General features: G+C 49.2%; 36 protein-coding genes across 55 annotated transcripts in view; 21 read left to right on the forward strand and 15 right to left on the reverse strand.

The window, feature by feature from the left end:
• Nucleotides 1–2876, reverse strand: part of FOXG_04892 (uncharacterized protein) — a gene marked incomplete at both ends in the record, with an annotated part of 9683 nt that extends 6807 nt beyond the window's left edge. Inside the window, one exon of the mRNA XM_018382931.1 lies at nucleotides 25–2876. Coding sequence (XP_018239750.1) covers nucleotides 25–2876 — 2852 coding nt within the window. The remainder of the gene's footprint in view (nucleotides 1–24) is intronic.
• A 683-nt stretch (nucleotides 2877–3559) lies between these two features.
• FOXG_04893 (uncharacterized protein) lies at nucleotides 3560–5933 on the forward strand. Its single transcript, XM_018382932.1, has 3 exons — nucleotides 3560–4489; nucleotides 4543–4809; nucleotides 4863–5933. Exons 1-3 carry the CDS (start codon nucleotides 4166–4168, stop codon nucleotides 5742–5744), a joined length of 1473 nt encoding a protein of 490 aa, XP_018239751.1. The 5' UTR covers nucleotides 3560–4165; the 3' UTR covers nucleotides 5745–5933.
• On the reverse strand, nucleotides 5883–9744 carry FOXG_04894 (uncharacterized protein). Of its 3 annotated transcripts, none has more exons than XM_018382935.1 (4): nucleotides 9624–9744; nucleotides 9182–9304; nucleotides 6323–9029; nucleotides 5883–6267 (listed from the first exon to the last, which is right to left on the reverse strand). In XM_018382935.1, exons 3-4 carry the CDS (start codon nucleotides 8930–8932, stop codon nucleotides 6241–6243), a joined length of 2637 nt encoding a protein of 878 aa, XP_018239754.1. In that variant the 5' UTR covers nucleotides 8933–9029; nucleotides 9182–9304; nucleotides 9624–9744; the 3' UTR covers nucleotides 5883–6240. The 3 variants fall into 3 exon arrangements, with proteins under 3 accessions (XP_018239754.1, XP_018239753.1, XP_018239752.1); XM_018382934.1 differs by having other exon boundaries at nucleotides 9182–9344; XM_018382933.1 differs by lacking the exon at nucleotides 9624–9744 and having other exon boundaries at nucleotides 9182–9531.
• Nucleotides 9745–10828: 1084 nt separating this feature from the next.
• FOXG_04895 (uncharacterized protein) lies at nucleotides 10829–13593 on the forward strand. 2 transcript variants are annotated; one of them, XM_018382937.1, is made up of 2 exons: nucleotides 10998–11222; nucleotides 11276–13593. In XM_018382937.1, exons 1-2 carry the CDS (start codon nucleotides 11205–11207, stop codon nucleotides 13451–13453), a joined length of 2196 nt encoding a protein of 731 aa, XP_018239756.1. In that variant the 5' UTR covers nucleotides 10998–11204; the 3' UTR covers nucleotides 13454–13593. The 2 variants fall into 2 exon arrangements, with proteins under 2 accessions (XP_018239755.1, XP_018239756.1); XM_018382936.1 differs by having other exon boundaries at nucleotides 10829–13593.
• Nucleotides 13594–14267: 674 nt separating this feature from the next.
• Nucleotides 14268–15550, forward strand: FOXG_04896 (subtilisin; the record flags this gene model as incomplete). The annotated part of the gene is made up of 3 exons (XM_018382938.1): nucleotides 14268–14555; nucleotides 14603–14953; nucleotides 14999–15550. The coding sequence occupies 3 exons, from the start codon at nucleotides 14268–14270 to the stop codon at nucleotides 15548–15550; spliced, it is 1191 nt and encodes a 396-aa protein (XP_018239757.1).
• A 1092-nt stretch (nucleotides 15551–16642) lies between these two features.
• Nucleotides 16643–21788, forward strand: FOXG_04897 (uncharacterized protein). 2 transcript variants are annotated; one of them, XM_018382939.1, is made up of 4 exons: nucleotides 16643–17897; nucleotides 17951–19402; nucleotides 19448–20101; nucleotides 20815–21788. In XM_018382939.1, the coding sequence occupies exons 1-4, from the start codon at nucleotides 17232–17234 to the stop codon at nucleotides 21442–21444; spliced, it is 3402 nt and encodes a 1133-aa protein (XP_018239758.1). In that variant the 5' UTR covers nucleotides 16643–17231; the 3' UTR covers nucleotides 21445–21788. The 2 variants fall into 2 exon arrangements, with proteins under 2 accessions (XP_018239758.1, XP_018239759.1); XM_018382940.1 differs by having other exon boundaries at nucleotides 19448–21788.
• A 1041-nt stretch (nucleotides 21789–22829) lies between these two features.
• FOXG_04898 (uncharacterized protein) lies at nucleotides 22830–30447 on the forward strand (the record flags this gene model as incomplete). The annotated part of the gene is made up of 2 exons (XM_018382941.1): nucleotides 22830–25346; nucleotides 25394–30447. The coding sequence occupies 2 exons, from the start codon at nucleotides 22830–22832 to the stop codon at nucleotides 29984–29986; spliced, it is 7110 nt and encodes a 2369-aa protein (XP_018239760.1). The 3' UTR covers nucleotides 29987–30447.
• On the reverse strand, nucleotides 25416–35367 carry FOXG_04899 (uncharacterized protein; the record flags this gene model as incomplete). 3 transcript variants are annotated; one of them, XM_018382942.1, is made up of 3 exons in its annotated part: nucleotides 33418–35367; nucleotides 31015–33321; nucleotides 25416–30962 (listed from the first exon to the last, which is right to left on the reverse strand). In XM_018382942.1, the coding sequence occupies exons 1-3, from the start codon at nucleotides 33529–33531 to the stop codon at nucleotides 30759–30761; spliced, it is 2625 nt and encodes an 874-aa protein (XP_018239761.1). In that variant the 5' UTR covers nucleotides 33532–35367. The 3 variants fall into 3 exon arrangements, with proteins under 3 accessions (XP_018239761.1, XP_018239763.1, XP_018239762.1); XM_018382944.1 differs by having other exon boundaries at nucleotides 31015–34592; XM_018382943.1 differs by having other exon boundaries at nucleotides 30883–33321; nucleotides 33418–34260.
• Nucleotides 35368–36130: 763 nt separating this feature from the next.
• FOXG_04900 (uncharacterized protein) lies at nucleotides 36131–37266 on the reverse strand (the record flags this gene model as incomplete). The annotated part of the gene is made up of 2 exons (XM_018382945.1): nucleotides 36301–37266; nucleotides 36131–36245 (listed from the first exon to the last, which is right to left on the reverse strand). The coding sequence occupies exons 1-2, from the start codon at nucleotides 37203–37205 to the stop codon at nucleotides 36131–36133; spliced, it is 1020 nt and encodes a 339-aa protein (XP_018239764.1). The 5' UTR covers nucleotides 37206–37266.
• A 664-nt stretch (nucleotides 37267–37930) lies between these two features.
• Nucleotides 37931–40593, forward strand: FOXG_04901 (uncharacterized protein). The gene is made up of 4 exons (XM_018382946.1): nucleotides 37931–38150; nucleotides 38212–38586; nucleotides 38630–39080; nucleotides 39131–40593. Exons 1-4 carry the CDS (start codon nucleotides 38060–38062, stop codon nucleotides 39801–39803), a joined length of 1590 nt encoding a protein of 529 aa, XP_018239765.1. The 5' UTR covers nucleotides 37931–38059; the 3' UTR covers nucleotides 39804–40593.
• Nucleotides 40594–40747: 154 nt separating this feature from the next.
• FOXG_04902 (uncharacterized protein) lies at nucleotides 40748–41203 on the forward strand (the record flags this gene model as incomplete). The annotated part of the gene is made up of 2 exons (XM_018382947.1): nucleotides 40748–40900; nucleotides 40958–41203. 2 exons carry the CDS (start codon nucleotides 40748–40750, stop codon nucleotides 41201–41203), a joined length of 399 nt encoding a protein of 132 aa, XP_018239766.1.
• A 1772-nt stretch (nucleotides 41204–42975) lies between these two features.
• FOXG_04903 (uncharacterized protein) lies at nucleotides 42976–43991 on the forward strand. Its single transcript, XM_018382948.1, has one exon. It carries the CDS (start codon nucleotides 43591–43593, stop codon nucleotides 43957–43959), a length of 369 nt encoding a protein of 122 aa, XP_018239767.1. The 5' UTR covers nucleotides 42976–43590; the 3' UTR covers nucleotides 43960–43991.
• A 2071-nt stretch (nucleotides 43992–46062) lies between these two features.
• On the forward strand, nucleotides 46063–47576 carry FOXG_18927 (uncharacterized protein). Its single transcript, XM_018399070.1, has one exon. The coding sequence runs from the start codon at nucleotides 46233–46235 to the stop codon at nucleotides 46686–46688; it is 456 nt and encodes a 151-aa protein (XP_018239768.1). The 5' UTR covers nucleotides 46063–46232; the 3' UTR covers nucleotides 46689–47576.
• A 1117-nt stretch (nucleotides 47577–48693) lies between these two features.
• FOXG_18928 (uncharacterized protein) lies at nucleotides 48694–55206 on the reverse strand. 9 transcript variants are annotated; one of them, XM_018399079.1, is made up of 4 exons: nucleotides 52458–55206; nucleotides 51817–52362; nucleotides 50848–51708; nucleotides 48694–50794 (listed from the first exon to the last, which is right to left on the reverse strand). In XM_018399079.1, exon 4 carries the CDS (start codon nucleotides 50051–50053, stop codon nucleotides 49628–49630), a length of 426 nt encoding a protein of 141 aa, XP_018239777.1. In that variant the 5' UTR covers nucleotides 50054–50794; nucleotides 50848–51708; nucleotides 51817–52362; nucleotides 52458–55206; the 3' UTR covers nucleotides 48694–49627. The 9 variants fall into 9 exon arrangements, with proteins under 9 accessions (XP_018239777.1, XP_018239776.1, XP_018239773.1 ...); XM_018399078.1 differs by having other exon boundaries at nucleotides 48694–51708; XM_018399075.1 differs by having other exon boundaries at nucleotides 50848–52362.
• On the forward strand, nucleotides 50523–50789 carry FOXG_18929 (uncharacterized protein; the record flags this gene model as incomplete). Its single annotated transcript, XM_018399080.1, has 2 exons — nucleotides 50523–50526; nucleotides 50572–50789. 2 exons carry the CDS (start codon nucleotides 50523–50525, stop codon nucleotides 50787–50789), a joined length of 222 nt encoding a protein of 73 aa, XP_018239778.1.
• Nucleotides 51111–51389, forward strand: FOXG_18930 (uncharacterized protein; the record flags this gene model as incomplete). The annotated part of the gene is made up of 1 exon (XM_018399081.1): nucleotides 51111–51389. The coding sequence occupies one exon, from the start codon at nucleotides 51111–51113 to the stop codon at nucleotides 51387–51389; it is 279 nt and encodes a 92-aa protein (XP_018239779.1).
• Nucleotides 54178–58715, forward strand: FOXG_04904 (uncharacterized protein). Of its 2 annotated transcripts, XM_018382949.1 has the most exons (3): nucleotides 54178–55689; nucleotides 55785–56789; nucleotides 56886–58715. In XM_018382949.1, exons 1-3 carry the CDS (start codon nucleotides 55301–55303, stop codon nucleotides 57352–57354), a joined length of 1863 nt encoding a protein of 620 aa, XP_018239780.1. In that variant the 5' UTR covers nucleotides 54178–55300; the 3' UTR covers nucleotides 57355–58715. The 2 variants fall into 2 exon arrangements, with proteins under 2 accessions (XP_018239780.1, XP_018239781.1); XM_018382950.1 differs by having other exon boundaries at nucleotides 55785–58715.
• Nucleotides 58716–59385: 670 nt separating this feature from the next.
• FOXG_04905 (uncharacterized protein) lies at nucleotides 59386–62275 on the forward strand. The gene is made up of 2 exons (XM_018382951.1): nucleotides 59386–59765; nucleotides 59823–62275. Exons 1-2 carry the CDS (start codon nucleotides 59719–59721, stop codon nucleotides 60934–60936), a joined length of 1161 nt encoding a protein of 386 aa, XP_018239782.1. The 5' UTR covers nucleotides 59386–59718; the 3' UTR covers nucleotides 60937–62275.
• A 3187-nt stretch (nucleotides 62276–65462) lies between these two features.
• Nucleotides 65463–66100, reverse strand: FOXG_18931 (uncharacterized protein; the record flags this gene model as incomplete). Its single annotated transcript, XM_018399082.1, has 2 exons — nucleotides 65463–65586; nucleotides 65636–66100. 2 exons carry the CDS (start codon nucleotides 66098–66100, stop codon nucleotides 65488–65490), a joined length of 564 nt encoding a protein of 187 aa, XP_018239783.1. The 3' UTR covers nucleotides 65463–65487.
• A 268-nt stretch (nucleotides 66101–66368) lies between these two features.
• Nucleotides 66369–68095, reverse strand: FOXG_04906 (uncharacterized protein). 3 transcript variants are annotated; one of them, XM_018382953.1, is made up of 5 exons: nucleotides 67826–68095; nucleotides 67485–67748; nucleotides 67381–67439; nucleotides 66997–67335; nucleotides 66369–66938 (listed from the first exon to the last, which is right to left on the reverse strand). In XM_018382953.1, the coding sequence occupies exons 1-4, from the start codon at nucleotides 67940–67942 to the stop codon at nucleotides 67215–67217; spliced, it is 561 nt and encodes a 186-aa protein (XP_018239785.1). In that variant the 5' UTR covers nucleotides 67943–68095; the 3' UTR covers nucleotides 66369–66938; nucleotides 66997–67214. The 3 variants fall into 3 exon arrangements, with proteins under 3 accessions (XP_018239785.1, XP_018239784.1, XP_018239786.1); XM_018382952.1 differs by having other exon boundaries at nucleotides 66369–67335; XM_018382954.1 differs by having other exon boundaries at nucleotides 66369–67335; nucleotides 67381–67748.
• Nucleotides 68096–68139: 44 nt separating this feature from the next.
• FOXG_04907 (uncharacterized protein) lies at nucleotides 68140–70211 on the forward strand. Its single transcript, XM_018382955.1, has 3 exons — nucleotides 68140–68430; nucleotides 68484–68801; nucleotides 68852–70211. Exons 1-3 carry the CDS (start codon nucleotides 68346–68348, stop codon nucleotides 70003–70005), a joined length of 1557 nt encoding a protein of 518 aa, XP_018239787.1. The 5' UTR covers nucleotides 68140–68345; the 3' UTR covers nucleotides 70006–70211.
• Nucleotides 70080–71614, reverse strand: FOXG_04908 (uncharacterized protein). Its single transcript, XM_018382956.1, has 3 exons — nucleotides 70829–71614; nucleotides 70539–70776; nucleotides 70080–70487 (listed from the first exon to the last, which is right to left on the reverse strand). The coding sequence occupies exons 1-3, from the start codon at nucleotides 70839–70841 to the stop codon at nucleotides 70238–70240; spliced, it is 501 nt and encodes a 166-aa protein (XP_018239788.1). The 5' UTR covers nucleotides 70842–71614; the 3' UTR covers nucleotides 70080–70237.
• A 115-nt stretch (nucleotides 71615–71729) lies between these two features.
• FOXG_04909 (uncharacterized protein) lies at nucleotides 71730–73372 on the forward strand. The gene is made up of 2 exons (XM_018382957.1): nucleotides 71730–71903; nucleotides 71971–73372. The coding sequence occupies exons 1-2, from the start codon at nucleotides 71792–71794 to the stop codon at nucleotides 72135–72137; spliced, it is 279 nt and encodes a 92-aa protein (XP_018239789.1). The 5' UTR covers nucleotides 71730–71791; the 3' UTR covers nucleotides 72138–73372.
• FOXG_04910 (uncharacterized protein) lies at nucleotides 72350–77292 on the reverse strand. Of its 2 annotated transcripts, XM_018382959.1 has the most exons (5): nucleotides 75826–77292; nucleotides 75232–75774; nucleotides 74941–75183; nucleotides 74706–74892; nucleotides 72350–74659 (listed from the first exon to the last, which is right to left on the reverse strand). In XM_018382959.1, exons 1-5 carry the CDS (start codon nucleotides 76402–76404, stop codon nucleotides 73191–73193), a joined length of 3021 nt encoding a protein of 1006 aa, XP_018239791.1. In that variant the 5' UTR covers nucleotides 76405–77292; the 3' UTR covers nucleotides 72350–73190. The 2 variants fall into 2 exon arrangements, with proteins under 2 accessions (XP_018239791.1, XP_018239790.1); XM_018382958.1 differs by having other exon boundaries at nucleotides 74706–75183; nucleotides 75826–77262.
• Nucleotides 77293–79704: 2412 nt separating this feature from the next.
• Nucleotides 79705–80760, reverse strand: FOXG_04911 (uncharacterized protein). Its single transcript, XM_018382960.1, has one exon. The coding sequence runs from the start codon at nucleotides 80475–80477 to the stop codon at nucleotides 79845–79847; it is 633 nt and encodes a 210-aa protein (XP_018239792.1). The 5' UTR covers nucleotides 80478–80760; the 3' UTR covers nucleotides 79705–79844.
• Nucleotides 80761–83221: 2461 nt separating this feature from the next.
• FOXG_04912 (serine/threonine protein kinase) lies at nucleotides 83222–87673 on the reverse strand. The gene is made up of 4 exons (XM_018382961.1): nucleotides 86788–87673; nucleotides 85993–86726; nucleotides 85159–85921; nucleotides 83222–85109 (listed from the first exon to the last, which is right to left on the reverse strand). The coding sequence occupies exons 2-4, from the start codon at nucleotides 86566–86568 to the stop codon at nucleotides 83368–83370; spliced, it is 3081 nt and encodes a 1026-aa protein (XP_018239793.1). The 5' UTR covers nucleotides 86569–86726; nucleotides 86788–87673; the 3' UTR covers nucleotides 83222–83367.
• A 1106-nt stretch (nucleotides 87674–88779) lies between these two features.
• Nucleotides 88780–89939, forward strand: FOXG_04913 (alcohol dehydrogenase; the record flags this gene model as incomplete). The annotated part of the gene is made up of 3 exons (XM_018382962.1): nucleotides 88780–88889; nucleotides 88956–89309; nucleotides 89369–89939. 3 exons carry the CDS (start codon nucleotides 88780–88782, stop codon nucleotides 89937–89939), a joined length of 1035 nt encoding a protein of 344 aa, XP_018239794.1.
• Nucleotides 89940–90097: 158 nt separating this feature from the next.
• Nucleotides 90098–91244, reverse strand: FOXG_04914 (uncharacterized protein). Its single transcript, XM_018382963.1, has one exon. The coding sequence runs from the start codon at nucleotides 91091–91093 to the stop codon at nucleotides 90236–90238; it is 858 nt and encodes a 285-aa protein (XP_018239795.1). The 5' UTR covers nucleotides 91094–91244; the 3' UTR covers nucleotides 90098–90235.
• Nucleotides 91245–92035: 791 nt separating this feature from the next.
• FOXG_04915 (uncharacterized protein) lies at nucleotides 92036–93822 on the reverse strand. Its single transcript, XM_018382964.1, has 3 exons — nucleotides 93425–93822; nucleotides 93096–93377; nucleotides 92036–93047 (listed from the first exon to the last, which is right to left on the reverse strand). The coding sequence occupies exons 1-3, from the start codon at nucleotides 93651–93653 to the stop codon at nucleotides 92212–92214; spliced, it is 1347 nt and encodes a 448-aa protein (XP_018239796.1). The 5' UTR covers nucleotides 93654–93822; the 3' UTR covers nucleotides 92036–92211.
• Nucleotides 93823–94001: 179 nt separating this feature from the next.
• On the forward strand, nucleotides 94002–96305 carry FOXG_04916 (uncharacterized protein). The gene is made up of 3 exons (XM_018382965.1): nucleotides 94002–94538; nucleotides 94587–95054; nucleotides 95102–96305. Exons 1-3 carry the CDS (start codon nucleotides 94110–94112, stop codon nucleotides 96158–96160), a joined length of 1956 nt encoding a protein of 651 aa, XP_018239797.1. The 5' UTR covers nucleotides 94002–94109; the 3' UTR covers nucleotides 96161–96305.
• A 34-nt stretch (nucleotides 96306–96339) lies between these two features.
• Nucleotides 96340–96597, reverse strand: FOXG_18932 (uncharacterized protein; the record flags this gene model as incomplete). Its single annotated transcript, XM_018399083.1, has 2 exons — nucleotides 96340–96425; nucleotides 96483–96597. 2 exons carry the CDS (start codon nucleotides 96595–96597, stop codon nucleotides 96340–96342), a joined length of 201 nt encoding a protein of 66 aa, XP_018239798.1.
• Nucleotides 96598–97349: 752 nt separating this feature from the next.
• On the forward strand, nucleotides 97350–99389 carry FOXG_04917 (uncharacterized protein; the record flags this gene model as incomplete). Its single annotated transcript, XM_018382966.1, has 3 exons — nucleotides 97350–97777; nucleotides 97837–98069; nucleotides 98125–99389. The coding sequence occupies 3 exons, from the start codon at nucleotides 97350–97352 to the stop codon at nucleotides 99387–99389; spliced, it is 1926 nt and encodes a 641-aa protein (XP_018239799.1).
• Nucleotides 99390–100211: 822 nt separating this feature from the next.
• On the forward strand, nucleotides 100212–104703 carry FOXG_04918 (uncharacterized protein). Its single transcript, XM_018382967.1, has 2 exons — nucleotides 100212–100837; nucleotides 100888–104703. Exons 1-2 carry the CDS (start codon nucleotides 100636–100638, stop codon nucleotides 103548–103550), a joined length of 2865 nt encoding a protein of 954 aa, XP_018239800.1. The 5' UTR covers nucleotides 100212–100635; the 3' UTR covers nucleotides 103551–104703.
• Nucleotides 103439–104718, reverse strand: FOXG_04919 (uncharacterized protein). 2 transcript variants are annotated; one of them, XM_018382969.1, is made up of 2 exons: nucleotides 103831–104718; nucleotides 103439–103762 (listed from the first exon to the last, which is right to left on the reverse strand). In XM_018382969.1, exon 1 carries the CDS (start codon nucleotides 104542–104544, stop codon nucleotides 103906–103908), a length of 639 nt encoding a protein of 212 aa, XP_018239802.1. In that variant the 5' UTR covers nucleotides 104545–104718; the 3' UTR covers nucleotides 103439–103762; nucleotides 103831–103905. The 2 variants fall into 2 exon arrangements, with proteins under 2 accessions (XP_018239802.1, XP_018239801.1); XM_018382968.1 differs by having other exon boundaries at nucleotides 103439–104718.
• A 1276-nt stretch (nucleotides 104719–105994) lies between these two features.
• FOXG_04920 (uncharacterized protein) lies at nucleotides 105995–106617 on the forward strand (the record flags this gene model as incomplete). Its single annotated transcript, XM_018382970.1, has 3 exons — nucleotides 105995–106047; nucleotides 106115–106186; nucleotides 106239–106617. The coding sequence occupies 3 exons, from the start codon at nucleotides 105995–105997 to the stop codon at nucleotides 106615–106617; spliced, it is 504 nt and encodes a 167-aa protein (XP_018239803.1).
• Nucleotides 106618–106899: 282 nt separating this feature from the next.
• The window catches only part of FOXG_04921 (uncharacterized protein), a gene marked incomplete at its 5' end in the record, with an annotated part of 3532 nt that continues 3272 nt past the window's right edge, over nucleotides 106900–107159 (forward strand). Inside the window, one exon of the mRNA XM_018382971.1 lies at nucleotides 106900–107157. Within this exon, the coding sequence (XP_018239804.1) occupies nucleotides 106900–107157 (258 nt within the window). The remainder of the gene's footprint in view (nucleotides 107158–107159) is intronic.

The raw sequence follows: 107159 nt of genomic DNA on the forward strand, positions 1-107159 counted from the left end.
ATGTCGAAGGGTCTGGTATAAAACTCCAAATCGAATCGCTCGGCCACCAATTCAACAAGCAATGCATCGGGCTTCTGTCCATCAGGGTCACTTCGGTAAAGTGAACCCTTGAGGGTATCAACCTTGAACTTGAACTCGAAGATACGTTGCTGAACTCGGAGTTGCTCAGCATCACCGCCATCCGGAGCATCCTCAAAGTCATCATCGTCTTCATCCATATCATCAAGCACGACAGCGGTTTCCGATTGCATAAATGGGAAAGGTGTGGACTGCCTTCGCTCACGCTGAGACTTCCTTCGTGATCGGTTGGATGAGTTGCTCTTAAGACGGGGACGAGATGGCTCCTTGCGTTCCTCCAACCTTGGTGCAGGCCCGCCAAACTTGGGAATAGCCACATCAATAACCTTCATGAGATTCTTATACTTGGTGTCAGAGACGGTGGCGTGAAGCATTGGCAGATGTCCTGAGACCTTGAACTTGGTCAAATTGGGAGCTTTTGGTAGGATGGAGGTCTCGACAATGAAGTCCACATTGATCCGCTCAACAACATGGAGATGAGCTTCATCTGTCTTCTCAACCAATTGAGCTTTGGTGTCCTCAACTGAGGGTCCGATAAGGACTTGGGTCGACGTCAATTTGACAATAAACTTGTCATACATGACAGATTCGAGTCGCTTGAGATCTTCGTCGCTGTATGCCTGCTTTTGTTTCGATTGAATCTCCTTCATTGTGCTTTGGTCAACCAGCTCACTGTTGACATGGATGTGACCAGCATCTACAATCAGACATGTAGAGTTCTCGGTGGTGATGCTGACAGGCACAATGATCAGAGGTGCTTGGAGATCCAACTCAGCATTGATCGTCTTGTGCTCCTCCAAGGCGAACTCGAGACCCGCTCGAGTCTGCTCACGAATACTTTCAACGGTCGCACCAGCACTCTCCATGAGGGCGGTAATAGACTCCATGTGACGCTCAGGCGGCCTGAAGAAGTCGGCGATACCAACAACAAAGTTGGGGTTCCAGATAACCTCAAGAGGCTTCATCTTCCCGACAACGGCAATATCACCCTCGCGCTCAATGGGGTTCTGCTCAAACTCGAATTGGAAGAAGGGTTCTTCCTCTGGCTGCTCGAGTTCGGCCAACGACAGTCGCTTACGCTGCTTTTCAGTCGGTGCATCCTTGACTCGGACAATCTCAGGGTAGACTGAGTCTGGTGTTGTGCCATCGTTGACACGAAGGCCACCAAGGCTAACATTAGCAAGAACTGAATCCTTTCTCTGTAGCATCTTGGCTTTGAAGACATCAAAGTGCAGACTGAGGAGGTCCGCTGCGTGATCGTGAGGGCTCTTCTTGAGTGTGAAGCTACCTGTGCTCAGGGACGTCTCGATGCACATCTTGATAGCCTCACGAGGAACATCGACCTCATCAGCGATCGCGTTCTTCTCGTCCCAATCGATGGCCTCGTAGAGCTCTTGTCGTTGCTCCTCAGTCATCTGTGTGTTCTCTTCATTCTGTTCAATCTTTTCTTGAGGCTTGGAACCCCACACCCACGAGATCCAGCCTTGTTGTTGCTGTTGCTGTTGTTGTGGTTGGTTCTTGAGAGCTTCTGCATTCTCTTTCTTAAGCTGGTTGCGGGCCAAGGATCGCCAGAATCGCAGATCCTCGTATGTGAGCTTCCATTCGAGAGCATTGATCTCATCAGTTTCCTCAGCAGACATCTGATGGCCTTGTTTTCTCTTCTTGAACAGCTCGATATATCGTTTTCGATCGTCTCGTCGCTCGCGGAAGTAGTCCCATGACCATTTGCGGTTGCGTTCGTGAATCTTTGATAACACAGCGTTACCCGCAAACTCGAGCCAAGCACGGGGATCTTCTTTGGGTCGGACGCCCTTTGGTTGCAGGCGTTTGTATTCTTGGTGTCGAAGGAAGTAATGGAACAAATCGACCATCATCAAAGCGTCTCGGTATTGGTCATCATCGAGAACAAGACCAATTTCCTCGAACAGTAAGTTGGCCTTGAACTTGGGTACCTTGATATCGCCCGACTTGTCGAGCTCGATCTTTGCTTGACCATTGACGGGCCTGAGGATGAACTGATGGTTTGCATTCTCTTGAGCGTCTTTTCCAATCATTTCTCTAAACTTCGCTACCATTTCATCATGTGGCATTAATTCCTCTGAGGAGGTTGAAGCTTCTCGCCCGGTCCCGAGAAGGGTTGAATCAGTATTCCAGTACACAGCCAGAGCACCCAAGGTAGCCAGCTTGTGGGTGACTGTGTTAGAGTCTTGGATGAAAGTAGGCTTCCACTGACCATCGGTACTGACGGCACTGAACTCCTCGAGAGTAACACCGAGGGCGAATGGGTGCCCTGGCGCTGAGATGGAGTCTTCGTATCGAATGTGTATGTTCTTGACCGTGACTTGCAAGTTGTCGACGATCTTTGTTACCAGACTTTGTGTAAAGCTCTGGCTCTTCTTCTGCTCCTCCTGACTTAAACCTTCCTGGTTCCTCTCCTTGAGCAACTCGGCACTGTCAAGCTTCTCCATCTTGAGGCGCTGTTTCCTGCGATCTTCCTCGTCCTGATCGTACTCAGCCTCTTCCTTCGGGCTGGCAAGAAGAAAGACATCCTGAATAAAGACCTTGACGGGTGCACCGCGCAGGTTTGACCAGGGAATGACGAGTGTCAGCTCGCCGAGGTGACCCTCCATAACATTTATGGGAAGCTTGAGCTGGTCGAGTGCCTCGCGGCGCAGCTCGAGGTTGCGGAGCTTAACATCGCCGGACCAGATACCGACTTTCAACTGGGCTGGGTCGAAGTTCTTGACATACATGCCCAGGAAGCGGTTAAGCAGGCCAGCGACGAGACCTTCGAGCATTCTGGAGGTGTTGTGGCCGTAACCCGGGCCGGGGAAGGGAAGGTAGGGTTCGTGTTATTTGTTTTATCGAGGACTCATCCGTCGGCGTGTGGTTGTTGACACAGGTGCCATGCGAGGCTCGATCGGTGAAGCGATTGCTATCCTCGGGCGTGAACGTGAGGTATAGGACTTTGTAGAGCGGGGTTACACTCGAGGCAGTATCGTAAGTATTTCCCCTCAAAGTGTTGGGTGAAATAGAGGGGGAAAGCGGGATTCGGTGGATGAGGGTATTATTGATTGTGCCTCTCGAGTAACAAAGATGGACGAAACTCGGTGATGGAGGAGATATTGAAAAGGTGGGTTTCGTGTCGGGCTGTGAGTGAGTGACGCAGCTGGGCCCGGAGCAAAAGTGGGAAGCAGCGGTTTTGGGGAATGGTGTGGCGTGTATGACGATGCTGTCAGAGGTACTTGTTATTTGGCATTGATTCTGGTGGAGGAGCAAGTACCGAATTGGCTTTGGATTTGACAGTGGCTTTATTTTTTTACGTTCCAACGTGGTCGGGTACCTACCGTAGATTGTAGAAGCTGCTAACAGCTGGACCTAGCCCTGGAGCACATCAAAGCACAGGGCACTTTTGGTGGGGCATTTTGGAAGATCTTCTAAACAAGGACTTGGCAGAGTTGATCTGTTAAATATCATGACTCTTTTATCGATACCAACAATACGATAGAAGGTTTAGCTATCTGTGCATTCCCTCTTCTCATCATTGCCGATTTCGGTAGCTATTCTCACTTTCAAGGCTATTTCTGGTTGGTGTTTATATCAATGGCTGCCCACCCGAACGAAGTCTAGAGCTATTCCACCAAAATACAACTCTCATGACGTCACGACATAGCTTCACGTCCATCGCGATGATGTAGGCGTGACAACAAAAACAGAACAAAATGGCACATCCATGAACGGCTTGGCCTCCTTTTCCGGGCCGGACGGGACTGTCTCTACGTGTGACAAGCAGAAATTATATTTCCCCAATTTCCAGTTCCAGGTGCAATTACTAAGGAAACTGTAACAAGCAAGCCATTACGTAGATAGCTCCAAGATCTTGGAATAACAGGAAGCTTCCATGATTGTGGTGTCTCCATTGAAACACCGATCCTCATGGTATTTCAGTTTCAGCTGGCCTTCCATTCCAGACCTTTTTTACTCTTTTCTCCTTTCATACCTTTTCGGTTATCAGATGAAATCAGCTTGGTCTGGTTGCAGCAGTTACTCGCGTGCTTCTAATTGAACTCCATCTATAACATTGACAATGTTCCGTACCTCTTCTCGCTCCCTTTGGGGCGTTGCCTCAAGAGCTTCTTCCAATCGAGCTTCGCAATTCCTCCCCCGCGCATCAATTGCGCCTCTTTTGCGTCAGCAGCGCGCCGCATACTCTAGCAAATCCGACGAAGAGAATCCTCCTCCTCCCAAGCAGCCCATTGACATTGAAGCTGAGCGCAAGCGGGGACAAGAGCTCCTCCAGTCCAACCCAAGTGTTGTTTCATCTAAGAGTTCGGTCGCCAATGCTGCGTCTACAGCTCAGGGCTCCAAGAGCGCTGATCAAGACATGACTAGTGAGCTCAAGCACGATATTGTAAGCTTCAATCTAGCGTAACACTCGATTCGAAGGATTCTAACAGTTTGAAGGACGTTGTCAAAGATACCTTTACCTTTACAGACGTCCCGCGCGAGTCGAGCATCCTCGGTTTGGCTGGTACACTGCCCTACCTGGGAACTTCGCTTTCGACCGTCTTCCTCGCTTGGGACTTGAACAAGCCCATTCCTACGGGCAACTCCTTCTACGATGCTATCATGATCGATCATGAGACAGCCAAATACCTGCTAAGCGCCCTTGAGCCTATTCAGCTTGGATATGGTGCTGTCATCATCTCTTTCCTGGGTGCTATTCACTGGGTAAGTCTACAGCTTCACAATAGCTACACATTTAGCTAACCACCAGCGATCAGGGTCTCGAGTACGCTGAGAAGCAACCCCTTCGTGAACGAACCCGTTTCCGCTACGGCATGGGCCTTGCAGCTTCCATTGTCGCATGGCCAACTCTTATGCTCCCCGTAGAGTACGCTCTTACTTCTCAGTTCATGGCCTTCGTCGCTCTTTACTTCGCCGATACCCGCGCTGCAACAAAGGGATGGGCACCTCGATGGTACGGCTCATACCGCTTCCTTCTCACAGCCATGGTCGGCTTCGCTATCTTCATCTCTCTCATCGGCCGCGCCAAGATCAAGCAAGGCGATGCCATCACTGCCAAGGGTCTGAGCGACAACTTCGCTAGGTCTGGTATTGCTGATCACGATACCAACTGGGAGAAGCTAGAGGCTGAGGAGAAGGCACGTCGACGAAAGCAAAAGGAGGAAGAAGAAAAGAAGGCAAAGGAGGCCGAGAAGAAGAAGAAGGAAGAGGAGAAGAAGGGTAAGAAGAAGGATGGTAAGGGCGATGATAAGGCTAAGAAGGGTGACGACAAGAACAAAGCTTCTGAGGAGGGTAACAAGAAGGACGAGGAGAAGAGCAAGGACAAGGATACTGAGAAGAAGGATGATGGCAAGGACTCTGAGTCTAAGGACGAGGGTGAGTCCAAGGATGACAAGAAGGAGTCTGACTCGAAGGATGAGTCCAAGGTCGAGGATAAAAAGTCTCAGTCTGACGAAGACAGCAAGGACGACAAGGACAAGAAGTCAGAGGAATCATCCGACAAGGAGTCAAAGGACGACTCCAAGCAAGAGTCCGACAAGAAGGACGATAAGAAGGACCAGTCTGAAGACAAGAAGGAGGAGAAGTCCGACGAGAAGAAGGATGATAAATCTGAGGGTAAGAAGAACAAGAAGGAATAAGTTGCTGTCGCAATGACCAAGTTGAGCTGAAGCGCTTAGCGATCATAACGGAGTTCCGGGATTTGCTGTATTTATTTCTTACATGACAGTTAATGAATTGATGTCAAAGGATGCTACGTTTAAATTCAAGACTATGTTTGAGTTCACAAAGATGGACATCACGCTTGAAATGAATACTGTAATATGAAGGCAAATCACCAATCCGATGCATTAAAAAAAAACTAGGTATCTCTGACCCGCCGCGGGTATTGCTTCGCAAAATCCCAAACACAGCCTTGGCCCATGTGTAATTCTATTAGACCCTCGAAGAGAAGCGAAACACTCAAGACAGATGGTGGCACAACTTCCAACGCCGTGAAAATGCAACCTGGCCAGGACCGTCTGTGTCAGTCCCAGGAGTACCCATCCAGCTTTTCCGCCATAAACCTCCCAAAAATCATCATCGTTAAAGTACTAGAACAAACAATCATTGCACGCCGAGTTTCTAACAATGCTCCTAAGGTCGAGCGAGCCCTTGCTTGGCCTGTAGATGGTCAGTTTCCGTCGCATGGGATACCAGCAGTGTTGGGTTAACGTACCTTCATCTGTTCAATTCGGGCCTTCAACTGACTTGTCACCTCTGCTGCCCTTCTCCAACTCTCGGCACCATTGCCTCCAGTAGGCTGAGGTAGCGATGACATAGGACGTTGAGAAGGTGCTGGCGCATGGTCGTCGTCGCGATATGATGCAGCACTTCTGAAGCCTCGTGCGGGAGATCCACGTCCGGATGAGCTTGCGCTACCAGCATATCGCATCTCAGGGCTAAGCTTGTTGCGAGGAATCATCTGCTCGCCATTTTCTTTCTCTTCAGACATACTGCTGGTGATGCTCATTCTATGGCGGCTCACCGAGGGAGGTCCATGGTCTCGGTAGACATCATCGTGTGTGGGAGAAGCAAGGCCAGGGCTGTTCATACCATTTCCAGAGCTACCCAATCCTTCGGCACGGCTCAAAGCCTTCTTAAGTCTTTCTAATTCGCGTCGCAGGCGGTCGTTGGTCTGTTCCGTAGCCTCTGCATCGCTTCTCGCGCGGACCAATTGTGTCTCCTTGGCCTTGATGCTCAAGACGTCTCGGGTGTGGTCTTCGATGAGGCCAGCATTCTGGTTCTTGAGCTCTTGAATCTCTGACATGAACTTGCTACGCTCCTGTCGCATCTCATCAACTTGACGGGTTAGCCGGTCGTTGGCTGCTCTAAGCTCCTCAATCTCGGCGCGCTCCACAGCAGTGAGACCGCTAGATGGAGGCGGCGAGGCTGGTGCGACTGGGGGTGAGGGTGCGGTAGGTTTGGCGAGAGAGCGTCCGGCAAGTCCACGAGAGAGACCAAGGCGAGGTTGAGCGGGTGGTGCAGGCTCGTCATCGGGCATGACAGGGGCAGCGGGCGCTCGGCGAGGAGAGCCAGGTGCCGGACCTCCAAGGGTCCTCTTCTGGGGGCCCTTCAATCCTCCAAGTGTAGGCTTTCCAAGCTTGCCAGCGGCAGGTCGAGAGCTTGGCTGAGGAGTGGGAGGAGTATCATCTGGCATTACTGGAGCCGCAGCGGCAGCAGGAGCAGCCTTCTTGGCCATAGGCTTCTTTCCACCCATGACTTTCTTGGGAGGCGCCGCTTTAGGTGCAGGTGCCGCCTTGGGCTTGGGCTTCTCCTTTGCCTTGACTTCGGCGGCCTCGAAGAATTCCTTGACCTTGTTCTTGCGGATGTCGTCCAGACCTTCCAGGTTAGGTGTCATAGCACGCTCACCAATAATCTTCATGATGGTACCAAGAATCTCAGCACCGCCATCTCGAAGAGCAGGGCTTGACTCGGACAAGAGCTTCTTTCCAGCCTCGCAGATGGTAGCTTGCTCGGGCTTGCTGGGCACATCTCGGGTGTTTCGTAGGCAGCGAATTAAGAACTTCATGGTACCCTCCTTGACCTGAGGGTTCTTGTTTCCAAGGTATGTGGTGATGTCCTCAAGACACTCAGTCAAATCGGTGGAGGCGAAAGCAGCGTCAAGAGCGGCGCCGAGAGCATCCGCGACAGAAGCCTTCTTCTCCTTGAGTCGATCCATGATGGGCTGCATCACAATGCTGCGATACTTGGCAAAGGCCTTTCGCAAGCCCTTTGCGAGAGCCTCGATACAGAGAGCAGCCTGAGTGACGACGGCAACATTGGCGTCCTTCATGCATTTGGCCAATCCGCGACAAACTTCATTGAAATCGGTTTCCTTGATGCGAGGAACATTAAGTGCCTGGTGAAGACCGTCGACTGCTTCTTTTCGGTCCTTCCACTTCGAGGAGGCAAGTAGATCGCTGAAGTTAGGCGGGATCTTCTTGCTGACATCCTGAGGTTCAGCCAAATCGAAAGCGTCGACCTCGCCAACATCGTCGCCCTCTGCTTCGCCTTCTTCACCCTCCTCGCCACCTTCGGGAGCAGCGTCAATAGCTTCTTGTTGCGATCGGAGGAGTCGTTCTTGCTTGGGAGGGCCTTCGGCCTTGATCTTCTCAAACTGCGCTTCCAAATCGGTCTGTTGGGTAGGCTTGAGCTCGCCCCAGAACATGGGCTTCATAGCCTCCCTGAGCCATCTGTAAAGTTCGACTGTCAAGTTCGTTGCCTCAGCACGGACATTCTTGTCGGCGGCACCGAAGGCTTTTGGGAGCGCTTTGAGCACAGGTTTGGGATCGACGACCTTGCAACCATAGTTGTGAAAGATTTGTGTAAGGGCGTTCAGTGTCGCAGCAACGTTCTTGGGAACCTTGTTGGAAAGACCGGGCAGCATGTCCTCAATGACCGGTCCAGCGACATCGAGCTCAATGTACAAAAGCAAAGCTTCGATGGAGTTTTGCTTGATCGCGGCACGTGTGGAGGATAGACACTTCTCGACCATGGGTGTAATGGTCTGATTTCGCGTCCGTAGACAGCAGTCTCGTCCACCATATTTGAGGAATGCGCATAGGGCGGTGACGGCTTCTTGTTGAGCGGCGACGTTTGAATCGAGAACTGCTTTGTTCCACAGGCCGGGTTCGTTCAAAAATGGTCGGAAACAAGGATCGGACTCGTCGGGAGACTTTTCGAACTGCTTGGTTGCTTCTTCATATGCTCCTTTTCTAACCTTCCAGACCTTGTGCGCGAAGCGGTCCGCCAAGGGTATGGAGCTAAAATCTTCTTCTTCAGCCATGGTAGTGTTGAGGGGGAAAATGTGTATTGGGGAGAGCTCGAGACGGGGTATCTTTCGAGTGGATGTTGTTTCTTCTTGTTGTGCTTTATAAAGCGGACTAAGCGGGTAATTAGCTTATGAAATAAACGAGAGCGGCGAGGAGGATCCATCATATGTATAGCTCTGGTTGGGCTCTCATAAGCGCGCGAGACGCTCTACAGGAGCAAGAACAGGCTTGATGATATTCGAGTGAATGTAAGTTGAACGTACCAGAGTTTTAAAGCAGCGGATTGAACTGCGGGTATCAAATAGAGGGAAGAGGCTTTGTCGCGTGAGTGAAAGGGCAATGGATGGATGTTCAAGAGGAAACAAGGCAGAAGTGCGTCGTTCTTTCTATAGAGGATAGCCCGGCGCAAGGTTAGTGAATCCAAATCTGTAGAAGAACAAGCATGAGCAACAAAGAAGCAACTGCCAAAATAAGGAAGCAGGGCAGGGTGAGGTAAGAACAGGCAAGGGACTCTATTTGTTCCCAGATCCTTGTTGTTTGGTTTGGGTGAGGGACGATCAAATGGTCTTGTTCATTTTTTGGAGGGGAAAGACTGAAAGTCAACAAGCGTCCGTCACCTGATTTACAGGGGTTGAAATTGAAGTGCCTAAAATGACGGCGGGACAGAACAGAATATGGAGTCTGATTTCCAGGGACCTTACTTACAGTTTGTTTGTCTGTGAGGTGAGGTTGATAGTGCAGATGTTTTGTCGAATTGGGAAAGACAAGAGTTATATTGAGAGTTAAATGGGTTTAGATGCTGTGCCACAGACCCTTCAAAATAGACGTTCCTGGCTTATGACTCTTGTGGTGTGTTGTCATTCAAGTGGCCCGGTTCTCTTTATTGACGCCCAATCTGCGCCATTGCCCCAGAAACAGACTGCAGCCACACCAACGTCAAAACGCATGAAGATCAACACCTACAGCCAAGAAACGGTTCAGAATTAATTACGGGACAAAACACTTTTAAAAATCAAGAATTACTTCCAGATTACTTCTACCATCGAATCATCAGCCACAAATCTGTCTTTTTGAACAATACTCCCTTCAGATTGAGAAGAACATATGTCACGCGCAAGGGACTGCTCTTACATTCCAACTGTAGCTGCAAGCCTTCAGCTCAACTGCAGGGTCAAGGCTCCAACGCCATAAAATGTTCCTTACATTTGATCAAAGCATTCAATCTGCCCTACTGAAGTAGGCCTTGCTTTTCATTGCGTAGTCACGAACCTTCTAGTAAGCTATTGACGTGTCATGCATGCTATAAACTAAAGACTGATGTGCGTTGGTGTGCTACCCACATTCTTCAACAAGCTTGGACAAGGAATCCAAGACATATTGATTGAGGGGTAATTCTCCAGCATGACAAAACCTCAAAAATGCACTCGAAGGTCCTGTCATGACTGGTCCGTGGAGAAAAGTGATTGATGAAGCCTCCTGTTTTCTGATGTTGCTTTTAACGTTGAAAGTCCAGTGTTTACAGATGCTTGTTGAGCATATGCTCACTTCAAGGTCTTTGTGACCGTAGTTTAACACAAGTCACTTCGGGATGGGAAATCAATTTATAGTGGGATCTCAAAGAGAATCTCTTATAGTTCTGTGATTTCTTATTTCTACCAAGAGCCTTCAACATCAGGACCCGATGTGCCTGACCATTTGCCAAGTCTCTCTCGAGCCCGACATGGAAGGCCCCGAATTGCTGCAAGAGAGCACCTTGTAAAAGTAACCGCGAAGGCTATCGGATGGAATCACGTGGTGATAAGAGTCCAGCACGGGCCGTCTCTCCATCCTGGTCCAGGAACCAGACCTGCCAGACTCTAAAGCATGATTGGAATAACTTAGCCATCCTATCAGATTAAAGAAATACAAGACAGAATCATTGGATAACTTGAAGTGTGTAATTAACGAAGGAAAAATGAATGGCTTTCTTATGATTGGTCTCTCAGGTGACCAAGTTTCAAGTCATCACGTGCCGATAAGATAAGGCTCTCCAACATCGTCATGCCCAAGCTTCCAGTTTATTTCTACGTCTGCCTGTCGCGTCGCAAGTATTGCTTCTCCTTGCTTCAAGTGCGCTTTCGCACGCGGAACTCACAAACGACATATAGAGAGTTATCAAGAACACTCTCAAGATGAACGGTTCATCGCGCCCTTCCTTTGACCCCTCACGCCTCACCAAAGCCGCCGCGGCCGAATATTCTTCATCAGCATCCGAATCTGAAGACGAGCACCTCGCGCCAGGTCTTGATGCCGACAACGACTTCGGTGATTTTAACCCCCGAAAGAGGCGTCGTGTCGGTGGTAATAACAAAGAGAAGGCTGCGCTGGGCATCTTTGGCTCCGATAGCGAAGACGACGGACCTGCTAGAAAATGGAAGAGGACCACCTTGAGAAATAAAGGCATGAACTTTGTGTCAACAGGCGCAGGAAGCGATAAAGAAGATGGCGATGAAGATTCCGACGATAATCGGCCGATGCTAGGAAGCGCAATGGACCAAGACGACGATGATGAGGAGGAGGAGGGCAACACTGGAGTAGGACTAGGCTTCGGGGGTGTTGCACGCGGTTTTGCACAGAACGATACCCAAAATTCAAGTCGAAGCGTAAGCGCCGAAGCAACAGCTCGACCGTCATTTCGAACCCGATTCGATGGCAAGAACCCTCTCGGTATGGGCTTTGTCCCATCGTCAGCAAACGATCCTGTCCTCAAGAACCCGCGCGACGAGGGCTCTCCGACACCACGTAATAAGCCACAACCGAGTGCCTTTGGCGCAAAGGGCAAGACAAACCCGAAGTCTTTCGGTGCCCGAATGATGGCAAAGATGGGCTACCAGGAGGGACAAGGTCTTGGTAAGGAAGGCCAGGGTCGAAACGTCATTATCGAAGCGAACCTCCGACCGCAGGGTATTGGTCTTGGTGCTGTGAAGGAGAAGTCTGAACAGGAACGGAAAGAAGAGAAGCGACAAGCCAAAATGCGAGGAGAAGAAGTTATCGATTCGGACGAGGAGGAAAAGAAGAAACGAAAGAAGGCAAAAAAGAAGTCCCTAGGAGCTGCGTTTGACAGCGCAACAAGTACACCAAGACGACAGAAACCGAAATACCTTACGGCAGAGGAGCTCAAGGCTGCGGCTCCAGGTCTTCATATCCCAGATGCATTTGCCCCTATTCTCGATATGACAGGGCCTGGAAGCAAGATGCTCACATCAACGAGTGGTATCATGACACCGACGACAGGAACTGCCACACCCGAATCAACGGAAGTGATAGAGGCGAGGAAGCTTGTCAAGAGAGCGCAAGCAGACTTGTTAGCCTTTTCTGATGAATGGAAGAGCTTGCAAGAGAGGAAGACGTGGATAGACCTCGAGCTCAAGGAAAAGGAGCAGGAGATGGACGATTTACGATCGGATTTCGAGAGATTGCAGGTCTTTTCTGAGTTGGTCAGCGGAGAGCTTGCAACAGCCGACTGGGATCAAGTTATCGGGTGCCTGAAGAAGGCCCTTGAACTCAAGGCCACGACATCAGAGATTGCCGACATCGCGGTTGCGGCTATCCATCCTTTCCTTCGAGAAGGAGACTGGGATCTCCTACAAGAGCCAACACGCTTCGCATCAGATCTCAAAGAACTAAAATCACTACTCATGCCATCGACAACGAATGGCAAATCTGTCGGCAAGTGGGATTCCTCGGCAGCAGTCAATACAGACGACATCTACCGCCGTCATCACAAATCCACAACACCATACGAAAGCATGATGTACAAGAATTGGCTACCCAAAGCACTCGCGGCTGTCCGGTCATGGGATGTCTTTGAGCCAGAGAAGATGCTCAGCGTCATGGAGGCCTGGGATGACCTCTTACCATCCTTTGTCCGCGCACAATTCATCGACAACATCGCTCGGAAGTTGGAAACAGCAGTATCAGACTGGAATCCTAAGAACAGACGTCAGCACCACAGTCTACCGCACATATGGCTATTCCCATGGCTTCAATACCTCCCCTCATACCATCTTGACCCCAAGGGAACAGGTCTTGTAGCAGACGTCAAGAGAAAGTTCAGACAACTCATCGACGTATGGGATTTCAAGGAGGGTCGCTTACCTGGTCTTACAAAATGGGAACGCATTCTTGGCGATCAATGGCGACCGCTTGTAATGTCCCACGTCCTCCCGTCAATGGGCAAATACCTCCAGCGAAACTTCTCAGTCGAGCCAGCAGATCAGGAACCGAGTCTTCCTGTGCTCAGGGGTATTCTGAAATGGACGCCCACGCTCGGCCGAAGGGTTATTGCCGAGGTGCTGATACAGCATTTGTTCCCCAAGTGGCACAAGACGCTGACGGAGTGGCTGTCGCTTGACGAGGTTGACTTGGGCGAGGTGGCGGATTGGTATGCTTGGTGGAGGGGGTTGTTGCCGGAGGATGTTATGGAGGTCAAGGGTGTGAAGGCGGAGTTTGATACGGGGCTAAAGGTCATGGCGAGGGCGGTGGTAGGGGCGTGATGAGTTGGACGGAGATACGCAGATGGAGTGTCTCGGCTGAGCGGCGATAATGTAGCGTGGGAATATAGATTTGAATAGGGGTTTATAGAAATGAATCATATGGCCATCTGGAAAGATGGGTCACGTTGTCAGTGTCTCAACCCTGATTTTCCTCAGCTTCGGTTGTTCCGTGAGTGATGTCGAGGGTCTTCTGTATAGTCCGATACACTTAAGTGAGCATCTATTACTCAAATATCTCCCTCTAAAGCTACAGCAGGACGGGCAATAGACTCTGTTTAGGTGATGACCAAGGGACTGCAACAGGCTGATCCTGCTGAGCGTTATACCTCAATTTGTCCATATACCCATCGCCGTCACCATACCCTTAGCACATATCTAGAACAAGCCCAAATAGCAATATGTCCTCGGTTTCAAGACTATGATTTGCAACTGAGGGAGGATTATGTACGAGTTCATAAGCGTGGCTGTCACAATTGCCATTCTTTCTCGAAGTTCTTCATCAGAAGACGTTTTCCCTAGTAGCAAAAAGAGATTCTGATGTGACATCTAGAAGATTGAGTTTCAGATTCTAGACGGATCTTCATTAAAATATCCATTATAAGATATTTTACTTTCTTGTCGGTTGATAGAGATTAATGTGCAAGTTGAATCAAAGACATTGAGTTGCAGAATGGTGTACAGGGTCCGGAAGACTCACAAATTCAAATCGCCAACTCCGAAGACAGAAGAACAATGTGATATCTAAACCCTATAAGAAGAAGCCCTTCTCTTTCTGTTGGAAATTATCATCCTCGCCAAACTCTTCTCGTTCAAGATGCATTACCTTAAGCTCCTCCTTGCTCTTCTGCCTGCGATCATTGCTGCTCCAACCGTAACAGACGATGATGATATTATCGAGGGCGCCTACATCGTTACCCTGAAACAGAAACTTGACGAGAAGAAAGTCGAGCAGCACATCGATTGGGTTGATGGTATCCATAACGGAAGTGTTTTCCGTCGTACTGAAGATGGTGTCAAACTGGTCTGGAATGAGACGACCTATAAGGGGTACTCTGGAGACTTTGATAAGCAGACTATCAAGGAGATTAAGAAGAGCAAAGATGTAAGCCAACTCCTCCTCTTGTGGTTCCTCGATATTGATGTTGCTAGGTCTTTGCTGTTGAGCCTGTTCGCAAGATCAATCTTTACGAGACCATCACTCAGCAGAGATCGACTTGGGGTCTCGGCTCTATCTCGCATCGCACTCCTCATTTCAACAATTACATTTATGATTCGTCTGCTGGCGCTGGGACGTATGCGTATGTTGTTGATACTGGTATCAATATCGGGCATGACGAGTTTCAGGGCCGGGCTGCTTTGGGTTACAATGCTTATCCTGGTGCTGAGTTTGTCGATGCCAATGGTCATGGGACACATTGTGCTGGTACTATTGCTGGTAAAGAGTATGGCGTAGCCAAAAGAGCAAACTTGATTGCAGTTAAGGTGTTTCACACCGGCAGTGTAAGTCTTTTGCTCCTCATTCATAGACTCTGCTGACATTCGCAGTCTCGAACTGATATCGTGCTTGATGGGTACAACTGGGCTGTGACCAACATCACCAACACCCCAGGCCGCAAAGAACAGGCTGTTATATCCATGTCCCTCGGTGGCAGTCGCTCAGACGCCTTCAACGCCGCCGTCCAAGCTGCCTACAGCGCTGGAGTCCACACCGTGGTCGCAGCAGGAAACGACAATGCCGATGCCGCCAAGTACTCACCCGCCTCGGCCCCCAACGCCACGACCATAGGAGCAATCGACGTTGACAACAAACGAGCCAGCTTCTCCAACTACGGCGAGCTTGTTGATCTATTCGCGCCGGGTGTAAATGTCAAGAGTGCTTGGTATACCAGTAACAGTGCTACTAATACCATCAGTGGTACCAGTATGGCATGTCCTCATGTTGCGGGTTTGTCGCTGTATTTGAGAGCGAAGGAGGGCTTGACGACGCCTGAGAGTGTGGCGAGAAGATTGAAGGAGTTGGCGACGAGTGGTGTTGTTCAGGATGCTGGCAGCGGGAGCCCGAATTTGTTGGCTTATAACGGAGCTCCGTCGAGTTAGAGTGAGGATGTATGGTTTGGTGTTTGAGATGGTGATAGACATAAACGATTGGGGTATCAGAGGGCATTCGTTTATTTCTTAGATACACTCGTTTAAATATTCTATGCTTTGAACATGCTTTTTTGACAATATCTTCTGACAACATTTATACGATTTGCCTCTGTATTGTTTGTTCCCTCTCATCGTCCTCACATGAGAGAATTTGCATGAAGAGATATAGGGTAAGCAAACAGCGCCGATAAACATCATCAAAAAACTAGAAGGCCATGTGATTCACTGTTTCATGCTTTGCTTGAGGTTAGTGTTCAAACTGTGTCTGGATTCTGAGCCTATTAATTGGCCGGTTTATCAAGCCACGCAGAAACAAATGAGGGTGTCGATGTCAATGGTGCGAGCACAGAAAACGTGGCAGGGCAGGGTTGGGATGATGAAAGAGGAAAAGAGGAGGTCCGTGATGAGATAGCCGGTTCCGGGGGGATCTTGTAGCTCGCAGTAATGTCACCCACTGTCCAGCAGAGAAAATGGTTGATGAACCTGTGTAACAATATGACCACATTGTATAACCCAGTGAGTGAGTTGAACTGTGACGTTGGCTGCTGTCATCATGCAGCGTAAATTACATCCAGATCCTTCTGCTCCTGTTCGCGGCGTTGCCCCCTTTTCCTGTTTTGATTCGAGGCCTGCTTCTCCACATAAGCCAGACGCATACATCGTATGGACATGGTACAGATAGAAACAACAAACAATAAACACAAGACAATAATATTATCAGATAAACAATGGTGATTCAGATAGAGTATCGTATATCAATTCGATCGCGAGCAAAAAACGCTTCTGCAAGCCCAAATGTCACCCACCATCAGCTTCATCAATTCAACCGCTGCAGCCGCCACAAACATTGCCATGGAATCAATTCCCATGTGCTGAGTGTCGCGTGCGTGTGAACCTGGTCTTATCTCGGTATGGATTTTCAGCTTAGCCTTTAGTCCTGGCCTGGCTTGTGCTGTGCTGATTATCGTTGGCGCTCTTTGCCGCTGCCGCTGCCGCTCGCTAAACCACTGGAAGCCCTTCTGTGCTCAGCGGCCACCTACTGTTTGCCCGCTTGTGATTGTGCCCGTGCCCGTGCTTCCTCAATCAACCACTTCCAGCTCCTCCATCGTGAGAGCCTGACATCACCGCAACTGACGGACGAACTGTCTGTTTGAAATACTCTTCGGAGACCACTTCGGAGGCTTTTGCTTTTTTATTTTCCAGGCCACTATTTGCCTGTGTTTTACCATATTCTTGGCAACAAGTGATGCGACGCGACAGTCGTCATCTTGCTATTGCTTTGCTTCAAGGTTCTCTACTTACCACAACCAAGGCAGATTATTGATTGATTAGGCATTCTGGGAATGTTACAATCTGATTCCTGACTACCTTATACTCCTTATCTATTATTCAGCCGTACCGCTACAAAGTTCGCTTGCTGAGGTGAGGCAAGTGAGTGCGCAACGACTGCTGAAACTCACTCTCCGCCCACCGACCTGACCCGCCTACGTCTGCCTGACTCAACTCGATTCGATTAAACCTGATTACATGATCCATTTCGACTCCTCCACAATCCAATCTTCAACCTTTCCCCTCCGCCAAACGCTGGTCCCGCGACAGCGACAGCGATAGCGAATATCGACCCTTCACCATGTTTTGGAGATTCGGCGGTTACGCCAACATCTCCACCATCGACACAATCCTCGATAAGCCAGACTTTACCCTCGAGGAGCTACTCGAAGAGACAGACTTGATCCAGGAGCTCAAGCAGCACAACTCAAAGCTCATCGAATACCTCCGAAGCGACAAGGTCCTCGATAATCTGCTCGAATATGTAGTCGCTCCAAAGCTCGAGACCGTCGAGTCTCCCGACGAGTCCACCGACCAAGAGGCCAAGGCCAAGAACCGTTTCCTCTCTCTCTCGCGACCGCGCGCATCATCCCGCGCCACCGACCCGGGCGACGATGAGGAGGAGCAGGAGAAGAAGCGCAATCGCTACGCTTTTGTAGCTTGCGAGATTCTTAGCTCCGATACTTGGTCCATCTACGAGGCCTTGGCTGAGAACAGACAATTGATTCGCGATTTTTGGAACTTCTTGTCCCGCCCTGCCCCGCTCGATCCCCTCCAGGCGAGCTACTTCACAAAAGTCAATGAGTCTCTGTTCGAGAAGAAGACTGAGGACATGATGGAATTATTGACGACTCTTCCCGATGCTGTCCCTAATTTACTCAAGCATGTTGAGTGTCCTATGGTCATGGACCTACTGCTCAAAATCATTGCCCTGGACCGTAACGAGGGTGGCCAGGGTGTGGTCGAGGTGCGAAATCTCCCCACTAATCTAATGCATCTGTGCTAACATCATGACTTTAGTGGTTGTACTCCAAGGACATCATCCCGAGCCTTCTTTCCTGCCTCAGCCCCGAGAACAACTGGGTTGTGCAAACCGCCGCAGGTGACTTCATCAAGGCGATAATCACCATCTCTGCCAATGCCTCCCAGAACGAACAACAATGCATCGGCCCTAACGAGCTCACCCGCCAGCTTGTTTCCAAGCCATGCATTGAGCAGCTTATCGGCTACATGCTTGGCGGCGGCAACCCTCTGACAGTTGGTGTTGGTATCATTATTGAAGTCATTCGAAAGAACAACTCCGACTATGATCCTGATATGGGCACCGAGGCGAGCGCTGCGCCCTCCAGCCGCGATCCCATCTACCTGGGTACCCTTCTTCGTCTGTTCGCTGAGAACGTTCCCAAGTTCATGAACCTAATCATGGACGTTCCCTCTAAGAAGGAGAAGATCGACTCGACCTTTGGCGTCAAGCTCGAGCCCCTTGGCTTTGACCGATTTAAGACATGTGAGCTCATGGCCGAGTTGTTGCACTGCAGTAACATGGGCTTGTTGAATGAGCCAGGTTCCGAGGAGCTTACGGCTCAGCGTGATATCGAGCGACAACGTCTTCGTACCGAGGGCAAGTTGGCGCCGCTCAAGGAGGAGGATCACTCCACTGACGACTTGACCATGCGAAGCGCTGCACCCGAGGAGAAGAGACGTCTTGAGGTCACTAACGCTGACGACGATGGTTTCGAGGAGGTTGAGCCTAGCAAGGAGATGAGTGAGGATACTTCTCATGAGTTTGTCAAGGCTGAAGACGACATTCCTGGCGCTTCTACAACATCGCTCAGCAAGGATGAGGATGACTTTGTCGATGAGCCGCTCAGCCCTCCTCAAACAGCCGCAAAGGGCGACGAGACACGATTCGATGAGCCGGATTTGATGGTTGCGCCTTTGTCACCCACAAAAACCAAGGCCGCTGAGCCTGCGTCTGCAGAGCCTGCTAAGGCTGATTCAACTGAGAAGTCCGAATCCAAGGAGCCCGGCAGCGAAAAGGCCGAGGAATCCAAGCCTAAGACAACGCAAGAGGATACTCCAAAGGAGGACACCTCTGATTCTTCAGCTATCCTGACTCCTGCTCCATCCGAGCCAGAATCCAAGGCTGAATCTACGGATGCCTCCGTCAAGGTGGAGGAGCAGCCTCGAGGTATCTCTCCTCAGCCGGACGATATGCCTGCACCTCTCTTCTCTGCTCCTCCTCCACCGGAATCTGGAGCTGATCGCCCACCACAAGCGGCTGAAAAGGCGGCTGGTGATGCTCAAGCTGCGACTGCTGAGGCCTCCACCACTGAGACAAAGACCGAGGAGGCCAAGGACGACAAGCCTAAGGAGGAGCAGCAGCCTACCGGACAGGCTAGCGAGGAGCCCGTCGTTGGAGATTTCCTGAAGCTTCAGTTCGTTGAACACCGTGTTGTCCCAACCATTCTTGTAAGTGAATCATGCCCTCCACTGATTGCCATCTAACATGGGCAGAACTTCTTCTTTGCATACCCCTGGAACAACTTTCTGCATAATGTTGTGTACGATATCGTTCAGCAAGTTTTCAACGGCCCCATGGACCGCAGCTACAACCCCACATTGGCCGTTTCATTGTTCGAAGCTGCCGACGTTACAAGTGCCATCATCAACGGCCAAAAGGCCAGCGACGAGTCCCAGGCCAAGACCAAGACCCGCATGGGATACATGGGACACCTCACCCTCATCGCTGAGGAGGTTGTTAAGTTCACCGAACGCCATCCCCCGGAGCTCCTCTCGGAGACTGTTCTTGACCGAGTCATGAGCCAGGAATGGATCAGCTACGTTGAGGGATCGCTCGCCGAGACACGCGAGCGAGACAATGCCATCCTTGGTGGTGTACGACCGGAGGTAGCTATGGGCAACCGGTCAATGGGCGGCAGTGGACTTGGTGGCGTTGGCCTGTCTGGCTTGAGCGGAGGCTCTGGCGGTGGTGGTTCCAGTGCACTTGCGGAAGCTGGCCTTAACGGGGGAATAGAGCTCAGCCAGGACAGCGGAAATGGCATCGGCCCTTTCACTATCAGTGGAGCCACATTAATGTCTGGCTTTGGCAGCAGCAGCGACGAGGAGGACGAAGATGGGGACGAAAACGAGGAGGATGTCAATTCCGAGGTGAGTGGTGTTTCCGCTGAAGCTGAAGACGATGGTTCGGATCACGGCATCCCTGGATACCCTGGCATAGCAGAAACACTTGAGGATGTGATCATGCGGTCTCCTGAGACTTTTGCATCACAATTCCCTGACTTGGATTATCGGGAGGACGTCACAAGGGGGTCTCCTATGGACTTGGACGAAACTGTAGCACACCATCAGCGCTCATCTCAAGATGAAGAGCAACAGCATGCTGAGCAGGTTGAGGATGTCTCGAAACCAGAAGGCAACCCTTAGGAGGGCGCATCTTACTGGGGAACACTTGATCGTCCACGCACAAGACGAGAGACACGAGTCAGGCGGCGCCCTGAGATGCTGCAACTTGACGACCTTGAGAATTTCGAGGACGTCGAGGTTGAAGAGCTCATGAGGCTGCTGACGACAACGAGGTTTTGAGACATTTATACCAGGCGTTGTGGGATAGAATGGGCGGATGGATGGCTGGGGGTATTATCATGTAAGGTCTGGATTGACCTAGTTTGGGATCTGTATAGAATAATGATTGGCAACGGAGACAAGAGTTAGGAGTACACGCTGCTACGAAGGAACGAAATGGAAAGGGGGGTCAGGCTTCGATGCCAGTGTTTTCAGGACGCCTACCCTCTGACTCATCTCCTAGTGTCAACTGATCATTTCACACTCATGAGCGCCTCGTACTGACGAGACATTTCTAGTTCCGAGCTTATACGGACCCCTTGAACTCAGGATCAATGGAACCTCCATCGATTCCCCCACCACCTCCACCTCCCCCGCCGCTGAACATCCCTCCTTCTAGGGCGAGACTTCAACTGGCGGCTCGATTGGCGATGCATCAGAAGAACAACCAGGCACAATCATCTGGAAATTTAAGTAACGATGATGACGACGATGACGAGAACCCTACAGATCCGTTTGCCGATACAGAAGAGGACTTTGACGATGATGATCAGACGCAAGGTGATGAAAGGGGCGCATGGTGGAGAGACGTGGTGAGGGATCGTGGAGGAAAGCCAGATGGGAATGAATCAGACGACGAGCGTGATGACGACGATGACGATGAGTTTGGAGACTTCGCCATGCCGGAAGACGACGCTCAAAACGTTATAAGACCTCAACCTGTAAATCCTGCAAAGGAAGGCTCGGCTTCGACGAGGGGATTGAGTGGACTATGGCCGTTTGGACTGTCAAAGGCGGAGAAGGAAAAGGAGGGGAGTAGACAGGCTGCTGAGGAGGGGAAGGATGATGAAGTCAAGGCTGTGGAAGTTAAGGAGGCCAAGAGAAGAACGAGTATTGAGGATCCTGACGATGACGAGGTTGTGGTTTAGATACCTGAGATGGGGGGATTAATGGTGTACGATATGAATATAGGAATTGCTATGGGTTTATGTGTATGTAGACTTGCATCAAGACAGTTGTTTCAATTACGTGGTGTGCCTTGTATGGAGGTAAGTAGTGTTTGGGTGTTGTGGAGGGATGAGATGCTCCATCTGATGTGCTACTCCTTTGCAGAGGGTTGGCTTTCCAGGAATGTAAACATCTTTCTCCCAGCGCTCAGTGTTATCACAGTCTCTTGATCTAGCCCCCAGCAAGATTAATAATACACAGAACGTTGATGTCAGGAGGATTGGATCCCCTGAATCATAGCTGAACTCTCAAGCGCTTAGACATGACCGGTCCGTGTCCAACGGAGTCTTGAAGCGTGAGCACTAAAACGGCCCCAGCTCATCTCGCTTATAGCCTTATCTCGCTTGTAACCGAGGACTCCCGTCTCGGAAACACGGGAAGTCCTTGTTTGAAAGGGGAATGATACTCCGTATTTGACAATTATTCTGGTCTTTGATCTTGGGCATGGGGATGAGGGTTTAATAGTTTGTTTTATGTTTAGAGCGGGAGAGAAGACGGGATGGAAGGGCAGGGTGTTTAGGGAAAGTTTAAAATGGAAAGTAAGTGTTTTAATCTCGGTAAGTTCGCCCTGCAGATCTGGACCAAAGTTCTCTTTTTCCTTTTCGCTAAGGCAAGGAGTAAGGATCTGATAATAATAGGTGTAAGATGTCGGTTAACTTAGATGTATCAGGTCAGAGTGTAAGACTTGCAGATGCGAGGGGGCCAAGTATGTACCGCGGTTGGTAGAATGCAAAAGGGGAAAACTTGTGATGATGGATTTTGGGGGGTTGATCCTTCAATACGATGTGCTATGACGAACTCTAACAAAGTTTCGAGTTTGGATCCGAGGGTATCAGCCGTGTTAATGGAAGAGTGACATCGTCGCGAAGATCAAGACCATCAGTATTTTAATCTGTCAGCTTGAAACAGCTCAATTCACTTCTCCAACCTTACCACTATATGTTGGTGTTCAATCTCGATGATTGTCAAAGCCAAGTAAATAGGAGCAGACGCGCATTGCGGCACGTCATGGTGTGGTGATGGAGTACTGATCGCGGTCTCAATTCGTTGTGACCTCGAGTTACGGGTACCTGGGCCCTGCTGCTTGAGCTGGGCGGGTCTGGGGTAGTTTGTACAACTGGCAGTTTTGGGGGCTGTGAGTTGGAGCACAGGATTCAAGATTTGGGATGTTTGAGGATGGAGGGCATGTCATAGAAGAATGGGCTTAAAACAAGAAGAGAAATGGCAGAATAACTCAAGGATCGCATCTTCAATTACCGATGCTCTTTTGAGCAGATCTTGTTGATAGCATCATCGGTTCAATCCAATGTCTCCCCAAAGACCAAGCCTACCAGGGCTCATCACCGACTTCTCCCACGACTCACCAGACCAACTCATAGAAGCGATAGCCTCAACACTCTCAATATCGCTCAACGACATTCTTCTCTTTGATTCTTTCACCGAACTAGGCGGCGATGAAGAAGCAGCGGAACTCGTCCGTCAAACATGTCAAAGCAAAGGCTTCGATATTAAAAGCGACGACATAATGGCGTGTCAGACGCTAGCCGAGCTTCAGACAAGATGTACGCCAAAGTCTAGGTCTGACTCGGTAGAGTCTTATTCTTCGTCTTCCAGCGGAAGTGTTAGGGGGGTTAGTGGTAGGGCTGCAGGGGGAACCTCAGCGGTGGACCCTAATTTGGAGAGCTTACTTCAGTCATTTCCCAGCGTCAGCAGCGTGTGCATGGTCTGGCCCAGAGCAGGCCCATTCGACGGCCAACTCGTTGCTCTTATTAAGATCGACCCTAGCCTCCAGCTCCAGAGCAGTAGCAGTAAATCTCTACCTATCGACTCTGTTAGGGACGAGATTTCTTCACTTCGCATGGCCGTGCAGCAGCCCCAGATATGGATTCCCACCGACTTTGACTTTGACGATAATAAACGTGGCGCGCAAACATGGGTGCAGAACATGGACGAGATTACCTACAAGGAGGTCATGAAGCTTCAGATTCCTACGCGACGGCGGGTGGTGAAGAGACAAATGCCCAGGGTGGGGAGTGAGGATTTGGAGGTGTTTCCGATGAGTTCGATGCAGCAGCTTTACCTGGCTGCTGTTGAGAATGAGAGTGAGAGTGAGAGGTGGACGAAAGGGCTCATGGTTAGGGTTAAAGGCGGTGCGGAACCGGCTGATGTCGACGCCGCGATTGAAGCCATCATCGCTAGGCATGATATGCTCAGAGCACGATTCGTTAAGGGCGATGAGTGGATGCAGTGTGTTACTCCCAAAGGCACGAATTCCTACACCCTTTCGCATCATGTTGATGTTGGTGAGGATGAGATACTCACGCTCATCAACGAAACCGAAGATACGATTGATCCATTCGATGGACCGGTTTTTGCGGCAATGTATATTCACAACCAGGACAAGCAGATGCTATACCTCGCGGCGCACCAACTCATTCTCGATTCACTATCCTGGAGGATCATTCTCAACGATTTGGAAGAGTTGCTCCAAAAAGGCACGCTTTTGTCGGAGGGCAGTGTGTCGTTTGAGCGGTGGATTGAGTATCAGGGCCATGAGATGGAGCAGAGGTTGTTTGAGCCGACACTTCCGTTTGATGTCTTCTCGGCGAATCTGGAGTATTGGGATCTGGGTCCGGATGCGAATACCTACGGAAACTCAGACCGGTTGTCTTTTCAACTCACTGCGGAACAAGCGTACTCTCTGGAGCGATCATCGGCGCAGGTCTTGAGAACAGATTCGGCAGATGTTATACTCGCTGCACTCCTCCTTTCGTTCTGCCAGGTCTTTCCTGATAGACTTTTACCGACGTTATGGAAGCAGGAAAATGGGCGGGATGCTTCAGAGGGAGATTTTAACATTTTGGAAACGGTCGGATGGTTCGCTTCACTATGTCCAATCGGTGTGTCTGTTGATCCAGAGACAGATTTGATTGAAGTCATCACTTTGATCAAGGATACAAGAAGGAGCATACCAAGATCAGGTGTTCCGTTCTTCAATTCCGAGTTTTCATCATCTCAAGGCGCAGCGATGAACACACCCCTCGAAATCATCTTCAACACTGTCGATACTGCGAAACAGCTTCAACGAAAGAACGGATTGTTGGAACCTATCGCCCTACCTGGCCAATCTCATTTCAAGTCTACCACTGGATCCGATATTGGAAGGATCGCTCTTTTCGAAGTCTCAGCGATGATGGATAACGCTGGAGGTCAGATTGATGTGATGTACAGCAAGGCCTGCAAATTCCAGGACAAGATCCAGACATGGATTCAAGTCTTTGAGTATCAACTTCTCGAAGCTATTACGAAACTCGAATCTCACGAACCACGACTCACACTCTCCGACATTCCTTTAATCCAATCATCATATCAAGCTCTTGAGCGACTCACATCAGATCGAAGGATTAACGTCAAGGACATTGAGACGATACAGCCCATCACACCAGCCCAGCAAGAACTCCTCATCGCACAATCTCAAAACAGCGAATCCTTCCACGTCCATGTATCTCACGAACTCGCCGGCTTGAACCACATTATCGATGTTACGAGGTTATGTGAAGCGTGGGAGGTCATTGTTGCAAACACACCTGCTCTACGGAGTATTTTCATCGATGCTGTTTCAAGAGAGGGTTTGTTTGATCAAGTTGTGCTGAAGAAAATCTCACCGAATATTCTATTCATTGAGACGATGGACCCGAGAGAAGCGATCGGCACGTTGCCGGGGTTGAATATGGGGTTTGGAGAGCCGAGACATAGACTTTCGGTGTGCTATAATCCTGAGGGGATGATGGTGAGGCTTGATGCTAGCCAGGCACTCTGCGATGTAAGCCCCCATTCACATACTGTCAAGTAAGGTGTTAACTGTGATAGTTGCCGAGTCTTCATCTCTTGATAGCGGAACTAAGCCGTGTCTACTCCGGTCAAGATCCCCAGGACAATTCATCGCTTCATAACACATATCTCCACCAGATAACCTCCATCGACACAGCTTATAGTCTTGAAGTTTGGAAAACGAGCCTTTCCTACGCAACACCATGTATCTTCCCGCCCCTCTCGACCACTTCAAAGGATACGTTCCACACCGTTCCCTTTGATCTCGACATTCCGACCATGCAAATGCGCATGTTCTGCCAACAGAACCAAGTCCACGCCCAAGCTGTTTTCCAACTTGCTTGGGCTCTCGTCTTACGTGCCTTTGTAGGCATGGACGCTGCTACGTTTGGGTATCAATTCTCCGCGCGCGATGAACAACTCCTCTGTGGGATTGAAGAACTGGTCGGGAGTTTTGCAACCATTCTACCGTGTTATATCGAACTGCCGCCTTCCGCTTCCCTGGGACAGTGTCTTGCTATCGCGGGAGAAGGGTATGCCAATGCGAGGAAGCATGATAATCTCACCATGTCTGAAGTTCAGCATGCGTTGGGGCTCAAGGATAAGAGGCTGTTTAACACTTGCCTTTACTTTCATGAGGAGAATAATCTCGTCGGGGGCGATGAGTTGATAACCACGCCTTTGACATATGGGCGCAAGACGGATTGTGATGTGTCCCTTACGCTTATGTTCATCAACGATCGTTTGCACGTCAACTTCACATCCCGACATCTCTCAACTTCTCAAATTCAGAGTGTTATGAATAGTTTTCACTCAGCCTTAACGCAAATCCTCACGACACCCCAAAGGCTCATCGTGGAGACAGATCTTCTTACAGATAGGGACTACGCCCAACTCGTCGTTCAAGACTGGGCCACCCAATCTCAAAAAATCTCATCCTGTCTCCACGATGTTATTCTTCAGCATAGTCTTCTTCGTCCAGACGCAGAAGCTGTCTGTTCCTGGGACGGCGACATAACATACGCCCAACTCTCAACGCTCGTTTCACGCCTGAAAACATACCTCGTCAATCTCGGCGTTGGACCAGGAACTATAGTCCCCGTCGTTCTCGAAAAGAACCATTGGGCGCCCGTTATAATCCTCGCTGTTCTTTCAGCCGGTGCCAGTTTCGCAGCGTTGGATTCGCAGGATGCTAGTACGGTGAAATCTACTATTGATTACCTCAATCCTCATATCGTTCTGGCGACTGAGACGGCTTGGAAGGATTTGAGTTCGTTGGCGATCAATCTTGTCATTGTTAATGATACATTCTTCGCAATGCTGACGCCGTATCTTTCGACGATGGGACAAGAGGCAAGTCCTGACCACGCAGCGTGTGTATTTGTCGCGCCTAAGAAATCAAGGAGTATTTTCTTCACGCATGCTTCGCTACTCTCTGCATTCTTCGCCCAAGGACCAGCGTTGAAACTCAACAGCGAAAGCCGCGTTCTTCAACTCTCAGCCTTCAACGTCGATATCTCCCTGGTGGAAATTCTTGGAACTTTAGTTCACGGTGGTTGTGTCTGCATTCCCTCAGCACACGAACGAAGTAACGATATTGCGAGTGCCATGGCCCGAATGGATGTGACGTGGTCGTACATGACAAGTCTTATCGCGAGGAGCATCCATCCAGATTCAGTACCGAGTTTACGAACGCTGTGTTTTCGAACGAGAAAACTGGATCCCGATACATACATGCCGTGGATGGAAGATCATGATATTCTCCTTGCGTATGGCGCACCGGATATTTGTCCCCTCGGCATTTCAGTCACGGAAGTTGAGAAGGATAACAGTTTGGACGTCATTACGCCACCGGTCACGGGTCGTTTTTGGGTTCTTAATCCTGATAATCCTAAGAAGCTCATGCCTGTCGGTGCAATTGGTGAATTGGCCATCGACAGTCCTCTCGTTACGCCTCATCGCTTTGCACTGGACAGGCCTCTCGTTGCACCAGATTTGGAGGGTGAGCGACAGAGACCTCGATATCTCAAGACAGGACATCGTGTGCGCTATCTCGACGACGGAAACGTCCAGTTCATTTCTAGCGTTCGCGACGAGGTTAGAGTCGGAGGTCTAATGGTCGACGTCGCGCAAGTTGAACAACTCATGCGTCGTTGTCTAGGCCAAGGTATCGATGTAGTCGTTGACTCCGTCACCATGCGCGACACAGGTCCTTTGCTAGCTGCGTTTCTTCAACTCGGTCACGCTATGCAACCTAATGAGAATCTTCACACTCTCACCCCTGAGACTCGAGAACGGACGTATATCGCTAAGAAGATGTTTGAAGCATCCCTCGAGAATCCTTCGTCCAACACAACCCGTCTTCCACGGCACTCTATCCCTGCAGTGTTCATTCCCGTTAGAGCATTTCCAATGTCAACGTCTCTAAAAGTCAACCGGCGAAAACTCCAACGCAGTGTCGCTAACCTCTCGACTCACGATGTCCTGCTTATGTCGCACGTTCCTAATCCAGGAGAAATTCAACGTGTAACCCTCTCGCAAAAACCCCTGCCCTTGACAGGCCCTGAGGAAATGATGCGTGAAATGTGGGCAAATACTCTTGGTATTTCAGTCTCTACTGTGAAAGGCTCAAGTACTTTCTCATCAGTCGGTGGGAATAAGTACCTCGCTGCTCACCTCGTCATCGCAGCTCGCAAATGTGGTGTTTACATCTCACTATCTGATCTGTTGGGTGAACGGTCACTTACCGAGATATGTCGCTCTGCCGAGTCTTCTACGAGGAAAGTCTCAGCTCGAAAACAGGTCGCGAGGAAGATTGACACGAAATTCGTCAAGGAGGTCATCGCGCCGCAGCTTGGAGTTTCTTCACCTGATGTTCTTGACTTCACTGAAGCGTCCTCCCAACAAGTCCGCGCTCTTGAACTAGGAATGTTTCCAAACCGAGCTGATATAATCTGTCTCGCGCTTCGTTTCAACGGTCCCATTGATGCATCGCGTCTCGAAACAGCTTGTAAAGGACTGAGCGACATGCATGCTATTCTCAACGTAGCGTTTATTTCGCACCTTCACACGGTTTATCAAGTCCACTGCGCTTCTTTCAAGCCGCCATTCTCAACCATTTCTTGCAGTACAAGCTCTCTTGAAGAAGTCACGCAGAATCTCATCAAGGAGCATCAATCTCTACCTTTTGACCCAACGACACCTGTTACGAACTTTACATACTTAAATGCAGAACAACAAGGATGCTTGGTTATTCGTCTAAGTACATCTCAAATCGATGATGTCGCCGCTCATTTACTCGTTCACGAACTCACAGCTCTCTACGAAGGAGACGATACGACTGACGTACCGAGATCTTCGTATCTTGACTACACGCGCGCTTCACGAGTAACGCGTGCTCAAGGTCTAGAATACTGGAATGTTCAACTTGAGAATGCAAAGATGACAAAAATCATCGCTCATACACGCCCTGCTGCTCCAGCGTCTCTGTCTGAGATTCGAACGGTAAACCATACAACTTCTCTAGGCCATCTATCCTCCTACGGCATGACTCCTGATGCAGCGCTAAAAGCATCATGGGCCATCGTCCTCTCAACACTCTCATCCTCCCACGACGTTCTCTTCGGCGAAGTCATCCACACTTCAACCCCGGATATCGTCGGTCCCATGACAAACATCCTCCCTGTACGAGTCCAATTCCCTTCCAGTCACAGCACACCCCTCGATCTCATGAACTGCATCCAACTCCAGCGCCAATCCCACTCTCGCTTCGAAACATTCGGGTTTCAAGAACTCATCAACAAATGCACAAACTGGCGCGCCTGTACACGCTTCAGCACCGTCGTTCAGCATCACATCCCTGGACCGCACGATGGATCGTCGACGATGAATATCGACGGTGCGACGTTTACGTACAAGATGGTAGAAGCGTGGACGAGGGACTTTCCAGATCTTTTTGTAAGGTCGAGCATTGAGGCGAATGATCGTGTTGTTCTGGAGATCAAGTACTCTGAGGAACGACTTACTGCTGCGTTTGTGCAGAGTTGTTTGAGTTTGCTTGTTGCGGCGTGGGAGACTATTACGCATCCTGAGACGATTCATCAACCGATGGTTCACTCGTCAGATGAGATTTCGAGATCACAGAGGCAGATCCCTTTACCTGCGAAACAACCCCCTCAAGGACCGCCCGTTGAATCGCTTGATGCGGCTCAACGCAAGGATCTTCAAGTTTCTATCGTCAAGGCCTGGGATAAGGTCATAAAACCTTCTTCCACAAGCATCCCAAAAGATAAAATCCCCACGACACCATTCTACGCTATCTCTGGCTGCATTCTTCCCGCACACACTCTCACAGCTGAACTCAACAACGTCCTCCCCGTTAGCATCACATTGGAAGACGTCCTCGCCCATCCCAAGCATGCACTCTCAACTCGAGCTCCTAACACGTCTTCTCCCCCCCAAGTCAGACTCTGGATCTTTACTCCGCCCAAAGTCAAGGTCCGGTCCCGAGCGCTCAACGACAACAGCACTTCGCAACGGGCTACGAAATCTCAAGAACAGAAACAGCATGCTAAGTCTGAAAAGCAGCTGGATCAAAAACAAGCGTCCCTCAACAGCACACTCGGACGATGAGCCTGTCCCCGTTATCCCAGAGACAGTACCAGAAGCGCCGGTTCAAGAAGTCCTCTCGCCCATCCCAACGATTGTAATTCCGGAGATTGGGTCTTCAGATACACCCGTTAGTTCAAGCGGGCCAATGTATGAACTCGACGGCGGTCCCGTTCTCGGCGATAGACGAAGTAGCGGAGGATCATCGTGGAGAACAGTTGAAGAGGGAAGTTTGATGAGTCCTGTCAGCCCAGTGAGTCCAGGACGGAGGGTGTCGACATGGGGCAGTATGTTTGAACTGCCCATGAGAGGACTGTCACCATTTGGAAACAGGTCACCGAGATGATACACTCATTGTTGATTTCTTTTGTGGCGCTATGCCTGTTGAGGCTGATGGATAATGATGATAATGTCTTGTTTCTTAGTTTTGGTAATATGTAGATAATGAAGGATACCCATTGAACCAACTCCAGCTCGCTTGTGAACATCCATGGCTGTACGAGTAAATGAGCTCAAACTGCAGACTTTGAACGAACTGATTCAGCTAACACCATGCTAATCCCCAGCTTTACTATATCACATACCAAACACCAAAACGTGCAAACAAATTGTCCTCGACTACAACCTCTTGGTTTTTTATACAATATCTGTCCCAACAGACAATCTCTATGTCAATGCAACCGGGGTATATAAATCTTCCAAGTAATTCAAAAATGTCCCAATACAAAAAAACGCACGCTCAAATCCCATATACATTGCGCCAAATCATCTCATCGTGATGCCCCAGTCGAGGCGGCTAGTGGAATTCACCCACCCGAGGCCCGAAGTAATCCGTGCCCTCAAGAGGTTGAAGAGGACAGGCGTCGTCCTCGCATCCCACGTAGCCAACTGTGTTGCCCCACCAGTTGAACTCGGTGCCTTCAAGCTGGAGGGAGAAGAAGATGATGATGCCTGCAATGGCGATACCGCAGGACCAGGCTGCAGAGAGCACGAAGTTGTACTGCAACTGTTAGTATTGTTTCGTGAGTTTGGAGAATTTTGAGGCAACTTACTTTAGACCACAAGCCGAGGTAGCGCGACTTGAGATAAATCCAGGAAAAGTACGCAATGGGTACCGAGGGCCAGACATACGACATGTTGTAAGGTGCCCAAACGATACCTCCATACATGATGGCCACAGGGTGAATCTGTCTTGTCCAGGTCCAGTTGGGGAACCTCTTGTTGATAGCCCAAACAGCCAGAACAACCACAACACCCAGAGGGAAACCGATCAAGACCTCAGTGTAGAGACCGTTCTTTCCAAAGATCTTGCTAGGTCCAACAGTACCCCAAAGAACTGAAGCAGTAAAGAAAGTGTTGACACTGGGGCAGGTCATCTTCCACCGGGCATCCTCAGTGCAGACTCCCTCGATCTGGGTCATCTGGAAGTTGAGAACACCAACGCAAACAAAGGTGCTGATAAAAGTAGCGATGATCTGAGCGAAGAAGGTGTGTCGAGGAGGAATCTTGACGTAGTGAGCAAGCTTGAGATCGTTGGAGAACATGACAGCATGGGCGCAGGTGACGTAGCCAAAAGACTTGAAGTAGTTCATGGCCAGAGCATTGCCTTCAACGAAGGAACCTCCAATAAACTCAGCGAGAACTGTCAGAGTGACCTCAATACCAGTCATGGCCTTGATGATACCGACGGGAATGACAAACACAAGGCAAAGTGCAAGACCGTAGAAAATGACACCAGGTGAAGTGTGGGTGTCCCAGCCAGCAATACCAGAAATACCAAATGCAATAGCGCAAACAAGGCAAACCATGTACCACCACTCAGGAACTTCACGGTAGGCCTTCATGAGACGAGTGTGAACATCGAGGTCGTGAACCTCCTCCGCGCGCTTCGACTTCCTCCTCATGCTGTTGAAAAGACCCTTGAAGCCAGTAACAATTTCGCGTCGATGGAACAGAAGAGCATAGGTAAGGGTCGAAGTGTAGATGCCGAAGAAGAAAATGTAGATAACAACGTTTCCAGCGCCCAGGAAGGGGGGAGAGTAATCGGCGTATTTCTCGGCATCGAAGAGTCCTCGGTCGTTGATAGCTCGAGTGACGTTGTACAGCTCGCCCCAGCGATCGTAGACACGGTTGGTGTTGATGGGAAGGTATCCAGTGTTGTAGATGTTGGAGTACCAGAGGCCGAGAACCACCCACATGGAAATGAAAGCACCAACAAATCGGTTGAAAGTACTGAAGAAAGGGACCATAAGAGGGTCAGCAGAATCCCAGAGGAGAACGTTCCAATCCCATGTTGGGAACGGGTTGATGCCAAGACCGTTGTTGAAACCGGTGATGGTGTTGAGGTCACGGTTATAGGGATCAATCCAGGACATCCAGCTGAAGTTGGAGAGCGAGGTCCAGATATAGTTAGGGAACCAGAACCAGACAAACATAGCACCGAACATGACATAAAAGAACTTGATACGAGAAACGCGCCAGATCTTGGCAAAGGGACCCTGTACCGGGGAGTTGTTGTCAGTATGAAAAGCCGAGTTGAGCGCAATAGTAACCAAAGACGCAGGCCAAACGCAGTACGAGGGATAAACGAGGAAGCGACGGCAGACACCCGCCATTCCATAGCCGATGAAGTTGGTGCTCAGAGCGATCAAAATCTGGTAGGCAAAGTGGGAGGCATATGGCTGGTTGAAGTACTGGGGCAGATACTGGACCCAGATGATCAAGTTCGTATAGGGAGTGTTATACGCAACGTTGGCCATGATGGTGATAAGCATATGCTCCTTCTTGGAAAAGGGACCTGGGTTGAGGGAATGGCGCACACCGAAGAGAGTGATGCCATAGTCAGGAAGCCACCTTTCGAAACCTTTGCCAATTGGATATGAGAGCAGCTGAGCGACATTGGCCATGATGCGAATGGCAGGTTGGCGAATATCGAAAAGCTGATTGGTGAAAGCAAGAAGCATTGAAAAGACGAGACCGATTGTCCAACTTCGAATGGTTGATGAAGGGATGGAAGTATCATCCTTGTTCTCGACGACGGCACGAACTTCGGCGTAGGGGCTGTTATTTGTGATGAGAGCAGCCTCGAGCTTCATCTCCTGCACCAGACTCTCGTGCTTCTCGGGGTTCGTAAAGAGTTCATCGTTCTCGAGAAATGCCTTGATCTTTTGGATAACTACGAGTGGAAAGTTGGGATCCTTCTCGTGGATGCGATAAACGCGAGCCATTATGTGGCGCACATCTTCTAGTGTGTACTTTGAGGCCAGTTCGCGAGCCTCGAGAAGGTCATCCTCGGTGACGTGAAGGTCCTGCTCGGTGGTTTGGAAGTCGGGCATGTCATCCTGATCGTAGGAGAAAGACTGTTGAGGTCCTATGTGTCAGTCTAATTGATCCGCAGTAGGTTCGGGTCCAAACGAAGCAAGCAGCGCAAAGCAAGGCAATGTAACTAGACTCACCTCGTCAAACTCGGATGATGAATCGCTGGCGACATTGTGCTGAGCCGGAGGCAATGGGTCAAGAGGGATCTCTTGAGCCACTCCTGTGGAAACCCTCTTTTCGTTGTCGGCCATGGCCAAAGGCCTCCTTTAGGCAATGGATCTTGAATTCCACCAATCTCAATGGCCGTACCAAAGTCCCTCGACCTGGGATCGCTCTTTATGCGTCTTTAGTCGATTGCGCGAACGGAAGAATTGACGGAGGCGATGATGATGGTCAAGCGACAAACGTTGATGCGGTAATTCGAATCGTGACAAGGAATTCGAAGTGTTCGTGATGGTGCTATTGAGGCGATTGTGGTGGTCGACAAGAACGAAAGAGTGACGAGATGGCGCGACAGAACAAGGCTCGCGGATGAACGAGAATGGGGGGAGTCGGTATTGAATAAGTTTACCACGAGTGAAGTGAGTGGTAAAAAGCAGGTATTCTAGCGTAGTCAAGGCGAGGCACGTTGCGTGGGTGGTCGGATCGAGAGTCGAGTCAAGTCTAGACGAGTGGAACAAGGTACGCGTGGCGCTACCGTCGGTAGATAACTCTCAGCTGGCAGGTATCGCGAAAGGAAGGGAAATGAATACCCAGCAGAGAAAAAGGCGAAGCGAAGCCCAGGATGAGGAGAAGAGCCTGTGAAGGGTACGAAAGAGGTGACGAAGAAAAGAGGAGGAGAAGATCGGAGTCCGGCAAAGAGCCAAGTCAAGCGTGAGGGAGGGTGAGCGAAATGGAAATGACGGGATGGACGAGATTCGCAAAGCAATTGGACTAGAAGCAGAAGCAAGGGCCCTGAAGTGAAAGAGAGTTACAGTGAGAACAGACGGGGAGCGTTAGGGGAGTGGCGGGACCTGGACAGACGCAAGACAGGGCAGGTCAGGATTTTCGGTGGGGAATCGTGAGAGGAGAGATGCAGTCTGATTGGTCTGGAGAGACACGAGCCGGGGGGCTTGGGCTAGCAAAGAACCCCCAAAAAAAGGCTCGGGCTCGGAACTAGGGAGCCGTAGTCCAAAAGCAAGCAACCCAACGGCAAAGACGGCAGAAGATACTTGCCGGGTATCACTCTGTGACTGAGAGATATAGGTACCTACCTTGAGCCGATTCATCAAGCACTCAGCACCTCAGGCAGGGCAATGTCTCTGGTCTCTCTACCATACCTATAGCATTGTCTCTCTGGGTACTGTCCACTGTGTCCATTATATTCCTTGATCTTGAAAGACAAGACAAGACAAGACAAGACAGACTTGGCAATGGCTGCGAATGAGGCGGGAGGAATCAGTCACTACCCCTTGGCTCCTGGTTGGTCCCCTTCTCCATGTCTTGGCGCTATCGTCAAAGTGGAACAGCCACCACCAGCACCACCTGCAAACTACACGGCCACTCCGTTGATGATGGCTGAATAGGATCAATCTCAGGTAATACATTATCTCAGATATTCAGATATTCAATTGATGATATCTCGTCTTCATCAACATTTATCTCTGGACGTGTTTGTTGTTGTGTCGTGGTTGAGTGACATCTCAGGTACGTACCTCCTCGGAACTGACGGCACGGCTACCGGCCTGTTTCGTCTCGGCGCTGTCCTGTCACTTCTCCAGCTCTCACAGTGATTGTCGCTCGCTGTCCCTCTCACGCCGATTACCCGGCATCAAGCCACCCAAGGAAATCTACAGTTTCCTTTCCACTTGTAACATCAACGAAACATGCCCCTTGCTCCTCATTGGTCTCTTCGCATTGATTCATCAACAACTTCAAAAGAACACGGGTCTCGGCACGACTTTTAATTGTTTGCTCAGAACTGTCGTGATTGTGTGGGGTAGGATTCAATGTGAGGTACGAGCTGCATCGTATGTACGTACGCCCATGGATGGATGGTACTGTACCACAACGGCACACCAAGGCAAGGCCATGCCGACTGACATGACAGTATTCTTGGCGATAGTCATCCAAGACCTGGTTGTAGATCTTTTAGTGTGTCGACAGATCAGCATTGAGCTGACTCATGTGGTATAGGGTGGGTAGCTTTGTCCGACTTCACATCACTCAACCACTCGTACACTTGACACCATCAATTACGCGAAGGGTCAGAAGACTAATAATAAGCTTGTGTCAAGGTATTTTTATTTGATCTCAGAGAATTCTTATTTTAATGGAGCATACTGTGCAGTGCCGTAGACACTGAGATAAATAGTGTCTGGCTCCATCATACTGCATGCACCACTCATGATTTGATGCTTCGTAATATAAAACAGTTCCGCGTTGATGGAAGAGAGCTTTTCTTAAATCAGATAACAAATGCGATCTGATCTGAAATTCTACAAGTAAAGTCGCATTCATCCATGAGTCCTCAGATAGTACAGTTATGGTATCAGCCAACGTGATGTGAGTAAACTCTCTGATGGAGGTCCCGCGTATGGCACCAGAAGACAATGAACATGTCGAAGAAGGTGGCTGCGTTCCGTTCCAGAGAGAAACTCGAATCTTGGGTAGTTCAGAATATCTGGTCTAGAATAGTTTATGTGCATGTTGGTTGACTCTAATCGTTGGTCTATAGTCAGAGGTGATACCAAAGCAAGGAGATTAATTATTAGTCTATCAGTCTATATTCCCACATGCCCAGTCCCGCTTATACCCAACAAGATGGTCAAAACCCTTGGAACTCCTTCAAAAGACACATCGCTCCGTCCCTCAGAGCGAGTTCAAGATACCGTCAATGTCGGCAAAGGACAGAAGCTTGTTCGTCTCATACCAGACCTTATCCGCAAAGGCCTTACCCTCCTGCGTATACAAGAACTTGGTGTAACTGAGAAAACTGGTTAGTCATCGGTTATGCCTAGAACTCATGAGGTTCAACTTACTGGTGAATTCTCCAATCCATGATATAAGACCCATGGGTCTCCTTGCCCATAACAACACCAGCTTGCACAAATGTACTTGCTCCGTTCTTGATGCTCCGAGCAATAAGAAAGTTTACCAAAACAAAGATGTACTGAATGATGATGTTTCCCTGACCGCGTGTCAAGCTAGTTCCGCCAACCATACCTGGATCAACGAGGTTGACGATCACATCTTCGGCTTTGACGCGCTCGACTAGTTTTACTATCCAGAAGTGTGCGAGAGCTTTGGTCCTGGAGTATGAAGGAAGTGCATTCACACCAGAAGAGAAAAAGGCTTCGTTGTCGAAGAATTCCATGACGTTCTCGTCTTTGGCGTTGGGAAACTCGGCCGCTAGAGCTGTGCCTGAGTTGACGATCGTGAGATGTCCCGGTTGACCAGCTGGAGCCTTTTGCTTGAGTGTGGGAAGAAGCAGTGTGGCGAGAAGAACGGTAGAGAGGTAGTTGACCTGGAACGAAACCTCATGGCCCTCAGGACTAAGTTCGAACGTTGTCATTTGTATACCAGCGTTGAGAATGACAAGATCAATACGATCAAGAGTCTCGCACTTTTTCGCAAAGTCTTGAACGCTCTTGTATGTGTTCATATCGACCTGCCAGACGAGGATCTCGGCACTGGGATACTTGGCGCGGAGGGTTGCTGCTGCGGCTTCACCCTTGGAGATACTTCGGACAGCGATGATGAGGCGCTTGAGGTTCATGGCGAGAAACTGCTCTGCAGCGCCATAACCAATGCCGGTGTTTGCGCCAGTGATGATGATAGTGCTTTCTGAAAGGGATATGTCCTTGGGGAGGGGGGCGGGCTTGGTGATTTGGGAGCGGAAGAAGCGGTAGTCATCTGGGGTGAGTTCAAGAGACTTGGGAGCCATTGTGTGGATGTTGAATGTGGACTGTGGGGTAAGTCTGAATAAAAGTGATGATAGTTGATTGATAACGTAGTCTTGTTATTGTAAGAGCTGATGATTGTGTTTGTGATGTTCTGAGCATGATCCAAAGACATGGACATTCATCTCTTTTATGTCTTTTACAACTACACTCGGCATCATGGATTTAAAGCACATATTCGCGAATAAACCGAAAAAGGGAAATAGTTCTCATTTCTATGATGTCTTGGGTGGTAGTGTCCGGCACTGTTGACGACAACATCTCTGTGACCAAGATTGATTGGGAACCGTTTTAGGAAAGCAATAGATTGCATGCCAAGAGTTTATCTTTGGAAGGATCGAAAGAAGCATTGCATTTGCGGGCCTCCTTGAACTTGTCTGCGTCTTATTCGACGTTCGGACAGGCTCTCAATGCCCGAGACCGTTGGCTTGAGTACGATGAAGGAAGCGGGGCAGATGCATCTCGGACGAACATTAGGGCGAGAGGCAGGCAAAACACGAGCGCCAGTGAAATGGCAGATTCTGCGGAAAAGATGACTCTATTATTCTGTCAGCCTTTTTAGCCAGCGATCGGCCTTAAGCTCAATCGCCAACCCGACACTAAGCCCTGTGCTCTAACCAAAATAGGAAAACAATCGTGTCTTGGCAAGATGATGCTGACAGGTCCTCCCCAGGAGCTCGATTGCTTTCCGTAAAGAGTTAACAATCTCATCTCATCTCATCTCATCTCAACTCAACTCAACTCTTTACTCATCAATCTAAGCTTCATTCAGCGTTTTGTGAAGCCATCGAAGTTACCGGCTTGAAAGAGGATACCTTTGCATAATCTCCGAGTCATCATGCTGGAGCCTTTCTTACAACCAGTCCCTGTCCCGGAATCACTCCCAGTGCGGGCTAAGCCACGAGCTCGAAAGCCTCGTCAACAGGGTCGTGAGTTATCCCCCGGATTACAAATGATGGGCTTCATTACAGTAGTACTGATCAAGCACAGCCAAAAAGTTCGAGTTCGTCTCTTCAGACCCAGTGGGCAAACCAGCACCTGAATCTCGCAAGTTCATCCGCAGCCATGTAATGCGCGGCAAGAACACAAAAAAGTCACACCCAAAATATCCAACACTCGATGTTAGAGTCGATGCTCTCCCCGGAGCTAATGACGATGTGGAGGAGCTAGATCGCCCTGCACCCCTGGCGATCACTCGCTGCACAGATGCCATGTGGACTGTTGGCCATGCACATGCTCGCCAAGACAGAGCTTGGGTTGAGTCGCCTTCTCTTATGGTGCAACTAGTCAAGCCCCCGCCTGATCTGGACCTTTTCACGTTTGCTACACCCCTTGATAAAGATTCGAGGTACTATATTTATAGATGTAAGGTTCCCACCTATGGTCCGTCATGTAGCTAATGTTGTAGTTCTTACTACCATCAAGGAGACTATGTACCCTGCAGAATGGTGTTTCGATCCTGACGTCGAGAAGGTATGCTGGTTCCGCTGGCTGCTAGAAGATCCGGCCTACTTGCACTGCATCTGTTTTATGGTCAGCGCCTTTCAAGATCTTATCAATATGCAGTCATTACTTGGACGTGGGAAATACGAGACTGGATGGGGCGGAGAGTTCTCAGCATCAACACGAAATCGTCTTCGGCATACCATCAAACTCCTGCAAAAAAGGCTGCAAGACCCTGCCAAACAAGTCGAGGATGCAACTACAGCGACGATCATATCGTTGGCTATGATGGCTGATGCGATGGAGGACGCTCAGGCTTTCGAAGCTCACTCGAATGGCCTTCGACGGATCGTCAAGATGAGAGGTGGTTTACAAGGATATACACATAATCGGCAACTACAGATCAAGCTCTGTCGGTGAGTTCTATCCCCCAATCCGGCACTACCAAATACTAATACTGTGGCAGTGTCGATCTCGGATGGTCCATCAGAAACGGCTGCAAACCCGAGATCTACAGCGGCAAACCAGCATGGGAACCTCTCCTAGAAGCCTTTGGAACCGTAGCCTGCTCTTTCGAGATTCAAGAAACATCTCTGGACTTCATGAACGTCTACTACACCTGGGACTGGAGATTACAAAACACTTTCAAAGATCTTCGAGACTTTTCCGCCCTGGCTAACAGATACTCGCCGAGTGCCAAGAAGCTCAAACCCGAAGCGTTCCAGGAGATCATGCTGTCAATTCAGTATCGACTTTTACAACTTGACTTTTCGCAAGATCCAGCGCCGATACAGGAGGCGCTGCGTATTGGACTTCTTGCTTATGAGTCAACCATCTTCTTGCAAATACAGGGCATGAAACTAAAGTCCGACTCGTTCAGTCGACAGTTCCGCAATGCCATTCAGGCAACGCCCGTGCAAGGCGAAGCCACCGCCAACATCAAGCTTTGGCTTCTTGTGGTGGGGTCTATCATTGTCTTTGACAGCAGTGAAGATTGGCTCGTGCAGTCGATACACAGTCTGGCTGGACGACAGAGCTGGGAGGATGTCCGGGAGCGTGTGAGGGAGGTTATGTGGATTGATATCATTCACGATGTCCCTGGTCGGAAGGCCTTTGAAGCGACACAAGCATATATATGAAGTGGGAGCACAGCGGGATAAAGGTCACCTATACGGGCCTCCATCTCTCTTCAGCCCATAACAACAGAAGCTATGGCAAACTACATACTGTAACGCAAGTTTGAGTACATACTCTCCGTGAAGCAAATTTCGGGCTATGCTCCATGACGGGCTGGGATGTTACCTCAAAGACCCAGGTCATGCTTAGCTCAGAGTTGCATAAAGGCATATACAATGAAAGACTTGTTTCCCCTCTCGCCCCGGGAAAGGATAGGATGACCATTTCATCAAAGGCCCTGCCTCAAAATAAGCGAAAGTTCATGGAAACATGCAATTCAACTAACCGATACACGCAAAAGCCAGATTCAACAACTCCAGCCTGCCAGTTCCGTCCGCAATGGTAAATTCATTGATGAAACCTGGATTACTATTGGCCTTCTGGTGATGAATCTTCAGTCCTTTCTACGCCACTGTTCTTTGTTCTATGGGTAGAAGCATGGAGCTATGCACAGCTTTCACGGCTGCTAACGCAGCTTGCTACATCTACGCAGCTGTCCACGATGACTTGTCACTATTATGCTGCCTTGTACCTCACTTAAAAATCCATGCCTTGTTATCTTGCTGTCGAACCCAGCTGTACGTTCAGGGCGAGGCGGTCGTCTGGCGGTATATATCTACGAACAAAGGAAAGGCGGGATTCCTTCCAGAAGTTAAGACATGTGTAGTTAGTATGGGAAACATCGCATTCACTTGATGATCTAAGTGAAGTTATCTTGAGAGAAATAAATACAAGTCGTAATCGTCAACTCAGTTTCTTAAATACAACCTCTTCTCTTCAACAGCCAAGACCAGAATAAAGCAACTTCCACAGACCAGTCAACCAACTTCCTCACTTCAGCACACAATCCGAGATCAACTCAACTCAAATTTTCATACCATGAACTCACACAAGTCACCTACTCATCATGTCTGACTACTCTCCCTCCTCCACCTCCTACAAGACACCCGCCACCTCCCCTTCGGAGACCCTCTACAACACAGAAAACCGGATCCGCTTCGCCCCCAGCGGCACGAAGAGCTCTATCACCGACGACATCGTCGTCCTTGACCCGCGCAACGTTTAGCAGTGGCAACTGGACGCGGCCTCAGCCCGGACAGAGGGCACCACCAACAAGCTAGAGGCTCGCCTCGACAAGGCGACTGCCGAGAACCTTGCGCTCGACAGCGAGGCCGCTCTCCTCCGTTATGAGATGGACGGTATTTTCAGTTTGCGGGAGGAGGACTTGGAGAGAGATGAGCGGCGTCACAACCGGGCCCTGCTCTTCTGTGTTTTGGCTGTTTTTGCGGGGTTTCTCTGGTCTTGGGTCTTTCAACGTGGTGCCAATGAGGTCTTTGAGCTCTTCGACAGCGACCTTTCCTAAGACTTTGGGGTAATAAAGGGGGAGAGAACTAGAGGGAACATGCGATGAAGGAATTGGAAGAAGTAGTGGATCTGGATGGGCATGAAGGTGAGATGTGGTATTGCTCCTATCGCTACATCTGAGTATTTCATTTTGTTTGTGTTTGGGACTCATAGATGGGTGAGTGTTCAGATTGCATAAATACACGCTTGGGTTGCGATAATCTTTACAGTTCATTCTGCCATCATCACCTCTGGTTTGACTCGTGTCTAGCACTCACATGTAACAACACAGGCTCAGGAGGTACTGTTGGCATAAGGTGTTTACATATTCACTCAGACCTCGCCTCTGAACAGTCAAGTGATACCACAAGCTCACGAGAGAGACGTTGAGATGTTTTCGCAATAGAGTCTACTATTCGAGCTTCACTAGCTTGTGCCTGCTTGGGACGGTGTCGCCAGCATCATCGTCGAGCAACGCGACGCTACGTTAATATCGCTGCCCCAGCCAGTCAGTCAACGAGCACCTATTCATTAATAAGAGGCCCAATTATCGGATAGTTCTGCTACGATAAAAGGCTAGAGATTTAGCTCTCATTGAAATATGGTTGAGTTCCCCTTGTGTGTTCTGGCATCAGATCTGTGACTTGACACGACTGGTGGACTGGTTGTTACGCCTGGCGAAATGCGGGAAATCTCAAATTGTATTTAAATAGCTACAGATCAAGGCGACCGGCAAGACTAAAATCCCGACTTCAAGTCGGTGTCCTTCCTCATTGCCTTTAGAAAAATAATGGCTCACAATCTTGTCGTCAGTGAGCAATCAGGCTGCCTCTATTGAAGCTCAGCATGGGAGCTCTCTTCGCTCGAGAGTCATATAGTCTCGTACCTCAAGTATTGAGCACCTTATCATTTCGGATGCTCCTTATGCTTGGATAGGTAATGCTTTTCCATGTCGAGGTTATGAGATCCCCCAATTCAAAGCGTAGTTCTAGAATGTCGCATCGACCGAGACTTTTCGAGGACTGCTATCGACTAAGGCAATGCCCAGCGGGCTATGTACTATCCATCAAAGGCTGTGGCGAGAAAACAGCTCGTAAGGAGTACAGCCCTGTGTTCCTGCAAGCTATGCTAGTAGTTACGGTATGGATGCAAAGACGATGGATCGTGAACATTAGAGAGCCTTGATTGACTTACCTGTTTGAGGATTCAGGCTCTAGCTGCTCCTATCAACAGTTACAGCTTTTGAGTCGAAAGGGGATCTAGTTCCAGTCTCAACGCATACTATTGATAGGTAGGTGAATGTGAGAGACCGCTTATGAATCGACACAGAGGGTAGAACTCCAAATAGAAGCTTCATTAAACGAAGTGAGATTGTTATTCTTTTGCTTCTTATGATCTAGTGAAGGACTTGAGTAGCTCAACATGACCAATGGCACACTCCGTCTGATCGCCGCGGACGGGCTTACAACTTGGCGGCCATTTTACTTCCTCCAGAACATCATGCATCACCAGGTAATGCATAGAGCTCAAAGCTGTTCGCCCGTCTCTCTTCGTCATGCTTCGAAAAGGCTATACAGTACCTACTCCGTGGCATCCGAAGACCAGCCCAGGACTGAGTCTCGGGGGCAGATAAGTATAACACATGGACGAGCACCAACGACGATCTCAATAAGAAGATTACAAGCAGCCAGGGACCCGTCCATGGTGAGAATTGGGTGAGGGGCACCGAAGGGTACAGTCACCTCTGCTATCGCCATGATATTCTTTCATCGTGACTTACATGATCATTACCCGGGACCACAGCACTCCAGAGACCTAATATCAACACTACATCAGCACTGCTTTTCTACAAGTCTATTCTCATTCATCATCTAGTCATACCCCATTTAGTCATAACTTGAACCTCAAACACCTGGCGTAATATGTCCTTCCAGAAACAGCATCATGGTTGCTTATCCCTCAATCCTCCGAATCATGCATATCAGCGCGACCCGACAGTTTGGTAATAAACGGCCCGTTTACAAGGCAAATTTCCCCCCTTCTGCAACCACATTGGAAAAGAATACCCGTCCTTTCCGTGCCCTATTCTGCCTAAACCTCCGAAATACAGGTGAAACGAGAACAATGACACTCTTGTAATTGCTTTGGGTAGGCCTCCTTGTTGATCAATATCCATTCACTTGCATAAGTTATGTCTTCAACGGCGGTCATTCCTGTTTCTGATAGAGTTCTTCAAGGCTAGCCCTACCAAGCTGCATCAGGTTGTTTGAAAATGCTCCGGAGCCATATAACTAGCTGTCTATAATTCGGAGATGATCTACCTGTGGGTTGTAATGCCTCGGTGGGTTCATGACGTTCTACCATGCTTGGTCCTGCTTGTTGTCCTTGTAAGGGTGATTATGTCAAATGTCCGTCCCTTGTCCTGCCTTACCGCCTGGCCCGAAACCTGAAGTTCGATCGCAAGAACACCCCCACAAGCTAAAAAGTTCAGGCATGTCAAGGGGGCAGAACCACGATCCCCTCACGACGGCGCGGCACGGCCTCGGTTTCCGGAACCAGCAGTGGGGTGCGTTTGTGGTCCCAAGGTTACATCCGTTCCGTGAGAAGGAGAAGAAGGGCAACACTGCCGGAGATTATTTAGGTAGAGACGGCACTGGGTGCTGTGATATGGAGGGAGCGAGGGAGAGAGAGAGTTTCAAGTGGGAGGCAAAGCAGACAGAGAGAGAAACAAGTAAAATTAAGAGGCGACGGCGTAGCAGCATTGATAAGAAATGACAAACCAACAAACTTCAGATAAAAAGTGTCACAACTGAACTCTGTGGTTAGTGGTGTTCAGTTGAATGCAACATGTACTGCCGTTCCGCTGACGGAATGTCGAGAACGGCACTTTTAGACCAGGAACCACTTGCTAAACTAGCATCGCGAACTAAACTAGAGAAACTAATGATATGGAGAAACTATCGACGTCAGAAAAGGAACTCACTGGAGTGGTCGGAAAACACACATAATACCCTCCGACCCAATTCGGCCCTCGGATGGAGGTCCTGGGAACGGTAACCACCTCCGTTCTAGAAGGTTTCTCGGCCGTGGGCACCAATTCTGATACTGACGACGCAAAACAAGCATGATCTGATCTTCATTACTTTTTAAGAGGTTCTGTTTGTACGTACTTTGTAGGAATTGCTTGTGAAAACATCCTATTACCGTTGACAGGTAGGGATCATGATCCTGCCAGGCCGATAATCTCATTTACATGTGCTTATACGCCATAGCCAAACAATTATGCCTCATTCTTCTTTTACTTGGCAAGTCTTGTGATATGTGAAAATACCTAGTTTCACCTCAAACTTGCAGATCAAGGTCCAGACTCTGTTGATGCATTCATGGTTCACAGAACATGCCTTTCGGGTCAACGCAATAGAGTGGATCGAATATTGAATTGAATTGAACCATCACTAAACAAAGCCCACAATCCGCAAAGTCTATCACACTCTAACTAGTCTCTCCCATCTGTGTCCAAGCACCTGACAAGCGCGGAATTGTACCGAATAGTGCGGTGCTCGAGCCCTTTTCCACCAAAAAGCATAAACTGGAGCCTTATGAGAACGGACCTTATCCTCTACAGCCCCAGCTTTTTGAACTCCATCGCATGTGATTGTCTCGAGTTAATTACCACTACGGCTATCTCCAGGTTTACATACAGTATTGTGCCAATATGTGCTTGCTGTTATGTTAAAAAAGCAAGGATAGAGCGTTTACGTGCCAAAACAAGCCTGGCCCGCATAAGCACCGAGGTGCCGCCCTGCAGAAAGAGAAAAGCGCATTTAAAACCAATCTGGAGAAACGAGCAAGGCCAATGAATCTTAAATCCCAAGACAGGAATAAGAAGCGGGAACCCTCGACGTCTCTCCCCTGCAGGGATTGCGTGGCCCAGCTGGGGACAGGGCCAAAGAACAAAAACCCCTGATGTTCAGAGCCCAAAAGAGGAATCATTCGAGAATATTTCTGGAAGCATTCCATTTTTGGTAGGCGCTACGAAGGTGGGTGTGAGCTGTTTAATTCGTCCGTCTCTTTTTTTCCACCCCCTCAAAATGTCGATCGTCAGGCTCTTATCACCGGTTATTATAGCTTCATCCTTCTGAAGAGCAAGGTAATATAGCCTCAAAAGGTAGGTCAACCGCATGTAAGTCACCGCTTACAGCTATCGAGATTAAACGTCGTTACGTCCGAGGAAGCCGAGATGTCATTCATGTCATATCTGTCACTGTATCATCGCAATATCAAGGCCATATTCCCAGTTGAGGGCACATCGCCCGACGTAACCTTAATTAACGTGGTTTCAGATAGAGGATCGCCCTCGCTAAAACTCGTCGGTTAGCAGCTTCACTGATACTCAGTGTCAAAAAATGACCCCCCCTCGGCACTTAACATAGATAGGAAACGTCTCGGATAAATTAGAATTGGCAGAGAAAAGGCCAGCCCTACGGATAACGTTTAGCGAAGAGACGACAAGCATTTGGCTCCTTGAGCATTGGCGCCGAGGATTAAATCCTCAACGCGGCAATGGGGCACAGTGAGTATTTTTCCCCGATCAATTGGAGGTGAAGTCTGGCAGGGCTATGAGTCAAGGATAGCGGCGTAGCATTCAAGTCTTGACGCTTAGATCCTGAGCCCTGCAGGATTCTGAGGGCGATCCGAGCATTTTTGGTCGAGATGCAAAAATAGCCCACCGTAAATATCCTCAATCTGATACAAGACATTAAGTTCAGGTATCGCAAACTGTCAAGAGAACTTTATGTGCAATAACAAGACTTGGCAACATCAATAAATGAAATGGAAAAGAACTTTTGAGGCTCACGGATTGCCGGATGAGCTGTGCAATTGTACGCGTCGTACAACATCATCTGTGAGACATGTTGTGCTCAATAGTTGACTTGCCTAACAAGCAGCATCCCAGCTCAACCCCGGGCTCTCGTTGAGATTGACCATGTTCTCAGGCCACTTGGCTTTTATTTCCGTGGCAATTGTCATGTGAAAGCGCCTGTACCATGTCGATTGTTGCAGTGGCTCGTGGGAATATTGCTTTTTTTCAAATGGCCTCAAACCCCACAGATCTTCCCGGCCCGCTGCAGCCCGTCGTCAGCTTTCACATCTCAGCTACCGACATATCGCCTGCTGCACCTAAGACACAAGAGAAAAACAATAGGCAGAGCAGTCGTGATATACTCGGCACAAGACAACGCTCGTACAACATCCTCTCAGATGAGCGAGTACATGTGGACCTGTTGCAAGTTTCAGGCTTTCGTGCACTTGCACTCGCACACTCTCCAGTTGGAGGCCTGACGGACATAGAGACCAGACCACCTCGGAATTCCGTCATCCGCGGAGCAGTTGGTGATCCGTTCTGCGGCGGTCGATCCCTAGGGCAAAGAAGCCGAGGGGGGCGCTACGGAGTGATATCAACTTGGATAGGGCTGTGGGAATCCCCCTCCCCAGTGTGTTGACGATTGGGTTATTTCCCCGACGCCTTTGGGCCGAGATGTTCAATGAGAGAAGGTCCGCTTCTCCATGCCAAGAGGGCATCGAGCTTTGTATTGGAGGCTTCGGATGAGGAAGCTAGAGCGGCCGCTTGGCTGATCCGCTTTCACGATGAATGGAGGGCGCCTGAAAAATGGATCGATGGGGGAGTGAATGCCGTCCTCTTCTCTGTGTCCGGTGATGCCTGTCAATAAGACTCTTTCGCCCTCCTGAGTGAGGCGATACTTCCCTTTCTGGATAATCATTTAAGAGTCATGAATGAGGTCTCAAACTTGTTTGTACAAGTCAGCTGCCGAATGAAGAGCGGTGAGATGTCATCGTGAAACACCAATCCCAAGATGGTGAAGATCGAGAGAAATATAATCAGAGACAAGACCAAGCAGATCTCCCATAATAAGCACCCCCTTTCCATATTCCTCAGCCACATATGATTTCTATTTCCCTAGGAATAGTTACGTGTCGCATGAGCAACCCGACTACAATGCTCCAGCCCTAGACCAGACTTCTCAAGACGTCCAGTCGCAACACGAGAATGCAAGGCGCCAAGATGCAAAGACAAAAGTGCTTCTGACTATTTCCTCTGATAGACGCGCGGTTCAATTTGTTTCATAGACTACTGATCAGCCACATGCCGTTCTGAGACTCAGATTGGATATCGTGGTAATTGATAGCCCACTTTTTTAGTCAACGGCAATGTTTTGATCATGGCTCGTTGAGCATGATTGCATTGGACGAGATGCGATGCTGATCATGTCACTAGAGACACTATCCCCTGAAATCCTGATGAAAAACTGTATATGTAATGATGCTCCGTGCCGGAGGTTACGGACCGGAGGCAATGGAACAAACGGTGGATGTGTAGATAATCTCGTGTGGCTATATCTCCGAACGAATCAGTTCCGGAAATCGCCAAAATAGAAACAGTCTATCAACTCCTTGTATCAAACACGAGGCCGAGTGCAGTTGCTATTCAGGGTCTTAAGATGTTGGTTCTCAACTTGACTTGTAATCCGTTCAACGTTGTATTGCCACAGTAGAAACCAGGATATCAGCGGCGTCTTTAGATGTAGAGTTTTCGAGCCGCATTTGCCAAGAGTGCGCCCGTAGCCAATCCCGCCTTGATGGGCTGAAAGCCCACTGCCTTGGTAATTCTAAAATGCCCTGTAGACGAAGGAGTCTGTGGCGCGCCTCTCCCGCACCCGCAGGGCTGTGCTGCTGCAGTTACGGGCGTCGTTCAAGTCTCTAATTTTGAACCTCGTTCAGCTCGGTTTGCCCAACGCGAAGCCGAAGAGTTTCGGTAGACGCCCTGTGAGGAAGAGAAAAAAGACTTACGTGGACTACCATAATTTCGAACCTCTAAGACCAAGGGAATGACAGGGCCCTTTTGTTTTGCAAGAGATGAACCTCGGCAACCCCACCGTTCAGACTTTCATACTTAGTCGACTCCGTGATTGCCACTGGACTTGACTCAAAGGAGATAATACCCCGGGCGCTATTGGTCAGGACGGATGTACGGATTTAGACAGGGCTTGAGACTTGTGAATTCAGGAGTAGGACAACTGAATTGCATGGCGTTTTACAGTGTTCAGAATTGTAAATTATGCCCAGAGTTGGGAGACTTCGTTTGGATAACATTTTCCGCGTGCTTGACTGACCATACAATACCTCATGTGGGGCGTCAAAAGGCAGCCCAGGACATTGTGGAACACGATACCAAGAGAAATACTACAGTGTCAAACTCTCGTCGTGAGGAACAACAATAGTAGATCTGGAATGTTAACAAAAGCAACAGTCATCACCGAATAATTAAGTCAATGCATCAAGGGTCTTGTGATGCCATGCCATGGACTGCTGGTCGAGCTTGGATCTCGCATCTGTCAAACCCCTCGGAATATCGCCCAGATACCTTGCAAAGGGTGCTAAAAAAGCCACACTAACGTAGTTTTATCGAGATCGACAGTGGACATTTCGCGGGTGTGAAATAAGGTGTTGCTGCGCCTCGTTGAGTCGTCATCAGAGTTGTCAGTATCAATTCTCTACCAATTGTCTGTAAAGCAACCAAGACAAGACCAATCCTCTCTCTCACCGGCAGTAGCTCAGGGCGTCAATCTTGGAAAACATCCATCCATCCATCCATTCCTGAAACCCCAACGTCGGTGCAACATCAACAGGGCCCCTCGTGCCCACTTTCTGAAATCAAGGTGCTGACACCGCGCAGGGACTTACCGCTCGGCAGTTGGGGGCGTACCCAGATTTTGCTTGGCTCAGGCCTTTTGGTGTTGTTCGATAGGGCGATCGCGCACACGTCCTTGGCTCTTGATACGAAAAGCCCACTGAAACAGGGTCGTATTCTTTCTTTCTTTCTTTCTTTCTGCGCCTGGCCCATCCGAAACGGCAACAGAGCGTCAAAACGGCAGTGCGTGACTGCAACGTCAGGGCCAGCTCGTGACCTAGACCCGGGCGGCACAGGGCTGAACGAGGTCGTCATTGGCGCTTCAGGGTCTCAACATCATGCTAAGGGTCAATGGTGCAGTGCTAGTCTCAGATTCGGGAGGCCTGTCTATTGGTAATTTCGATTCACGAGACGATGGCGGGCCCTTCGATAGCGAAAAACCATCCATTCATGGCAATAATGTGCGAAAACAAACAGGCATGGCTATAAGCCTGCAAAGTCTAAAACGAACCATTACAGTAGAGAATCTCCACCATTAATAATCGCGTACTTTGCAACCGACAACTCTACTGTACTCTTATGCTGCAGGAACCTAGAGGATAAGGTATCAACCGTGCAAAGGCATGGCTGTTAGGTTTCGCCTGGCCTCCGCGCGTCAATGTTTAATCCACCGAAAATTGACGGCCAGGGAGTGAGCCTGCAAAGGCGTGTGAATCCGGCGAACTGACTACCCTATTCGTAATAGCCTAAAAGGGTCCGAGGGAATGGAGAGCTAAACGTTAGCAGAGAACGTCCCGCGTCCAAAAAGTCAATGGTCGCTGAGCGTGTGCCGGATAGTGGGAGATTTGCCGCTGCCGGGAGACGAAAAGAGCGTGTACACACATACACGTATTCTCCCCCAAGAATGGCTGAGTAGGATGACGAAAGGTGATGACGCTGAGGCTCAGGTGAAGGTTTGGGGCGAAACGGAGATAAGTGGCAGGATGTGGAAGCACGAAAGAAGCAGGTACAGAACTGCCGAATGCCTGTCCCGGGCGTCAGACCTTCTAATGAGAGAAAGAGAGCTACAGTGAAGTGGTGAAGGTGTGGCACAGGCCGGTAAGTTCGGTAGCTTTGCAGCCAAGGCGTTGGTTGACTTTTGCCTTTCACACCCTCCATCGGGGCCTTCAAGTTTACCGAGAGCCCTATGACTATTGCAACTATGGCTTGACCTTGATACTGCACTGCATAAACAAAATCCAGTTTTGTAATTCCGCCGTGGGTCAATTTCTCATTTCCTTTGTCTTTGAATGTGGCTTTGGCGGTCTTGGAACTACCACCATCTACTTGGCTCTCAAGTAGATCACAGCCTGATTCGGATTGAGATTGACCGAGCTTTTCTCCACGTTCGGCAGATGCATGTAAGTATCTGCTATTTTATTGCCCGTCGCTAACAATGGATTGTAACGTTGCTTCATCCTCGACTGTAATGACAAGAGAGAGAATACAATCGAATATCATTTTTGCCTCCCGTTGTTGAGACGTGTTAACTGTACAGTACACATCTTGGCAGTACAAATCTTATCACACCACCAAGACAGCCCTAACACTGGACAGGCAATTCAACAGATGCCAAGACTGCAATCCCATGGGTAGGGCTGAGAGCCAAAAAAAGCCGCTAACCTGCCCTGCCGTAGGCGCCGCCAACCAAGTCACCCCCGGCCGAGGTCCGAAAGAGTGTGGCGCGTGTACGAACAAGCCACGAGGGTACGCGGGTACTCTCCCTCTCCCCACTTGGTCAAAACTTAATTCCCCTATGCCATGCTCTCTGATGGAGACCAAAGAGACCTGGACCTGGAAGTCCACGACTCAGTGCAACACGACAGAACGCAGCTTGCGTCGCAATGGAAGTTAGGGATACTGTAGGGCTTAGTACAATACCGGTAGGTGAGGTGCAGAGCGGAGTTAGGGACTTTTTACCGCCAATTTCCAGTCATCCATCCATTGTCCCTTGAAGGCTTGAACTCTCGACAGGGACGATCTTCATGTGCCGGGTTGGTAATCATCTTGTAATCCTCATTAACTTGGTGTAGCTGAGGTTGCGAAACTTGTTGTATTCCAAACGAGGTAACCCAGCTACCACCACCAGATTGAACCTGTAGCTTCGTAACACGTTGATCGTAAACAAGAATCGGTCCTGCTCCAAGGACAGGACCACGACCCCATCCTCAACACCATGTACATGCAGACCCTTACCTTGGACAAACAATGCCTTGGACAGCAGCAGCAGCAGCAGTTGGTTGATGCCTTGAGAGGGTCACAGCCAAACTGCCTGCCTCTTCTGGAATGTCGTGCACCCGACGGATTGGATTCGCTCCTCACGGTGAGAGGATCAGTTATCAGGAGGAACCAAGCCAGAATGGGTTCATCAGAAGGTCGTATCGAACCGTCGATGCGCGATGCTTTCGCTATCCGCTCCCTTGGCCGGGTGCAGGGACCAGGCCACGACGACTAACACGGACGTCTAAGTGGGGGGACACGACCAAGGAATTCCCACCACGTCCGTCCGTGTTGGCTCAGCTTTTTCTCTCTGGGTCGTGGGATCCCGAACGAGCAAGTCTGAGTGTGCAAGATGCTGAAACTAGCTGTTTGGCTTGATGGATACTGTACTAGAAACTATAGTCTAGGCAGCCGAATTGCTTCTTCATGCTAGTGGGCGGAGGCCGCCGTTCTCAGATCCATTCACCAATGCCTTAGGATCTGGCATTTGATAAGGCGGAGTAAAGATTCATGAGGGAAGCTAATGAGCCAAGCATCATGAAGGAACTGGCTCGCTAAAAATGATGAGATGTCAATGGGGATTGAAGGATGAGACTAGACTCTACTAGCTAGGGCTGGAAGCATCTTGACAGCAGCCACAAACTTGAATTGCGTAAACGTACCAAACAGATGAGCAGAATCAATGACGGACACACGCGCACGCATGCTGCAAGAATTGCCTGTTGTCTATCTAACCGCTTTCTTCTCATGGGCTCTGCTTGTCTGTCGCATGTCGTCAGGCGATCCCTATTGAGGGAGATATCATTCAAGGGGGATCCGCTTGGGATGATCCTGGCACGTTAGGCAAGATCTCCAAACTTCTTTACCCGCGGGGTTTTATCGATGGAGAACATTTCGTAATTCACCTGCAATCCTGAGAGATATAGTACGTTTACATTTACGTACGTTTGCAGTATTTGTCCAAGAAAAGATGCCACTAAAATTGGTCTCTTATTCCCGTTTGCTTTAAAATGACATTTCGTCTGTTGGAAACCGCGTGCTCGGCCAGTGAGACTGACACAGCGACATCTCATGTCCAAGCGGCTGTACCTAGCTTTTCCTGTGTTTGGCAGGTTGCATGAGAGACGGGGCGAAAAACCGTATTTGCAAACGTCCTGTATTCTCTTTCGCGCGGTTCTCAAAATTGGGCTTTTGTCGATACTGCTGATCTTGGGTTGAATCAGCGTAGTCGAGTCATTTACCCCGTATCTTCCATGCCATCGGTCGCTGACCAAGGAATGAGAAATGAAATGCTCCCACTCACCGCTGAGCCTCAATATTCGAAGTCAGATCGTTCTTGGCATTTCTATTGAGGCTGGAATGTGCCAATGACAATAAGATAAAAGGTTTCGCTCCAAGTCGCGACCGTTGACCGAGCACCGTCCGTACCCGTATTAACGCAAATAGGTTCAGGCTCTTGGCCGTGGCGCGCGTGGGTAAGGGGAAAGCCCAACCGGCCGGCCACGAGGTTGATGACGAGGCGGCATAGAGGAATGACGGCGTATTAAGGGCCAAGACGACCGCAAGGCGATTCCAAGCCACGATATTCGTACAGTGAAAGAGGAGAAGCCCAGACGTAGAATGCCCTGTTCGGCTGTAATCTGCTCGGTGTTATTCGAATCACAACTGCCGTTGGTAAAGTGTATTATAGGGCCAAGGCGAAATATCCATGGATTTCTTTCTGGCTGTTGGTGGGTTTGAGGCTAGGAATAGCTGCGGGAGGCGGACGGGATGCACTTGAGTGACCAGTAAGCATTGCAGGTGAGAGAAGCGGAAGCGGAAGCAAAAAAGAAACCAGCCGGCAACGGAGCAGGGAAGAAGCCTGTCCTGTACTGTAATGTCGTAGGGCGTGATTGAGTGAATGTGAAGCATCTCGTGCAGATGCTACCACCCACGGCTGTCTCTATGAATATGGGATCATGGCCGTCAACGGCAAGAGCAGGCAGGATTAGATGGACAAATGTGCGTATAGCAATACCGATTCAGTGGGTAGGTTGGGTTGCGCAGGTGAGCAAGGGATCATGACTCCATCTCAAAGGTGAGAGAGGTAAGGTAAGGTAAGGTCAGATACTGTACATTGGCCGACAGCCAAGATTTGGTACCCTACTAGATCAACGCCCTCAAGGCGTCCAACAAAGCTCCATTGACTGCCCTGCCCTACACCCCTCTCCCCCGCGGGAGGCTAACCCCCAACAGCTTGTGCTTCGCCCACACCCAAGTGCCCAGTCCAGCCCTCCAGGGCAGAGAGAGCAGCGCAGGGCTACAGGGCAAGGTGGTATTCTGATGGAGCCCATCTCAAACGAGAGTCCGTAGGGCAGGGCAGTCAAAGACCTCTCAGGAGCACCGTCGGAGCGGGGATAACCCCCTGTAAACGACTTGCGGGACCCTTCTCTGGTCGACAACAATAGCGGAACGCAGAGCCAGATTGATGCCGCACCCCCCTGTTCTGCTCCTCTTGTCTGTACGGAGGGCCAAATGAGAGACAGTTGGGAAGGGTAAGCAGCTGGACTCCTCTGTAAGACGATTCTCAGCGTTCAGAAAGGTTGAGCGTAATACGGCGTTTTATGTAAGAGCCAAGTGGAGGAGCTATCACATCACCCTCTTTTTTTTTCTGCTTCTAGAGATGCAGCCCATCATGATCTTGACAAAGGGAACTAACGAATCTGTGGGTGATTTGAACTGACAGTTGTTGGTAGCACATGCAAGCCCATGGATGAATAGGATAGGATCTTTTGGCATGCCACTGCACACCCGTTCCGTCCCTGTGCCTCAATAACTGTGCTGTAGAGAAAACACACTGATGCTACAGTACAAGGGACGGATATGCAGCTCCATCTTGAGCAAGCGAGCGGGTGACGATGGCATGGCATGGCATGGCATGGCATGTCTGGCAGTTGACAGAAGAGTCTAGTAGGTAGAGAGAGTCTCGTTAACAAAAAGAAAGACGTTGATATTGCGCTCGTCTTGGCTTCGTCTTTTGGTAGCTGGTATATATCCTCACACCCCCCTTCATCGGCAGATGCTCACTCCCCCCGTCTTGTTGCTCATGTTCCCACCTCTTTTTCCCTTCTTCAGCTTGTATCTTGTTCTCCGTCACATCTTATTACTACTTTCGAATAGTTCAAGAACGGGAATAAGCTGTGAACACAAGAAATGAGGCGTGCAGATATCGTCATTCCTACCGCCACATTCTTTTTACGTTGCGTTGTAAGGCAAGGTTGCCTTTCAAATCTCCAGAACTTGCCTTGTCCTGCCATTTTGCACTCCCGGGCCCATCTTCAGCCCTCCCCCCTTCTGTACCGTACCCTACCAGCTGCTAGCCCAGTTCAGACTCCCCCCTACGCTCCACCCCCGTAGGCGTACCTACAGGGGTTGTCGACAGCGCTTGCCGACGCCAGGAACAGTGAGTGTAACAGCGCCAGAGCATCAACGTCAACGCTGGATCTCCCATTAACCTGAGGTGCTTGATGCGTAAGGTGCAGATTGAACTTAACCGCTTTGCCTCCCACCTTCCTTTTCCCATCCGATTCTTCAATACCACATCCCGCACGTTGGTTCTTCATATTGGATCTGTTTTCTTCGACTTTTTTTTTCATTCTTCTCTTCTATCTACAACCAATAAATATATACTCCCAAATAAACAACAGCATTCCTCCAGTTTCAAACAGCATCCCCGATACGCTCTGTCATTCGTCGACCTTTTTTTGCTACGGCATTGGCGGACGCGGACCCAGCTGCACCAGGTTCTGCAGAGCACCTATTGTGTCTTGGACTGACCAGACGGATACCCCGAAGCCATCATCGCCACCACACAACCACCCCGTAACACCCTAGCACCAACAACATCGCTTGTTTATTTCGGTCGGATCTTCAAAGTAAAAAAAAAAAAAAAAGGAGGCCGCAAACGGGGAAGAAAAGAGGTCATCAACAGTTTAACCGAGAAACCGTTACCTTCTCGACAACCGTCTATTCTATGACGGATTAGTCTCGGGCCTATGTCATCCTAGCTTCAGCCTCCCTTAACTTCAGCTGCCATTGTCTTGCCTCTGCTCCATCTTCAGCTAGAGTCATCCCAACTGCCAAGCTTCCCAATTTCACAACAGCAACATGGCCTTTCCTCCTCAATATAGAGAACCTGCTCCGGGTCTCCCGAGCATTATAGTCCCTACCTCAGGCGACCGTTTCCGAAGCCACGCGAGTCATCACCACGAATTGCCTTTTAGTGGGAGCCCTGCCATGTCAATACCCGGCATGCCACCAAGAGACGACGTTCCTCCACCACTACCTCCTCCTCGATATCCCGGCTTCGATCAACCTAGTGCTTTGGCTGAAAGTATGAGGGAAAAACGGGAATATGCTCATGGCTCTTTTGCAAGTGGTTACGGAAGCATGAACTCATCATATCATGAAGATCGCCCGAGCTACCAGCGAAGAAGCAACACAGGCGCCTTCGGCGACCGAGATGAAGGTTATGCTAGTTACTCATCTACAGATAGGTATGGCTTATAATGCACCTCGCATTGGTGCGATTCAAGCTTTCAATGGCTTGATAAATACTCTGGATCAACGAACTAACATTGTATAACCACAGGTCCCGAGAATCTGCTCCCAGTGGCTTTGGCCGCCTACACAACCATTTCCAATTCCAGTCCCCTGCCGACATACATGGGGATACCCTCAAGAAGAAGCTTGACCAAACTCGTCCTTTGGAAAAGTCACCACCTCGATCACTTCTTAGCTCATCAGCCAACGAGCTCCTCTCACGAAGACCTTCAGCGGAAGGTCGATTCCCTCCAGCCCTCAGTGTTCCAGTACAAGTACAGCTTCCCATCCACTCCCGAGGCATTCTAGGATCTCCCGCAAGGTTGACCGACACACCAATCCACTCCGCCATCTCTCCACGAAGCACACCCTTTTATCATGGTGATAGATCACCAAATGATAGCTCAGATATCGATCGTTCACCTCGAACACGAACAAAGAGGAATAACAGCGACGATGCCACTTCAACAAATAGCTATGACTTCACTGGAGCAGAGGATATGGAGATGGAAGATGGACAATCACTCAAGCGACTACACATTGATGATGCTTATGTGCCAGGCGGTCAAAAGAGACGGGCGGCCAGTCCTAATGATGAGCACATGCTTGGCATGCCAGATATGTCTCGACGCCGTGACATGAGCTCACGCGGATCTCCTCAAGGTCGATACACCTCGCTTCCTCGAGGTGCTACTATGCCTTCAGTCTCAACTTCACGATCCAACTCATACATCTCCAACATGTCAATGTCCATGCACCCTGCTGGTCTTGCGACTGCCAATTCGTTCGGTCGACGCTCACCTGTGGGCCCCTCTCCCGGTGGCATCTCACCTACATCTTGCAATTCACCCTACACAGCTCCTGTATCACTCAACCCAAGCCCTCGAACCTCCATCTCTGGCCGGGGATCAATTCACTCTAGGACCGTTTCGGGTGCCAGCACACGTAAGATCACTGAGGTGCAGAAGCCTGGCGGAACTAAAGTGCAAGGCTTCTTCATGTGCGAGTGTTGCCCCAAGAAGCCCAAGAGGTTCGAGACGATTGAGGAACTCAAGTAAGTCAGATTTCACAATCAGCAGCCCCACTTCAGATGAGGCTGCGTGAGATTATAGGACTCGTCGTTTATGTTTCAATGCTAACCAACAACTAGCGCTCACGAGGCTGAAAAGCAATACGAGTGTTCGTTCTGCGGCAATCGTTTCAAGAACAAGAACGAGGCAGAGCGCCACCAGAACTCACTCCACGTGCGCCGTCATTCATGGTCATGCTCAGCTCTCTCCGGATACGATAGGGCTTTCCACGATTCTACTAACAGACCTGGCGAAGCTGACACCTGCGGGTACTGCGGCGATGAATTCCCACGATCTGGACGTGGCCCTGGTACAGGTGCCTTGAGTGGTGGTAATGCGCCTCGGCACGCCACGGACCAGGACTGGGATGAGCGTATCAGGCACCTGCAGGAAGTGCACAAGTTCCGAGAGTGCAACTCGTCCAAAAAGTTCTTCAGAGCGGATCACTTCAGACAGCATCTCAAGCACAGCCACGCGGGCACCAGTGGAAAGTGGACCAACATGCTGGAGAATGCCTGTATGTTGGAAGAAGACCCAACTCCCCGGTAAATCGACACAGCACAGTACAGGTTCGGCCGCGGATGGGCACCAGAAAGACCTACAGGTTCGGCCGCCAAATGACGAGTCAATGCTAAAGCGCTGGTGGGTGTTGGTGATTCAAGATAAGTGGAGGATCAGTCGGAAGAGGGCGGGGTACAAAAAGGGAATCGCCGGCGCCCAGAGAAAGGAAAAGGATCAGTGGGTCAGAATCCATGGAGCTTCCATCGGAAGATCAGCATCGAAACACTGGCCAAGAAATCGATCAGCGTTTTGAAGTCATCGAGCCGTTGGGATGTTTGGAAACAACAAACCGGCGACAATTGTACAACGTTCCGCCCGCAACAGACCACCAGCTATCCAAACAGTATCTGAAATGGCAAGGCATACGACAGACGCGGAGAAAACTCTGTATCGCGTGGGCGGATTGCCGCATGATGCAGATGCGGCAAGTCCAAGACGAATCAAGGTGCCGCTCCAATGCAGCCGTTGATCTCTTCGGATCAATTGGGGTATTCCGCGTGCACCTAACGCGCCTAGGCATGCGGTTGTCCGCACCTAGTCATTGGGCTGCCTCTCAGGGCTGAAGCACGAATGTGGCAGTGCTGTCGGAAGGGAGGGACAACGGCCAAATACTACCTTGGCATGTTCCGTTGCATCTACAAATATTGCAACAGCGTTTTAACGTTTTACCGGCGGCCCTAAGCGACATGGAATCTTGTCTGCGAGCGGACTCGCACTTGTGGTGGCCAATCAACCATTGCCTTCTGATCCAGGGTTCAGGTGGAAGGAGGCCCATTGCCCGACAAACCTGAAATGCACATGGCGAAATGAGTTTGACGATGGATGAAAAGCAGGCGATGGCACAAATGAGAAGACGCAGGCCTGGGGCCATGCGTCTGTGGATGCGCTACTTTCTGACTGGGCTTGGGATCCCTGCCGACAACCCAGTCACGGATGAGCTACACGACTGCCGGAGTTTGGTAATGGAATGGAGATACATACAAGAGGAGATTCATGGCAGAAAAAGCCCAGGCGTTGTCTTCAGAGGTTAGCACTTCAGCTAATGCTCACCAACAAGCGAGCGAGGATGTCGGCAAGTGAAATGGGGAGGACAAAGGCTTCACTTCGTATACATATTAGCTGGCACAGCTTGATGCTGATGTCGCATGCATCATCTTATGGGTCACGGTACAAAAAGGTTCAATCATGGTAACGGTCACGGTTCATCGGCGCGGCATTGGGACACATGGCATTGCTTATTATTTGAGATTTCTGGTTAGGGACATATCAGACTCGGTCATGTAGATATAAAGTAGTCTGACAAGATAAAAATTGCAGCTCGAATTCTTAATACCTCAGTTGTCTCTGCCGTGTTCTGTTCTGTTCAGTCATTGTGACGCGATGCACCAGCCAGTTCCAGTTTGTGAAACATAGCGTACCCAACACTGAGGTTGCGGCCGTTGCAGGGACCAGGCAAAGACGGCACATCCAATTTCTTTGTAAGGCTTAGTTGGAAAGATCTGCGAGGCTTTTCAAAGGGCATTCATTCATCAAGCCTGAACATCAGAATTAAATGCAGAGTTGCCTCGGGCACCGGCAAGTCCATTATCAGACAAGAACACAGCGGAATTGAAGCGCATATCACTCCCATTTGGGCAATTCGTGTCGCCTAAAATTGTCTGTCTGTTCAGCTGAAGCCTCTAAAAGTTCAGCTGGCTGGGTTTGATGTTTCTAACACCACCCTGGACGCGGAACTGGAATCGATCACGTGATAACTCGTATAACTGCGCTGTTCGGGACGTACTGTCTGGGGAGCTACGAGGTACACTCCATTCGTGGGATAGTTGATGTGTTATTTGACGGAAATAGATGAGACGATGGTTGCTTTGAATTGACGATGGGATTTGAGAAAGTGTGGCTGGTGGCATGCTGTAGGATGGAATGTGGCGCTGGATGGTATGGCGGGGTAAATTGATGTGGCGCAGTGGTTAATGTGGAAGGAGGGGCAAAAAGATGGAAAAGTTGCGGAAGTCATGATTCACACCGAGGTTGAAGCTTAATTTATTTTACTTCCTCGGTTTCGAGTTTCGCATGACTGATCCATAAAAATCACTTTCTGTTGACTGCAGATTCTATTTTTGCTCTTGAAATACCAACAGCTACGAAGCGATCTAAGAATATCCAGGTGAATATTGCAACTTGCGACAGGCGCACAATCTGGCAGAAGACGATTCCACAAGCGCCGATCAGGCATATAAGGTTTTCACATCGAAGGACAACCAGGAAGACGATTCTAAGCCGCAGCAGTGGGAGGAATTTGGCCACAACTTTGAACCTGGAGAGCTTGAACTTCTCAAGCAAAGTATCGCCCAAATGGCTCTCAGCAGGATCGACGGCCAGGATGAGCTATTCGTCGGAGGGTAGGTCTCTCTCACCACTAAGCAATTTACGGACATGCAGTGATAATTATTTCCCAGACTCTGGGCTTTGCGCCGCTCAGACTCGCTGACGGATCGTCGCATCACGCATGTCCTCTCCCTCGTCCCATTCGACATATCAAGCCTCAAAAACTTCAAGGACGAACCATGGATCGACTACGGAAAAGACCTACAACACCAAGTTATCGACATTGACGATGTGGAGGACGCTGACTTGCTGATTGAGCTGCCCAAGGCTGTCAGATTCATCGAGGAAGGTCTAGGCGCGAGCTGGCTTGCGAAGGATGAGGAGGATGGGGGCGTCTCGTTAGAGAAGGGTGTCGAGGACCTCGATATTGGAGAAAAGAGGAGGAAGAAGAAGGGAGGCGTCTTTGTTCACTGTGCGGCTGGAAAGTCGAGATCTGTTTCGGCGGTTATTGCTTACTTGCTTAGGCGATATCCAAGCCGTTTCGACCCTAATATCACGCCGACTGCCATTTCGGATCCGGCCCACTCGGTTCCCCAGACTGAAGAGAAGCGTTCGAGAAAAGATACCGCTAAAGAGGCTGTCCATGCTGCACTTACGTTTGTGCGCAGAACTCGACCCATGGCTGAACCCAATGAGGGCTTCATGGAGCAGCTAGCCTTGTGGTGGGAGATGGGTTGCCCGGATGATATCGAAGGACACCCTGTCTATCAGCGGTGGGCTTACAAGCGTGAAATCGACGAGAACCTTGCAGTAGGCCAGGCACCGACAAGGCTTCGCTTCGAAGATGAAGAGACCCAGCCTCGTGATGACTCGGGTCTTAGTCTACGATGTAAGAAGTGCCGTCGAACTTTGGTCACGGCACCCTTCATTGTGGAGCACAAGCCTTCTGACAAGAAGTCCTCGGCGTCTACATGCCAGCATTACTTTGTCGAACCGCTTAGTTGGATGCGCGGGGTCCTTGAACAGGGAGAGCTCAACGGAAGATTATTATGCCCCAATGCAAAGTGTGGCGCTGGTGTAGGCCGGTACGACTGGAAGGGTTTTCGGTGCTCCTGCGGCGGATGGGTGACGCCGGCGTTCTCGCTACAGAAGGCGAGAGTCGACGACGTCGTCAAGCGGCCGGCGACTCAGAGCATGGGGATCCGGATGCCGCCCGGGTTAGCTCCACGGAGCGGAAACTTGTGAGGACAGGTGAGGGCAGAATTACTACCAACCAATACTACACAAGAGCGCCGCATAAACACCGATTCAGGCCCATGTTACCGATCCGTGCCTTGAGAGACCCGGCCTCCGCGGACCCGTTGTTATGTCCGGTGCTTAAGACATGCCGTATACTGTTTGACAGGTCCGTCTGGACATGGAGCTTTACCTTTCTCGAGATACATTCCGCTCTGGCATGCTGCATCTCTCATGCAGAACGAACCACTGGGAGAGAGGGAGCAAAAGCCGGCGGGGTCCTGGGCGGGATCAAAAGCCTTAGGGCTTACAGGGCGTGAGGTGTGCGCCGTGGAAGGGAGAAGAAAAAGTGTGTCTTGGTGCATTTTGCATCTCGTCGTGGATAAACCCGGCAGACTCGGGCTGCATGAAGAGGGGATCTTCGTAGAGCAGATGGTTCCTGGGAGACAAAGTCCGGCGGAGAGAAAATGGAGTCCGAGTTCGGGGTTCAGAGAAGACCCAAGGCATCAGCACTAGACCTCGTTGGAGTGTCGTATCACCTCTACCTGTCAGAGATCAGATCAATATCCAAACAGAAGAGAGAGTAACATGCGCACGCCTCTGTTAATACATACGATAGTGCCCTACAGCCCTGCATGAGCAGATCCTTCGAATGTTTAGCTCCATGATTCGACGTCTTGTTGTCTTATTCCCATGTGGATCTTCTTCTCCATAATTGCTCTACTTTCAACTATTCAATCTAATCGAGGCAATTCTGATGGCAGCCCTAGCTAGAATCCTTCTATATGGCCCGGCGTCTTACATAGCTCGATCCACCACGGAATTCCGACATAGCCCAGCCACTAGCTGACTATAGGGCTGATCCCAGGATTTAAAACCATGAAAAAAGAAAACAAAGAAGCAATACAGACAATCACGAAACTTGAATACGCTACGCTTACTGATATACCCCGTTTCGCCTTGGTCTGAAAAACCCACATCGGGCGTAAGCCAGTCAGCACCACCGTCTTCACCTTGGTTGAAGGATCGCACTCATTGTGGAAAAACCTTGGATGCGAGCTTGTACAGCGGGGACATTTGCCCAAAGGGCCTTTCTACCTATCGCCATTTGATCCATGATGCGTCAAGGCGGAGAAAAAAGAAGACAGCGCTGTCTTGGCGGTTCCGCTTACGCCCGGCGATTGCCCTTTGGGGTATATACTTTATCTTTTTTTATCTTACCAGCACCATTTCAGCCTTTTGAGGTTTGTATTTAGCCCTATTTTGTGTGTAAAGCTGAGTTATCTAAACGCCATGCTTGGCGGGTATAGCTTCGAGGTTGGTCATAGCTCCCCTTGTCTATTCTCATGACGTCTTTGCTCGCATCTTGATACCGCTTTTGAACTCGAGGCTATTGATAATGGGGGAGTGATACTGGATAGTATGGACTAGTTTGCTGGGAACTAGTCAGAAACTATCTACCCGCAGCGTGCCTCATCGACGGGTGCATCTTACTGCATGACACGTTTTCCCCGTCTTGGGTTAGAGTGCGTGTTGACAACGAATGTTTTACGCAGTAGTTTTTGGGAGATGCAACGGTGCGAACATAGCAAGCGAAGGAATATGAACTATACCTCGGTCTTGTTTATGAACTGACCACTTGAGAGTCAGCCCTATCTTGTAGCCTGTCCAGACAAAGTTATTCCAGCAAGGCCCTAGAATAAGGGCAGAGTAGCACTCATCTATCAACTCTACAAAGGGAGGGGCGTGGTATGAACCGTTAGACCGTCTCTCACACACCCCTGAAAAGGATACCTGCTCGTCTGACAGCATACAAGTACCCAACCTGCGAAGTTCGTCTGTCTATCCCCGAAGGGAAAGGCATGCGTTTTCTGACTGCAACCCCAACCCACCGGAAGGATTTGTAGCCGTTTGGACCCCTTCGATGGGGGAGAGGGATCTTCGGGAAGTCTTTTTCCTGGGTCTTTGTTTTTGTTGGTTCGCTCGCTGTCAACACCCTCGGCATTCCCGATTTATGAAACCTGGAAGCATGAAACTTGATGGGAGCGTTTATAGAAACATGAAAAACTCTATTTTGAGAGGGGAGCTACTGCATGGTGTCATACCTACGTTGCCGATAAGATTCGGTCTGTGTGGTTGTATGGTATGGTATGGGAGCTAGTTTGCAGTGCTCTTGCTGTCGCGCCATCACTGTGACGAGCCCAAGCCGTCGGTACTTGGCCTAGACCGCTTTCTCACAGAGAATATCTTGGAGAGTCACATGTCTTGTTTTGCATGTCTCATGTCAGCCCTATAACCACGCTGTGGAGTATCTCGGACTCGGGGAACTACAAGTCACGGACCGAAAGACCACAATCTGTGGCTTTTTACCAAGGAAAAAAGAAGTGACGCTATTCTATATCATGTCATTGCATGCGACGACATCTAGGATGATTCAGTTGCAGGAGTAGTGCTCTCAATGCATGTCACTCCCCTAAACCTTTCGATCATCATGTATATCTGCAGTCATCACCTAGAGAAAATTATTCCTCTCTCTACTGTTCTATTACAAACAATAGCATGATTCTAAATTCTTATTCTGAACATGATGAATCCTCTGACTCGCTTTTCGTGGTGAGGCCTCTGTATCTCGGATCCGAATCTCGCGAGGTCACCGAGTCTATACGCTTACACCTAAGAGCTAGATGCCGTAATTCTGCGGAGATTCTTACAAGGATGTAAGTTGCCAGAAATCGTCACCTTGACACCGCTTCACGATGGCTTTTTCTTCATTTCCGCGCGAACGAGTCATTGGCGAGACGTCACGATACCCCCTCCGTTGGAACTCAACGATAACTGATCAATCAGACCTCGAGACAAGCGAGCATCACATCACCATTATCATCACAATATTGAACTTGTATGCCCTCTGAGTGGGAGTTGTCGCGGCTCTTCCAGCTCTTGGTTTCCAAGCCCAAAGATGTAAGCACTAAATAGCACAGACGCCCCGCACCCGGAGGGTCACATCCCATGGATTTCTTGCTATCCTATCCTGTCAGACGTTTTAGAATGCGAGATCAGTACAAGAATCCCATGTCGTCTGTTTACTAGCATCGGGCGAGATGTGTGTGTGCACTCCCTACGCTCAGACCAATCATCTTGCAGTTGGTCTGCATGGAAAACTTGAAGACCAATGCAGCTGTTTCAATAAAAGGGCATAATCGTCGGCATAGTGGCACGCTAAGATTGGATGTTCTTTGCGCTTGTGGCTTGCGTGGTAACGAGACCGGACGTTGAAAGGTTAGCGTCATGATGCCGGAGTTTACGGTTCACTGGTCAATCCGAGACATGACATGACTTGCCTAAATAGGAAGCCAGTTATGGCGAGGTAGTTAAACTAACTGATGTGATATGTAATTGAGAAATCTCTGCAGTTTGTGGAGAGTGGCTTGAGGACGACAATAGTGTGTTGGCATGCGATCAAATGAGAGCTCAAAGGACGCAAACTCTGAGGGAGAAGTTGAGATGCGAGGCTTGACTAAGTTCTTACAAAGTATTTTAAATACAGTCTGGTTAATTATAGGACGGCGAGTAGCAGAACTGCCACTGAGTTGCAACAAGGTTGTCGATGTAACGAGTATCAAAGTTATGAGATATTACCTGAAGATCGCATATTCGCCTCACATGGAACGTTTCTTCTCGTGTAAGCATAAATCAACTCCGCTCAAGTCAGTTGGAATACTCACCCAAGCATGATGCGAGCTTGTTTGTGGTGTTGGCATCATTGTCATGATGTTATACTCCTAGTAGTGACTATACAAGCCATGATGATACAGATGGACGATACGGTGACAATTACTGCGATGTCACCTTTCTGCATCCTTCCATCTTGTATGTTAAAAACGCCAGTATCGGCTCTCTATGACCTCTGCTTGAGTTGTCGGCTGTGTGTCGGCTTCGTTGTGCTTCCCTCACAAGGAGTCATAGCAACACTCTGTCGCACTCAGTCGATTCCAAGAGCTGTGACCAAATAACAAGTAAATCACGCAGGAAGTCGAATGTTGTTTCGGTTTATCTCTTGGATTTGTATATGTCTTCGAATTGGTTCGATGGTGATCAAGTCGCATGTCTCTTCTGGGAGATCCTTTTTGTTGGTAAACTGTTCCCATTTTGTCACCTAGCTCTTCCCGTAGTTATAAACTCTGGAGTTGAAGAGGCCTCATAGGTAGAAGCTTTTACGCAGAATTCTGGTGCATTGTGGCCGTTGCTGCCCTGAACGCTGCCTCTGGCCGTCACCAGCTTATGAATGGCTCCAACGCCGCGAAGATGACTACAACAATGCATCAATATATCCCCTCAGAGATAGAAGGAAACTTAAGGCTTTATTCTCAATTAACAATAATATTTGGATAAGCCGAGATATATCTTAGGATCTTGGGATCTTGGGATATTTTGAAATGAACTTGCAGACTCATTGACTGGTTATTCATTCAGTAGCAACTTGAGAAACTCCTTAACTACCTAGTTATTCTGCAGCTTTTAACATAAAAGCAAGTCTGGTTTGAAGACTAAGAATGCTTCTCAATTGATCGTATTAGAAAGCAGCCAGCTACCGGACGGAAGGTCCCAGGTCGGGAAACCAGGGTGAGCCGCATGTGCTCGCAGACAGCAGAGTCCATCCTATACGATTAGCGAACCATATGGGCATGCTACGTCTTGGTATACTGACTTGAAAGTAGGCATCGGCGGACTTGACGTCTTTCTCGTTGGTGAGAACGTGCCTCCTAAACTTCACATTGGGATCGTGGTTTGGTGGATGAGGATGATTCTGAAGTCTCTGAATTTCGCAAATGCCGTCCGAATCAAGAGTGATGCATAGACATTCAGGGTCTTTTAGTCTTTCCTCAGAATCTGGTGCAGCTTTGCCGCGCTTCCAAGACTTAGTGCAGGAGAGATCCTTTCTGATTAGAGTTGTAATCATAGGTTGTCTAAAACGTAATCGCTTCTTGTGGTTCAGGCGATGTACCATATTCCAGAAATATGCATCTGGGCAATGAGATTGAACCATATCAACAAGTTCCAGAGGAAGTCGGTCGAGGAATGGGAGATCAGCAATCCTCCCTGCTCCTGATATGGCCGCTTGACTGACACGCAGAGGTCCAGGAATGCCAAGTTCTTTGGGGAAGAGACACATGTTGTCGAGTTTGCGCCACGCCAAAGCTCTCCCGACGTAGTTGACCTCGTCTTGCGGTGGATTGGGCGTACTGAAGATTCTCAAGAAACAGTCCGAGTGTATGAAGGCAAATCCTGAAAACTGGCGGACCGTCTCATGGCGCCATCCCCCACGGCTAACATTGTCAAGATTAGCAATAATCCAATGTCCGGAAGGAAAACGATGACACCAGACTGCGGAGCTTTAGGCGAATTCCTGTAGGAAATGAACCGGCAACTCAATTTTATACGCTGACTCTCCTGCATCGGCTATCAATGCATGGCAGGCATCGCATTGAGTATCACCAAAGATCTTGGACATTGTATCAATGGGAACCACACAATAGCTAGCTGGGCTCAAAGTATGGTGTTCGCCACAAGGGATAAAGTGCTGGGTGAATCTAGAATAAAGATAGAGAAAAGCCTAGATGTTATGTTGATGTCAAGTTTGAACATGAATGATCATGAGAAGAGAAGGGAAAGGCACGGCATGGTAAGAGCAGGACATATACTTGTTCTTGCCCCTGAAGTTCCCGTCAATGCAAAGGTAGAAGGTCCAATGATGGCTGAACCACACGTGAAGAGCAATGTGTGTAAAGATTCAGGCTGCAAAAGAACTGAAAGCTCATGATGAACCGATCACCAAAAATGTCAAGATGTTCCTCGAAAACAGGGATATTCCTATATGAGTTTCCGAGACGACGGAGAGGAAATTGGAGAAAAGAGTGAGTTGATACCGGAACCCTGGCGCTGTGAACCTAGTCACTTTCGTGAACACCTTGTGAACGCAAGGAAGGTAGCTAAATTGACGGGTAGGTTACCTACTAGATAAGTAGGTAGGATGAAGTGCGTTTCCGCTTGATAGGTACCTTTCCTTACCTTGACTTAAACGGGCTGGCTTGCCCAGTATTCCCAAGGTTCGCAAACCCTTTATGAGAGTTGCCGTATGCTCAAAATCCTCAACACCTTGCCTTGTGAGCTTTCGAAATTTGAACATGTTAAGTTTAGCCTAGCTCGCCGTCCTAACACGACAGTCAATGATAGCCGCCGCACAAAAGCCTCCTTTCAAACTCCAACACCGGCATCGCCGTCTCCTGCTATCGACTGGGCGCATCAGAGGGCACAGAAGGAAAATAGCCAGGCTTTGATGCTCGTTCCCGATCAGCTTTTGCAGCCTCGGCTTGCCGCTTCTTCAACAATCTTTGCTGGTAAAAGGCACTGTTTCTGTTAGCATGTTGCCTCCCAAGCAAACACACGACATACGTTTTCAGCTCAAACACACGAGGCTCTTCCTCAGGAGGGGGGGATTTGTCTTCCTTGTCCTGCAAAAGTCAGTCATGTCAAGACAAAATGATGTAAAAACTCACCTTGTCTTCATCCTTCTTCTCATCTTTATCCTCCTTGTCTTTCTCCTTATCCCCATCCTTTTCCTTCTTATCCTTATCCTTTTCTTTCTCCTTCTTCTCTTCCTTTTCTTTTTTCTTCTTCTGCTTCTCCTCGTACTCTTTCTTAACCCTCTCCTTCTCCTCCTCTAACTCCTTCTCCCTCTTCCTCTTCGCAGCCTCCTCATCAATCTTTGGCGTGCAAAAGTACCGATCCTTGAGGTGAACCGGGCAAACAAAGAAGAAATCCTACCATACCAATCACATAAGTTTAAGCTTACAAAGGGATCAGCTGTATTTGCTTTGCGTGTCAGTATCCCGCATACCTTTTGATCAGGTGTGATTAGCACTGAGGTGCTCGACTTGTAGCAGATATCGCATGCTTTGGCCGCTGTCTCAGCAACCTTGCGGAGCGTGTAGATATTCGGAAACGTAGTCGCCATGATTGCGATTCAGAAACGGCGATATTGTGAGACAAAAGATTGTTTGTTTACTAAGACACCTGACGGCTCGTATCACACGAGGTCGGTGAATAAGGCTGGGCTGGGTTGGGTATCGCGGGGAAGCGTCCCGTCCAACTTTGACGTCAGCACCTGATAGGGCGAAGCATCCCCTGAAAGGTCTGACAACAGCGCCTGTAACCCGCCAAAACTAGCGCCAGTCCCTGACTAATAAGCGCTCTCCGTCATGAATCGCTATCTTATCGCACTTCCAGGAAATATGATGACCTATGCATATCCGATCGCCACAACCAACTTCTAAACAATTCTCTTTCACCCAATTTTTCAACCCCCAATCTCTTAAAAAAGCTGTGATAGTCCCACAGCAAGACGATTGGATTCGGTCATGGGCAAAACGCTCGATACGGAGAAGCTGGGTTCCGTATTTGGAACCCGGCCGGATATTCTTGAAGGAATTCAGAGAGCAGCTGGTAAACAATACCCCTGAAGATGTTATTCGCGAAATACTAACTCTGGAGTCTAGATACGCCAGGACGAATCGCTCTGTTCAACGAAATTGCGACTCATGTTTACGATCAGTTGTTAAATGGGGGTAACGAGCCCGCGCACAAGAAGAGAAGAGTCGACGTTCAAACAAACGGAGCCGCGAATGACACAAAGCCTGTTAAGACCGAGACGAATGCCGCAGATGAGGCTGTTCTTCTCGAAATCAAGGAAATTTCAGTTTCTGTGCCCCAGAGGAAGAAGTTCGAGTTGTGTTTTACAGACGGCCACATCTACGCTCGCGCGCCAAACACAGCAGCACCGATTCCAGCTATAACCTACGCGTGGTCAGACATTGGTACGCGTTACCGCATTGTTGTTATGGGTTCCATGCTAATCTTGCGCCAGAATATGTTTTCTACCTCCCTGTACCCGAAAAGAACCAGGTCCAGCACAACTATGTCATTTTCCCACGAGGAACATGTCTCCCTTCCAAGACGAACCCCCCGGCCGAAGAGCCACTCGTGTTTACAGTTCCCGCGACTGCGCCCAAGCAGGGTACGATAGGTGGACCTGACGCTGGAAGCGCGGCTGCAGTTTCGGACAATTACAAGTCTTTGTTTCACTGGGCTTTGAACCGCCATCTCAAGCCTAATGGTGTCAGCATTATTTCAGCCGACCCCAACAAGTTCCAGAGTATGGTGCGACAACCTCATCGACCGAGCGAGAAAGCTGTGCATGTCAAGGCCTTCAGAGGCTCCAAGGATGGATACCTTTTCTTCCTCGAGAACGGTATTCTCTGGGGATTCAAGAAGCCGATGATGTTCATTCCCCTGAGCCGAATCGCCGCGACGAGCTACACCAACATTCTCCAACGAACATTCAACATCGCAATCGAGGTCTTTGCAGGCGAAGGCGATGCGACCGAAGAAGCTGAGTTCTCCATGCTGGACCAGGAGGACTATAGCGGAATCGACGATTACATCAAGACGCACCGTCTCCAAGATCGCAGTATGGCCGAGCAGCGTAAAGCTAAGCTCGAGCTTGCAGAGAACCGCGGATCCAAGAAGAACGGCGAAGAGGCCGGAGACGACGCACCAGCTGAAGCTGGTATTTCTGAACTTGCAAAGGCACAGCTGGACGCTGAGCAAGCGCTACAGGATGAAGAAGATGAGGATGAGGAGGACTACGATCCCGGTAGTGATGCGGACTCTGATGGTTCAGGGGAGTCCGATGATGATGATGACAGTGATGACGACGATGAGGACGAGGAAGACGAGGAGGATGCAGAAGGTGAAGCCGAAGACGGCGATGAACAAGCTGAGGGCGATGAGGAGGAAGAAGAAGAAGAGCAAGAGGAGGTTAAGCAGGAGCCAGAGCCGGTCAAAAGAAGCCGAAAAGCTGCCCCTCCACCAGCAGAACCTGTACCACCATCAAAGCCCGCCAAGCAACCCGTTCAGCAGCCCGTCGTGAAGACAGGCTGGGCAGCACTACGAAGTGTTCCTCGAGCGCCAGTCCCTGAAAGTATGGACTTGGACGAGGAGAAGTTTGATGTTGTCTGATGATGCGGGTGTATGTATATATGTAATGATAGACTTGGCGGGATATGAATCACGGCGGTGTACACAGCATAGGAGTCGAGGAACATGAATATTATCAGTGCTGAAAGAACACTGGTCGATGTGAATATGTTATTGATACAATTTTATTGATGTCTGAACGGAAAGGGAAAAGAAAGTCTCCGCAACAAAGGACGTAGCAAGGAGACCCATGGTATCATTCCATCGCCGAACTTCAAAGCAAGTGACTTTCCCTCGACTTATCCTCGACCTTGACCTCAACCTCAACCTCATCCTTATTCTCATCCTCAGCCCCGTTCACTTCTGGGTAGGCGAGGACTTCAGTACGACCCCTTCGGTGCCACTCAGCAATAAGTATTTTACAATTGCCACACTGATGAAGAACATCCTTGGTCGAGGACATAAGAAAGGGAAGAGGTATCAGCAGCCAGCAATTAGTGATGAGCGCAATCCCGGCGAGGGCACTACAAACATCGGCAACCATTTCTTTCTCAAGAAAGACAGGGCAAACTTACAGAGCGAAACTACCAGATTTCAACCTTGTGAGAGTCATGGCCCTTACTCCACACTTTGGGCAAACAACTGGTGCACTCAGGCTTTGCAGTGTATGGATCGGCACACTCTGGGGGTCCTGCTCCTCTAGCTCCGGCTCGAGCGGTGAGCCGAAGTCGCGGGACTTGTAGCCTGAAGGTTGTTGGTTATCATGCTCGAGGGAGTGATGAGCGTGATGCTGATGATGCTCGGGATTAGGTGCTAGACCTCGTAAGCAAGACTACCATGTATACGCACGAGCAACGTCACGTACTAGGTTTCTCCATTGTGAATGTGGATGTAGGTACACTTGTTGATAAGATGAGGTCCGAATCTGGTGTCTTTCAGCGTTGAGCTGTCCAGTTCTTCCCAAGGACGTCTTGCAAACTTATGAGGATGATGAAAGGATGATCTCGGAAGTTTCCTTGTTCTATTGCGCCAAAGTCAAAGGTACCCAAGTCACACAACCTCATGATCAAGGAAAGAACCAAACACGGCAGTAAAGTCCTCTCCTCATCAAGAGAGTTCAACGGGCGGAAGGTAGCACCCAACATTTTGGGGAAGAGGCAGTAATGTCACGAATGAAGTTGAACTCGTGTATTGCTCGTCTGTATAAGTCCTTCCATGCCCGAAGGTGATGATCATAACATGAAACTTGTAAGTTGTGCTGGGTCGAATCGTTGGCCGACATCACAAGCTTCGCTTGCAACAGTAGAAAGGTGAAAGGCCGCGGCTGTGTACTTGACGATCCATTTGTGGCGAGTAACGATGCATCACGACGTTGAGCAGAAGAGCGCGTGTAAATAAGAGGATGTGTTTTCCTAAAAATAAGCCAGGTATAGTTGGGGTCTGTTATAAGTTGGAATGGCGATACATTCCCATTTCTGCAGCTTGGTAGGTACTGTAGTGAGTTGTAGATAGATGCATATATTGCTGATGGGAGTGCGCCTGTGCGTCAAACCTTGCACTCACGCAGGTAACAGAAATACAGAAAAGTCTTCATCAAGTCCAATTAAATTAAATTCAATCCATGTTCCCAGAAGAAACTGTTTAATCCTCTCCATCTCAAGATGCTCATCCACGCAACTTCACGCTCCAACACAGCTCTTATCTTATCACCAATCTTATCTCCATCTCCACAGCACGTGACACATCCCAAACTTTCCACTCCTCCATAACCGCATCACGACCTCAATCGCCAGATCGATCAATCCAATCCCCCATACGATCCCTCAAAATGACCGGCCGACACAAAGCAATTCGCCTTCCACCTCTGAAGACCCTGCGCGTCCACAACCCCAAGCGCCAGGTCGAGAATCCCTGCATCGCCATCATGTCCAGCGTTCTCGGTACGAACTCCCCTCCAATTCGACGGCTTCTCGCAGATCTCGGATGGCATACTGACAATGGATACAGCGTGCTGGGCCTCAGCAGGCTACAACGCAACGGGCTGCGCAGCAGTAGAGAACCAGCTCCGCAAATGCATGGACGGTCCGGCTCCTCCCCCCGCGGGCACGAATACGATTAACTACCATCTCGCACGAATGCAAAAGTACATGACCGGGCCGAGGAAGCAAAAGTAGAAACGGACACAAAAACGAGGTAGAGGAAGAAGAAGGAAGGGTTATGCATTTTGGGCGTCGGAAGCGCTGCTTTTGCTGGGATGGGATTGGATTCGAGATATGTACAACAATACCCGCATGGGGGATAGAAGGGAGGATGTATAAATATCGCTGTACGGTACAGTTACAAGTACAATTCAAATCATGACAATTTGAATCAACAACAAATCGATGGTGACGATACGCGGATGAAAAGGATTATGGGACTTATAGCTACAACATCACAATATGCATGCATGACGGACCAGTTCATTCAAAGTGTTTGCATTTCACCACCTCGCTCTGCACAACACCTAATACTCAAATCAACAACTCTACCCATCATAAGGCGCACACCCAATGCCACAAGTTTCCCACATCCACCTCTATTGCGCTGGGGGGAATCACACCCAAAAACAAAAAGGAACGACAAACCCGAATCTTGAGAAGACAGACACAAAAAAAGAAGTTAAATGACAAAGAACGAGAAATCAAGAGAATGATGATAAACGCCCCCATTTCTTAATAGTAGCGCCGGATCCCATGAAACTGTGCTGTAAGTGACTGAGAAGATGAATGATCCCTGTACAGAAAACAGCTTTAATCTAACAATAGAAAGGACGCATACAATGCGAATGAGCCATTTCTATGCAAGAAAAAGCCATCCCGAACCAAAAAGAAGTCTTGACCCAAGAAGAATAATGCCCATGGGACGAATGAGTGGCTCGAGTAGGCGGTTTTTTTTTCGTTAGATAGTGACGATAGAAAAAAGAGATGTGTTCGAAAAGTCGAGTTCGCTTGCCGTCTATATGAATAATGTATCGGCCTTGCCTAGTCGTCCAGACGCCCTTGGTCGTTATCGTGCCTCTGATCATGGATGGTTTCTTCAAGTAAATATATGAATGTTTTGTTTTCCGTGCGCCGAAAAATGCGGTTAATGATCCGTGGGTATCCTAAGCACAATGCACCATTTCTGCCTCCTCTCCGGGTGGTGGGTGTCGATCGACGTTTGAGTGTGCGCCTGTGAGAGGATGTCTAGGAAGTGCCACCGACGCAGAAGAGCTCTATCTCTCCTACGCCTCCAGAGTACATGTTCCTGACACCTTCGCGCCACTCCATGAAGGCGATCTGGATATCATCATCGCCTTCGATTGCGACAAAGTCACCGTCTTCGTCGCGGTATCGAAGCTTGAGCAGGCCCTTGCTGATACTGCTAGTAGTGAAGCGGGCGAGCTTGGCGTCGATGCGATCAACAAGAGACTGATAGGTAATATTGAAAGCCACGACCAGGGTGACGTAGTTTCCTGCCTCGCAGTTCACCCGAACCTTGAGCTGTGTTGGCAGGGGCATTTCCGGGCTTAGAGGGTTCGAGTTAGGTGGCATTGTTGCTGTACCAAGAGCTGGGGACACTGTTCGTGAGTTGGCGGCAGCAGCGTCAACACGAAGAGCATTTCCTCCAGCGCCGGGCGTCATTGATCGTGGATGAACTGGTTGTGAAGGGAAGTGGTTCATGCTGCCGCCCACACTGCCGGTGTGCTTGTGCATGCGCTCTCGCTGAGCGCCTGGGCTGTTTGTTTGAGCCCGAGTTGGCTGTTCATTTCTTGGTGAACCTGTTTGTTCTCGGCCAATACTGGGGTTGTGGCCAGGATGCAGATGTTGAGGAATACCAGGGACCGCTGGAATGTTTCCGTGGCTAGGCTGTCGTGTGCGTGGCATTCCTGGTCCGTTAATATCAGGAGTGCTGTACGAGCGGTTCCTCTGTTGAGCAGCAAGAGCAGCCTGGTTGTTTGAGGCCATTGCTGGCAGTGAGGGTCCACGAGGGTTACGTCCATGAGGGTTCGGTGAAGGACCGTCGCGAGAGGGAGCACGTGGCATGGCGGGTGCGGTGTAGCGGTTACCGTTACCATCCTCCCATGTTGGCTGAGGAGTGGCACTCTTGGGAAGTCCATAGTGAGGCGTTGTGAACATTCCACTGGCGGTGCTGGTTCTTGATGATGCTGGCGACTCGGCGACAGGAGAGAAGTAGCTATCGCCCGCCCAGGCACCGGGTGAATGAGCACTATTTGCTGCTGTCTGAAGGCTGAGCGGTGCGGGGGGCGCTGGTAGAGGGAATCGAGGCGGAGGTGCTCTCACCATACCGGCCAGTGAAGCAGAGCTCTCTCCGGTTCCGGCCCGAGCGCGAAGGTTACTGGTTGAAGCTGTTCGAGGCATGATGCCCGCGGGGGGTCCAGTAGGGTACCCAGCGGGTGCTGTTGCTGGTCCGAGGTCTTCATCATCGTCGTCCTCCTGCAGGTATGGATTCTCCAATCCAGCCCCATGCTCTCGTGTCCAGGCAAAGTCGGTTGAAAGCGAGTCTGAGTTCGCGGACTGGCGCGGCACGTTATGCTTCCTCTGGGTCTCCAGAGTCATCACCCATTTCCTCAAAGTCTCTTCGTTCAAGAACTTGATGACAAAGTTCTCAACACCAGGGTCTCCCTTCCACCATATCTGTACGCTGTGATTGCCTTCCGAGAGTTAGTTGTGTCGATTACTCCGAGGTTCATAACTTACCTGGCTTAGAAAAGGACACAATATCAGTTACATTAGTCATGAAAATTCTGCCTTTCAACTGAAGCTTGGCACTCTTGTTCCGCGTCTTGGTACCTGATGACCGCAGCTTGTCCTTCTTATCCTTGCTCTTGCTTGATGAAATCTCCTTGCAGCACAAGAGAATAGACTCGAAAAGGTAGATTTCGTACTTTTCAAGGTTAGTGTCGGGCCCCTGGAATCTGGCCAGCAGACTTACATCCTTCTCTTGATCTGTCTTTCCGGTGATCACACCATACACGCCATGCAGGAGAAGCTTGCCAAATTGTTCCACCTTGTGGTTTTTCCAGTCCTCAACTCGGCTTGTAAGATCCTCGAGGGCCTCGTCAAGCAAGTCGCGGTTAACGGCTTCGTTAGCCTTTTTCAGCACTCGCTCTGCGGCTTCACAACCACTGGTCAGATCTATCTTGACTTCATCATCCTCGCTCTTCTTGTTCAAATCCTGCCATGTATTAGCTATTGAATATCAAAAAAAGCGCAATCAACCCACCTTGAGCAACAGAGGATATTTCACCAGTCTTTGCATGGGCTTTAGCAGGAAACCATCCAGGGTATTGAAATCGGCTGCCACGGGGTGTGAGGAGCGTTGAATTTTGTCGAAAACCTGATTCGCAACCATAGCCGCCTTACGCTGGTTGGCGATAAAAGGCTGGTAAATGTCGAACGCATCCTCGTACATAACAAAGGGAGCCCCCCATCGTTGGGCGTCAGCAGACATGGAGTTTGTTGTCTCTACTCGAATCAAGAAGCGGCGCTGGAAATCGAGAATGGCGTTGATGTTGAGGAAGATCTGATGGAGAGTATCGCCAGGAATTTCGCCTTGTTGTTCGAGTGTCTTCTTCAAGTCGTGCAGGTTCTCGAGGTCTTGAACGTATTTTCGCTCGGTGTCGACAAGTTCACGGATGATGTGGTCTCGGTAGGTCATCTGTCCGCCCGTGGGCTCGTTGTTTCCATCCCCGGATTCTGGTAGAGGTTGAAGAAGATATCCGCGTTCCTCTGCTCGATCCAAGACGTAATTAACAACTTGAGTCACCTATTTCATCACTTTAGCTCAGTCTACACACCATGGCCAGAATCTACCAACCTTAACAAAGCCGCTGGTATCGTTACCCATCAAGTCAGTTATCACGAAACTATGTGAAGATGGAATATCTAGGTCCTTCATGCAGGCCTGAACGAATTTGAAGATGGCGATCTTGGACTTCTTAGCTTCATTAGCGCTAGGGTCCTCGACCTTGAGCTCTTCATTAGGTCGCAGGGCATTGTAAATGAGGAGCAAAGGGTATCCTGTTCGGAACAGGTTCCATAGGGGATCAACAGGATCATTGGGGTCTAGTTGATCGAGATAGGGATCGAAGCCAGGAACCTGAGCCAAGCGCTGCTTGAGCGAAATGCAAATCTGGTAAAGCGATCGTGAAGCGTCGGCCTTTTGGTTGATAATATTCGCTGTGGCTAGCACGGGACCGCCGTTCTGTGGTGTGGCGGTCGTAGCCGTGGACAGAGAACTCAACGAAGCCGAGGAGCCAGCAAAGGCTGTCGAGCCCGAGAGTTGGCTGGCGCGTGGCGCATGGTTCATACTGGTCTGCGAGAAGCCACTGAATCCGTTGGAGTTTGGCTGAAAGGCCGGAGTTGTATTATTTCGTAGCAACGGGGCATGGGCCATAGCCTTCTACGCCATCCGTCGAGAGGGAGCGACTTGGGAGAGAGATAGAGAAACGAAGCCGACAGCAGGGAGGGCGAGAGGGACGTTGCAGCGAGGAAAAGGATGTCGAGGGAGATCAGTTCGTGTGGAAGCGCCGTGGGGATTGTCTTGGGTGTGAATTGTCTAGGGATGTCACTTGGCGTTGGACTCAGGAACGTTTCAACGAGCGGTTCGACGTCATTCGGCGGTGAATCAGCGTGAGATTCGAACGTCGATTTTTCGCAGCTGCAAGACAGGACAGGCGGGGTAAGGGGGTGTTGAGGAGGAAGTGTCGAAGCGAAGCGGTTTGAGGGAGTAATTCGAAGGTTGGAGCGACAAAGGGTTGATCGCGGCGGGAGTCCCTCTTTGAACGTATACTTTCTGAAATCGGCAGCGGGCCTGGTGATGGCTGGTCGAGAGTGTAGAGGTGGTGGTCTCGGGGGGTCAGGCGGTGGAGCGATCGAAGGGGGGGTTTAGTGAAGCGGATCGACGATGCCGAAATGGAAGCTGGACAGTTTTTGAAACGATGGAAGTAGATTCTTGTCTGATCTGGCAGGCGGGCCAAGTATTCCGATGTGAGTTTTTTTTTTTTACTTTTTGAGTAGGGCAAAAGCAGGAAGAGGAATTAAATTAGAGCCAGAATAAACCGTTGTTGCCGCAGTTTTGGTCAAAGGAAGGATTTCGACGAGGCTGGGCGTAGGTTTAAGGTAAGGTTGAGCGGACGGCAGATGGGAAAGTCGTTTAAAGGAGGGAAGACCAAAAGCGGGCAGTGAGTGCAGGACAGGACAGGAGCAGCAAGCAGCAGCTGGGGAGAGGAGGCGGAACGGAAGCGGGCGGTTGGCAATTTAGCGGTACTAAGGCTACTGGGCTGTTAGTGGAGGTTTAGTTAGTGATTTATGATTTAGTGGGGGTGGGCGCGGCCATTTCAGAGGCTGGTTGGCGCTGGAGTAGCCAGTGAGTGGACGGGAGGGATTGGATGTCATCGGTCTCAGTTTAGGTGAGTGATACTTTACGCGCTGACATTGTCACTTCGGAGCAAATGATTTGACGGGCTTGATATGACTCGAGTGATTGCATATTAGGTGATACTCTCTCTGTTTCCCTCTGTACGACAGTTGAAGCACAATCTCTTGAGTACAAAAAAGCCCATGATCTGGAGGGGAAAAGGGGATCAGACCCTTGTGCAAATGGGACTGTGCGCGATATGACACAGTCGACACTGTACCGCAGGGCGCAACTGTAACCGATGGAGTCCGTGCGATGAGTTCGAGGGACGTGCATTTCTTTGGGCATTAACAAGTCTTCCCCGGTGCACATCCTATCTCCATCCATCCTTATCCATTATGTTTCAAATTAGCCCAAAGCACTTGATCTTCCTCCTCGGGCCTTTTTAATCGTCATCAGCAAGTCATCGACTATTATTTAGGTTTTGCACAAGAAAGAAGCTTTCTGGAAGGAGGTCAATTGGCACATGAGTCGTGCTCCAGGCGAGATGCTGGGCCAAGACCCTGATCTACGAGATACCTGGTCCAATAAAACACCAAAATCCAATGGTAACAGTAAAGTGTTACCAAGCATTGTCACTAACCACTTCCAGTCCCACATGTCCTCTCTCAGATTCAGGGATCAACAGGGGTACGACGATACTGCCATCGCTATCAGCGTTCAAGCTAAAACAGAAGAGAAGAAAGGCATTGCTGCCACCGTCACATGGCAAGAATTTGACTTGACGCCCAAAGAGGGGAGGGGGGAAATACAAGGGTCTTGAGAAAGATGATTGACTTGACATGGATAAGCCCCTGAATCCGCCAGAACGGGTGGTGTGGTTCCCCTCCTCTTCCAGAAGGACATTGCATGAATGTGCAAGGAAGCTTTTGAACTTTACAGGCATCCCATTTTTCCTGTCTACTTCGATATAGGAAGCTGCATCAGTTTGACACATCCGAGGAGAAGCTTCAACACACGTTATCAGCAATCATGACTGATGTTCAGTGATAGATCTAGCTTGTATCTTGTTCACGTCAAATTGACTTATCTCTGGGCTCAATCTACAGTTCAGAATCGACGCCATGTGCCCACTGCCCACGGCGGCTAGTCACCTTTTCACATTCCCAATCACCGCTATCTTGTATCATGGGATTTGACGACAAGATATCCTCAGCAGATCTTTGCAGGTAAGAAACGCAGCTATCCGAAGTATTTTCTTCTCATCATGAGATTTTACCGCAAGTCTCTTCATGAACCCTTCAAGCAAAAGCAAGCACGCATCCTACCACTTCAACTGCCAATGACCCCTGCCTGACATCATGGGTCCCAAAGCTCTTCAATCTCTCCAAGCTCAGGGGAGGCGCTCGCTAGCTTTTCTTAGAGAAGGTTTCATGGAACCTTTCGAAGCCGGCTTTTGGCAGTTTCGCTGTTGGTTTGCTGCACATTTCCGCTCCCCATTCGGGAATAGTCAAAAGGACATGCATTACAGCGTATGCAAATCTGAAACGCGTGGCTAAATGCACAGGCCAGCAACAAGCTTTTGTGCAGATAATCCCACTGTCAGCATCATATAAAAGCCAAATCGAGGAACATGGACAAAGAAGGCTTGCATGTAGAATGCTAGAATCGACCAGAATGAACTTGGGATATTGAGGCTAAAACGTAGCTTGAAACATAGAACTGCCCGCTTTTGGCTCGACTTGCTTATACGCTACTGATTGTCTGTTTATGCCTCAGCTGCAACTATCGACGATCTTTCCACAAAACCACTCGGGGATTAACCATATTCTGTCCATGATCAGCGCCCCCAGTGCTTGTCTTTCTCTTTAATATCCGAGACCTTGGAACTTTGCAAATCTCTTTCCACATATCGTATCGGCCATCGCCCGAATGCTGTGAAACTTGAACCTCAGCTCAATAGGCAGCCTACATCAAGACTATCTCGTACTATTCCCGTGACACTTTACTACTGTACACATTTTGACTTTTTCTTCGTCGATCCTGAAACAAGGTGCCATCCCGACTTTGTATGTGGACAGTGTTCATGTGGAGACCAGAAGTGGAAATACTCCCGCCCAAAGTCGGGTGCCAAGATGAATTAGAACTCGACGCTTTTGTTTCAGGAACTCATGCGCCTCCACAATTTTCTTCCTCCATGTTACAGCCTTGTGGGTGGGTTCTCGTGGCTTCTTGCGTGTCGATAAGCTTTGGGCTATGGCTTGACGATGTTTGTTTTTGGCACGGTCGATCCCGCTAATGCCTGGTGAAGCTGTCAACAGCACATGGATATGGCTTGCCGAGGTTGAGAGCCGTGAAAGCTAGGTTGATCTTGAAAGGGATTGAACGCGGGGTTGAGTTTGGATACCTAGTATATGCAAACTTCAGGTGAAGAGTTGAGGCTGTTTGCGCAAAGGGTATAGATTCCGAGTTGAGAATTAACTTTCTATGGTGTATATTCTGGATATTGCGGCTTGCATCCAATAAGTCGGCCAAAGAGAACAAGACATCCCATCAAAGAGTATGTCACGGCTCCTCTCACTCTTTGTTGCACAACCTCCCCAAAGACCTCTGGTCCTTTCCAAAAAGACGGGATAGTTATCATGAGACCAACAAACTGTCATGACAGAAAGTAGCATTCCGACTGTACCTAATGCGCCATCCTTCTTGTCCATGATCAAGCTGATCATGTTGCGAAAGAAGACCTCTTTGTCCCCATCGCCAGGCTCAGTCCATTCCCTCACAATGAGGTCAACGTCCTTTCCCGCTTTCCCTTCGTCCGTCTTATCTGCGCGCATGTATTGGTGGATTGTGTACCGCGGTATAGTGATGATCCCGTCATCCTTTGAGAAGATGGCTGTGCGGTCTCCGACTGTCACAAGAGCATAGCCTTGGACGACTTGAAGGTACTCAGTGTGAGTCTCGTGCCAGTGAAGGCCTGTTCCTGGTGTGTTGTCGCCGGCTCTCAAGTAGATGTCAACGACACCCGGCTTGTTTGTTTGGGATGAGAAGTCGATGCCTCCGGGTGGGATGAAGAGCTTGTCCTGGTTTCGTGTGACTGTGCGGGTCATGATAAGCTGCTATAAATTCAGGAGATTCGGGTGAGGATTCGTTTGCAACATATCTCTGTATGATTATGTTCACGAAGTGGCAGATCATTCGGAGTGGCTTATATATCACTCAATGAGCCCATTAGCACGTCGGCGACTTTCATCGTGATGCGGGAAGCATTACGCCGATCGGGGGCTATTTCCGGTTCGACCTGGAAGTAAGCGCAAATACAGGCTAATCAACAACAAAAAATTCACATGGCTTGAATTAAGCACTATAGTCTGGAATTACTCTCAGTGTTTGAGGAATACCTGTTCAGTTTGCTCTTCCGATGAGTTCGGGAATAGAAAATACATCGTCAAATCCACTTACCCTATAAATGAGCAAAGGGATCTACCTAAGGCTCTGTTGACCAACACTTGCCAATTTTTAGTGAATAGAGTGTAATAACTCTCAATTGATTAGTAGTTGGAATATTGGAATCCTTATGTATGTTCGGTATGAAGCTGAACAGACACAATCCATGATTCGCCAGACAAAAACTATGCGATACTTCAGTGCACATCCAAAGAAACCAGGGCTTGTTCTTTTCGTCGTCTGTATTGCTGGATTGTCCATAGATCTGGTTACCATCATCGTTCAGCACAGAAGCGCACGCTATAGATGCTCTGGACAACTCTCAGCCATTCTCATCATGGGCGGAATCATGGTGCGCGCTCAACCGCCGTATCTGGATTGGAACTTTTGCAGTCTTGGAGTACAGACTGTCAGCTCAAGCAATTATCTCGGCGTTCTTCATCACCAGCCTGTCTAAGCATTTGTTAGCCCAGCGACCTTGATCAGCTGGAGTACACTCGGTGATTGAGATCAAAGCTCAGTCAAGCAGCATGCAAAGGACCATTTAGCTCCAAAAATGTAACCTGTAGTTGCAACTCACCCAGGATTGTCAAGTCTGGCCTCATATGCTGTCCAAGTAAGCCCACAAGATAATATGCTGTCTAGATTAAACGATGATCACCTACACAATACCCTACTGAATGGCGCACAAGGCCATACCCAATATCGACCACGTTCTAGTACATTCTAAGCTTATTCGAGCTTACAAAACACAAAGGAGAACCGCGTATGGTATCCGGTCGCTTACAGCTGTAACAGCTGAAACGGCACGGAAGTGCCGAAGAGAATAGCTGATCATCTAAGCCTTTTTTGTTAGAGAATCTTCAACAACATGACACCAAAAGTGTGGCGACTGAGAAAAAGCAAAGAAAGGGTTGGGGTTCTTTGCACTGGGGGAGCATTGATAGTCATTGATGTCTTGGATTGATCATGCCGACATGGGATAGATGTGGGGGTTCTTGGGTCCTAGTCTAAAGAGGTTCCATTATCCTTAAGCGATCCAGAGCTGGTGCCAAAGCAAAGCTACGTGATTTCGGTCAAAATATTGAGATTGGCATCAAGATAAGCTCGGGGTCTTTGGCATTGTTCATTGACTGGCTACAATCGAGGTGAAACTCTTTTGAAGAACAACTATCCCAAGCGTCACGTTCGTAGAGTCATCCATGCTCTCGGAATGCCCTACAATTTAATGATCTTTCCCCAGTTCCCGGTTTTCAGCTCTAAATCCTCTCTGAGCTCAGACGATTGCCACAAAACTCCGTTCAGATCTCCTACTCGTAACATCCTGGATGTGCGGAGGGCAGACTTCTGCTACTGGTCTACACTCATGGCACAGGCTTTGAAGCACTGCGCGAAGCAGACGAAGCGCCTCTCCGATCAGAAGAGGCACTTTTGCCATGGGACACATTGCCAAAGTTACCTTATAGCCAGGCTGAACGACCTGCTCCCATTGTGAAGAGGAAACAAAGTCACGGTCGGGAGCGGGGGGGTTCATACTGTCCCTCTATGGCATGAGAACCAGTGACGTCCATACGCCCCAGAGCTACCATGATAAGCTCCTCTACTCCATGGGATCGCATTAAATCTACTCCCAATTCTGGACAAACCCTCCAGGTCTGGGCGAGATGGAATGGTAGTGTGAATTTCCGACCAGCGGAGTTCGTGAACTTGATAGGGTTCGCTCACATCTTACCACACTTCCTGCTGATGTATTTATAGAGTTCGCATACGCGGAATGTTTCAGATCTTCTGTAGTGGTATCTCCTTCGACCTGAACATTTTGCTGTACTTTCTTCTCGACTGCCTTCTGGTACCTAGGCCCCTGATCCCCCGGCTCAACACTTGATGCCACTTGACGAGTAATAATACGTCTATGCTCAGCGCTGATATCGGATTGTGATTCATCTCTAACGCGGTCATCTTGAGATGTTTCCACAGTGGCTGTATTTCCTAATGGCCTGAATAGGGCTTGGAGGTCCTCTCCGATCCCATTGCCATCACGATAGCCTCGTCACTCATCTCAATTGCAGTCAAACGAGCTCGTGCACGATCAACAACCTGAGAAAGCTTCTTCTCTTACAAGATATCAGCCACTTGTTCATTCATAGTCTGTGATCTCAGTTGGTGAAGTTATTATCTCTGGTTGTTTCTCTGCTCTGATCTTGGCCGAATTATGGTCGTCGACGTGACCATCTCCTGGATCTGGTGATGGCTTCTTCTTCGCCTGGCGAAAATAACCGGATTATTTATGGCTCCATATTGGGTAATGATGTATTTGGAGGATCATGTTATTTGCGTCGACTGTGGTTCAAGCAATGTTCTATTGGTCACCCTCAATACACTTTAGGGAAGTTCGTCATCCAAAGCATGGAGTGCAAATGTGTAGATTGTTCTAAATGTCTTCCAAAATGCTCAACATAAAATTTCATCCCAAATATTACATATCTGCATATAGAGCATTCTTCTGCGATCGTCCCATGTCGGAGGTTGGGTAACTCACCAAACAGTAGCAGATCAAGAGAGTTGCTTCTTGCGGCTGGTCCCAAATATGACAACAGCATCATTCATCCCTCGAGGCAATGTCTGTATCGGACCTTTCTTTCTTGCTTTACTCTTTTCCAGTCTCTGCGGCATCTTCGGGCATATCTCGGGTACAATCTTGCAATTCTGGCAGGGCTCAAACAAATGAGCATCCTCACACGACCAAACCAGATTCTGATAGCATCCGGATGCCGAGAGTCCTCTGATGCAACGTAGACTCACAGCAAGATATGTGTTGCTACGGCCACCTGGCAGAGGAGACCATTGCCGACACACCTGGTCTGGTTGCTCCGGGACTATCAAGTCGCCAATCTCCTGTGCGAAGAAGACGGGGATCGAATCTGTGAATGGTAACCAACAGGGCGGAGAGCTGAACATCCGGGAAGCAAGGACTTGTCTCCGTTGGCTCACAGCCCTCTCAAGCCCATCTACGAGTTCAAGCCAGTCCCACCCCTTGATACTGCAGCGACCCAGCGACAAGGTGCCACGGGCGCCCTCGTCACTGCTCGCATTGATACTCCTCGTCTTTTGAATTCGGCCATATAACCTCTTGATAATACCCGAGATTTTAATATCTGAGGGATCCTCATCGGCCATCTTCTCGATAGCAATGCGCTCTGAATAACTCCTATTGGCGAGGACGTTGAATGCAGCGGCGCCTCCGTCTGCACTCGCAGTGGCGTACTGAATGCCTCGCAGACCTTCTCGCTGTGCCCATATATTGAACAACTCAAGGATCATCGATAGTTGGGAGACCATCCAGGCGCGTTCGTTCTGACTTTGGGTGTCATAGATAATGACTGGCATGTTCTGCGAGATCCGCAGGACTTGCTTGTAGGTCAGATCCTTCTGGTCATCAAGCTCACGCTTATGGCCGGTTCTTAGCCTGAACCCTATCGAACCCTCTGCTTTAGCACCCCCTGCACTAGAGCCCAGAGTAAGCGAGTTCACCGATGCCTCTATGTTGGGCTTTTCGACCTCTGCATGTGAGTATTGTGGTTCATTGTGATATTGGCGGCGGGCCTCGGTACCCAACTGCACCATAGCCTTTTCACAGTACCCCAAAACTGTGATTGATGTTCTCAGAGTGTCGTAGACCGGAATTTTGGTCCACAATGGACCACCATTTCTGTCGGGAGGGATTGCTGGGTCTCGATCTCCCTCGTCATCTAAGGTCTTCTCTTTCAAATGCCATTGGATAACAGGCTGTCGGCCGGGGAGCGCCTTATAAGAAGTTGGGTAGAGGAAAAAGGAGATACCATCGAGGTAGATACCAGTTGCATTGCCCTTGTCGTCCTCCAGGCTGACATCGCAAATTATCTCAGCCAGCTCAAGCATGGCATCAAAGGGCATCTGCAAGCCGAAGACACCTGGGTGAACTGGAACCTCAAAGCCCTCGGCCATGACCGTCGAAGGGAACAGAGGGGTCCAACAAGTGCCCGGTGTGCCATGCTCTAGAGGTTTCAATTCTTCCAGTGAAATATGAAACACGTGGACCTCATCTCCGACACTTGGTGCATGTAGGAAGCTAACCGAAGAACTGGTTGTCTTCTTCGGCTCGGGCAGTCGGAAGGTCGCTACGATCCAGCAAAGAAACTGTGAAAATATTGATATCTGAGTTGGAGAGCCTTTGAAGAGCACTACTGGAGTATCTTCAGAGTCTCCACTCATGAACAATGGCCGGTTAACTGCAGGTTCTTTCGGAACTTGGGTGTCTTGACGTCGTCAGTATCACTACTATAAACGAGGAGAAGTAGAACCCACCTGTCGAAGGTAGCTTTTGAACAAGAAATGCTTCTAGATCTTCCAGAAACACTGTGCCGTTATCTTTCCAGGTTGCTGAAACATATTCCTGGCAGCAAACCGCCAAAGAATTTGAAGAAGTTCCTGTTATAGTGAGGATTGGGCCAAGATCATTGCTGCCGTCTAGTTCTTCCTGTACACAAACTGGAACCTGCCAGCGAACAAGAAACTTGACCAGGCAGGTGTCTGTGTCATCGAAACTCTCCAAGGCTTCAAATACCTTCGTTTCAATCATCTGCGCAGCCGCCAAGCCACTCTTCTTGTCAGCATTTAAGAGCTTTTCGGGTGAGAATTCCTTCTTTCCAGAAAGAGTCTCATCAACCGTCATTGAATGTGGTTTTCTGATGACCAGGCCAGCGTCGTCAATCTGTCGGACTCGTATAGATTGGCGTTGACTCTGGTGGCTACGCTCTGTGAACTTTTGCGTAAGCCTTAATCGACTCTGGCGCGAATATGTATATTTTCTGTCAACCACATGTGCCTCGACTGCGATGAGCGCTTTTGGTGGTGTTTTGCGGGGGCCAGGTGTGGGCTTCGCGATGTAGTCCCTATGATTATCATCCTGGACTCTCTGGTCGACACCTTTAAATTTCTCGAGCAGCTCACTGGTGGAGGCTCTTTTCACATCTTCTGTTCGTACAACGATCATGTATTTCTCGATGATGTCCAGAATATCATGAACGTAGTTTGTGCATGACTCGTGATGGTCAAGTCTTCGAATGAACTAACGAAGTATGTCAGCTGCTCATCTAAATTTCTCCGGAGGTTGCGGTATCCCTCTCCACGCTGACATACACTTAATACTTGTGGCTTGACTGTAAATCGACGCAACTCATCGTCCTCTAGTTTGACAATTGCAAAGAAGCTATCAGTCTTCATGATACCCGAAGTGTCCTCTGTCAGTCGAGCATCTGCGAATGCCTCAGAAAGCTCCCAGCCCCCTAAAAGCCAGCAGACCATCTCAAGTAAAACACAACCGAAAGACCATATATCGGAAGATCGTGACATAAATTCACCCTCGATATCAATCTCTGGAGGCGCATAGGTGTATGTGTAACCCACGTTGGTGTTTTTTGTGAAAGACCTGCTACGCTCCCGGTGAAATTTGGTAAGCCCAAAATCTGCCAGAACAAGTAAGCCATGAGGTTCATCATCCAATTCAAACCAAAGTATGTTCTCGGGCTTAATATCCCCATGCCGACCATAGGACTGTACGCCTTGGGAATCGTGAATAGCATCCAAGGCCGCAAGCAAACCGAGAGTTTGTGTAGACATCCAACGGATGACGTCGAGATCTCGGTTTCCAGTCTTTGAAAAAGGGTCAGATTTCCAGAACTCGTAGAGATTGCAAGAAGCCCAAGGTAATATCATGTGATATCTGTCATGTAGCTCAAAGGTCGCCAGAAGTTGAATGATATGCCGATGGCCGACACCATTGAATCGTTGAAGCCCTTCAACTTCATTGTCGAATTCAGAACGGTCCTCAAGCCTGAGTATTTTGAGGGCAAAATGCCTTTCGCGGCAGATTTCTAGCAGTAATTTGTTAGATCATCTTATTTTAGCACATCGCTAGAACGCTGACCAACTCACCACCCCTCGGAGAACCTTCTCAAATTCGTGAGAAGATTTGTCGATTTTGATAGGTTGAATTGTTGAATAGCCACCTTGAGTTATATGCCTGCCGAATTTCTTCAGTCCAACCTCAGACCCGTTGAGACGACACCAAGGTAAAATTGTCCTCCGGTGGAAAACGTGATGAAATACCGGGATATTGTCTCTGGGAGCATGAAAGAAAGGGGCCGTGAACCTCCATTGACACATTTCAAAGGACTCCAATTGATAGGGACGAAATCTTCTGAAGCAGCCAAGGGGATTTTCATCGCCTTCCTTTCGAAATACAGCATTCTGTCTTATATCCAGAGTGAGGGGAAGGTCATCGTCACAGACTCGATGTTGGATGAATTCGTGAACTTTCCCTTCTTTTTCAATCATGACCAGAATTGCAAAAATCCTCAGGTACGTCTTTTGACCTGAAGGCATTTTAAAAGGCATTTCCTTGTACGCATCAGCCTCATCGGCGTACAACGGTCCAATTTGATCTGCATATTGTGATGCAAGATCCCCGTACTCTTTTTTTAGATGGGCCTCAATGCACGCCTTGTTCAAGATCCTTGACAGGGTTAAGAATGGCAGGAATGTCTGATAGTAGTAGTCTGCGCATTCTATAGAAGAAGATCGTAAGCGGTCCGCAAGGTTATTGGAGTTCTCGAGGCTGTAAGGGTCCAGAGTTTCATCGTTAACTGAGAGTGTAGGAATATTTATATCGTCCATGGTGTGCAGGATGAAACTCGTAGTGGAGCAACGAGACTTGTGTCTTGTGCACCGTTTTGCAGTATTTGAGGAGGGCAAAGACAGATATGACAAGAGATAGGCTTGGGGAAAGGGTCAGGGACCTGGTCAATTTCAGGGAAGTTGCCAAGTCCTAGATGAGGGGGTAGGAAAAAGAGCGGCTGAAGTAAACAGTGCATAAGTCTCATGATAACCACCCTCTACTACCAATAGAAAGGACCTGGGAAAGTCATATCAGCTGTGGCTGCAGCTCATCCATGTCAAGTCAGCACATCGCAGCTTAATCCGTAAGAAGACTACCTACACCATTTTCAAGAAATGGGAAATCAAGTTGAAATGTATAGAAAGCACAAAGCGCAGGCCAGAACGTTCTACGTCACTGTTTAGGCTTAAAGGCCCGAAAAGCGCCTGGGCGCTGACACCATCACTATTAGAATATGCGAGAGACGTCAATGTAGTAGTGCCACGTATCAATACATACCTTATGCAGCCACATTAACATCCCAGCTCGAATGTCAGCATCTCATTTCTTTTTGAGTGGCAGCCTTGTCACAAGCACGAAAACATAGGTACAGGTCACCTGACAGAGATATCACGATAGACACGCGGTGCTTGGTGTGATTGTGTCTGATATTAACCAATCACTGCCGATATGAAAGCTAACGAGAATGAAATTTCAGGACGTTGGCCCTCTTCGCGCTATACTCTTCAATAAAGTATCACATATTTCCGAGATAAGAGATTTTGACCTTTGAAGAAGCGAATGAGCGTCTAGCTATGAACCCTACGAGAGACACCTATCACTCCTATGCGGAAATGTAGCGGAGCTCGAAGCGGAGTTCGCTTGCCTTGGGTCTATTCACCTTCGGATACTGCAACTCCTTCACTTACAAGCTGGAGTTAAGGATACCTGTTCGGAGTTAAGACACAGGTCCCCTCTCCAGACTACAACTATACATTGCATCTTTCCGGGGTTAATTTTCGGCGATAGCGATCATGTTATATGCGGTTAATTCTCCAGTGCAGTTACCTCGGATGGAGACGGCAGCTTTTGCCGCCCTGATCTTTTGATCCATAGTCTGCTGTTCCTCGGGAGGGTAATCACCAAAGACAGCATCTTCGAGGCCATTGATCCGAAGAATGGCCTTCTGAGCTGGGCAATATTGCTCCCAATTGGAGGGGCCGCCTAGCTTGAGCTCTTGCGGAAGGAAAAGAGTATTCTCCTCAATCGTCATGGCACCTCCAGCATCTCTTACCACTAAACCTCTCAGCAGGACGGGACGACAAATACCCGCTCTCGGATTCGGATTGATGGGCCTGAGTGCGGTCTATGGGCCTGTTGAGTATATTTCCCGTTCTATATGTTCTCAAACTCACAATAGCGTTCATACTGACACTCACTTCCCTAGCAATGACGAAGAACGCTTGGCAGTTCTGGACCGTGCCTGGGAGCTCGGCTACACAAATTGGGACACAGCCAATGCCTACGGTGACAGCGAGGTCCTGATCGGGAAGTGGTTCAAGCTACATCCGGAGCGTCGGGCTGACATATTTCTCGCAACAAAGTTTGGACTGAGAGCCGGAGTTAACGATAAGGGCGAGTGGAAAATGTGGGCTGATAATAGTCCCGAGTTCTTCAATGAGTGCCTCGAGGGAAGTTTGCAGAAGATGGGCGTTGATTACGTTGATCTTTACTACGCCCATCGTCTTGACACCAAGGTACCTGTCGAGAAGACGATGGAGTTGATGGCCAAAGCTAAGCAGTAAGCTACACTACCAAAAATCTCTGACACCTTGGACCGTGCTGATATATCTCTATCAGAGATGGCAAAATCAAAGCCATCGGCATCTCCGAATGCGCCGCCAGCAATATCCGCCGAGCCTACGCTGTCGCCCCCGTCGACGCCATCCAGGTTGAGTACAATCCATTCACATTGGATATCGAGAAACAAGATATACTCTCCACGTGCCGTGAGCTTGGAATCACAATCTTCGCGTACTCACCTCTGGGTCGTGGCTTTTTGACAGGTCAGATCAAGAGCAGTGATGACTTTGCGCCTGACGACCTCCGCCGCATGTTGCCTCGCTTTAGCCCTGAGAACTTTTCGAAGAACCTAGCCCTAGTTGAACGTCTTAAGACACTTGCAGATAAGAAGGGCTGCACGTCGGGTCAGTTGGTGCTCGCGTGGCTGTCGGCGCAGGGCGAGAATATTATCCCAATTCCTGGGACGAAGAAGATTAAGTATATGGAGGAGAATGTTGGCTCACTAAAAGTGCAGCTCTCCAAGGAGGAGGTTCAGAAGATCAGGGATGAGGTCGAGAAGGCTGAGGTTGCGGGTCATCGAAACCCGCCGGGTTTGTTCAATGAGTATTCGGTTACTGTTGAGCTTTGAGGTGTCACATCCGGATAGGGATCCATAGGAACAAGCCTTAGTGGAAAAGAAATCCCAAACTTCATTGGAGCCTATCTCTTCCATAAATATTGGTACATATGCTAGCAATTCCAATGCAAAGGAAAGTGAAGCAGTTGTCCCAAAAGATCTGGACGGATGGCAAAAAGCTTCAAACATTCTTCTTATAAAAAAAAGTTCAATATTCAAACTGAAATTATCAAGATCTATTCTGGTGGTATAACAACGCTAGTCATGACAACAAATCATATCATACAAAATCAAACCCAATAACCCCTTTACTCGTCATTACTCCACTTCCAGGCTTCCGAGATAGCCTTCCAGTACTGCTCAGGATGCTCACGCATGTGTCCAACATGGTCAGTATCCACAAACAGCTCCTGTCGAGTCTCATAGCCTCTCTGCTGAGACTCAGCAATGTAGCCCTCGATATCCATATGAGAAATAATCTGATCCTCCTTGCTGTAGAGATACAATCGCTTGGAGTCTAGTGTCTCGTAGTTTGTATCATCCACAACTCGCAGAGCGAAAGCACCAGAAGGCTCTCCACCAGTGAGCTTCTTGATAACAACGTCCAAGGTAAGGACAAATCCCCAAATGCCCTTGGTGATGACAAAAGGCCAGGGGAAGAACTTGGCGGTGCCGAGGGCCATGGCGTGCGACCATTGACCTAGTCTCTCCCACGACCAAAAAGGGTTTCCGGGCGTTGAGTCAAGGACGAGAAGTTGATGAGGCATCTGTCTACCATTCTTGTCCCTGAAAGCCTTGAGCGTAGTAGCGTAGCTGATAGCACCGGTGTTGGACATGCTGTGAATAAGAATAGGCGCCGTCTTTTCTTCGAGAAGTCCATCAAGGTTGTCGATAACATGTTGCATAGCGCGTGTTCGTGTCTCAAGACCCGTAAACATAGCGTCTGAAATAGGACTCAAGATGATAAGAATCTTGGAATGAGGGAAAAGAGCGCGATAGCCCTCGGCGTATTTCCCAACATGTCTAGCAAGTCCATCGCCCCAGCCGTAGATGACAACAGCAGCTGGATGATCCGCGGGTGGCTTCTCTGAAGTCTCCTCGCTGACGAGAAGTTTGGCGTTGATGGTTTTGAAGCCCGCAAGCTCAGGAAGTTTTTTGCCCGACATTTTCTATATTATAAATAGACTTATTATAAAGGGTATTGGCTGTGCTGACGAGGGATTGGCAAGGGAGAGACCCATGGGAGGCACCGACATTTTATATATCTCCTTAAAGTAAACTAAGTTTTTTAGTTTCAAAGGATCGAGTAATGTGTCGATTGCTGACATGGTTTTTCGGCCTGTCAGATTCTATGTTGGGGACAGCGTGTAAAGTCCGTCGGACGTTTATGCGGATGAATTGCTGCTTTTGGGTATTGGAGCGGTCCCAGCAAAACATCCTTCAGCCCAACAATATGCAGCCGAGGTTCGTGGAGATTTTTTATTATAAATTTGGAGATGGCATCGGGGAGTTTTATATAATATGTTCAGTGACATGTACATGTATTCATGTGAGTTCAATTGCGTTTACAAAGCTGAATGGAACGGCAATCAATGGACGGTACAACATTGATCCACTTATCAGCAGAGATTTAGAGACTGGAAATCAAGATGCACAGATCAGTCTTGGCATGCGTCAAGATTGAATATCATGCGCCAAGTGTTGAATCTAACGACGAGTCATCTCCTTCGGGGTTATCGAGGTTGCGTGTATCTTACTCAGACTTGCTGTAGCCTAATAATCAACCCACGATTGGAATGACCCAATTTGTCAAACAGTTGTTGGATGGCAGACCTCATCCCAAAGTAAGCTAAGATGCCAAAGAGGTCAGACGGGACTGATAGTGTAGGACTGAGTGATGAGGGTCTTGAGGGCGATTGCAGAGTCTAGTACACAGTCATCTGTGAGTATGCTCAGCTATCTATCGAAAAGAGTCAAACGACTCGACACTGAATCAAATAAAAAAACATAAAATCGGTATGACTACTCACCTGGCATGACGTCTCACTCGAGGAGGAAATTTGACGTATCAAAAGGTAAGCATCATCTCTTGCATCCGTGAGAAAGGCTTGGGCTGTTTAAAAGCTGCAAAAGGCAGTCAGGTTATTATTTCTTGTCTGTCTATCATAAGAAGTCTAGTGCGGTTGAGTGGTGACATGTAAAGCTCTCAGCTTTTTAGTTTTCATAAAACAATGCAATGCATCCTGGTATATTTCCGAAAATCAAAACAACGTCCAATACACTTTTAAAAGGTAGCTGTGATCTTCCATCCAACACGGTGGACTCTTGCAGCAAGGATGAACATGGTGCCAGCCAGGCAAAAGACACCAGCAAAAATCTTGACTCCAAGCCACCCAGTTGGTTTCTCGAGGATAGAGCCGTTGATGGGGTTGGTCGTGAGTCCACCGATCGAGGAGACGAAGAAAACAATGCCGCTGCGGAATCCAATTTCCGGAAGAGGCGAAATCTGAGCAACGAGCGGTGCAATCAGAGAGACGTATGCGCCAGAGCAGAAACCAAACAAGGCAGCAAAGGCAATGATACCGTCCTGCGAGTTGCAGGGGATCCAAAGAGCAAGGATCCAGATAGCAGAAAGGAAGCCGACAATGATGAAAATGTTGTAACGGCCCATCTTATCACCAAGGATTCCTGAACCAACACGACCAAAAAGACTGGCAGCGTTAAGAATAGGAATCAAATACTGAACAAGGTTGGGGTCCACGCCAGCATGAAGGGCCTGAACGGGCAGGTAGTCGATAGGAACGAAGAGTCCGTAGGTGAAGAAGAAGAAGCCAAGCATACAGAAGATGAATTCTGGCTCGTGGAATGGCCTGACCAACTGGGCGCGGGTGACCTTCTGAGGGTTGGGAGGGTGGATCGATCTGACTGTGAGGTTGGCGATGATGAGGAGTCCGAGGATCATAAAGGCACAGATTCGCATGGACCAGCCGAATCCAACTTGCTTGATGAGACGGGTGACCATGATGGGGAAGATGACACCACCGATACTCGAGCCGGTTGCAAGGATGCCAAAGGCAGCTCCTCGATTGCTGTCAAACCATCCGTGAATCGTCGATAGGGCTGAATATGTTAGCAGGTTTCAATATGGAGGGCAGGGACGAGGCTTACCCGGCTGGAAGATTGCTGAGACACCGATGGCAGAGCATACACCCTGAGACAGAAGAATCTGGTAGTACTCGGTGCTAATCGATGCCATCATGATACCAAAGACATGCATGACACTTCCGACAAAAATCAACCACCGCGGTCCATGGCTATCATAAAGCTTTCCGATAATCGGACCCATCCCCATGATGAAGAAGATCTGCAGCGAAGGGATCCATGCGATAGTACTAGACGAATACTGCTTCAAAAGATCGTTTTGGTAGTATTCCTGGAAAGCGCCAACACCTAGGATAATTAGTCAACGCAACAGAAATACACAACATAATACTCACTGTTGATCCAACCAAAACTGCAAAACGAGGTACACCAAGCGCCAAGAACAACAAGCCAAGCTGTAAGACCACCATCAGGCGCGCCACTTCCAGCTGGCCTAGCTGCAGGCTCAGGCTGTGTGGTACCCTCCTCAAGATCAGACTTTTCGTTGTTGTAACCAACCTGGTTCTGAAGCGTGAGCTCCGAATTGCGAGGCGACGAAGGTGCGGTGGTTTGTTGAGCAGCCATGATGAAAGATGCTGTTTATCTGATCCAGGGTTGCTTTGAGGCTCTAGTTGTTGACATGGGCGTCGAGATTTATAAGTACCAGATGCACGGGAGATCTGAGCCTAAAAGGGGTCTATAGCGCGCCTTATGGAGCTCCATATTCACGGTTATTCGTTCCATTCACTTAATTTCGCGACGCGAGACTTCCAAAGGCCGATGATGGTGGATTGTTTGCAGCCGAGCCCAAGTCTCTGATTCGCCACTTCGGTCTCGGAACCACTATCTCTACCGAAGCCGACGCTAGTATATCGATAAGATCGACTGCAACGAATTAGAGCTCGTCATTGATCTCACCATCTTCAATATCCCAGTCACGGAGATAATCCCCGGTGATCTCAGCTTACAAAGACCGAATCCTCATCCGTAAAATACCACAGCTCTCGGCCTGTCAATTCTCGGTCGGTGTAATACCACATCATGTCTTCTCGGCCCCGAACTCGGTCGTGCGCCGTGTGTCATCGCCGAAAAGTTCGCTGTGACAAGAAATTCCCATGTGCGCAGTGTGTCCGGTCTGGCTTTGAGTGCTCGTATCCGCCTGCGGGGCCTCCTGCACGACGAGCGAAGAAGACGACAATTAATGATGTTGCAAGTCGCATTTCGCAGATGGAGAAGACGATTGAGGCGTTCAAGGCTGGACAAGCTGTGTCGCCGCAACCGACGGTGTCTGCAAGTTCAGTGACGCCCGCGAATAGTGTCCCCACGCCGGCGAGTACAACTGCAGATGTCGAGAGCAGGGAAAGGGTTGGAGGTTCACAGAATGTGGGTTCTCGTGAGGGCCTCTTGTTCAATAAGGGGAAAAGTAGTCACTATGTCAATGAAGTTCTCTTTTCTCGAGTCATCGAGCAGGTAAAGACATTCGAGTGGTTTGTGGATCTCGCGCTAATACATGCTCAGGAAGACGATGTGCGAATGGCCTTGGCAACGCCCAGAGACGAGCCACCCCACGATTCCAATTCCCCAATATGTCGCTTGAATCCCATGGGATGGCTATCCGCTGGGATTTCGTCCGTGTCTACCGCCGTCTATCACCCTCAAAGACGCGTGGCTGTTCGACTATGGAAAGTGTTTGTTGACAGTGTTGATCCATATGCCAAGGTTCTGCACCTCCCTACCGCCGAGACAGTAATCTACACGGTCACAAGCGATCCCAGCAAAGCTTCGAATGAAAACTTGGCACTTTGCTTCGCTATTTATTACGCCTCTGTCACTGCCATGGGCCCCAATGAGGTACTCGACATTACTGGGGAGGACAACAAAAAAGCTCTCCTGAGATACAGGATGTGTTTGGAGCAGTCACTTGCCCAAGCAGATTTCCTTGATAATCCCACAATCACCCTTCTGCAGGCCATTGCAATATACGGCGTATGTTTATAATAAAAATGTCAAAGAGCTTCACTAAATTCAAATAGGCCGCAATGCGTGTCCATAGCTCCGGTCGAGCCGTCTGGATCATGAATGGCCTCGCACTTCGATCCGCACAGTCAATAGGTTTGCACAGAGACGGCAGCAAGCTCGGTTTATCCCCCTTTGAGTCAGAGATGCGACGTCGATTATGGTGGTACTTTCAAGAACGAGACGGAAGAGGTGCCGAGGATTATGGACTGCAAAATCCACCAAGCTTTAATCCAGTATATGGTGTTGAGCTGCCACGGAATCTGCACGATAGCGATCTATCTCCAGGGATGAAAGAGCTTCCCCCGTCGAGACCAGATTGGACGAGGATGACGTTACCACTGTGCTGCAATCAGTCGTCTCAGGCTTGGGCTCAGCTCTTTCAGATGAGCTGCTCTGCCGATGGCATACCAGATGAAGATGTTCGAAGGCGGCTCATCAAAGATGCTGTCGAAAAGGTCGAAGGAATTCTGCAGCGGTGCAACCCCATTATACCAGAGCAAAGAATGACGATTCGAACTGCGCGATTAATCCTCTGCAAAGTCGACGTAGTCACGCGCCGCCAATGGCAGATTCTTCGCTCGCCAGACGATCGCCAGCCACCAATGGCCACAGAAGCCGAAGTCACCGAAGCAGTCGAACTTCTCGAGCTCTCCAACAGCATGTGGCAAGACGACGACCTCATCGCGTTCCAGTGGCTCGCGCGCGCATTTCCCCAATATCACATAATGCTATTCATCCTCCGTCACTTATGCGTATGTCCTCGTGGAGAGCTAGCGAAAAGAGCTTTTATAGCTGTAGAGGTTCATCTTGGGTATTTCAAGACGAGTGGGAATGGGCCCTTGAATGGGCTGAAGTGGACGGTGCTTACGACGTTGAGAGAGAGGGCGTTTTTGTTGATGCAGAAGGTTGAGAGGGAGAGTGTAAATGTGCAACAGGATGAGAGGAGTCAGCAAATGGGATTTCAGGGGAGTGGGGAGGGGATGCAGAGTGGGAGTGAAGTCGCTGTTCCGGATTGGAATATGATTTTGGAGGAGTTTCCGTTAGACATGGAAGACTTTTCGTTGATTTTCTGACGGGTAAGAGAACATTTGTACGATTACATGAAGTAATATGACTTAAGTCAACATCGATGCATACATAGTACAAAACAAAGATGTTATATCTTGTTTTAAACAAAGCGAAACTACCCCATCTTGAACATGATTTACTCTGCTACCGCCATTTCCCGCTATTTGAATTCCTCAACGCATCTTTATACACCGTCATACCCAAACTTGGTCAAGCCTTGAGGATTCTGACTTTTCAGATTATCAGAAAGTGTTCCTTCTTCTTCCACGTCTACGAGCTCCTATCTTGTCAGCTCTTGGTGGGTTTACAAAGTGATACAGGACTTACGTGCGGCCCATCGAAAGTAATGCTGTTGCCAAAGAGAAACGAGTCCCACAATCAACTGAAGAATGCCGAATATGATGGAGATGACGACTTCAGCAGGAAGCATTGATTGAGCCATGGAACAATTAATCTAGTTTGTATGGCTGGTAAGACGGTTCTGCTCCGTCTATTGCTTGCTGAGACAAACTAAATGAGTTCTTTGAACTTATGAAAGAAAACAATGCGAAGAAAATCTTAACAACTTTGAATATGACACCAAAAACCCGCAGCCCTTTTTAATAAGATTTCAGCAAAGAATAGTAGTTTTGCAGCTGCACAAGTGAATATGGCTTCCTTGCATGAAGACCAGGTCTAGGGGAGCCAAGAAAACTTTGACATTATATCAGGGTGCCAAAATAAACTGGTCTAAAGGCTTACTAAGATATACTAAACTTACCTAAACCTTTTTATCACTTAGGATAAAGGTCCTAAGTCTTCTTGCTTCCTGAGGTAGGTGTACCGTGTTTATTAGTAGCTGTTGGTTGCTTGCATGACACCCATGTCTCAGCACAAAATAGTACTTTTGAGCTCTCCTCGACGATTGGATGAAAGTCCTGTGGCGTACAGGGATTGAAGAAAATTGTTGTTTTGTCCCCCCTGCTTCACCGCAAAATAGTAGTTTTGTAAAATGTGATGAGGCTGACTCTTGGGTGTTGACTCCCCCGCGGCAGCCTTCTTTTCTCCTTTTTGTTTCTTTAAAATTATTTACGACACCGCTCTCGCTCTTCAGTTTCTATTCATTCTATCTATCTTTTATTCAGCTTCTTTCCCGACAGCAGTGGTCGATTCGCCGGCTAATAAGGTTGCTGCGAAGTGTCACCAATACTCACCATGGATCCCTGGTTCACAACTCCAAACGATTTCTTCAGTGAATTCGACAATTTTGGTCAACAATTTCCTGGCACCCACCTACCTCCTGGTTTCGATATCCCAGCTCCGCACGAACAGGCTCTTGGTGGACAATTTATCGCAGACCAAAACCATTCATATGCTCCACCCGATCCGACATTTGACTCTTTCATCCAAGGGCTCCACGATACCTCTTCTACTGGCAACATGGATGTTTTGGGGGCCGCCCAAATTACGCCTACTCCTACAACGGGCCCTCCCCGAAAGAGTAGGAAGAAAAAGGCCCCGACTTTACGTGATGAGGACTGGGAACCATTTAAAGACCGAATCCTCGAACTCTATGAGACGCACAAGCTGCCACTCGAGAAAGTTAAAACCATGATCGAGGACGAATTCGGCTTCACCGCTCAGTACGTGATTTCATTATTGAATTAATAACAAAGTCTCAGGGCTTACTGATATGTGTCAGGCCACGGCAGTATCAAAGTCGCATAACCAAATGGGGCAAAGACAAGAATATCAAGAAAGTTGAGATGACAGCCATCGTCAGGAAGCATCAGCAGAGAGAGATTCTCGAGACTGGCAAAAGGAAGCTGTGTTTCACGGTCAGGGGTAGAGAAGTTGAAGCGGACAAGATCAACCGATGGATGGACAGAAATAATGTCCCACGAAATGATTTGTATGCTCCGAGTCCCGCGGCATGTAAGTCAAATCCGAAAAGTCCTGAAGTCAATGCAGCTGACTTTGGATACCGAAGCTACCCCGTCAGCAGTCAATTGTAAAACAATTTCTGAGAGAGGTTCCCTAGCCCACAGTCCAGCCTTGTCAGAAATGAGTCTCGCCTTCTCTTCCGGTGGCATCACACCAGTAGCTCAGAGCCCAATGGCATCTTCTCCCGCACACTCCGTACGAGGGATAATTCAAGGCCGCGGCAGTACTTTCACCGGGCAAAGTCCGGCTCCTTTCTATCAAGCTCTTCCAGCACAACTCCCGGGTACTTATCCATCAGCTATAAGCCCTGTTGATCCACATCTAAGCTCTACATTAGCCCCCCGGCAGTATCGCTATAGACAAGCTGATGAAGATCGTCTACGATCAGAACTATCTGTGGCAGAGACCTTGTTCGGCTCCGAGCATGTTGAGACCCTCGATATATTGACAATGCTGACTAATGTTCTTCTTCAACAAGGGAGATACAAGTCCGCCGAAGAAATGATTCGCAGAGCGGTCACAGGCTATCAGAAGACAGTTGGGGGTGACGATATTCGCACTCTCAGTGCTTTGGAACTCCTAGGACAAGTTCTAGCACGTCAGGGCTTCCATCGTCAAGCCGCAAAATTCCTGGAAGAATTACTTGAATCCGAAAGGGTGACTCTCGGCGAAGAGCATCCATCCACTCTGTCCTGTATGGCCGAACTATCGAAGGTGTATACAGATCAAAGACGGTGGCGCAAGGCTGCTTTACTTTCTGAGCGAGTGCTAGAAATAAAAAAGAGGGTATGCGGCGAAGCGGACCACGTTACGCTGAGAAGCATGTCAGATTTGGGGGTTGCATACATGTGGTTGGGGCGATTAGAAGAGAGCAAGCAGCTAATAGGACAGGCCCTCAAATTAAGCAAGAATATCTTGGGGGATGAGCATATTACTACGCTGGTATTCATGTTAAACCTGCTAGTTTTATATGTACGACAGAGCGATTGGGGTCAGGCAGAGGTGATTGCAATGCAAGCTATCAACACATATACGAGAATAATGGGCGAAGAACACCCTATCACTATGTTCGCCAAAGGAGCGTTGGCTGATGTATATGAAGGTCTGGGACAATTAGAGAAAGCCGAAGAAGCAGGAGAGCAGGTGTTTGAGATGCGGAAGAGAATACTTGGGGGGAAGCATCCTGACACACTGAATACCGCACATGTCTTGATACAGGTATACGAGAAACATAAAAAATTCAGCAAGGCTGAGGATCTTAGGAGGAATATTAGGAATATAGCCTTAGACAGGCGAGAGGATTTCATTTAAGTTAGTTCTCTCGATTACCAGCGGGAACTTGAAGCTCATTGCTACAAGTAGGAAAATCAGTCAATCTGACGAGCAGAAGTGTCCAAGGAAAGCCAGGAGACAACCTGACACAAAAGAATATCTCTAGTAGGTAACTGTGTTAGTCTCTGACGGTGGTGATGTGAAAAAGTTACAAAGCTGCAAGACAGATGGTAGTCTGCCATGTGTCACGCGACAATAAGAAGGACGCGGTACCCCTATATTCATTGTTTACAAAAAAGTCCTGGTTGATTGATATTCAGCAATGAAGCGACTCGGTTGTGAGGAATGCCAGTTGGTGCCTGACTAAGGCGATCGAGAGTGTCGATGTAATGCTGACAGATGCTGATGTTGATGTCGATGTTTAGACCGCCCTACCAGAAGTTTATCGTCGACGCCTCCCGCATATGAGTGGGTAAATCGAGATACAGTTTAGACTACCCTGTAGATTTGGCAAGACGAGATGATGACACGTTGGCAGATGTTTTTACTGTAGGAAAGCGTTCGATCTCTAGAATTAGTCAGATGTTGACTGAATATGATGTTTTAATATCGCCTCATCTTCACGAATCTTTTTAAATAATTCTGTAGGGCTGCTTCAGTTGCATAAGCGCTCAGCCATTCCTCCACCGCTAGAGCCAGTTGGGAAGGGTTCCCTTTTTTGGCTGCCGTCCCCTCTCGGCAGAACGAGGCAAGCCCAGGCCATTCCAGGGTATCAGCCAATGCCAAATCTCAGATGAGCGGGGCTTGTTTTGGTATGGTCCTGACCTGGGCCTTGATTCGGAGCCTCCACCTCCACTCTCTCTCTCTAATCTTCCCGAGCACTCCATCCATCCATTACCATCCTTGAACGTTTGGTTACCCGTCTTTATTCATCCCTCCCTCCCTCTCTTTACTTGTTTTGGTCACATATTATCCACCAACTTTGCTCGAGTCTTTGTTCTGGCTGATAATCTATTTATTGTATTAGCCCCTGGTCTCTCAAGTCCCTTCCCTCGATTGCGTCACGACATCTCGACGTCTCCTTGTTGCCTGCTGTGCGCGTCCTGTTGTGACATTATCATCTCAACGTTTTTAACCGCCAAGCTTACGCTGCCCACGCATACGCATCACATCCCATCTCATCTCATCTCTGACCGCTGTCTTGCGCTCAACTGTCTTGCCGCCAGATCATTGCTTGAAAATCGAATTGCTACATCAACAGGGGCCCGAGGCCTCAAAGTTCCCAATGTCGAATAAGAACGAGGCATTGTCCTCGATGGATCCCTTCTCACCTGCACATCAACCCGACGAGGGTTACTCCGAAGATCCTCTCACACCAACCGTGAATCAAGAGTTATCGACCGCTCTTGCTACACTACGTTCTCCCTCCGACTTGAGCACATGGCTTGTCGCGAACTCGTCGCTTCTACCCCTCGAGGTCAGAACAGGTACGTTGTGTTGATTGGATTGCTGGGGTCTGTTTGCTGACTGTTGACAGAACTGACCATGGCGTTACTCGACAACTTACCTACGTCCGTCATCGCCGAGATCGTCCACCGATTGAATCCAAGACTCTACATCGACTTTATTCAATACCTCCCTGCAGAGATCTGTCTTAAGATTCTAGGCTTCCTCGATCCTGTTTCCCTCGTAAGCGTTACGCAGACATGCCGAGCCTGGTACGAATTGGCACTTGACCGAAAGCTATGGGAGCGTCTATACTACATGGAGGGGTGGAAGACCATCATGAGCGAGATCGAAGCCTGCGAGACTAAAGTTAACAACGGCCTTGACCACTCGATCCGTCACCTTAACCGACTCCAGTCAATGCAGGACGCCCATCCCAACAAGATTCGTGCCGTTGTCAATTCGGATGAGGACCTCGAGATGACAGATCGTGACCGCACGCCTGGCCCCAGCGAGACCTTGGCCGGCGGAAGCATGTTCGGTAGCCCTTCTTCCTCCTTCTCGTCGAGTCGACCTGCGATCGTGCCCATGGGCGAGATGGACCTTGATGGTTTGTCGAGTAGAAACCCGAGCTTGGATCGAACACCTTCATCATCATCCGACAGCAGAGGAAAGCGTAAAGAACCCAGCGGCGATACCGAGTCCTCTCTTGCTTCAATGTCACTAGCCGATGCAGCCAACACATTACCACCGTCATCATTGTACATCTGGGATGTGGGTCGATCACGATATCGTATCAACTGGCGCTATCTATACGGCATGCGACGGAAGCTGGAGGCGAATTGGGAGCTTGGAAAATACACTACTTTCCAATTTCCTCATCCCAATTTTCCCGAGGAAGGACATCAGGAGTGCGTTTATGCTCTACAGTTCGACAAAGACTACTTGGTGAGCGGTAGCAGGGATCAGACCATGCGTATCTGGAATGTTCGCACCCGCCGACTTGTCCGACCACCTCTGACAGGACACATGGGCTCCGTTTTGTGTCTCCAATTCGACGCTGACCCCGAAGAAGATCTCCTTGTTTCTGGAAGTAGTGACTCCAACGTCTTCATCTGGAAGTTTTCGACTGGTGAGCTGGTGCAGAAACTAACAAGGGCTCATCACGAGTCCGTTCTCAACGTGCGCTTTGATAAACGAATCCTGGTTACGTCTTCCAAGGACAAGACGATCAAGATCTTCAACAGGCGCCCGTTGAAACATGGCGATTTGGGCTACAACGGCGGCGATCTAGTCGGCCCAGTACCTGTTCACCTGCGAAGGTATGGTTATGAGCCGGACCTTTCCCAGGAACTTCCTGTCAAGCCTCCATTCACCATGATCGGTCGTCTGGATGGACATAGTGCTGCCGTAAACGCGATTCAAGTTCGTGACGAGACCATTGTTTCCGTATCAGGAGATAGGCATATCAAGATATGGAGTTGGCCAGATCAGGCCTGTACTCGGACCATTCCAGCACACGACAAGGGAATCGCGTGCGTGGAGTTTGACGGGCGCAGAATTGTGAGTGGCAGCAGTGATTGGGAAGTCTGCATTTTTGATGCACCTACTGGTCTTAAGGTTGCTCAGTTGCGAGGACACGCCCACCTGGTGCGTACTGTCCAGGCGGGATTCGGTGATCTGCCGTACAGCACAGCAGAAGACTGGGCAGAAGCCAAGGCGGTTGATGCTGAGTACATGCGTGCACTTGAGGCTGGTGAGATTGACAATGCCATGGACCGAAGGCATAGGAGAGACCGTCGGGCAAATGCTGGAAGCTCTCGACCTCAGGATGTTCAGGCATATGGCGCCAAGGTTCCCCCCGGAGGTGGTGGAGGCAGAAGGTATGGTCGCATTGTATCTGGTTCCTACGATCAGAGCATCATCATTTGGCGACGCGACAAGGAAGGTGTTTGGAAGCCGGCAATCCATCTCCGACAAGAAGAGGCTGCAGCAGCTGCCCAGCGTGAGGCTGCGGCCAGCTTGTCGAGCGCAACGTCGAACGTCGCGATAGCCGGATCTCTGGGTAGTAGGTCTTCACATTCGTCCACAATCGTACCACGATCTCCGCCTACGAGCGGCACTCCTCTCGGGCCTTTGATGCTGCGCGATCACCACGGGGATACCCAGCGAACGGCAAACTCATACCAAGTGCTGATTGACCAGGCGGTACCCCTTGGGCCCAGCTCGTTGCAACATGTACTTGCAACATACCCGATTGCGCTGGCTCACCATTCCTACCTACAAGCCGCCATTGAACGCGAGACATCGCCTTTGGTCCGAGCCCAGCTTAGAGGGGTGGTAACGGATGCTTTGGCCAACCTCCAAATTCGTCAAATGCCGATGCGACAGCAGTCGAGTTCTGGTAGTTCTCACATGTCCAGCGATAGCGGCCGTACCAACCCGAGATCCGGTCAAGCGCCTCATGCGGTGCCTGTTCCAGGAGGACCAGTTGCGCAACCTCCGGCTAATAACCATGCACAAGGTGCGCCTCCTGGACAACCAGCCCAACCTCCAATTCACAATGGCCATCATGCAGGCCATCATCCTCATATCGCCGCGGCCGAGAACACGTCAGCACGGGTCTTCAAGCTACAATTTGACGCGCATAAAATTATTTGCTGTAGTCAAACCCCAACGATTGTTGGGTGGGATTTTTGTAATAAGGATCCCGCATTGGAAGAAGCTGTCCGATTCTTTGCAACAGTCGACTAGATCTGTAATTCTGGACCATAAACGTATATCTCAGAAAGCATTCTTTTGAGCGAGGGAGTTGGGTTATATGGGCTTGACAGGGTCTTTATCGAGAATAACTGCAGAATCATCAAGAGTTCCATCGGCTACAGTACGATTGGATGTCTTGTGTGTACAAATGCGTACTGGACACCTGCGGATACTCAGGATCGATGTTCTTCAACAGGTAGAAACTACAAGTTTAATGCATTCATGACAATATTAGAAGAGTGAAATGATGTGCTTGGGTGACCCTACGAACCTAACCAACGCCGTGACAAGCAAAACCCATGTAGAAATCTCCGAGAAGTCCACCGTGATCCAGCAACGCCGTTCGTTAACCAGCAACCTGCTTCACCTTGTCCTCAGTCTGAGGAGGCTCGTCCACAAACTCTGGCACGACCTCATCCTGCAAGAAACCCGGCACAGCACCACCCATCTCATGCTCCATCTCGACCTCCATCCCCAACGCCTCCAACTCAGCATCCAGCTCATCCTCCTCCACATCCTCAGGAATATCGTAACTCCTCGCCAAGCTCTCCTGAATCTCATTACCCACATCCATCAAATCCGCCATCTCATCCTGCAACCTCTCAATCTTATCAATATCAATCTTGCCATACTGCTTCTTCAGCTCCTTATTCGTCGTCTTCATCGCATCCACCTGCGTCATCACGTTCTTCAGGTTGTCCTGCATGTTGCTCGCCTGCTCCATGTTCCACACCTGGCTCTCGAGCTTGTCCTTCTCCGCCTCGTACGCCTTGCGGCGCTGCAGCACCTTGAGGGCTTTCTGCTTCATCGCTTGCTTGCCGGGGCCTTCGCGCATGCGGGAGAGCTTTTCTTGGTAGGCGCCTAGTTCGGCGTTGAGGGCTTTGAGTTTGGTGTCGAGCGAGGATATGCGGGTGTCGAGGTTGGTTATAGCGCCGTTGAGGGTGGGTTTGGGGCCCGCGGGCTTGGAGCCGAATAGGCGGTTCATCTTGACGTTTATAGAGGGTCGATGTTTATACAGAGATTTTCTGTCCGTAGAGTGAGAGTGTAGAGGGTAGATATGCGGCGTGTGCCGTGTGTCGTGGAGGTAAGTGGTGGTTGTAAGGGTCGGAAATGGTGGCCTGGAGAGATGACGTTCACTGCGCACGCGGCTCAAATGGATGGATGGGCCTGGAGCGAGCGGCGGGGCGGGGCGGACACCCCGCCTTGGATCTGAGACTCAAATCGAGCTACCCTAGAGCCAAAGTACGAAAATTCGAGAATCAGAGTTTGGGACACAATTTTGAGACACGCTAAGTGAATGAGTAATAGAAACATGTATTCACAATATCTAGACATGCTTTTGCAATAATTCAGTAGTTTTCCAAGGCTAATCCAGCTCGTTTTTGGTGGGTTGTTGCAATTGTCGTATTCTGCATTAAAAGGACCCGCAGAAAGTAAACAAACATTCCTGTCAAGCAGAAAAGACCCTGACCTGGTTTAGCACAACCGCTGGTTCCCGCTTATAGTCCAGGGATTTTGATCACGGATGTCAAATTTAATGCTATTGTTCAGTTTGTGGTACTCGGAACGAACCTATGGCTTGAGCAAAGACGTGAACCATTTCTGGCTCGGGTGAGACATGCTATTACTCGACACGGGAGAAGTTCATTAGATTGCAACAGCCAAGCCCAGGGCAAGGCGGTACGGCACTTCAGTGTCATTCATGAAATGTGATTGGTCTTTCGACTGTGTCAGTGTCTAACTCTGACCTACATCTTTAAGCATGTTCCAACGTCTTGGGTTGACATATGGAGGCTTGATACATGATAATGGCAGAATCACCGTCGAATAATAAATACTGGCAACAAAATGGAGTAAAATCAATCTCATTTTAGACCCTATTGATCCTTGGCACTCTCATTTACTAGAGGTAGATCGTGGTGGTCTGTGGTTTGACAATGATCACTAAGACCAAACGTAAATGTCTTCTGCACCAGTGAATCAACAATTGAAGAACAATAGCCAACAGGAACAAGAATCGTTGGCCTCACAGCAAGTAAAGTCTCAATTGTTTACTTCTGCTTGTCATTGACAGGCCATCACTGCTTGCCAGCTGCCAGCAGTGGACCCTGAAAGCGGTGACCACGCATGACCCACAATTATCTGGTGCCCACAGACGCGTCCGGAGCTCCAAGCCCAGAGCGCCTCCATCTTCGCAGCCCACATCGAAATTCATTCGCAAAACAAAACAAACTCTCAACTTCTTTGCGCACCAGCACTTGAATTCACCAACGAACTCTTCACGGACTCAACTGCTAATTCGCAAACACTTTCATCACAATCTTCAGCTTCTTCGAGCTTTGATTTCCCATTTTTCGCATCCTCTTCGCATCGTTACCCCGTATCGCGGGAGGTTTGTTTACTTTAAACCTTCTCTTCCGCGCTGCATCTTCGCGATGGCGGCTGCGGACGTCCCCAAATGGGGCTTTGGGCAAGAGCCCATGCAAATGTGAGAATATACTCTGATCATGAAGCTACCATGCCGTCTCTTGAGAATACTGACATTTTATTTGCAGCAAACCTGTTGCGGCCGACTTCATCCCGCATTTCACGACAACTGGCGACACTCGTGTCGACGCAGGCAAGACGTAAGTTTGCTCGACCGTTGAACTCAAAACAGCCTCACTAACGGTTCTATAGATTCCTCAACTTTGGAAACTTTGCGTTCAAGCAGTCTCTTACCCGACCGCCTGCGTGGGAACGTGTCCCTACACATTCGCTTGCTGCTCCCAGTTCGAACCGACAGATCATGCGCCGAGTTACAGTCTCCAACGAACGACAGCCTGCTGCACCCTTCGTCATGTTCCCAAACGTCTCTGCTATTCCTGTTCCTACTCGCGAGGAAATCGGGTTCGACCTTACTCTTCCTCGCAAAGTACAACGCCGACAATCTTACCAACCTGCCTCTAGGGAAGCAGTGTTCGAAGATATGTTGATGTTCTCACATGCACAACACATGCACAATCTCATGACAGCCAAGGGTAAGCAAGTTCTCAAAAATTTCACCGATTTTTACTGACATTTTATCTAGTCGGTGTCGTGAACAACCTTATCGAGACTCACTCTGGCCATACACGCGAAGACATAGAAGCTGTCAACCGAGGAATCGCACAAATCGTTCCGCTCAAGCGAGTTGCTAGACTCATCAGTACCGATCTTGTCGATACAGACAGCTCTCCTGTTTCCCTGGTGCCCGCCAGAGGTAACCGATTGAAGCTGTACAACGATATGCTTCTTAAGATCCAGGCTGCCAACCGATCAGGAAAGGAGTCGGTCGATCTCGGCACTGCGTCTATCGCAGATGTCTCTACCGCACTGCGAAACAGTCGCCGGGATCCTCGAAAGCGCCTCGCTGCTATTGGCGAGCCCGACCTCTCCGTCATCATGGATGAGGATGAGCCAGAGAGTCCCACCGTTGTTCATGAGCCTGTTCTCTTTCCCGAGTCCCGTTCTCCCTCGAAGCGACTTGCTCGTCTCCTCACCAGCAAGGCCATCAAGAAGGGCGTTCTGCGACTTTCTGGCGGGTTTACCAAACTCCTCCCAGGCTCTCCCAGCAAGACT

The sequence above is a fragment of the Fusarium oxysporum genome, chromosome 7 (genome assembly GCF_000149955.1).
Source record: "Fusarium oxysporum f. sp. lycopersici 4287 chromosome 7, whole genome shotgun sequence".
NCBI lineage: Eukaryota > Fungi > Ascomycota > Sordariomycetes > Hypocreales > Nectriaceae > Fusarium > Fusarium oxysporum.

Bases quoted from the DNA above. Each gene is read 5' to 3' on its own strand.
- FOXG_04893 (XM_018382932.1), top strand. From the start codon at position 4,166: ATGTTCCGTACCTCTTCTCGCTCCCTTTGGGGCGTTGCCTCAAGAGCT. The intron at 4,490-4,542 runs GTAAGCTTCAAT...AACAGTTTGAAG, and splicing joins GTGAGCTCAAGCACGATATT to GACGTTGTCAAAGATACCTT. The intron at 4,810-4,862 runs GTAAGTCTACAG...ACCAGCGATCAG, and splicing joins TCCTGGGTGCTATTCACTGG to GGTCTCGAGTACGCTGAGAA.
- FOXG_04894 (XM_018382935.1), bottom strand. From the start codon at position 8,932: ATGGCTGAAGAAGAAGATTTTAGCTCCATACCCTTGGCGGACCGCTTC. The intron at 6,268-6,322 runs GTACGTTAACCC...GACCATCTACAG, and splicing joins CCCGAATTGAACAGATGAAG to GCCAAGCAAGGGCTCGCTCG.
- FOXG_04895 (XM_018382936.1), top strand. From the start codon at position 11,090: ATGAACGGTTCATCGCGCCCTTCCTTTGACCCCTCACGCCTCACCAAA.
- FOXG_04897 (XM_018382939.1), top strand. From the start codon at position 17,232: ATGTTTTGGAGATTCGGCGGTTACGCCAACATCTCCACCATCGACACA. The intron at 19,403-19,447 runs GTAAGTGAATCA...TAACATGGGCAG, and splicing joins GTGTTGTCCCAACCATTCTT to AACTTCTTCTTTGCATACCC. The intron at 20,102-20,814 runs GTGAGTGGTGTT...AGACATTTCTAG, and splicing joins AGGAGGATGTCAATTCCGAG to TTCCGAGCTTATACGGACCC.
- FOXG_04901 (XM_018382946.1), top strand. From the start codon at position 38,060: ATGCTGGAGCCTTTCTTACAACCAGTCCCTGTCCCGGAATCACTCCCA. The intron at 38,151-38,211 runs GTGAGTTATCCC...GATCAAGCACAG, and splicing joins AAAGCCTCGTCAACAGGGTC to CCAAAAAGTTCGAGTTCGTC. The intron at 39,081-39,130 runs GTGAGTTCTATC...ATACTGTGGCAG, and splicing joins CTACAGATCAAGCTCTGTCG to TGTCGATCTCGGATGGTCCA.
- FOXG_04903 (XM_018382948.1), top strand. From the start codon at position 43,591: ATGTCCGTCCCTTGTCCTGCCTTACCGCCTGGCCCGAAACCTGAAGTT.
- FOXG_18927 (XM_018399070.1), top strand. From the start codon at position 46,233: ATGTCGATTGTTGCAGTGGCTCGTGGGAATATTGCTTTTTTTCAAATG.
- FOXG_18928 (XM_018399079.1), bottom strand. From the start codon at position 50,053: ATGGAGGGTGTGAAAGGCAAAAGTCAACCAACGCCTTGGCTGCAAAGC.
- FOXG_04904 (XM_018382949.1), top strand. From the start codon at position 55,301: ATGGCCTTTCCTCCTCAATATAGAGAACCTGCTCCGGGTCTCCCGAGC. The intron at 55,690-55,784 runs GTATGGCTTATA...GTATAACCACAG, and splicing joins AGTTACTCATCTACAGATAG to GTCCCGAGAATCTGCTCCCA. The intron at 56,790-56,885 runs GTAAGTCAGATT...ACCAACAACTAG, and splicing joins GAGACGATTGAGGAACTCAA to CGCTCACGAGGCTGAAAAGC.
- FOXG_04905 (XM_018382951.1), top strand. From the start codon at position 59,719: ATGGCTCTCAGCAGGATCGACGGCCAGGATGAGCTATTCGTCGGAGG. The intron at 59,766-59,822 runs GTAGGTCTCTCT...ATTATTTCCCAG, and splicing joins GATGAGCTATTCGTCGGAGG to ACTCTGGGCTTTGCGCCGCT.
- FOXG_04906 (XM_018382953.1), bottom strand. From the start codon at position 67,942: ATGGCGACTACGTTTCCGAATATCTACACGCTCCGCAAGGTTGCTGAG. The intron at 67,749-67,825 runs GTATGCGGGATA...TTGGTATGGTAG, and splicing joins TAATCACACCTGATCAAAAG to GATTTCTTCTTTGTTTGCCC. The intron at 67,440-67,484 runs GTGAGTTTTTAC...TGACTTTTGCAG, and splicing joins AGAAGAAGGATGAAGACAAG to GACAAGGAAGACAAATCCCC.
- FOXG_04907 (XM_018382955.1), top strand. From the start codon at position 68,346: ATGGGCAAAACGCTCGATACGGAGAAGCTGGGTTCCGTATTTGGAACC. The intron at 68,431-68,483 runs GTAAACAATACC...TCTGGAGTCTAG, and splicing joins AGGAATTCAGAGAGCAGCTG to ATACGCCAGGACGAATCGCT. The intron at 68,802-68,851 runs GTACGCGTTACC...ATCTTGCGCCAG, and splicing joins CTACGCGTGGTCAGACATTG to AATATGTTTTCTACCTCCCT.
- FOXG_04908 (XM_018382956.1), bottom strand. The intron at 70,488-70,538 runs GTAAGTTTGCCC...CGATGTTTGTAG, and splicing joins AAATCTGGTAGTTTCGCTCT to TGCCCTCGCCGGGATTGCGC.
- FOXG_04909 (XM_018382957.1), top strand. From the start codon at position 71,792: ATGACCGGCCGACACAAAGCAATTCGCCTTCCACCTCTGAAGACCCTG. The intron at 71,904-71,970 runs GTACGAACTCCC...CAATGGATACAG, and splicing joins CATCATGTCCAGCGTTCTCG to CGTGCTGGGCCTCAGCAGGC.
- FOXG_04910 (XM_018382958.1), bottom strand. From the start codon at position 76,404: ATGGCCCATGCCCCGTTGCTACGAAATAATACAACTCCGGCCTTTCAG. The intron at 75,775-75,825 runs GTTGGTAGATTC...GTGATGAAATAG, and splicing joins ATACCAGCGGCTTTGTTAAG to GTGACTCAAGTTGTTAATTA. The intron at 74,660-74,705 runs GTAAGTTATGAA...AACTCTCGGAAG, and splicing joins TGTGTCCTTTTCTAAGCCAG to GCAATCACAGCGTACAGATA.
- FOXG_04911 (XM_018382960.1), bottom strand. From the start codon at position 80,477: ATGACCCGCACAGTCACACGAAACCAGGACAAGCTCTTCATCCCACCC.
- FOXG_04912 (XM_018382961.1), bottom strand. From the start codon at position 86,568: ATGATATTACCTTGGGCTTCTTGCAATCTCTACGAGTTCTGGAAATCT. The intron at 85,922-85,992 runs GTATGTCAGCGT...ATACTTCGTTAG, and splicing joins TCAAGCCACAAGTATTAAGT to TTCATTCGAAGACTTGACCA. The intron at 85,110-85,158 runs GTGGGTTCTACT...GACGACGTCAAG, and splicing joins TCAAAAGCTACCTTCGACAG to ACACCCAAGTTCCGAAAGAA.
- FOXG_04914 (XM_018382963.1), bottom strand. From the start codon at position 91,093: ATGTCGGGCAAAAAACTTCCTGAGCTTGCGGGCTTCAAAACCATCAAC.
- FOXG_04915 (XM_018382964.1), bottom strand. From the start codon at position 93,653: ATGGCTGCTCAACAAACCACCGCACCTTCGTCGCCTCGCAATTCGGAG. The intron at 93,378-93,424 runs GTGAGTATTATG...TAATTATCCTAG, and splicing joins CAGTTTTGGTTGGATCAACA to GTGTTGGCGCTTTCCAGGAA. The intron at 93,048-93,095 runs GTAAGCCTCGTC...TAACATATTCAG, and splicing joins CTCAGCAATCTTCCAGCCGG to CCCTATCGACGATTCACGGA.
- FOXG_04916 (XM_018382965.1), top strand. From the start codon at position 94,110: ATGTCTTCTCGGCCCCGAACTCGGTCGTGCGCCGTGTGTCATCGCCGA. The intron at 94,539-94,586 runs GTAAAGACATTC...ATACATGCTCAG, and splicing joins TTTCTCGAGTCATCGAGCAG to GAAGACGATGTGCGAATGGC. The intron at 95,055-95,101 runs GTATGTTTATAA...AAATTCAAATAG, and splicing joins AGGCCATTGCAATATACGGC to GCCGCAATGCGTGTCCATAG.
- FOXG_04918 (XM_018382967.1), top strand. From the start codon at position 100,636: ATGTCGAATAAGAACGAGGCATTGTCCTCGATGGATCCCTTCTCACCT. The intron at 100,838-100,887 runs GTACGTTGTGTT...GACTGTTGACAG, and splicing joins ACCCCTCGAGGTCAGAACAG to AACTGACCATGGCGTTACTC.
- FOXG_04919 (XM_018382969.1), bottom strand. From the start codon at position 104,544: ATGAACCGCCTATTCGGCTCCAAGCCCGCGGGCCCCAAACCCACCCTC.